Here is a 144179-nt window from a genome sequence, read left to right as displayed (position 1 = left end):
GTGCCACAGTGAACATGAGAGTCCTAATATCTCTTCAAGACCCGATTTCAATTCTCTTGGGAAATATCCAGAAATGAATGGAATAGCTGGATCATATGGTAGTTATATTTTTAATTTCTTGAGGAATTAAAAAAAATTGTTTTCCATAGTGGCTGCACCATTTTGCATTCCCACCAATAATGTGCAAGGGTTCCAATTTCTCTACATCTTTGCCAACACTCTGTTGCCTTTTTTTTCTTTTCGTATTTTATCCTTAGACCTTTATTACTTACAGATAATATCGTGTATATATTTAAAACAAAACAAAGGTCAAATTAATATGATTTAACCCCCAAACTGTTGGTGATATTGTAAAATATAGGCAACAGAGGCTCTTACAAAATACTTAAGAGAAAAATTGGCTCACTATTTTAGACTTTGAAATTTAATTAGTACACAAATGTTCAAGCTTAAAGAAAATTTCTAGTATTGATTTCTCTCAATGTAGACATTTTTAAATGGTTACATTATTTTCTTTAAATATGGTCAAACATTCTCTCAATGGTTTATACAAAACATGTTTGTCTGGAATAAATATGATTATCTCAAAGTTCCTATTTAATGATAGCAATCATAAAAGCAAAATAATAAAAATAATGAAAGCTCAGTTACCAAAAACCTTGGACATTTTTCCAGTATTTATAATGACTCAATTGGCTTCCTGGCATTGTTCTATGGAAACATGATTGAATAAATAACCTTAGTGGTGCTATCTCATCCCTGTGGAGAGCAGCTGGATTTTATTTTATTTATTTATTTTATGAAATAAATTACTTTATTATCTAATTTTTAAAAACTTAAATCCAAGTCAGCTAACATATAGTGTAATAATGATTTCAGGAAGGGGTGCCTGGGTAGCTCAGTCATTTAAAAGTTTGACTTTGGCTCAGGTCGTGATCTCACATTTGTGGGTCTGAGCCCCGTGTCAGGCTCTCTGCTGATAGCTCAGAGCCTGGAGCTTGCTTCAGATCCTGTGTCTCCCTCTCTCTCTGCTCCTCCCCCACTTGTGCTCGGTCTCTGTCTCTCAAAAATAAATAAATGTTAAAAAAAAATAACAATTTCAGGAATAGAATTTAGTGACTCATCACTTACACAACACCCAGTGCTCATCTCAACAAGTGTCCTCCTTAATTCTCCTTGCCCATTTAGCCCATCCCCTCAGCTAACACCCCTCCAGCAACCCTCAGTTTTGTTATCTGTATTTAAGAATCTTTTATGGTTTGTCTCCCTTCTGTTTTTACATTATTTTTGCTTCCCTTCCCTTATGTTCATCTGTTTTGTATCTTAAATTCCACATATGAGTGAAGTCATATGACATTTGTCTTTCTCTGACTTACTTATTTCACTTAGCATTATACACTCTAGTTCCCCAAAGCAATCTACATATTCAATGCAATCCCTATCAAAATAACACCAGCATTCTTTACAGAGCTAGAACAAATAATCCTGACATTTGTATGGAACCAGAAAAGACCTCCAATAGCTAAAGCAATCTTGGAAAAGAAACCAAAACTGGAGGCATCACAATTCCAGACTTCATGCTGTATTACAAAGCTGTAATCATCAAGACAGTATGGTACTGGCACAAAAACAGACACATAGATCAATGGAACAGAATAGAGAACCCAGAAATGGACCCACAAACGTATGACCAACTAATCTTTGCAAAGCAGGAAAGAATATCCAATGGAAAAAAAAAGACAATCTCTTCAGCAAATGGCGTTTGGAAAACTGGACAGCGACATGCAGAAGAATGAACCTGGACCACTTTCTTGCACCATACACAACATAAACTCAAAATGGATGAAAGAGCTAAATGTAAGACAGGAAGTCATCAAAGTCCTCGAGGAGAAAGCAGGCAAAAACCTCTTTGATCTTGGCCCCAGCAACTTCTTCCTCAACACATCTCCGGAGGCAAGGGAAACAAAAGCAAAAATGAACTATTGGGACCTCATTAAGATGAAAAACTTCTGCGCAGCGAAGGAAACAATTCGAAAAACTGAAAGGCAACTGACAGAATGAGAGAAGATATTTAATTTATCAAAATCAACACCCCAAAAAACAAATAATCCAGTGAAGAAATGGGCAAAAGACATGAATAGACACTTTTCAAAAGAAGACATCCAGATGGCTAACAGACACATGAAAAAATGCTCAGCATCATTCATCATCAGGGAAATGCAAATTAAAACCACAATGAGATACCACCTTACACCTGTCAGAATGGCTAAAATTAACAACTCAGGCAACAACAGATATTGGTGAGGATGCAGAAAAAGAGGAACCCTTTTGCACTACTGATGGGAATGCAAACTGGTGCAGCCACTATGGAAAACTGTATGGAGGTTCCTCAAAAAATTAAATACAGAACTACCATATGACCCAGCAATTGCACTACCAGGTATTTATCCAAGGGATACAGGTCTGCTGCTTCAAAGGGGCACATGCACCCCCACATTTATAGCAGCACTATCTATAATAACCCAAGTATGGAAAGAGCCCAAATGTCCATCGATGGATGATTGGATAAAGAAGATGTGGTATATATACACACACACACACACACACACACATATATATATATATATATATATATATATATATATATATATATATATATTTACAATGGAGTATTACTTGGCAATCAAAAAGTATGAAATCTTGCCATTTGCAAAAACATGGATAGAACTAGAGTGTATTATGATAAGTGAAATAGGTCAGTCAGAGACAGTTGGAGCTAGAGTGTATTTATTTATTTTTGAGAGAGAGAGACAGAGCGGGAGAGAGTGTGTGCACAGGTGGGGGAGGGGGAGAGAGTGAGGGAGACAGAATCTGAAGCAGGCTCCAGACTGAGCTATTAGCTCAGAGCCTGACATGGGGCTTCAACCCATGAACCGTGAGATCATGACCTGAGCCGAAGTGGGATGTTTAAGTGGCTGAGCCAGCCAGGTGCTCCTACTGCAGCATTATTTGCAATAGCTAAGATATGGAAGCAATCCAAGTGTCCATCCATAGATAAATGGATCAAGAAGATAGAGTGTGTATGTACAACAAAATGTTACACAGTCATAAAAAAAGAATGGGATCTTGCCATTGCAGTAACATGGATGGATTTGGAGGGTATAATGCTAAGTGAAATACATCTGATGGAAAGGCAAATACTATACAATTTCACTCATATGTGAAATTTAAGAAACAAAACAAATGAACAAACAAAGAAAAAAAGAGACAAACAAAAAACAGACTCAAATACCAAGAACAAAATGATGGTTGCTAGACAGGAGGTGGGTAGGGGAATGGGTGACATAGGAAAAAAAACGCATCACCTTAAACAGTACATTAAACCTCATGGATTTTATCAGGTAGCCAGTAAAAAAACTACACTTGAAAGAAGAAAAATAGCATTTGTCTTTGTATTTGATACCCACTACATGCTATGCCCTTGACTAGCATTTGATTTTCACCTTGTTTAATCCACTCAAGAGCTATGCCTCATAGGTAATAAAAAATCACCCCCAAGTAACAGATATGACAGTTAAGGCTCATATCACACAAGATCCCCCAATGGACAAGTGACAAAGATGGGACAGGCAGCCAGACCATATCTTTCTGGTTCTGAATGCCATCACTTGATTGATGGTTGCCTTAAACTTACTGTATTTTTCAGAAAATATTGGCAACAAATAAGAAAACTATGAACTACTCAGGATTTGCTTTGGTTTAGATGATCATAAGATGATTCATATTATTGTGGATTCACTTTAAAAATACATTAAAATCCATTTACAGTGCTCTACCATAAAAATAAATTCAGAATTTTGTTTGCATAAGGGAGACAGTCTTCTGTCTTTTGAGGATTGAGAAAGGGAGACTGTCTCAGGTACGTGGGCTCCCGAATGAAGGTTGGTGGGGAACCAAGTACACCAGATGAATATCCCCTAATTCATCAGGGTATTGGGACTCAACCCCTAAGTGTCCCTGATGGCTTCCAGACTTAGGATCCTGAGGTCCTCTGAGGAGCTAGAAGGAGGATGGGGGCAGGTAGCGAAACTCTTAAAAGAGCCAGGCTCTTACCTTGTTCTCAGTATGCAGGTCCACTGCAATCCCAGATGTGAGAGTGAGTTGTACGCTTACAGCTGTCTCCTCTGCCATGCCAGGCAGGGACAGCCCTTCTTATAGAAGCCCAGGCAGATGGATTTTACAGCACACATATCTATCAATCTTTATCACACTCCTCCTAGTCACACCCCTCGGGAGGAAGCTAGTTCCTACAGGGAAAGTGGTTGGTGTAATCTTGTGGGGGTGGGGGGGTGGGGGGGGAGTACATGCAGACATTAGACCTGCTTCCCCCAAGCCCTTCTCTTTCCCCTAGTGGCCACAATAGGAAGACAGTTCAGCCTTGCAAAGGCCCTCCTTGATGGGATGAGGATTCCAGCAGCAATATTCCTGGGAAGAGTTATAAACAATAACAGAATTATCATAGCTGCCAAGCCCTGTGATGCCCATTTTACCTAAAGCTGTCACTGAATTGATGGCAAATGACATCTGATCTTTTTCTTTGACACAGCACAATGGAGAATTGTGTGGACTGTGGTGAACTAGAGATCGTCTGCCTCTCTAAATGTCAACTCTCAGTTCCATTGGCTGAGTATGCTTGAGGGTGGGGATCAGCATTGTGAGACTTTCTGAATTTCCAAATGCCTGAAATCCAGATGTTGATATGAAATTGGGTTGGCATTTAACTCATATCTTCCTAACGTAGTAATATGTTCCAATGATATACAGATCAAAAGTCGTAACTGTGGTTTTATTTTATTCAAGATTCACTTGTTTGAGAATTACAAGGTCACGGAGACATGGATGTTGACTTGTGCACTCAGTTTTTCAAACAGTCTCTTCATGAATTCCACTGGAGGTGGCTATGTCCCCAAACTCCAGGCCTTTTGTAAAATTGTTCATTAGGGGCCATCTCTATTATCTTGGTCACCACCGTTTAAACCCCTGATCTCCATAAAGGCAGATTTGCAGGGTTATTTGGACAAGGGCAAAATAAAGCAACTTTGTTCCAAAGAAAGATAAACTTCAAGGTGACCACCTGAAAAACGAGAAATTCATCTTGGTCACAGAAGGCAATCAGATACCGCCTGGAGGAAGACTGTAGGTCAGAATACAAAGCAAATTTAGAAGGAAACACATGGACTCCAGGATCTTTTCTGAGAAGGGTCTCTAAGCTTTGGCAGAGAACATGGAACTTCACACAATGGCTTTTCATGGATCTTCTGCCTTCCTGTGATCTCAAATTCTGCCTTGATCTTGTATTACAAACAGGTGGCACAACGTGAGACCAGGCTGTGTAACTTCCCCTGTTGGCTCAGCCTGTCTTTCCAAATTCTTACAGACACACACACACACACACACACACACACACACACACACACATCTGGCCACACTCAACTCCCCAACCAACATTTCCTGAATACTTGGTGCACTTGTTTGCTCCCTTCCGGCCTTGATCCCACTGTTCCCCTTACTTGGAATGCCCTTCCAGTCCTGCTTTACCAAGCACACACCTGCTCATCCTTCAAGATCCAGTTCAAATGTCATCACCTCCCTGTTGGTGTCATTGGTCTCTTCATCCTTGTCTATGCCCCCCACCCTTTTGTGGATATTCATGGAGAGAAATAGACCATCACTCCCAGTTAGTGTATACGATGTGCCAGCACTGTGCTGAGGCTGTGCTATTATTTCACATGGAAATCCTGGGAAAATGGTGCACTTGTACCACAGTGCACTGGAGAGACTGAAGAGGTTTGGGGCCTGAGCAAGGCTGTCCACAGCAGAATCCCTCCACCTCCCCGTGCTTCCAGGACCAAGGGGAAACCTGCCTTCAGCTGACTGATTATGTAAAGACTTATCCCCTTTTTTCCACAGGAGAAATGTGGGATCACCTTGGAGTCTCATGGTACAGAGATGAACATGAGGTTTGGGTGGCCAAGTGCTTTTTGCCAACCTCTGAATGGCAGAGCCTGAAATGATTGTGGGTCTGTTGTTGGTTAACCTCCCAGCAGAGTATTTTGGACATTGTCTTATGATTCTGAGACCTGAATCTGTCTCAATTCTACATTATGTGGAGAAGACCCTGCCATGCTGTCCTATGTACCTCCTTGTCCTTATTATCCACAGAAGTTCCTGGCATATAGTAGGTATAGTAGGTGCTTTCATCAGGATTGTTGAAGTAATGAGTTGAAACCCTCAACTTCAACTGGCTTCAAAGACAAAAACATTTGACTGGGCAGTTGTAGGAGTAAGGTTGGTTCAGATACACGTAGATTCAAAGGTTTAAAAGTCTCTTCTCTGTGTCTCCATTTTTTTTTCTGAATCTCAGACTCTGTCTCTCTCATTATCTCTGTCTTCTGTGCACTCTCTGCTGTCTAGCTTCATCCTCAGGCAGGTCCCTTCCATTTGTCATAGAACAGAACATGACCTTTCATCCCTAGCACCATATGAATGCCCAGAAGAACTCTGATAGACCATCCCTGGTACATTTCACTGAGTCTGTTGCAGGGAGCAGAGACGTGGTGGACAGCCCACCAGAAGCACAGGGAGTGGAGGATGGACAGTTTGCAACCAGAAAAGGGGCTTCTGTTATCCACAGAAGGTGAAAAAGTGGACAAAAACAACCAATCTACATTTCAGCAGGTTCTCATTTAATGGGGACAAAGGCAGATAATGAATTATATTGGAATTCGCAGCTGTGGGTTAGTGGGCTACCCTCTGGAGAATGACTTCCTTCAGGCTAGGTAGGACTTCGCTAATTAGGGAAGCCATATCAGATTCATGGGACAGAACTGTTCCTAATCTGTTTGAGGATCAGTAAGTAAACTAGTTGCCTAAGGAGAAGGTTTGTGACAGGAGAAGGTGGATGATCAGATCTCAAAGTCAAAGAGAGGTCTTGAATGCAAAGCTGAAGGTTTTGTTCCACAAGCTGGGGATGACAACTATTCAACCCAGGAGCCCTCACTTTCCCTTCCAGTGTCCTTGGCAGACTGCCATAGGCTGTGCAGGGCACTCCTGCTGAGCTCAGAGACAGCCCCAGAAGTCATTTCAACCCAGTTCTCCAGAGAGCCACTAATCATCTATTGGTATTGACATGAAGGACAAAATCCATTTGCCATTCCTGCCATAGATGGGGCTTTTGACTATTTCTGATATTTTTACCCAGAAGAGTGAGCAAACTCATACCTTAGAGAATCCACAAGCTTTACACAAAAAAGTGAACCTGTATCAGGAGTGGGACTTACACTAAAGATTTCACATTTAGATTCAGATTAAATAACCCTTGGGAAAAAGGAAAGCAAATAGCATGTGTAGCTCAGGGTCATGTGTCTTTCATTGATGTGAGAAAGGCTTTACCTTTGGCCAACCAATCCCCCAGTGGAGATGGGAAGTAGAAACAATGGTACAGAGAAGAAACCAGACAAAAGAGTGTGAGAGACCAGAAATCTGAACACTGCCCCCATGTCATCAAGATTGTCTCTGTTGGGGATTTAGTTAAAAATACTCTCCTAATAAAGTTCTCTCGTTCTTTCCTCAAATTTGTGAGACATTGTCCACATTTTGCCTTTGCAGAAAGATAAGTTAAAGATATTGATGGAGTGTTTTCGCCTCAAGATAGCTACCTAATGATGGTGATGGTGGTGATAACGATGATGATGATGAAGATGGTGATGATGGTGGTGTATAAGCATGGTCACAGCGCCTCTACATTTCAAGCACCATTTTGAAAGGTCACCTCACTTTATTTGTACAACAACCCTATTATTACCTCCATTTTACACATGTAGGAACTAAACTACACCAAAGGTAAGGATCTTTCTAGACAAGTTACTTCAACCTGGGGAGTAAATATCTCAGCTGGATATGAGGGAGAATTATGCCTACTTCATAGAACTGTTTTATGCTCAAATGCAATACGTACAGAAAGTGCCTTGACCGTGGATTGACACACATTTTAAATCTCGTATATGATAGACACTTCCAGTATTTTAAAAATGAAATAATGTACTTATACGTTTAAAAACTCTCCCTGTTGTCCTCTTATTCTATTAAAGTAAAAAAATTAAAGTTTTAGATTTATAGAAAAAAATAGTAAAAAAAAAAAGGACCCCTGCCCCATGTCTCATTCAGGTTGCCCTATCATTATTCTTGTATATTATTATGGTACATATATAAAAATTTGGGGGCTGATATTGATACATTATTATTAAAGTCCATACATTATTCAAACTCTTTAGAATTCACTTAATGTTCTTTTTTTTTTATTATTTTCTTATGCTTATTTATTTTTGAGAGAGAGAGAGCACAGGCAGGGGAGGGGCAGAGAGAGAGGGGGACAGAGGATCCAAAGTGGGCTCTGCACTGATAGCAGTGAGCCCAACGTGGGGCTCGAACTCATGAACTGTGAGATCATGATATGAGCTGAAGTCAGATGCTCAACTGACTGAGCCACCCAGGCACCCCCTGAATATTCTTTTTAAAGTTGTTAATAGAGTATTTTTTAAGGCAGCTTTAGGTTCACAGCAAAATGGCTAGAAAGTACATAGAATTTCCATATACCTCCCATCTTCACACATATACAGACACCCTAATTGTCAACATCCAGCACTGACGTGTACATTTGTTACAGTGTTTGAACCCACACTGACACATCATGGTCAATGTTTCCAGTCCATAGTTTACAGTGTAGTCCACTCTTGGTGTTCTACATGCCATGGGTTTCGACAGATATAATGATAATGTATCCACCAATATGGTCTCAGAGAGAATAGTTTCATTGCCCTAAAAATTCTTTGTGTGCTACTTATTCATCCCTCCTTCTTCCATAACATCTGCTAATCACTGATCTTGTTTCAGACTCCATAGTTTTGCCTTTTCCAGAAAGTCATATGGTCAGAATCATGCAGAATTTAGTTTTTTTAGATTGGCTTCTTTCACTAACTTTATTATTTTAAGGTTCTTCTGTGTCTTTTCATGGCTTGAGAGCTGATTTCTTTTTAGTGCTGAATAATAGTCTAACATCTGGATTCACCACAGTTCACTTATATGTTTACCTACTTAAGGACGTCTCAGTTGCTCCCATGTTTTGGAAAAATAAATAAATAGCTGTTATAAACACGCATGGTTTTATTGTGACCATAAGTTTTCAACCTCTCATGGTCTTTTCTGTCCAGGATGCCAGCCAATGTTCCACATCACAGTTAGCAGTCCTGACTTCATAGACTTCTTTGACTGGATGGTTTCTCAGCTGTTCCTTGTTTCTGATGACCTTGAGAGTTTTCAGGAGGACTGGGCAGGTGTTCTGAGAAGGTGTCCCTTTTGGAGTTCACCTGGTGTTTTTCTCATGATCAGATTAGTGTTATGTCATTCTTTTCATCAATGATTTAAATGATGGTTGTCAGGTTTCTGTGGGGGGTTTCATAAAGTCTGAATACAATTGGTAACACACAAAGGTTAAGGCTGATTGTTGAATGCATGTCTCGTGTAGTCTGGTCTGGCAGTTGACTTCAAGTTTAAAAGCTAGTTTTAACTCTCATGTGTTTGTTACTGCAATATCATTCTTTGACTTAGGGGGATGGCACCTTAGGGTGCAGATACGAGAGATTCCTCAGTGGGTGCAATTTGGTTTGTGAGTTGAGCTTTCGCTGCAATAATACCAGGCCAAATTTGCTTAAAAAAAAACAAAAAACAAAAACAAAAACATAGCAAAAACAAACAAAACAGTCCGTCCTTCAAAAGTGACCACATGAATGCACTAAGAAAATGCTGAGTCAGTGCATCAAAGCAATATTAATTTGTTGGGTCAAGTCATGTGCACTAAAAATTTATTGTCAGAAAATGAGGAAATCGTCTGAAAAATCTTAGCTAAGATCTAACCAGTCAGGCAAAATGTGTTTATCTTAGCTCAACTGAATGGTATTTGCATTCCAAATTTAAAATCCTCATTAGTCATGAGATTTCGGAATTCTTGTTCAGCAAATCAAATAATACATAATGCAAAAGTTTTCCTTTATAAAAATAAGAGACAGTGAAAGGTTGAGAGTACTTGGCATTAATGAGAACTGAAAGCCTATAAAGTGTTTACCTTAATAAGACGTCCAGATTCACACCCCATAATATTGAACCCATGTTGTTAGAAGTCATGTACAATGCTTCGTTTCTATTCTAAACCCATCTAAAAAGAAATGCACATTTTTGATACCATTTTAAAATATATGAAATTGCTGTTTCTAGTAAGTCAAAAGTCTTAGAGTATCAGGCTTTTTTCCCCCTTCAAGTAATAGGGCTGTTTCAGCCTTATATGTCATTACAGTTTTTTTTTTTTTTTTTTTAGTGTTTTATAACAAACTCTCCAGGAAGCAAGTTCATTGATCACCTCCAGGTTTTTCGTATCTTTGTTTTTAAGGAGAACATTGTAAAACAGGTTAAGCATGCTTTAAAGAAGTCTACGTTTTTTGAATAATATTTCTGAGACATTCAGAAAAAGGCTAGTGGCCCTTTTGAATTTTTATGTGTTACAAAGAGAGCTAGTTGCCACCATGGAAAGCTGGCAGAGGGAGAGGACAGGTGGCCCTTTCTCTGTGTTACTTCGGTGAGCCACCATGCATGTGGGCATATGAAACGCAGCTTCTGTCACAGGGAGAGGTGAAGATGTTAGGCTGAAAAGCACACCCAGGACAAGTGGATCACACACCCAGAAAGCAAAGCTTTCTCACATGCTGTGGGCTGTTTAGGGGAAGTCAGGGATGGGCAGGGGAATAAGACACTGGTTGGCTCCAGCAAGAACAGGGTTGGCCTCTAACCAGACCTCATTCATTCTGCCACGGAATCATCCATTCATTCTATCATTCACTAATTATTCCATTCATCCAAAGAGCACTCATGAGACACCTAGGGTCCAAGGCTGTCTCTGTCATTGCCTGGAATGCAGTCAAGGTGACATGGTCCTTGTCCTCAAGGAGACGCAGACAGTAAGGGGAACGACAAGGATCTCAACCATGACAATAGAGAGGTAATTGCTATGTAGGAAGGAAGCCTGGGGTGATCTGGGTGGGAACACCTAACCTAGCCAGAGGCAGAGAAAATTTCCTAAGAGCCTATAACTGGTTAAGGGACACTCAACAGCTGGAGGAAAAGGAATGTTGTTTATTCAGTGCTGACTCAGTAACTGCTCTATGCCAGTTGCTAGTATCAGTTTAGAGAATCAAAGTTGAATAGGAGTTGGTTTCTGACCTCAAGGTGGGCTGGTTTAGTCTGTGGCTCACTATCGGATGATAGCTCTGGTGATGACACCTGTCACATCCAAACATTCAGCAACACATGATTTTCATTTTCCACAAAATAAAGTCCTGATTTCTGAGGGTGACACAGGAACTTTTTCTAATCCCAGCCAAATTTGGTGCGGTATCCTCTGTTCCTTTTAGGCATATCCTTAGGCTCCATTTACACCTGAGTATCCATTCTTCTGCCCAAATATCAGGCTATTTCCAGAGACTCAACCTCTGCCAAACTGTTACTTTTGTCCTAAAACTCCATCCTACCGTTGTCTACTTGGCAAATAGTCATTCTGATTTCCTGTGCCCACGTACACAAACACACACACACACACACACACACACATGCACACAATCCATGGTTCTTTACCTGGGTTTCCCTAAATTTTTACAGACATCACTATTATTACAGTGGACTTGTCATTATTTTGGGTTCATTTACATTCTTGCCACTATCATCATCCTGGGAATGAATCTCCAGCCCAGATCTCTGGCTTGACACCTTAGAAAAAACTTAGCATATATTCCTTGGATAGAATTGGACTCTGTGTTTTTCAAGAACCTTCTGCTTTCAGTAATAGGAACTCATTATTTTTAACATATTAAAACAAAGAAAGTTGAGAATTTGGTGGAAGTTTCTTAAATCAGGGATGCATGCATTGGGAGACCACCCAGACAGAGTTTGGGCCGGAAACTCTGTGGTCACACCACATCTCAGTTGTCTCTGCATCCGTGCTTTGATTTCTCTTTTCTGCTTTTCTCCATGTGGTCGGAAACATGGGTGTCAGCAGCACTGAGCTGAGCTGCAGTGTGGAAATCTCAGGCTGAGACTTTGATAAATTGGGCTTGAGTCACGTTCCAATGCCACTGGACCCCTCCACCCTGGCAAAGAGCAGGATTCTGGAGTGAAAGGCCCAGTTGCCTAAAACATGTGGTTGGATTTGCAGGATGAACAATTGTTCTCAAAGATGTGGAGAGCTGTTCCCAGCAGGGAGGGATTCTGTAGGTTTCATGTCTACACTGGAAGAAAGTTATGGTAAGGTAGAGAAGAAAGTGGGCAGGAGGGCATTCTAGATTCACCTGAGGCTACATCCAGACCAATGGCTCCCAATCTTTCCAAGCGTGAGAACCATCTATGACACCCACAGCCTGGGCAGACCTCCCCACAGTGCCCACACTTTTTTTTTTTTCAACGTTTATTTATTTTCGGGACAGAGAGAGACAGAGCATGAACGGGGGAGGGGCAGAGAGAGAGGGAGACACAGAATCGGAAACAGGCTCCAGGCTCTGAGCCATCAGCCCAGAGCCCGACGCGGGGCTCGAACTCACGGACCGCGAGATCGTGACCTGGCTGAAGTCGGACGCCTAACCGACTGCGCCACCCAGGCGCCCCTGCCCACACTTTACTAAAAGTGCTGGAACAACAATTCGGTGACAGTGGCAGTAGCTCTCACAAGAGCTATTACTGCACACAGTTTGTGTCGTGAGCTCACTCAGTCCCTGCTTAGCAGAGAGGTGCTAGTCTTACCCACATGCACAGAGGAAGAAATGAAAGATCACAGACAGCTGGTGTCTGGTGAAGCCAGGGTTCCAAATCAGGTCATGGAGACTCTAACAAATTCTCTGCCCTTACCCTAGGCTGCTGTCAAAAGGTGCCACAAAGGAAATGGGAATTTGGTAATCTGTTGCATTGGATTAACCACAATGCTACCTGTTGTCATTTGAGCATGAGTTTACATCTGTTTACAAGATTATCAGTAAGATCTTCTTGTACCCTGTCATACCTCCCTTCAAGCCCCACATCCTCTCCACTCCTCCCACCTGACAGCCCTTCCCCTGGGGCCTTGGGTCCAGTGGTTAGAAAACTCTGAGTCCACACAGGCTGCCAGCTTCACATGGGAAAGTCTTGGGAACTGCACTCTGGACAGGGAGGAGGTGAAGGGACCAGTAGTTTGTCACCAGCCCATCCAGGTTTGTCTTCAGAACCGAACACAGTTTTCAAATAGGAGAACTGAGCTCTGAGAGTGACAGTGTCATCTGAGTGTGCCAGCAGGAAGGGACAGAAAATAGGGCTTCAGCCCCAGGGTTGGGGGAAGAGGTGGGGGGGGGGTAGGCTGGGTTTAGTAACATGATGCCCTCTTCAGTGAGCATCAAATGACCTAAAAGCAGAAAAGCATCAGTCACCTTTTCTTAATTTCTCTTTAAAACAACCATCTGGGGGTACCTGGGTGGCCCCGTTGGTTAAGCATCCAACCTTGGCTTAGGTCATGATCTCACGGTTTGTGAGTTCAAGCCCTGTGTTGGGATATGTGTCTTCTCGCTCTCTGCCCCTCCCCCACTCATGCTCTGTCTCTCTCTCTATCTCAAAAATAAGTAAACATTTGAAAAAATTAAAAAAAATAAGTAAGCATCTGAATGAATTCAAAGATTTATTTTGTCTGAGATTTAAACTTGTTCTAACCACCTTCTGTAACAGATTATTTATGGTTCAAGTCAGGCCTATTTAGGCCGATGGCCTTCTTGGTGTGATTGGGGGACCCAGTTTCACTGTTTTCACGAGCATTGGTGACTCTATATCATAGCTATGTGGTGATCATATACTGGAAAAACAGATTGGGATGTAAAGACCTTTTCCTCTCCCTTGAATATTTCCATATCTTTTCTCTTGATCGATGATCATACTACACTCCCACATGGCACCATGTCATTTCTAGAGCCTTCACTGCACCTTGCTATGTGAGACCTTATCACAACACCATCAGGAATGGCTGTTATTTCAAACAGAATTAACAAGGAGCTAACTGACCTAAACGACTTCCCTAAAGTCCCAAACTCATTTCTCTCAGTTGCACTAGATCTCCTTCTCCAGGTGCAGCCTTCTTTCTGCTCTGATATAATAAGATGAAAAGTGGTACCATATCTCCAGACCAAGCCTGATGGCACCTGAGTGCAGAATTCTGGAAGAATCCAGGAGGAGAAGTGCTGGTAAGACTCTGGCTTTCAGCCTGGCCTGGAGTGGCTCCAGGGGAAGAGGGGAAGGAGAGGGAGAGAAGCAGAAAGGGAACAGATATACCTGGAGGTGTGGTAGGGTGGTATTGGAGATGGAGAGGCATTGGGTGTGGAGATGGACCACACAAACATGGTCACTATCTTTAATAGTCTGAAATTCTTCCCAGCTCTAACTTCTAGAGCATGGCATGCATGACCTCAAGAGACCATTAAACAATATAATATATAATATATATATTATTAAAGGACCAGTCAGAAAACCTCCCAGCTGCCTCCCAGATGGTGTCCGACTTGAGCTCTTACAGGCAGAAAGAAGTCCTTCCGAGGGTTCCTCTATGCTGATTATAAACTGCAATTTTCCAGGAGCTCACAGACCTGGATGTATTTGCAAGTGGACACAAAACACAGATTTTTCATTCTTGCATTTTTCTTAGCTATTTTATTCAAGGCAGTTAGACCCCGACCATAATATATGCATCCCTCAAGGCATGTCCTGAATCCTTCCATCAAATGGTGGGATGATTGTTAAAAGCTAAGCAACTGGTCTGTGCTTAAACTGTCCCATGAACATATAAGCTTTGATGCACCAAATGTGAGAGGAAGAGTATATATTAGAGAAGAGGAGGTCAACACCATCAGCTTGAATCCATCAACTGAATTAATCTGACAAATATTTGGTGATAGTCCTTTAAGATACCTAGTCAGATTATGAGCCACTCACAGGGTGCTAGAATATGTGACCCAGCAGAGTGTGGTAGCTGGGTACCGACAGTTGCTGTAACAATAACATCCCAACCTTCAGGGCTTCGCACATTGAAAACTCATTTCTTCCTCACATGAATCCAAATGGGGGTTTCCACAGTGGATTATCATCAATGAAATTCAGTTGATGCCTCTAGAAGCCCAACCTTGTCAGACTTTGTGACTGCAGCTAAACAGATTATGCATTTTGGCAGATTCTGTCTCGAATATGGCTAATGCCTTTTGCTCGATCTCTTTGGCCCAAAGTGTCAAAACTCATTTGTGTGCAAGCTCACCTGGACCAGCAAACATGTTTCCTGTCCTGCCACAGGGACCCTGGATGCTCACACTCAGTGCCACCAAGGCAGGGCCAGTAATGGGACAGGTCTTCCTCCCTCAGGGGTGACTGCACTGATGACCTCAAGCTGATGGGCTCCCAGGAAGAGCAGGTGGAAACCACTTAGGAGAAGAGTCCTGAGGGACCAGCCTCTAATCAGTCTTAGGAGGACCTGTGGACTGAGGCTTGAAGATCTGGTCCTGATACAGGAAAGGAAAAGTTACTCCCCTACAGCCCCCACAAGCTAAGTGGGAAGCCTGGACTTAGTTCGACTGTCTAGGATAAGAGTGAATATGTGCTTCATCCTGGTATTTTGTTGAGGTTGAGTCCTGTGTACAAATGGACCAGAAAATCTGCCAAGTTTTCCTGGGACCTGAGTAGCAGGTGTGTTAAAGGCAGCACCACAGGTCACCTACCCCGGGGCCTGTAAACCCCAAGGACCATGCTGGAATCCAGGATTCTGACCCTGGGAAGTGTGTTGAGTGGCACCTCTGGCAGTGGAGGCACTTCTGCCCAGAGTCACTTCTCGGGCTCTGACTTCCTGCCCATATGGCTCCCTGCTGTGCTGTACCTGACACACTGCTGCTGGCCTACTATTGGGCACTTGTGGAGAGTGAGTGGCTTTAGGGAGGACTGCCAGTTATCATTGTGTCCAGGTGTCCCCATCCTGCACTGGCCCCCTCAGATTCTGGGAAGGTAAACAGATTTCTCATAAAAAATGGGAATGGAACATTCCAGAACAGCAAGTCAGGTCCTAAAGACAGATGCTCTTCACACAAGAAGGTAGTGTCTCATCTCTAGGAACCCCTTGTATCTCCCTTGATGACTCACACGGGAGCCTTTTGCTACCTGGAGAAGGCTCCCAGGAAGGTCTTGAGGATTCCTGGGCCTGGGTCACTGAAGGCTCATCCCAACTCTAAGGTGATGTGTCTACTGGGTGACAGCAGCCCTGCAGTGCCAGTGACAACTCTCCCACTGTGGTAGGAGCCCATCAGCGGATGGGCTAAATTCAAAGCCACTTCCCTTTCTGTGGACAGTACTCTTAAGTACCAGGCATGCCTTTACTATCTGTTCTTGGACCTAACAACCTAGTTCGTGGTTAAGAATGGCACGTATATTAAAAACACCCGTCTCTGGAATTGTGAGTTCTGGAAAGCCGTTGCTTGATGAAACTCTTCTTGTACCCGATGTGGACGCCCATGGGAAGGCACAAACTGAGATGAGCCTGACTGTAACAATGTGGCTGTTCTAGCCTGTAAGTACCATAAGGACAGTATTGGTACCTCAATCCATGTTGGACCGCGTGCAGTAATCCTGCCACTAACTGGCTGCGCCCAAAGGACGAGCCTCCATCTGTACGCCAAGCAGAGGGAAATGGCCTATCAGGACGACAGTACCTGTTTGCAGCTGATCTGACTTCCTACGAGTAAACAAGAACCCTTAGAGCTCCAAGGGCCATGACCTTTCCAGGCAAATAGATTGCATGTGCCCTCTGCTGCCATCTTGTGGCAACTTGTGGCTTCTTGTGGCCTGTGACACAATAACTGAAATTGCTATTCTGAGGGGGTGGAAGATTCTGGCCACACTATAGTAGCACTTGAGACCAGGCTCTGTCATATTTTGGATATCTGGGATATTTACAGTCATATACTGCCAGAGGGGCCTTGACAGTGGGCTAATGGACATGACATTCAGTGGACATTATGTATTCCTTTTCATTCTCAGCTGGTGGCATTATCAAGAAGTAGAATGGATTTTAGGGGCGCCTGGGTGGCGCAGTCGGTTAAGCGTCCGACTTCAGCCAGGTCACGATCTCGTGGTCCGTGAGTTCCAGCCCCACGTCGGGCTCTGGGCTGATGGCTCGGAGCCTGGAGCCTGTTTCCGATTCTGTGTCTCCCTCTCTCTCTGCCCCTCCCCCGTTCATGCTCTGTCTCTCTCTGTCCCAAAAATAAATAAACGTTGAAAAAAAAATTTATAAAAAAAAAAAGAAGTAGAATGGATTTATTTATTTATTTAGTAGTAACTTAGTTAATTTATTTTATTTTATATGTAATTTATTGTCAAATTGGTTTCCATATAACACCCAGTGCTCATCCCAACAGGTGCCCTCTTCAATGCCCATCACCCTCATTCCCCTCTCCCCCACCCCCCATCAACCCTAAGTTTGTTCAGTATTTAAGAGTCTCTTATGGTTTGCCTCCTTCCCTCTCTGTAACTTTTTTTCCCCTTCCCCTCCCCCCTTGTCTTCTGTTATGTTTCTCAGGATCCACATATGAGTGAAAACATATGGTATCTTTCTCTGCCTGACTTATTTCACTTAACATAACACTCTCCAGTTCCATGCAAATTGCTACAAATAGCCAGATTTCATTCTTTCTCATTGCCAAGTAGTATTCCATTGTATATATAAACCACATCTTCTTTATACACGAAGTAGAATGGACTTTAAAAGACTTGATTGGAAAATATTGTTGGGTAGATCATGTTATCAGCATTGTAGACTCCCTTTAGAGAAGACAGTGTGAACATAATGCAGCTGGTCCTTGGAGGGAGTGTGACATTGGCTGCCCCCTTCCACGACTGCACCTCTGTGATTAGAAGCAGCGGTCAGTGCTCAGAACACAGCTCTCTGATGTCTGAGGGACAGGGTCCTTATGGCCCCTCCTGGCACTCGAAGTCTGTGTACCAGCCACTCCAGGAACACATACACAGGTACCTGTCATCAGACTTGGATGAGGGGTGGGTCGGAATTGCAGAGCTAAGAAATGAAATTTACTGAAGTTAACCACAATTTACCATCCAAGACTCCCTTGGAATTTGCCATGTCTTCAATAGATTTGGAGTTCCAAAATAGTTCATCAGAAAGATTCTGCCAGTGTAATTCCTGTTTAAGTAGGGAGGTGGGTCCTGATGCTTCTTAATCTGCCATCTTCCTTTTCCTTTCCTTTTTGAACTGAGTGAAGACTCCTGTTCATGACGTCTCACAATAGGTTGACCAGCCTTTGCTTGAACCACAGGGACAAGATCACTAGCTCTGAAAGAAACTTGATCTATTTACTGGAAGACTGCCATGGGCAGGTCACATTGGCTCTCTTTTACTGAGCCCTACTCAGTGCTGGGCTGGATGCTGATCATACAGCCAATAAAGTGGGTGCAATCCCCTCCCCATTTTACAGAGGGGGAATGTAGCTAAGGAAGCTTGTACTCCTTCTCAAGGGAGAGCCACATGGGAACCCAGGCTTCTGAGTCTGATACCAGCCCGTTCTGCCTCTAAAGGACCATGGGAATCAAAGGAACCTAAAGACATGGTCTTTGTGCACAGCGTTTGAAATCTTGTTGAGGGGGAGAGAAATGACATAAATGCTCATCGAGAAGAGGACAGAGAAGGAGTGGGAGTGTCTGATCAGACGCAGGGGGTGGTAGCAGTAGCTCAGGAAAGGCACACGGGGGTACAGGAGCCCCTACCCAGGAAGGAATGGAGATGGGCATTTCGGACGGACAGTGGGCTTTGGGGCTGTGGTTAGCCCTGTAACCCTTCCCCCACTCCATGACCACTCTGGACCGGCTCCACCTCTCCCATTCCCCAGCAGGTGCATAGCTGCTGATGCTCTGCCAACAATCTGCAGCTTGCGGTGCCACTGAGCTGTACATCTTGGGCAATAGCTATTTTCTAAATGGATCAAGACTGTTTCCTTTAGGATGACTTGAAATATTGCTTGGCCAGCGTTACTGTGCTTCAGACTCATCTGGAAAAGCTTACTACAATTCACATTCTGGGGCGTTACCCTCAAAGACTGGGATTCAGTGTATCTGGGGTGGAGTCTGAGAATTAGCATTCCCACAGCTCCTCGGGCCATCCAGATGCTTCTGGTGTTCAGGCCATACTTTGGGTAGCACTGATTTATATTGCATTTTGTCATTAGAAAATACCAGACAGCTACAATGTGGTTCTAGTTTGAAATACTAGGAATGCTTAGGAAATGGTTTGTGCCCAAACCCACCCTAGCCTGTGATGTGCATGGACTGAGAGCGAGGTTTACATTCTGGGGGACCTGGCTCCTCTTCTGATCCAGACACATGAGCTGTGTGATGTTAGACAACTCACGTCTCTAAGCTTCAGATCACTTCATTTATAATTGGGATTAAAAGTTCTGACCTCATAGGGATATAACGAGGATAGTATGAGGGGACAAGTGAAAGGCACAGAGCCTTTATAAGAAACAGATTTGAGGGGCGCCTGGGTGGCTTAGTCAGTTGAGTGTCCAACTCGATTTTGGCTCAGGACATGATCCAGGATCATGGGATCGAACCCCATGTCAGGCTCCGTGGTGAGCATGGAGCCTACTAAGATTCTCTCTCTCTCCCTCTGCCCTTCTCCCTGATTCATGCTCTCTCTAAAATAAAAAAGGAAAGATTTGATAAGTGTGTAATAGTAGGTGTTTGATTTACACTATTTTATTTATTTATTTTTTTAAATATGAAATTTATTGTCAAATTGGTTTCCATACAACACCCAATGCTCATCCCGACAGGTGCCCTCCTCAGTACCCCTCACCCACCCTCCCCTCCCTCCCACCCCCCCCGCCCCCCATCAGCCCTCAGTTTGTTCTCAGTTTTTAAGAGTCTCATGTTTTGGCTCTCTCCCTCTCTAACCTCTTTTTTATTTTTTTTCCTTCCCCTCCCCCATGGTCTTCTGTTAAGTTTCTCAGGATCCACATAAGAGTGAAAACATATGGTGTCTGTCTTTCTCTGTATGACTTATTTCACTTAGCATAACACTCTCCACTTCCATCCATGTTGCTACAAAAGGCCATATTTCATTCTTTCTCATTGCCACGTAGTATTCCTTTGTGTATATAAACCACAATTTCTTTATCCATTCATCAGCTGATGGACATTGAGGCTCTTTCCATAATTTGGCTATTGTTGAGACTGCTGCTATGAACATTGGGGTACAAGTGCCCCTATGCATCAGCACTCCTGTATCCTTTGGGTAAATTCCTAGCAGTGCTATTGCTTGGTCATAGATCTATTTTTAATTTTTTTGAGGAACCTCCACACTGTTTTCCAGAGCGGCTGCACCAGTTTGCATTCCCAACAGTGCAAAAGGGTTCCCCTTTCTCCACATCCTCTCCAGCATCTATAGTCTCCTGATTTGTTCATTTTAGCCACTCTGACCGGCTTGAGGTGGTATCCCAGTGCGGTTTTGATTTGTATTTCTCTGATGAGGAGTGACGTTGAGCATCTTTTCACGTGCCTGTTGGCCATCTGGATGTCTTCTTTAGAGAAGTGTCTATTCATGTTTCCTGCCCATTTCTTCACGGGTTATTTGTTTTTCGGGTGTGGAGTTTGGTGAGTTCTTTATAGATTTTGGATACTAGCCCTTTGATATGTCATTTGCAAATATCTTTTCCCATTCCATTGGTTGCCTTTTAGTTTTATTGATTGTTTCCTTTGCAGTGCAGAAGGTTTTTATCTTCATGAGGTCCCAATAGTTCACTTTTGCTTTTAATTCCCTTGCCTTTGGGATGTGTCAACTCAGAAATTGCTGCGGCTGAGGTCAGAGAGGTTTTTTCCTGCTTTCTCCTCTAGGGTTTGGATGGTTTCCTGCCTCACATTCAGGTCCTTTATCCATTTTGAGTTTATTTTTGTGAATGGTGTAAGAAAGTGGTCTAGTTTCATCCTTCTGCATGTTGCTGTCCAGTTCTCCCAGTACCTTCTACATGTTGCTGACCAGTTGTTAAACAGATTGTCTTTTTTCCATTGGATATTCTTTCCTGATTTGTCAAAGATTAGTTGGCCATGCTTTTGTGGGTCCAATTCTGGAGTCTCTATTCTATTCCATTGGTCTATGTGTCTGTTTTTGTGCCAATACCATTCTGTCTTGATGATTACAGCTTTGTAGTAGAGGCTAAAGTCTGGGATTGTGATGCCTCCCACTTTGGTCTTCTTCAAAATTACTTTGGCTATTTGAGGTCTTTTGTGGTTCCATACAGATTTTAGGATTGCTTGTTCTAGCTTCAAGAAAATGCTGGTGCAATTGTGATTGGGATTGCATTGAATGTGTAGATAGCTTTGGGTAGTATTGACATTTTAACAGTATTTATTCTTCCAATCCATGAGCACGGAATGTTTTTCCATTTCTTTATATCTTCTTCAATTTCCTTCATAAGCTTTCTATAGTTTTCAGAATACAGATCTTTTACATCTTTGGTTAGGTTTATTCCTAGGTATTTTATGCTTCTTGGTGCAGTTGTGAATGGGATCAGTTTCTTTGTCTTTCTGTTGCTTCATTATTAGTGTATAAGAATGCAACTGATTTCTGTACATTGATTTTGTATCCTGCGACATTGCTGAATTCATGTATCAGTTCTAGCAGACTTTTGGTGGAGTCCATCGGGTTTTCCAGGTATAATATCATGTCATCTGCAAAAAGTGAAAGCTTTACTTCATCTTTGCCAGTTCTGATGCCTTTGATTTCCTTTTGTTGTCTGATTGCTGATGCTAGCACTTCCACCACTATGTTAACCAAGAGCGGTGAGAGTGGGCATCCCTGTCGTGTTCCTGATCTCAGGGAGAGAGCTCTCAGTTTTCTCCCATTGAGGATGATATTAGCTGTGGGTTTTTCATAAATAGCTTTTATGATGTTTAAGTATGTTCCTTCTATCCCGACTTTCTCAAGGGTTTTTATTAAGAAAGGATGCTGAATTTTGTCAAATGATTTTTCTGCATCGATTGACAGGATCATATGGCTCTTATCTTTTCTTTTATTAATATGATGTATCACATTGATTGATTTGCAAATGTTGAACCAGCCCTGAAGCTCAGGAATGAATCCCACTTGATCATGGTGAATAATTCTTTTTATATGCTGTTGAATTTGGTTTGCTAGTATCTTACTGAGAATTTTTGCATCCACATTCATCAGGGATATTGGCCTGTAGTTCTCTTTTTTTGCTAGGTCTCTGTCTGGTTTAGGAATCAAAGTAATGCTAGCTTCACAGAATGAGTCTGGAAGTTTTCCTTCTCTTTCTATTTTTGGGAACAGCTTGAGAAGGATAGGTATTATCTCTGCTTTAAATGTCTGGTAGAATTCCCCTGGGAAGCCATCTGGTCCTGGACTCTTATTTGTTGGGAGATTTTTGATAACTGATTCAATTTCTTCACTGGTTATGCATCTGTTCAAGTTTTCTATTTCTTCCTGTTTGAGTTTTGGAAGTGTGTGGGTGCTTAGGAATTTGTCCATTTCTTCCAGGTTGTCCAGTTTGTTGGCATATAATTTTTCATAGTATTCCCTGAAAATTGCTTGTATCTCTGAGGGATTGGTTGTAATAATTCCATTTTCATTCATGATTTTATCTATTTGAGTCATCTCCCTTTCCTTTTTGAGAAGCCTGGCTAGAGGTTTATCAATTTTGTTTATTTTTTCAAAAAACCAACTCTTGGTTTCATTGATCTGCTCTATAGTTTTTTTTTTTTTTAGATTCTATATTGTTTATTTCTGCTCTGCTCTTTATTATTTCTCTTCTTCTGCTGGATTTAGGCTGTCTTTGCTGTTCTGCTTCTATTTCCTTTAGGTGTGCTGTTAGATTTTGTATTCGGGATTTTTCTTGTTTCTTAAGATAGGCCTGGATTGCAATGTATTTTCTTCTCAGGACTGCCTTCGCTGCATCCCAAAGAGTTTGGATTGTTGTATTTTCATTTTCATTTTCATTTGTTTCCATATATTTTTTAATTTCTTCTCTAATTGCCTGGTTGACCCATTCATTCTTTAGTAGGGTGTTCTTTAACCTCCATGCTTTTGGAGGTTTTCCAGACTTTTTCCTGTAGTTGATTTCAAACTTCATAGCATTGTGGTCTGAAGTGTGCATGGTATGATCTCAATTCTTGTATACTTATGAAGGGCTGTTTTGTGACCCAGTATGTGATCTATCTTGGAGAATGTTCCATGTGCACTCGAGAAGAAAGTATATTCTGTTGCTTTGGGATGCAGAGTTCTAAATATATCTGTCAAGTCCATCTGATCCAATGTATCATTCAGGGCCCTTGTTTCTTTATTGATCCTGTGTCTAGATGATCTATCCATTGATGTGAGTGGAGTATTAAAGTCCCCTGCAATTACCACATTCTTATCAATAAGGTTGCTTATGTTTGTGATTAATTGTTTTATATATTTGGGGGCTCCTGTATTTGGTGCATAGACATTTATAATTGTTAGCTCTTCCTGATGGATAGATCCTGTAATTATTATATAATGCCCTTCTTCATCTCTTGTTACAGCCTTTAATTTAAAGTGTAGTTTGTTTGATATAAGTATGGCTACTCCACCTTTATTTTGACTTCCAGTAGCATGATAGATAGTTCTCCATCCCCTCACTTTCAATCTGAAAGTGTCCTCAGTTCTAAAATGAGTCTCTTGTAGACAGCAAATAGATGGGTCTTGTTTTTTTTATCCATTCTGATACCCTATGTCTTTTGGTTGGAGCATTTAGTCCATTTACATTCAGTATTATTATAGAAAGATATGAGTTTAGAGTCATTGTGATGTCTGTAGTTTCATGCCTGTAGTGATGTCTCTGGTACTTTGTGGTCCTTGCACCATTTCACTCACAAAATCCCCCTTAGGATCTCTTGTAGGGCTGGTTTAGTGGTGATGAATTCGTTCAGTTTTTGTTTGTTTGGGAAGACCTTTATTTCTCCTTCTATTCTGAATGACAGACTTGCTGGATAAAGGATTCTCAGCTGCATATTTTTTCTGTTGATCACGTTGAAGATTTCCTGCCATTCCTTTCTGGCCTGCCAAGTTTCAGTATATAGGTCTGCCACTAGTCTTATCGGTCTCCCTTTATATGTTAGAGCATGTTTATCCCTAGTTGCTTTCAGAATTTTCTCTTTATCCTTGTATTTTGCCAGTTTCACCATGATATGTCATGCAGAAGATCGATTCAAGTTACGTCTGAAGGGAGTTCTCTGTGCCTCTTGGATTTCAATGCCTATTTCCTTCCCCAGATTAGGGAAGTTCTCAGCTATGATTTCTTCAAGTACACCTTCAGCCCCTTTCTCTCTTCCTCTTCCTATTATACGGATATTGTTCTGTTTCATTGCATCACTTAGTTCTCTAATTCTCCCCTCATACTCCTGGATTTTTTTATCTCTCTTTTTCTCAGCTTCCTCTTTTTCCATAATTTTATCTTCTAATGCACCTATTCTCTCCTCTGCCTCTTCAATCCGAGCTGTGGTCACCTCCATTTTATTTTGCACCTCATTTATAGCATTTTTTTAGCTCCTCATGACTATTTCTTAGTCCCTTGATCTCTGTAACAATAGATTCTCTGCTGTCCCCTATACTTTTTTCAAGCCCAGCGATTAGTTTTATGACTATTATTCTAAATTCTTGTTCTGTTATATTGCTTAAATCGTTTTTGATCAATTCATTAGCTGTCGCTACTTCCTGGAGTTTCTTTTGAGGAGAGTTCTGTTTCGTCATTTTGGGTAGTCTTTGGGGTGGAACTGCAGGGCACTTCCCCTGTGCTGTCTGGAGTAACTTGTGTTGGTGGGCGGGGCCATAGTTAGACCTGATGTGTGTCTCCAGCCCACCGCTGGGGCCACAGTCAGACTGGTATGTACCTTATCTTCCCCTCTCACAGGGGTGGGACTCGCTGTGGAGTGGTGTGGCCCCTGTCTGGGCTGCTTGCACACTGCCAGGCTTGTGGTGCTGCTTCGATGGGATCTGGCCAATGGCGTATTAGCCAGGGTGGATCTGCAAGGTGCACAGGGGCGGGGGGGGGGCAGGCTCAGCTCACTTTGCCATCTGTGGTCCCCTACGGGAGGGGCCCTGCAGCACCGGGAGGGAGGCTGACCCATCAGAAGGTTGGATCCACAGAAGCACAGCGTTGGGTGTTTGTGCGGTGCAAGCAAGTTTGGTGATGGGAACTGGTTCCCTTTGGGATTTCAGCTGGGGGATGGGAGAGGGAGATGGCGCTGGCCAGCTCTGTCTTCCAGGGCCCAATAACCTTCCCTTCCAGTGTCCTCTCACCCTCCTGCTCTCTGAGCAGAGCTGTTGACTTATAACATTCCAGATGTTAAATCCCGCTGGCTGTCATAACTCATGGAGTCCGGCCCCTCCGCTTTTGCAAGCCAGGCTCAGGGATTCCACCTTGCCGGCGGGCTGCCCCTTCACTGCCCCGGCTCCCTCCCGCCAGTCCGTGTAGCACGCACCGCCTCCCCACCCTTCCTACCCTCTTCCGTGGGCCTCTTCTCTAGGCTTGGCTCCAGAGAGTCCGTTCTGCTAGTCTTCTGGCAGTTTTCTGGGTTATTTAGGCAGGTGTGGGTGGAATCTAAGTGATCCGCAGGACGCAGTGAGCCCAGTGTCCTCCTACGCTGCCATCTTCTTTCTCCAATTCATACAATTTTAGAAACTCAATGGCAGCAAACCTCCCTTGATCCCCACCACCACCCAGGCTTCTGTGTCTCTCACACACCTCCAGTGTGTTGTCTTGGTTCCAACACTGACACTGAGCTTCTGGGAGGTTGGGCCAATCTGTTAGCTCACCTCTCTTCCATCAGCGTCTTGAACTTGCTTGGGACATAGCAGATGATAAGTAGTTACCTATTAATTGGATGAAATGCACATGGAACTCTATTTGTAGTTCTGAAGCCAGGCTGCACGAGAACTGCATGGGGTGTAGCCCAGAAAGTGGTCTGTTAATCCAGGGAAGTGTTTCTCAGCCTTGGCCGTCTATTAGAATCATCTGAGGAAATTTAAGCATCCACATGTTCAGGCCACTATATCCGAATCTCTAAGGGTGGGTCCTCAGCATCAGCCACGTGAATCCATTGTGTGGCAGGGGCCAGGCATCATGGTGTTAGATGAAGAGACACTTTATGCTCACAAGCAGTGGAGTATTAACATGTTCTTAAATAAAGAGATGAACATAAAATTAAGAGGGAGATGAGTCACTATTTTGTATGTGTCTAACAAAATTTATAATTTTTCTATCTTTTGTGATTTTGGTAATTTAACTTAGTTTCTGTGTGTAGAGGGTGTATAGTGTTGCTCTCCTTTGAGTTTCCTTCCCTATCTTTTTGGCTATTTGCTATCACTGCTGGATGACTGTGCTGGTCTGAATGGTGTTCCCTCCCAAATTCATATCACCTAGAACCTGCGAATGTTTGCCAATAGGTTGTTTGCAGATGTGATGAAATTAAGATGAGATCATTCTTGATTAGGATGGGCCCTGATCCAATGACTCCTTAGAAGCAGAGGGAAATCTGGACACAGGCACCCAAGAAGACTCCATGGGAAGACAGAGACAGAGACTGGAGTGAGTGTCCAAGGAATGCCGTGGATCGTCTCAATCATCAGAATCTAGGAAAAAGGCATAGAGCAGACTCTTGTGCGATCCCCCTTGGAGGAACCAGCTGTGCTGATGAATGCATTTCAGACTTCCGGCCTCCAGAACTGTGGGAGAAGATACTTCTGCTGCTTTAAGCCATCCACCTTGTGTAACTTGTTACAGCAGCCTTGAGCAAATGACACAGTGACATAATCGATGTCTATAATATAGGTATGTGTTTCAATAAGAAGATTAGAGTCAGATTTCTGAAATCACTTTTATTGTTCACACACACAACTGCTATTTGCTGGATTTTGTCTAGCTACAAGTCTAGGTTCCCAAGCAATGAAATGTGACACAATTCATGCCTTGTTCTGAAAACTAAACTGGAAATGAATGAATGTAATACATATTGGAACTTTCATAGAAGGCTCAGATGATTAAAGCAAAACTTCTGGAGAGAAAATAAAACAAAAACCAAAACAGCTGTGAACGCACACTTTTTACTCTTTGGCGCATCAGTGAGTGTTGCATACAAAAATCGCTGAACTCTGTAAACTCTGGAAGGGAAGGTTTCTTTTCCAGTATTCAGAGACGCTGTAGATCAAGAACTCGTGTCGTTGGATCTGTTTAAAAACTTTGTTCATACAGTCTGAGTGGAATGATGTCTATGAAAACCAATATTACCATTTTCCATACTGTAACAAAAATAAATACACCAAAAACACCATGTTATCTCTAAGATGAAGTATTCACATTGTGAGCTACAAAGGCAATGCAAGGGGTCATGAAAAGCACGTGAGCATTTGTTAAATCTACAAAGAGAGTAAAAAAGCTATATTCACATTCTGGTCCCTTTAAAAACCAAACACTGAAACAGCCATTTTATATATTAATAAACTTAACCTATAAAAATATCATTAATTTAACAAGTATTCTTTCAGTGCCTTGTGTGTGCCGGCCCTGTTGTAGAGGCATCAGCATGGATTTTTATCTGGGCATATCTAATGTTGTCACGTAATTTTAAGATGCTATTAATTCCGTTTTAAAAGTTCATCACATAATAGTAAAGACCTCCCCAGTCCCATCTTAGGAATATGGTTTTAAAAAAAAGAAAAGGCTTACTTTTTGACGGATACAGTTTCAGCACTATAAAATACTAAAAAGGGAGATACAATTATTGTTTTTAATTACGATCACAGCTCGACAGCTGGATCCCCCACATTTGTTTTTACCCTAATACAGACACCACCCAAGTAAATTCAGGAGAGACACACATCACGAAGGAGGTGAGTGGAGTAAAACATGAAGCATAAAGGTATATACTACAGAGTCAAAGTGAAAACTAGTAAACACAGCTATAAAGTAAAGTGCCAAATCCCCAAGACAGAGGATCTGCAAACAAGAAATAAGAAGGCTGGTTAAGGACACTGAGAAGATGAAGCAAGAGGGAAAACAGTTAAAATAAGCATAAGAAAGGTACAAAGGAGACACCTGACCAGAGTGACCCCCTACTTTAAAAAAAGACCAAGTTTAATCTCATCAGAGCTCGTTCTGAAGTCAGCGCCTCTTAGAAAATGACCCCCCTCCCCCAGCCTCTGTAGAAACTTGTCTACTTACTCCTCATACACATCCTCTGAATCCATTCGACGATAGTACTTGGCCAGCTTTACAGCAAAAATGAGAGCCGGAAGTAGAAATACGGTGGCTTTTCCTATGCCGAACCAAAATAAATTCTAGGGAAAAAAAGAAAATCAGGAGGATCAGATGCCTCAAGACGGGAAAATGGAAAGCAGCGGTTGCTTTTTTCTTTTTTCTGCCATTGTTTAATGAGGTTTAATTTTGTTCATTGAAACCATTTGTAAATGCAACGGGAGTCATCTACTGTGTGAAAGGCTACACGTTGCTGCAATTCATTAAATCTCTCTGAAAACCTTGACTCGATCCTATTATATTTATTTTACAAATGAGGACCAGTGGGAGCAAGTGGGGAAGCAAGGGTTTGCATCTAGGACCCCACCAGATGGCGTCCCTTTGCTGCCTACGATAGGAGCATGGCGGACCAGCAGGCCTGAGCTTAATCCCTTTTCTGAGCTGTTTGACGCGGCTAATTCACCTTTCTGGCTTTGCTCTGCATCAGAACCGCGGGACCATAGCATCTTTATCCCATAACACTATTGCGTGGAGAAGGCAGGATTGGCGCTCGGCACCTGCTAGGCTCTCAACAAACATTCCACATTGAACTTACCCAAGCTTAAGGGCAGATCATAGGCTGCATTCAACCCTATTTTGTTTAAAAAGCATGTGAAGGTATTTTCAAAAGATAGTTGCCAACATTCCTAAGTCAGGCTTCACACAGAAATCTGGAGTCACGTCTTTCTTGAAAAGTCTTCAAGTTCAGTCTCATAAACTGAGCCCCCATCCCCACAAGGTAACACCAGCGGCCGCTGAGTGGTGGTTCTTCCATCAAGAAGGTCCGCGTTTGGTTGGGGCCTGGCCACACCACTAGCTTTTGCAGGGGTGATGCCCAACGCTATTTAGCCTTATCCACCAATCAGAAGAGACGCAGCTGGAGACCCCGACGACACCATACGCCAGCCAGTGTCTTACCCTTGGCCTGTAGAGGTTCGGGTCTATGGCCGCTGCCTTAGGGTGATGTTGTAGGTAACATCAGGACAGCCTCCCCAGCCTACCGGGAGGCAAAAGGCAGCTTGGATGTGACAGCGGCCCTCCTCCACCGCCCTCCAACCCTCACAGCTCAGCCACTGACGTTCTGCCTTCCTCCGGACAGAGCGCACTGTCGGATGGCAGTGGCACCTCTTGGCCCAGAATTTCCAGTAAATTTGTTCTCCTTTCCCCACGTGTTCTTTTATTGGTAGATTTCTGTGCATTCAAACCTCGCTTTGAGAGGCTTTAGAGCTTTATGACAACCAATCCTTTTACTGGAAGCTGCCATAATTCTTTCGGGAACAATCAAGGTATAAAAGAAACATGTTGGGCAGCCTGGGGTCCACTTTCCTGGCAAAATCAATGCCCAGAGCTCTTTCTTACTATTTAAACCACCTCGCTACAAAGCTCCAGCCTCTAGGCCTCCCTTCCACTGGTCCTCAATTACTGGGGGAAAAGCATCGATAGTTGGGTGATTTGAGTGGCTGGGGGCAGGCGGTGAAGACCGAAGGCAAGGAGATCAATTCAGAATCAACCAGGTTAGGGGCACCTGTGTGGGCTCAGTCGGTTCCACGTCCGACTTCAGCTCAGGTCACAATCTCGTGGTTCATGAGTTGGAGCCCTGCGTCAGGTCATGGTCTTGCAGTTCGTGATTTTGAGCCCCGCCGTCGGGCTCTGTGCTGACAGCTCAGAGCCTGGAGCCTGCTTCAGATTCTGTGTCTCCCTCTCTCTCTGCCCCTTCCCACCTCATGCTCTGTCCGGCTGTCAGTCTCTCTGTCTCTCAAAAACAAATAAACATTAAAAAAAAAAAGAAGAATCAACCAGGTTAGCCCAGGACACACCTACAAAGCCATCAGCAGGGGTCCAAGAAGCAGCACAAAAGGGTTAGGGTCTGGGGAGGAGGAAGCGGCCAGGAAGCCAAACCTTGGGGTCTGCATGGCTAGAAGAGGACAGGAGCGTCTCCATTCAGGTGTGAAAGTCTGTCCAGCAGATAGATGGGCATGTGGATGTGGGACAGGGAGATGACAGACGGAGCAGTACAGATGCACTTGGACAGACAGCTGTTTGATCATCTTTCATTCATTCAACTGCCTGTGTCAGGCAATATGCCAGATGACAGGGACACAGCAACGCACAGGCCCTCTGCTCAGGGGGTTGACGGTGTTGCAGGAGACAGGTCTTTTTGTTGTTGTTGTTGTTGTTTAAGTTTATTTATTTTGAGAGTGGGGGGAGAGGCAGAAAGAGGGAGAGAGAGAATCTCAAGCAGGCTCCATGCTGTAAGCACAGAGCCCGACACGGGGCTCGATGCCACGAACCGTGAGATCATGACCTGAGCCAAAATCAAGAGTCGGGTGCTTAATCGACTGAGCCACCCAGCCGCCCCTGAAGTATCCTAACACATTCATCTCAATTTTAGATTTCAGGTCTTGGATTCAACGGCTGTTAACAGACCCAAGCACAGAACTATTTTATACCATAGGGTGTACTACAATCTGCAAACAAAAAATGACGATTGATGAGTTTACTGTGTTTCCTTATTTTGAAAGATGAAATTTCACCATTCTTACCATGGGGTCAATAATGTAGCTGCACAGAAAGACGTCAACAGCAGAGTCTAAAGCGGTGGCCACGGGTTTGCAGGCTGCAATTTTCTCAGTAATCTAGGGGGTAAGAAACACGAGTGAACTTTGAGGCACACGCACAAAAATCCAGAAGAATCAGACATGCCATTTATCTTTGACCTATTTTCACCAAAAGGATCTCTACACCCTCGTTGATATGGAGCAGAATGCTGATTTCTTATGGGTGAGTTTGACAATGTTTAAAAGCAGGTACTTGGAAGCAAGATGCTGATTCTCTCTGCCTCTCGGTCTCTGGTTTCTACACTTGTTTTATGGAACCATAACACCCACCCTTACCAGGCTCCTGAGAGAATGAAGTACAAGGGTCAGGTCCAGGGTCTCGGGCTGAATTTCTTACCCGATCCCTTTGAGATCTGACAAAGGATGCGGAAGAAAATGGAAAGCTAATAAATCAATAATTATATATTTTGGACCAGGGCTTGGCAAACTCTTCCTAGAAAGGGCCAGAGAGTAAATATTTTCTACCTCGCAGGACAGACCAAGACATTTCTGTCACAAGTGCTGGACTCTGAAAAAAAAATGGTGAAAGCAGCCGCAGATGATGTATAAACCAAAGGGGGTGGCTGTGTGCCAATAAAACCGTGTTTACAAAAACCAGTGCTACCTGCAGACCCCATTTTAGAAGACAGAGAACTAAAATAAATAAGGAAATAAATAAATAAAATTTAAAAAAAATAAGAAGAAAATAGGGGCGCCTGGGTGGGTTAGTTAGTTGAGTGTCCGACTCTTGATTTCAGCTCAGGTCCTGATCTCAGGGTTGTGGGTCAAGCCCCACTTTGGGCTCCGTGCTGAGCATGGAGCCTGCTTGGGATTCACTCTCTCTTTCCTTCTGCCCCTCTCCCCCCACTCACACACACTCTCTAAAATTAAAAAAATACATTTTTTTTAGAAGACAGAAAACTATGTACTCATTAATGAGTTTAAAATAAACACGTTTAATAAATCCCAAACAGATGCTCCAATCCCATTGACTTACGATAGCTATAGTCATGCGTTTTAAAAAACTTTGGGGTGCCTGGGTGGCTCAGTCAGTTAAGCGTCTGACTCTTGATTTCAGCTCAGGTTGTGATCGCATGGTTTCGTGGGTTCGAGCCCGGCGTTGGGCTCTGGGCTGACAGTATGAAGTCTGCTTGAGATTCTCTCCCCTTCTGTCTCTGCCCCTTCCCCACTCTTGCAGTCTCTGTCTCTCTCAAAACAAATAAATAAACTTAAAAGAAAATCTTTAAAAAAAAAAAAAAAGAACCTTTCAGTGCATACAATGAGCTCGATGTTAGCTCGTTTCCTTTATTGGTTGGTTAACCTTCCCTTTTTCTTCCACCATCTGTACCTTCCAAGGCAATCCATGTTAACAACTTCATTTTCACCAAGCTCAACCAACCTACCTCTTTCTTCATAGGCTTTTTCACTGTCGGGTTTTTACAAAAACTGGGGTTGGAGTCATACTCTGTATGCTTTCTGCATCTTGCTTTTCTCCTTTATTTATAATCCTGTGAAAATCTCTCCTAGCCCCACAGCATAGCTCTGATCCATTTGGTACCAACAGTCACCCAATATTTCCATGGCATGGCTCTCGTGTGACTTAACCATTCTTGTCCAGATTCCCTTTGGTTTCAGGGTATTTGTTTCATATTCTGGGTATGGATGTGACTAAAATGTGGTTCCTTGATCTGGTGGAGGATATGCACAGGGTCCGGTGGCCGTGGCGGCAATGACGGTCATGTATCTCTTCCGCCGCTACTCACCCACGTGTGCACACGCCTCATGCCAGCACTGAGAGGACCCTGCGGTCTTCCCATCTGGTTGGTGGGAGGTGTCAGCACAGACATCAGGAAGCTGGGCCTTGAAGGAGAACCAGATACACGAGGCCCAGATGGTGGGGACTAGAGGTAGGGACTGGGGAGGGGGGTATGACACAGAGGAAATCACATGGAGAAGTGTGAACGTTTCAGAGAATCAAGCAGTGGGGTGTGGCTGGAATCCGGGGTGGGGCAGCAAAGAGGGAGGAGATGGTTGGTAGTCTGGGCTCATGAGGCCAAGGGCCAGGAATAGATGTGAGGAGCTCATGACAGCTTGGAGGTAGTCGAAGATTTCCTGAGTCCCCAGACTTCTCAAAGCCCGTCTTGGCTAACAGCAAGTAGCCCAAGTGACTCAGCCCAAGTTGATCAAGTAACTCAGCGGCAAGCATCTCCCCCCCCCAAACCCTGCCCCAGTGGAATAATCCTCACAGAGGGGAGCTGGCCCAGAGCCCAAGATGACAAAGGCATTTTCCCAGACACTATACTTCTCCACAAGCTGGCTGCTGGGAGCAACGTGCTGCCTTGAAACCACTGGAAACTTCACTCTGCTCCTCAACTTTCCTCTTCTAATGTATTCAGGGAGACCCAACTGTTGTGGACCGAATTGTGTTCCCCCAAATTCGTGTGTTAAAGCCCTACCTCCTGGTATCTCAGAATGTGACTGTATCTGGAGGTACGGTCTTTGAAGAGGCAATTCAGTTAAAATGAGGTCATTAGGGTTGAGTCCTAATCCAATGTGACTGGCATTTTTATAAACGAAGTGGAAATTTGGGCACAGACATGCACAGAGGGCAGACCTTGTGAAGACACATGGGGAAGATGGTTGTCTACGACCCAAGCAGAGAGGACTCTAAAGCAGAGAGACTCTAAAGGCTCCAAAGAAACCAACACTGCTGACACCTTGATGTCAGACTTCCAGCCTCCAGAATTGTGAGAAAACAAATTTCTGTAGCTCAAGACACCCCTAGTTGACTGATCCACCAACAGCATGGCAGGCTGAGCGCTGCCCAAGCCACCATTGCAAAAGAAGCTCACAGTTCACTGGGGAGACACAGTCAAATGTGGCCAGAACTCCTATAATGGTGAGCAAGGGAGCTGAGGGACGATGTGAGGGGCACTTTCTCCTGCTCGGTGTCAGGCCCGAGAAGGGGTCCAGCGTGGACAACACGTGCTGTGTCTTACGCCACCTCCCATCATGGTCCCTATTCGAGGCCCTTGACTTATCTCTCCTACCCAATTACTAGGATTTTAATTTTATCTCCTCCTGATTGTATCCTACAACATGGCCATCCTAACACATGGCCCTCTTGTGTTCATAAAAGAGAAACTACTTACTGAGATTTTGACCCACTGCAGATAGCGTTCAAAGTATCCTACTATCGTGTTCCCATACTTCTGACTTTCCTGGAAAGAAATCGAAGGGTAGGAAAACCGTTAAAAGGATGCTATGAGGTCACGTAGTTATGGGCACATGCCCACTTACTGGCATACATATATTTTTTTTTAATATGAAATTTCTTGTCAAATTGGTTTCCATACAACACCCAGTGCTCATCCCAACAGGTGCCCTCCTCAATACCCGTCACCCACCCTCCGCTCCCTCCCTCTCCCCATCAACCCTCCATTTATTCTCAGTTTTTAAGAGTCTCTTATGGTTTGGCTCCCTCCCTCTCTGGCTTTTTTTTTTTTTTCCTTCCCCTCCCCCATGGCCATACATATTTTTTAAAAAGAAAACTTACTTCAACAATAACCGAGGAAATACGGGTTGTGAGGAAGTCCTGAGCAGAATCCAAAGAGGAAAGGGTATTGGTCACTTTCATCTGGAAAACACAGCAATCGACAAGTGTCACGTGACGAAGGGCTTTCACTAGTTTGCCTGTCGGTGCCTGTGCGGTCAGCTCAGCCCCATCCCACGACGACCTGCTAGTCAACAAGACGACTGAGCCGGCCCAGCCCTCTGAGGGCAGGGGGACAAGAGATGTCATACTGAACACTCACTTTGTGGCAGACACTGAGCTGGGCCCTTGATCCAAATCGCCTCCCTGAGGACAGGAGGTCCCCCTTATCCACGGTTCCCATTACTCAGGGTCCAGAAGCAAAGATCCTCTTTCTGATAGATGGTTAGAAATGCTGATAACAGCCTAACGCTCCCTCACATGCCTACCTCATCCCCCCGGTCAGCCATTTTTACCACGTCACATCCTCGCAAGAAGGGTGAGATTTTGAGAGTGGGACCACATTCTCATAACTTCTAGTACAGTACATTGTTATAATTGTTCTATTTTATTATTGATTATTGCTGTTAACCCCTTACTGTGCCTAATTTGTAAATTCAGCTTTATTGTAGCTATGCACGCACGGGCTCAGTACTGCCCGTGGCATCCGCTGAATGTATCCCCCATGGATAGCGCGGGGGGCGGGCTCTTGTACTCACAGGCTGTAGGAAGGCATTATCAGGCCCCCTTCACAGAGGAGGTGGCTGACCCTGCTTGACGTCACCAGGTTGGGGGCATAAGAGCCCGGATGTGCACCTAGTTTCTTGACACAGGTAAGAACTCTGACATGGCAGCTTGGTGCAAATTAGAAAAGGTGCCCTTTCTGTTCTGCCCGGAGACCTCAGGGCACCCAGCTTGGCCAGTGGGTCAAAGATGCATTTCCACCCCAACTCGCCCCCCCCCCCCCACTGACCCCTCGTGAAGGGCAACGCGCAGCTCACGCTGTCACCATGAACGTCCAGATGCGCAGGATGGCAAGGGACCCGCACACAGTTACCGGTCTGTCCCAGGCTCCCTTGGCCCAGGACACACATGTGTGAAATGGCAACTGTGACGAGAGGAACAGTGATGGTCCCCAAGCCGAGCAAACCTCACAGAAGAGCCTTCAGGGGAACTCAGGGTCTCCCGTGCCAACAAAGAAGCAGGCCCAGGGCTGCCCGGGGAGTGTGCTAACTACTAACGAAGTTGCTCACAGTTCACGGGGACACGTGTCACACAGTCACACGTGGCAAGAAGCCCTGTGACCAAGGTCTGCAAAAAGAGCTCAGAGAAAAGCGCAGGGAGGAACGAGGAACGTGGGATTTTCGGTTGTGGCTGACATCCCCAACCTCTCATGGGCAGCCCAATCCGCTCAATAAAGAGATGTTTCCCGAGTTGCCCGTTGGCACTGAGGGTACCAGCCAAACACATCGTAGCCGTGGAGCTCGGTTTCTGTTGTGGGGGTGTCTGCAGTCTGAAGGACCCCCTGCGGTCGACTGTATTCACTGTTCCTGACTGCTGATACCTTTTGAGCTCTGGCTTCTCAGCCCAAGATGATGGGCCTGGCAGCCTCACTTGCTTTGGCTAATGGAACGGAGATGGAGCGGCCGGTTCTAAGAAGTTGCTTAAAGGGCAGCTAGTGTTTCTACCTCGAGGACATGAGGTGGCCCAGACAGGAGCTGCTCCCGCAGCCTGGGTCTCTGGGTGGGAAGGTAGGCGGACAAGCCCGCAGTCAACCCAACGGCGAGAATGAGTCTGTGGTCAAAGGCACTGGATTTTGTAGGCAGCATTAGCTCAGTGAGAGTGGCCAGTGTACCTTCTGAGCTTACATTCTACACATCAACTCACGGCTTTCACCTGTGTATCTAAGTGTGCCAAGGTGAGAGGTACTTGCAGGAAGCAAATGGTAGGAAAACCCAGTTTGCATTTAAAATGGGTGGATAACCAAGCTTTTTAAAAATTTTTTTTTCTAGGGGCGCCTGGGTGGCGCAGTCGGTTAAGCGTCCGACTTCAGCCAGGTCACGATCTCGCGGTCCGTGAGTTCGAGCCCCGCGTCGGGCTCTGGGCTGATGGCTCAGAGCCTGGAGCCTGTTTCCGATTCTGTGTCTCCCTCTCTCTCTGCCCCTCCCCCGTTCATGCTCTGTCTCTCTCTGTCCCAAAAATAAATAAACATTGAAAAAAAAATTAAAAAAAAAATTTTTTTTCTAATCTTCATTTATTTTTGAGAGAGAGAGAGAGACAGAATCTGAAGCAATCAAGTTCCAGGCTCTGAGCCGTCAGCACAGAACCCAATGCGGTGCTTGAACCCACGAACTGTGAGATCATGACCTGAGCCAAAGTCAGATGCTTAACCGACTGAGTTATCTGGGTGCCCCCCGCCCACTTTTTTTGGAAATAAAGTCCACTCACAAATGTGGGGCTTGAACTCATGACCCAGAGATCAAGCGTCATGAGTTCTACTGGCTGACCTAGCCAGGTGCCCCAAAGGATTTTCTTTTTTTTAACTTAAATACTTGTAAAACCATTATCTCTGAAAGGCTGTGTGTGCTTTTATAATAAGACCCCGTGGCAGAAAAGGAAAGTAAGTCCTTACCCCCAATCCGCTGCTTTTTTGTTGAAGTTCCTTGATGCTTTGGTATACAGAGCTCTGGTGAACAAGCATACATAATATTTTCCAAATTATTACACGAACATTGTGTCTCCCTCTCCCCCTCCCCCCGCAGCCAGCCATCAAATACGACTTTACTGTGCAATATACATGCAAGTAACCATGTGAGCCACACAAACCTCTGGTGTAAGAAAAGCGGAAGAAGAATAGCAGGATCTGTATTCTAGAACTTTGAAGGGCAGCACATCCCACACGAGGTGTCCAAGAGACCACTCGGAGTAGGGTTGGCTCGAAGTGGCAGGCGGTAATTACAAAAGTCTACCCTGGCTTCCCAGAGTAGCTCTGTCTGAATGGTTTAGGTCAGGAATTGGTAAAACAAAGGCCAGATAGTAAATATTTTAGGTTTTGTGGGCCACGCCGTGTCCAAAGACTCAATTTTGCTCTTTTAGCGGAAAACGGCTGCAGTCATCCGTAAATAAGAGGGCATGGCTGCGTTCCAATAAAACTTTTTTTACAAAAGCAAGCAACGGGCTGGATTACAGTTTTGGGGCCATAGTTTGCTAACCCTAGGTTTACATCATCGGTCACCTGTACACAGCAATTTGCCTATTTGTAGACAGATTGCCTCAGCTCTGCAAAGGCCCAGGAGGCTTGTGTCTACTTGAAGGAAAGCCGTTAAGGAGCATGGAAAAACCAGCTTAAAATGTTAACAAACTTGTACTAGGCATAAACAAACAGAGCAGAGAATTATGATGAGTGCAGCACACATATTAAGAAAATTCAGTTTTCCTTCTGAATGCTCCAATGAGTTAGAAAGTCGGGAAAGAAGAGAGAGAGAGAGAGATTGAAGTGGTAAAAACTAGTTCTAGGAGATTCCAAAGCTGAAGTCAAGTGGACTCGTGTGCTTCTCCAAACCTGAGCAAGCCGACTCTGTAACAGGTCTCCCACAGCAGCGTCACAATAATCCCTCCTGTTTACAGAGTCTCTCTAGGACATCAGGGCTTTCGTCTCCAGGAAGCAGGTTAACAGGAGGGCAGGAACCGTTCCCCCCATTTTCAGATGAGAAAATGGAAAATTCTAAGACTTTGGGGAGGTAGAAGCAGGGTCTGAAATCAGTTCTGCCTGAGTGCAGAGCCTGTGTTCTCTCTCTGCTACAAACTGCCTTTCCGGCATTTGGGAAAGAAGCCAGAAGGCAGCCAGAAGCAAAAGAAAGGGGAAGTCACAATAGAGGCTATGAGAGAGGAGACAGGGAAGGCGGCCCATCGGATCAGTGAACGGAGCTAAATGAGGCAGGGGGAAAAGGACTTACCCTTGCCTTCCCATATTTCTTGGCAGGGTGTGGAGAAAAAGAATTTGAAAGTAAGTGCGAGTGAGTTCAGAACACAGACATCATCACCCTAGCCAGGTGCCTGGCTTCGGGGGCCTATCGAGCCGCAGGGAACCAGAGCATAGTGTGTGGGGCAAGCACGAGGTTGACCTACCTGGTCACACCCAAGTGGAAAAGGCAAGGAGATAAAGCACAAAAGGAGTGGGTGGTAACATTGAAAATCTGTCTTGTTTAAAGCCCAGCTACTATCATCTATTGATTTATTGATTTTTAAAAGTTATTTATTTATTTATTTTGAGAGAGAGAGAGAGAGAGAGAGGAAGTGGGAAGAAGGGCAGACAGAGAAGAGAGAGAATCCCAAGCAGGCTCCGTGCTGCCAGCGCAGAGCCTGATGCCGGGCTTGAACCCACGAACCACGAGATCCTGACCTGAGCTGAAACTGAGTCGGACCTTCAACCGACCGAGCCACCCAGCCGCACCAACTATCATTAATTTTTAATTCCTTAGCCTGAGGCCAACTGGATTTGACCCCCGCGTGAGGTGCAGATGCTTCCTTAGGCTACATGAAAGCCAACTAGTGACATGGGATTTGCTCGGGTCACGGGGAAATACCGGAGGTTGTCGAGTGTTACCATTGACTGTTCCAAAGGGATGACTTCGCTACGGTGAATCGTCCTAATTGTCTGTGCATTGTTTTTCAGGGACTGTTTCAGACTTCCATGGGGCTGCAAAGAGAAGAAAAGAAACAAAGGTCAACACCACCTTTCCAGACTTTGGAGCGCTCTCTCTAACCACAGGGGCTCGGGGCAAGGTAGCTGTGAGCAGCGTGCAGCCCTCCTTGTATGCTGTGGGCATGGGGCCCACCGGATGTGGGGCAGTGCCAGGACACCCTATTTCAAGTCACAGGACTGTGAACTCTCAGTGGCCACCAAACCCATCAACCTGTCCTGAGTGCCTGAGGCTGTGCTCTCTTTCTCACCTCCGCAAAATACAGCCACTAGAAAGCCATTTCACAGCAGCGATAGCCCCGTCTCGCAGATGAGAGCAGCAAGGCTCAACTGAGAAATTTTTCATTTGACCCACACTTAAAAAGTGTTTAATATACTATCGCGTGACATATTAATGGGCTCATTAATACATTAATGAGCAACTTTATTGCTTCCGTTTTACAGATGAGGAAACTAAGGCACGGAGGAGCGAAACATCTTGTCCAAGTTCCCATAATTAGGAAGTGGCTGGGCCAGGATTTAAATCCCAGTCTTCCTCCTGAGCCCAGGTTCCTCATGGCCATGCTCTGCTGCTCCGTTCATGATAGCCATTTAGTCACCGGCCAGCAGGGGAAGTGAGGAAGGGAAGCTTACGGGGCTTGGGTGGCGTCTTTGCCTTCCGTTATCCACCAGTCACTGGCGATGCAAAGCACCAAATGGAAATCCCCCTCCCGTGCCCTCAGTTTCCATTCCCTACACTGCAAGAAAAATGGCACGCATGCGTGCACTTGCACATGTGTTTGGTGGCAGAGGGGTTGATGGGGTGAAAACAGAGCTGGTGCTAAACAGTGAGGGCACCCGCGCCACCAGCAGAGGCCGGGAGCAGGCGCGGGCACCCTGACGCCACCCTGGAAACGTCCACGTGCTCACCGACTTCCGGGCGCCACGGCAATGGCTGCTGGTGGGAAGTCCTGACGTGCACACGAGACACATCTTTAACCAAAGCTTACTTGTGGTGTATGGGAGCGAAGACTAGTACTGACATTTGACACCTGTAGTGATCACAGCATTTAAAACGGGACTGTTCGAACTCACCAGATGGTTGGCTTTTACTTCTAGATCATCTGCAAAGGATAAAAGGTTCGCTTTGGTGGGGGCTTTACTCAGCTGCAAAAGAGGGGAAAAGAACTGCGTCATCAACGTGGGATTTTTAAGCCTTAACGGAATCCGATAGACAACACAGTGAACCATGGTCCACGGCCATAAAGGCTGGAAACTTACACAGGCAACTCCGGCTACATTCTTATTTATACATATAAAACCGGATTATTTTTAACCAACCACATCCAGCCATAAGAAGAAATCCAGTGCTGATCCGTGCTATAATGGGGATGGATCTCAAAAACTTTAGGCTACCTGAAAGGGGGCCTTTTAAGGCCATCCGACACAAAAGGTCACATGCCTTAGGATTCCATTCAGATTCCATTCAAATGAAATATTCAGAACAGGTAAATAGATGGGTGGTTACCAGGGCTGGGGGGTGGGGGTGTGTGGAATGGGGCACAATTGTGTAATGGGAATGGGGCTTTCTTTTGGAGTGAGGGAGATGTTTTGGAGCTGGATAGAAATGGTAGTTGTGTAGCACTGTGATTATACTACATACTAATGAATTATTCACTTTAAAAGAGTTCATTTGTGTTATATAAATTTCATCTCAGCTTAAAAAAAAAACGTCCAAATTAAAAACAAACAAACAAACAAACAAAAGAAAAACAGAAAAACAAAACAAAACCAACCCATCTGCTGTTATTTTCCCCAAAAGATCAAGCATGAACTCATGGTCTCACCTCAGCCAAGTAGATGTTATAATTTATGGCGTCTATTCCTGAAAAGCTGAAATCCATAAGGTTTTTTCTTCCTGCTTCATCCAGCAGAACGATATTGTCAATATTTACTTTCATATTTTGAAAGTCATTGCTTATGTTTCCAGCATGCTGCATGATAAAAAGAAAAGTTATAAATAAGTCCATTCTTCAAGATAGTCACATACTTAGAGCTTTAAAAGAGCAGTAAAATGACAAGGGACAAAATACACAGACATGCCCCTGACTGACATTTCTTCCCGGTAACCTTCTCTTCCCTTCCACCCCTTCCCCACTTCCCGGCTCCTTCCTTATGCCCCACACCACGCACTATGTGAGGAGGTCGGAGGCAAAGCAAAATAATATTCCATCTCCACTCTCAGTCCTCAAAGGAAGAGGCAGTGTCATAATAAAGCCACATGAACTGCATCAGGACACCAGGCGCAGGAGACAGTCTTCAAAGGTAGGGGACTGGAGAGGACACCAGAGAGGAGGTGGCTTCTGAATGAGTCTTGGCAAATACAGATGCTGAAAGGGGCCAGGCAGGCTGCATCCCAGGGGAAGGAGGCACCACACACTGGACTTGGGTGGTGGGGGACACTTGAGATCATGGGGACATGGTTGATGACTTGGGGTTGTCCTAAGCGGCAGTCAGTAGTTTTAGGCAGCGTGTAGTGCCTGAGTGTCCCTAGTGCTCTGTCTCTGGTCCACAGAGAAAATGAAACGTGGCATGATGTCACATGAGTAGAGGGTATCTAGTTAGGGCTAGATATTTTATTTATGTATACATGCAAGGAATATTTAAGAAGGATAATCAATACAATAGAAAATACAATGCAATACAAAATTTTGTATCCAGCTTTTTTTTCTTTTTATTATATATAGAGAGAGCACAAGTGAGGGAGAGGGGCAAAGACAGGGAGAGGGAGAGAGAGAAAGAGAGAGAATATCTTAAAAAAATTTTTTTTTAATGTTTATTTTGAGAGAGAGAGAGAGAGAGAGAGAGAGAGAGAAAGACAGAGTGCGAGCAGGGTAGGGGCAGAGAGAGGGAGACAGAATCCGAAGCAGGATCCAGGCTCTGAGCTGTCAGCACAGAGACTGACGCAGGGCTCGAATTCACGAGCTGTGAGATCATGACCTGAGCCGAAGTCAGATGCTCAGCTGACTGAGCCACCCAGGCGCCCCGAGAGAGAGAGAATATCTTAAGCAGACATCATGCTTAGCATGGAACCTGACTCCGGGCTCCATCCCATGACCCTGGGATCATGACCTGAGCCGATATCAAGAGCCAGATGCTCAACCACTGAGCCACCCAGGTGCCCCTGTATTCAGCTTTTAATAAACCTCTTCTTATCTGAAAACTGCCAGGCCATCATGGTTTCATGGTGCTTCTGGAAGCCTTCTGTGATGCCTCAGTGGCAAACTGTGGCGTTTGGGGAATCACCTCTTTCCTCGGTATCTCTTGGTATCTGCTTCCATTTGGAAGCCCAGAAGAAAGAAGTCTCCTTAAGTTCTTTCCTACAGGAAGGCCAGAAGGCCTCCAGATGTGGGGAGGTGGACAGTGCAGGCTGAAGGCACCCTAGGCCTGGGCAGCTGAAACTCTCTCGCTCTTTCTTCTGTCAAGTGTGCTGTGGAGTGGCCTCTCCTCAGAGTCTTAAGGCTCAAGACTAGAGCGTGGGCTTGGGCAAAGGAGAAGAGGAAATCATTCCACTCTGTCTGCTTCCATTATTGTGGCCATGCTGTCTTGCTGAGGGCCAGCAGACCTCAGCAGAGTCCACATGGAGTCCGGGGGCCACAGCCATGAGTCACGAGGGGCCACGAATGTGTGGACCAGAGTTCTCGGTGCCTCGTTCCCTCTTCAGGGACCCGGCAGAAGAGGCTGGCCAGTGTTGGAACGCCAATGTCCCCTGGGTTTGTCCCAGCGACACACAGCAATATAAAATCTTCTTATGTAGTGTCCACAGCAAGACCCCTCTTGAGCATTTTGCGGTCGGTCTACTAGAGAAACTCATACGTCCATAAAGACAACTGGTTGGGGGTGACGAAAATGTTTTGGAATTTGACAGATGTGAGGTTTGCACGACCTTGTGAGTGTACTAAATGTCACTTTCAAATAGTGAATTTTGGGGAACCTGGGTGGCTCAGTTGGTTAAGTGTCGGACTCTTGGGTTTGGCTCAGGTCATGATCTCATGGTTCGTGGGCTCGAGCCCCACATCAGGCTCTGCGCTGACAGTGTGGAGCCTGCTTGGAATTCTCTCTCTCCTCTCCCTCTGCCCCCACCTCCCATTTGCACTGTATCTCTCTCTCTCAAAATAGATAAACATTAAAAAAAAAAGAAAATGGTGAATTTTATCTTATATGAATTTTATCTCCATAAAAAAAAAATGAAAGGGGCTTGCAGGTGGCTCAGTAAGTTGAGCATTCGACTTCAGCTCAGGTCATGATCTCAGGGTCCGTGGGTGTGAGCCCCGTGCGTCAGGCTCTGTGCTGACAGCTCAGAGCCTGGAGCTTGCTTCGGATTCTGTGTCTCCCCTTCTCTCTGCCCCTCCCCCACTCATGCTCTGTCTTTGTCTCTCTCCTTCTTTCAAAAACAAACATTAAGAAAAAAACTTTAAAAAAGTATTTCTGAAAAAACTGAAAGATAACTGGATTTACTAAAGAAATATGTCAATTTCATGATTGGTTCCAAGTCCTTACCTCTTGAATATTGAGATGTTCGCTGATATTATAGCTATTCTCTAGCTTAAGTGTGGCATAAATGCCTTTATTTTCTTTGCAATCACTGTGGGAATAAACAGAGAAATCATGATCTAGAAAGGCAGCTGTGGCTGCCTCTGTCCACTGCTAAGGATGGAGAGAAAGGTTCACGGTTTATCTTTGATTTCAATCTGTGAGCAGAGAAGCAGCTTCTAAGCGCCGACGTGGGAGGAGGTCACCAGTGGACCCCCCCCGGAGCCTCCCATTCCTGACTTCGTTCCCTATTTCGCTAAATGTCCCATCTTTGGAACCGATACAATAAAACCGGTAAATCAGCCTTCTGTCTGTCTCCTTTGTGCCTTTGGAAAAAGCCATGAGTGATAACAAGTTCACAGATTGGGAAGACATCGGTTCTCATAAAAAACAAACAGCAAAGAGCAACACCTGCTAGAAAGAGGTGTGTTACAAAGCATATCATGGGGTTTAGGATAAGTTTCAATCAAACCCCTGCCAGACCATCTGCCTCCATATTTTCACGGTTGAGCTTCACTCTCCTAACATATGGTTGGATGTATATTCTAATGGCAGGATGGAGACAGGGAAGGGGGCCACAAATACCCAGATGGTCAGGACACCTAGCTTGACCTCACCTCTCTGTGCTTCTCTAACATGTGCAAAATGCCTCCTCGACTGAACTAAGAAGGGCGGCTTTATCCGATGCATATCCCTGTTGCTGACACAGCCACTACCTGGGAGTGCCTCTTCCATGTTCAGCAGCCAGAGCCCTCTAGCCGAGGGATGCCTGGGAGACGCAACTTTCCCACATCCCTGGGAGATGTGATACTCCTCTCCAGGGAACCCTGAGTAGGCTGGTGTTGTTGGAACAGAAAGCTTAATACACGAACCAGCAGAGGTAAGACTCTGCAGGAGCCAGAGTCACAAAGAGCTGGCAGGCCAGGCCAAGAAGCTTGGCTTTGTCCTTTCAGCCCAGGGATGGTTCGATGGTGCATAGAATCTCCAATCGCTTGATAATGTCCGCCTGCATGTTGCGGAGAAGGATTCTGAGACTCTCCGGGCTATGGACAAGACCACAGCTGACTACCGATGTCTACCACGAGGGTCAGGTGCAATGGGTGGGCACATGAGCTACTCATTTGCTATCTCTGCTAGAGGAGCTGGGGAGCCTTTGAACCCTATTGAACAGAGAGGACGTGAAACTGCCCAAGATCACCAAGGCCTGCTCCCTGGTGGCAGAGTCAAGACTGGAGCCCAGGCAGCCTGACCGCAGAGCCTGGCCCTTCAGCTGCTTCACGATCAGCGTGTCTGAGATTTGGACCCATTGCTGAGTTCTTGTTATACATGGTATTCACTTGGGGCAGGGTGATTTCTGTACAGGAGTTTTCAGAGGGTCTCATTAATGCATCTTAGGGTCACCTTAAACAGTGAGGTCTAGTGCCTACTGGACAAAGGGACTTTGAGACATCACCACACCGAAGTCTAGCAGGTTTTCGGGGGAAGGATTCTCTTTCTGGTCTTATTTCTACTCTCTTTGCCAAGACTAGAGAACAGCTTAATTCTGAAACTGGAAAGTCTTATCTAGTCTTATCAAAGACACTTTGAAAGTAAAATTCTCATTCTGGAACAACAACATTTCGGTAGCAAAAAAAGCATCATGCAATTATGTATACCTGTAAACTTGTTCAAAAGTGAGATTAATATCCGGTTTGTTAAATACCATGCCAGAGAGATAGTGTTTCCAATTCTCATTTAGTAAATACGGCGTGTCCAAAACCTAGAACAAGTTAAAAAAAGACTCTTAGTTTTTTAAAAAAGATACTTTTACACTAATATACATGCATATAATAAAATATTCTGTTAAACATATTTCAGGGATTTTTCAGATCATGGTTTTCCTCATTGATTTCCAACTTAAAACCAGAAAATAAGACTATGATTGGAAAAAGCTGACTGACCACTGGGTAACATCAATAAGAATGACTCAAATTGCTTTTTTTTTTTTTTTTTTGGAGAGCACTTCTCTTAGTAAGATAAACTCATAAGAAATTGTCAAAGAATAGACAACTTGATTCAGAATAGCTAACAGAAAGCCATAAAGCAGCTGGCCCACCTTTTCACTACTACTTCTCTATAGATAAAATGAATTAAAACTTTCATAATCTCTCACTTCATATCATATATTTAAGATGGCTAACATATGTAATGTAATATGTTATATATAATAAGATGGGCTCATTAGTGCATGATCATGTACATGCTTGAGGAACGTAAATGGTGTCAAAATATCCCCTATTTTTAAAGAAGTTCTTTTCAGTAATTTAATACGGCATGGAGGATAATAAAGTCTGGCTTGATGTATCACTATAATTTTTCATTAAGAGGCCAAATGGACAAAATTTGACAAATTGACACTCTCAACTTAATTTTCCTCAACCAGCTGAATAAATAGAACACCATGACAACTTGTTACCTTAGTATCTACTCACCAGATTTCATAACAGATTTGAGGCAAAAAAATATATATGCAATAAAACAAGAAAACAGAAATATATCTTAAAAATTATTTTTAAATGTTTCTTTTTGAGAGACAGCGGGAGCAGGGGAGGGGCAGAGAGAGAGAGAGAGAGGAAGATACAGAATCCAAAGCAGGCTCCAGGCTCTGAGCTGTCAGCACAGAGCCTGATGCAGGGCTTGAACTCATGACCCATGAGCTGAAGTCGGACACTAAACCGACTGAGCCACCCAGGCGCCCCAAAGAGAAATATATCTTAAAAAACAGCATCTGGAGAAAAGCACTGAAAAGCCAGAGTGACAAGACCCAAACAAGGGCCAAAATTTCCTCATTAATTAGTGAAGCTGAACAGAGAACAGGTCCCTAGAGTCCACAAGACTTGGTTTCAGAGGGAGAAAGTGAAGCCTGAATTCATTTCCCAACAGCCTCGTCAGACGTCTACCAGGGGCAATACTGGGACACAAGGTATGGAATTTTTTGGTGTCTTTCACTACAAATTTAGGGCCTCAAAACCATCTGTGTGGGCAACTGTCATTTGAGAAACTCTTTAAAATGTCAGAAACCTCCTGGGGTACCCCAACTTGGGAATTTTCTCCTCCAGCTTATTACAAGCCACATTGATGAAGAGGCCTTAACTCCTGGTGCTGATTTCACCTGACATTTGACAAATAATACCACCATGGGGGCGCCTGGGTGGCTCAACTTCGGCTCAGGTCATGATCTGGCCATTCCTGAGTTCGAGCCCCACGTTGGGCTCTGTGCTGACAGCTCAGAGCCTGGAGCCTGTTTCAGATTCTGTGTCTCTCTCTCTCTGCTCCTCCCCCACTCATGCTCTGTCTCTCTCTCAAAAATAAATAAACATTAAAAAACATTTAAAAAAGAAAGAAAATACCACCATATATATATATATTTTTTTTTTTTGCTCTGACAAAGTGAAGGGATCTTAACTTACTGAATGAAAACCAAACTGCTCATCTTTTTTTGCATCCACAAGATATGGGGAAATCAAAGTTTCTAGTCAAGCCTTTCCATAACAGACCCTGAAAGCATACGTACCTGGAATAACTTCCTGTTTTGGTAAGGCTCACAGAGCAGTTTTTCCACATTTGCACCAACGACAAAAGTGAGAACCACGATGGTCATCAATATCCAACAAATCAGGAAGCTGACTCCAGCCCCACTGGAAAAAAAGGAAAAACAGACATAAAATTAAGAGTTCTACGGTACATTATTCAATATTTGGGGGTGTCTGGCACTCAGTCGGTAGAGCATGTGACCCTTGATCTCAGGATCGTGAGTTCGAGCCCCACGTTGAGTGTAGAGATTACTTTAAAAAAAAAAAAAAACTACACTTCCCATATTACCTACCAGTACTTACTAATTCTATGTATGCAACGTAGGAAATGGACCTAGAGTGTTCGCTTTGTACAGGTTAAGTGAGCCAATTGGCTCAGGAGTGGAGACAGACAGCAGTAAGCACTGTTGACTCTTCGGTCCCAGGCATATAGTGAGGGAGTCCTTCGACTTAGGTCTCTGGTCTCCCTGCAGCCCAGTACTTTGGTGCAGACACAGCCTCCGGGGTCGCTTGAGTGAACCTAGCCTTCCGCAGGGCACACAGTGAGTGGGGAGGTTCTGAGGCGGGAGAGGTACCACTGGGAGTCCAAAGGGGGCCAGCCTGGTTCGGGGAAGGAGGGCCGTGAGCGGCACGGCTACAGCTCGAGAGGCAGGCCGGGGTGCATGAGAGGGGGTCTGGCTGGTCCAGTAAGGGGAGGCTGCTGAGGGCCTTGACGCACAGGAGGAACACAGCCCAGTTTCTCTCTGAGGAAGAACACTCTAGGCAGAGCCCGAGGATGGGATGGAAAGATGCCCACGTGGACGGGGCTACGGCTGATGAGGCTGTCATCCTGGGGTGGTGGCCCAACGTGGCCGGAGGCAGTGGTGAGAAGTCAGCCGACGGAAAAGACACGGGATGTGCTGAGGATGCTGCACGGGAGGAGGAGGCAAGGAGGGGCCCGGGGCGAAGCCAGGGCTTGTCAGCAGGGAAAGGAGACACTGGGTGCTGAGGAAGGGAAGAGAAGGCGGGATCTGGTCCTGCTGCCGGGAGACGTGGCGGTGGAGATGCTGCGGGCAGTCAGCTGCGTCTGGAGCACCCGTAGGTGGGCTGCGGGCCTGCACGAGGCAATCGGCTGCTTAGAAATGACCACTGGTCCCCGGAGCTGAGACTGGAGAGAGAAGCAGCCCAGGGCCGGGCCTGGGGACTTCGCCATTTGAGGAGCAGGTGGCAGAAGGGCAGCCAGAGGATGAGACTGCTAGGAAGACTCATAAAGTAGGAAGGAAACCAGTAGCGCTGCTGATGGGGAAATAAAGGCGTGTCTGCAGGAAGAGGGGGCGGGAAGCCGTCCCAAACACTGCAGACAGGGCACACTCCAGGGGATCTGAAGCCAGTCCAATGGCTGGAGGCAAAGAGGCTGCTGCTGACCTGAGGAAAGGGGCGTGGCCTTGCCCAGGAGGCAGACGTGAGGAAACAGGCAGCAAGCATCATTACTTTTGACGTCTGTGAAGGGAAGGAGTGGTGTTGGGAGAGGTTTTCTGTTTTCATGGTGAAAGAGAGGAGAGAAGAGAACAAGGTTAAGCGTTGAGAAGCAAGTCTTGGAGAGGGGAAGAGATTGAGGACACAGGAGAGGGAAGGGCTCATCCATGACACCCTTGGGCTGTGGGCAGGGATTGAGATTGGGAAAGGAATGTGGGACGGGCCCAGAAGAGAGGGATTGCTCTGCACTCGACCCTGCACACGTGTGAATGCAGGTGCACTGGAGTTTTGGTGATGGGAAGTTGCATGATGGCTTTTATTTCCTTTGTGAAGAAGGAGGTAGAGCCAGCAGCTAAGCGAGGGAGGAATAAGGAGGATGGATGTATCAGTGTGGAAAAAGCCATTGCTGAGCAGAGGAAGGAGGGAAGGAGGGAAAGAAAGAAGGAAGGAAGGGAGGAAAGGAAGGAAGGAAGGAAGGAAGGAAGGGAGGGAGGGAGGGAAGGAAGGAAGAAACTTATAGGGCTGTGAAGGATCCATTTGAGGTGGGGATCATAATTTTGTAGGGATACCAATGTGCCCACTGCATGACTTCTCTCTAGAGTGCTCAGTTACTCTGGTGTAGACACAGACAGAGCAAACTCTTGAATCGGTCTAGGTGGAGTAGCCAGATCATCACTGATGATTGCACCGTCACTGGTGCAAACAGGAAGGACCCTCAGAAGTGTGTACTAGGCTGATGTACTTAGTAACAATGACATCCCTTCCTAAGGGCATGATTCTGCCCAGTGGACACCATTAAGGAACAATTTCGAATATTTGCCTGGTTTGGCTGAAATAAATAACAAGATGTGCCCACTGGAGGGGCCTCTGTCAGCCTGAACTTCTCTGACCTAAAAGGCTTTTGAGCGTGAAGAAGGGGAACACGTGGGAAGCATATGCTAGTCACCATGGTTTGAACCGTGTGCATGAGTATGTGTGTATATTAGAGTTATAAAAAAAAATTGGAAACCTTTGATAGAGCATTTCAAAACAACACTGCTAATCTTAAAGAGTTTATGTCCAGCCTTTATTTCTTAAATATGCCTATATCTAGATAAGGAACGCAGCACTGCCAGAGGCCTGTTTTTGTAAGGTCACTCAGATAAGAATGGCCAATGTGTGTTGAAAGTGTTGCAAAGAAGGAAAAGGAAAAGAAGTAAAATAAGAACAAGAAAAATAATGTGCGACAAAGACCATATGTGGCCGGCCGAAGTGAACGTATCTATTATCCGGACCTTTACAGAAACGTGTGCTGACTCCCGCCCTATCTACACAGCTGTGAGGACCATAGGCGATAGTCTTGTGAGCCCTTGTTGAACATCTTAGGGACTTTGGTCAACAATCCAGGGTAGCCAACCTAGTTACATTTCACTGGCCGCAGGAATGTCCCACTCCTTGGTGGCTGATGTTTGTGTCATTTCCAATGCCTCACTATTATAACTAAAGCTGCAAAAACATTTCTCTGCTTGTGATACTTTGTCCATAGTTGGGTCCTACTTCCTTAAAACTGATCCCCTAAAATGGAATGACTTGGCCAAGGAGATTACTGTCTCTTTATGGCCCCTGCTACAGCATGACAAAATGCTTTCTGAAATATTTGTAACCACTGAACGGCCACTGGTCATGTAAGGGCAGCCATTTTGTGACCCCATGGCTATACTGAGTATTAGTCTTTCTTCAAAGCTCTGGGTAATTGGAGCATGGTTTTCAAGAACTAAAACTAGAAGTTTCAGAGTGGGCTTCAGTACAAGACTGTTTTCTTGCTGCCTTGTTTAGGTGTCCTTACCTCCAGGGAAACCTTCTATGTGCCCCTGAGACAGATGTACATTCCTCGCTGTATCCTCTTTGGCCCCCAAAATGCTCCCTGGACCCTCAGAAGACACAGGATCAGAGCAGAGCCAGGGCTCTCTGTCTTTCCTCCCCCTAGACCTTCTGGTAGGATCCCCCTGGGAGATAAGGATTCTTGCTTGGTTTCTGAAGAGACCACACTCTTCAACGTCAACGTCAACGGATGGTGTTACTGTTTTTAAGAGCAGGTGGTGTTGTGGTTGCAGCTGAACAAAATATACTTTCTTGTTTCTACAAGTAAATAAATGATTTTTAAGAAATTACAGTCTTCTAATGACTTGTATCATTAGATACAACTCTTGAGTTGTTTACCAGATGTCTCAAGAGATGGAAGCTCCTGCCAAGCAAGATTTCCATGTTGAGCCATGGGTGGCAACAATACAGACCCCACAGCCACCAGTTTGTTTCCTATCGGGTGATAAATCCCCTTGTTCCCAAGCCACATGCTTGCACGTGACTTTGTCTCTTCGGAGATTCCTTCCTCTGCAGAGGTGAAAATTATATCCAAACTGAAGTAATTTTAGCCTCCATCAAATTGCTCATGACTCCCCTGTTTCCGTTTTCTTTGAAACGGGACAGCACATATTTTGGTTTTGTCCCTTAAAAATGTTGAAATAGAATGTTATGAAAAATGCACATTTTCAGAACAATTTAAGCCCTCCCATCAAGCAGTTAAAAAGATGTGATCTATAGAACCACCATCAAAACACTGACAAAACAGCCAAGTCCCAGGATTAGTAAATCCTGAACATTTAACTCATTTTCTATCTGTAGCTGCATACATTTAAACCAAAAGGAGGGGCAATATACTCTTCCTTGCTGCATGAATTTCTTAAGCGTAGCCACGTGAGCAAACAGGCTTTTCTGTGCACGGAGTTCTGTTCAACTTTGTCTAAATCTGGCAGGCTCCCGTGTTGTTAGTTTTAAAGTTATTTGTAAAACTCTTGTGCCTTGATTTATGTGCCTTTCTTGGCTTGTTGTGCTATCCTGGAGCTGAAAGGTTTCAGGGCAAAGCTTTACAATCAGAGCTCGTAAGTCTGATTCATTATTGCGGTGACCCAATGTTTGAAAAGGCACGTTAGTGCATGACAGTGGCTTGCAGCTTCTTCCAGCCTGGTACTAGTGACATAAGCAACGACAGCCATGGCTGAGGTGTTGATTCTCCATGGCTCCAAGGACTTGTTCCAAATCTTTACCTTGCTCTCCAAACCCATCACGCTCCCTGCTGCCGATTCTTGATGTACTTATTGGGAAAGGAAATATCAGTTTGGAACCCACACAGCTTCCTCTCTGGGGAGCATTCAAAGCTTTAACCTCTGCCTCCGGGTTTATGTTTCTGGCTTCAAGTGCGGTCACACCCAGTTGGTGCCCTCTGCGCTTGTCACACCCTAGTAAAGATTTTTTATGTTTATTTGTTTTCTTTTTTAAAGTTTATTTCTTTATTTTTTTGTTAAAGCATCAATTCTTTAAAAAAAAATTTTTTTACTCTTTATTTTTGAGAGAGAGAGAGAAAGACAGAGTGTGAGCGGGGGGAGCGGGGGGGGGGGGGGGACAGAGAGAGAGGGAGACACAGAATCCAAAGCAGGCTCCAGGCTCTGAGCTGTCAGCACAGAGCCTAATGTAGGGCTCAAACTCATGAACCATGAGATCATGACCTGAGCTGAAGTCTAAATCTAGCAGACTCCCATGTTGTTAGTTTTAAAGTTATTTGTAAAACTCTTGTGCCTTGATTTATGTGCCTTTCTTGGCATGATGTGCTATCCTCAACCAACAGAGCCACCTACAGGCGCCCCTTAAAGTTTATTTATTTATTTTAAGAAAGAGAGAGTGCGAGTGGGGGATGGACAGAGAGAAAGAAAAATCCTAAGTAGGCTCTGCACGCGGGGCTTGAACTCCTGAACTGTGAGTTCATGACTTGGGCGGGAAACAACAGTTGGACGCTTAACTGACTATGCCACCCGGGTGCCTTGACAATCTCTTTTCTAAGTCAAGTTTCCAGAGTTTCAAAGCAAACAAGCTGAAGAAACTGGTGACCACAGAGAAGAGTGTCTGACACCAGGCCAATCCTCAGCAAGTTTCTGGTGAATAAATGGATGGATGGATGGATGGATGGATGGATAATAATCCATAACGTGCAGCCCAGAGGTCACCAGATTCGTGTCATCAGTCTGCTCTTCTCCCCTCATTTCCACCCCCCACGTGGCAAGGAAGAGCAGACACTCACACCATGAGGAAGATGCCTCCGGTGTTTGAGATGCAGCCTCGTCTGGTCGGGGTGGCATTCCGGTCATAGCCACACGTGCCACACAGCAAGCCCAGGTAATAAAAAATCATGACGAGTGTCAGCAAACAGCAGACAACCAGGCCACCCAGCCACCTGGTGAAGCAAGCACAATGTTATCATACATAAAAGAGGTGGCCTCACAATAACGCAAAAGCTATCGGACTGGGGCTGGAGCGATCGAGCAATACTTGGCAATCAAATATCTGATTGGCCCGCTGATTCCTCAGAGGGTGACGTTGTAGTGAAAAGATCCCTTCCCACCCCTAGTCCTCCACCCCAGCCAGCAGGAAACCTTAATTTTTAGCTTGGTTTTGAAGAGATCTAGCTCGCTCACTGGTCGGGAGAGACCGTGGCTTCCTTCCCTTGCTTCATTTCTGCGGGGGTCCTAAGCAGGGTCCTTGCTCCATTCTCCAAAGCTACTGATAACAATACCCGTTTAAGACTTGGAAGTTCTGTCAAGTTTCCTGCTGCTGCGAGCGCTTATTGCAACGTTGATGACAACAGGCGGACAGGTCATGATCTGACAACAGATACAGAAATACCGAGCTCTTTTCCTGGGTCTTCCTCTAAAATGCTCTGTGGTTGCGGGAATACTTGGGAGGGGACCTGGCGATCTTTGCTGCACCAGAAACTCTACACGGGGAATGTGCTGCATATCTTAGAATTTATGAGCATCCTAAATCAAGTGCCTGCAGAACGCAAATCTCAATTTCGTAATGGTCCTGCGAGACATTTTAGGATAATGGAGCCTCAATTAGGTCTTACTGGCATTCCCGGAAGGTACAACAACCTTTTCCAGCAGCCGAGGAGCGTTCAAGGGTAGAAATGCTGCCCAACCATTAAAACACTAAAAAATAAAGCGTTTACTTCTGCGACAAAAGCTGCCTCTGAAGCTTTTCATTAAATTAAGAGCAATCTCACTAATTGTAACGGCCACCTGCACCCTTTCTGTGCTATTTTGTTCCAGATACTGGGGATGCCAAATTAAACAAGCCATGGGACCTGGCCTCAGAAATCTTTTACAGTGAATGCATACTTCATCTGCTTAGTTAGATTTCCTTTAAAAGTAACCTTCTAGTCTCAGGGCAATGGGAGTGGACGTGTAGATAGTAGTTGTATCATTCTTTCCATTTGTGAAACTCTAACCTCTTAAGAGATTGTGAATTCATTGAGAAACGGTCTGTCTTTTTTTTTTTAAGTTCATTTATTTATTTTTGAGAGAATCAGAGACAGCATGAGTGGGGGAAGGGCAGAGAGAGAGGGAGAGAGAGAGAATCCCAAGTAGGCTCCGTGCTGCCAGCACAGAGTTGACGTGGGGCTTGAACTCATGAAACCATGAGATCATGAGCTGAGCTGAAACCAAGAGTTGGACCCTTAACTGACTGAGCCACCAGGGCGCCCCAGAGAAAGTGTCTGCCTTACATTTGCCCTGATACCTGCTGGAGTGTCCCAGCCACACCGTAGGAAAATGGCTTACTAATTACAGGGCAATAATTAAGAGTATAGTCAGATGGGGCTTGAAAACCCACCTCTGCCACACTGTTGTTGGCCTTTTGTAGGTCATTCTACTCCCCCGAGCCTCAATTTCCTTGTCTATGAAACAAGATTACAAATAGAACACAACCCTGGAGTTTTTTTCTTCTCTTTTCTTTTCTTTCTTTTTTTTTTTTTTTTTTTTTTTTTTTTTTTTTTTTTAGTATTAAATGAGAAGTCACACGTATAGCACTTGAAGGGCACATTGTAACTGTTCCTGAAATGCTAGCAGTTATTATTTTATTATTTATTATTATTTTATTATTTACCTTGAGTTCTTGCATAATAAATAACCAAGCAGGACTGGAACTCTCTGGAATCTCCATGAGTTTGGACACTTTGGACAAAGTGGTAGGGCGTGGGGCTGAGTGTTTCAGAGAGGACAGCACATCTTATATCTCACATGGTCGTCGAATAACTCAAGTCTGCAAGCCTATTGTTCCCTGAGATGTCCACTGTCATCTCCAGGGCCCAGACCCCATCACTAACATTGTCTAATGGGGCAATCAACAGCTGGGGTCTAGAGCTGCTTGTCTGAGGTCTCCAGCAAGTTCCTTATTTCAAGGATGTTTTTCTGTAAGAACCAACCTCTGTGTGTTTATTTTATAAGCCAACGAAAAGAAGAATATTGTCCAAATGCCCTCCTTAATTACTTTAAGGCTTTAAAATCCTTTTCCATGTGTTAGATAATTGTAACTAAGATTATAGAAGCCATTAATGACATAAAAATTGCAAAGCATTGACCACTTGGCTCAAGAACTTACAGTCTCCAATTAAAAAAACATACATAATACTCCATGATTTTGCATGCCATCCTTGTGCAGGGATGCTAATCTTCCCCGTATAGTTCCAATTTTAGTATATGTGCTGCCAGAGTGAGCACTCCAACTTTTTAAATAAACATAAACTAGGATTAACACATATCCGGTTATGGCTTCTTTGTACAATTTTCTCCCACAAGATGATCCTGCTTATCATGTCAGATTTCTACCCTGTTCTAGAGCAAGGCTCACTCTCTAGTTTGCTAGCTCAAGAGGGGGCACTCACCTGTACGAATCATACTCTTCCAACGTGGGTAAATTGCGGTGGATGTAAGTTTCAGTGTCATTAATGTAACCCATGAAATTCGACAGCTGATCCTGAATAGGAATCTGTTCGCCTATACTTTCAATATCTGAACCAATGGAATTCAAGGTACTTTTGACATCTGAAAACAAAGATACCCAGGTTACGCATTTTCAAACCCAGGGGAAACAGACACTTTGTTTTGGAGCCAAAATGAAAAGCTTCAACCACTTTTAGTTTTCCCCATGTTATGTATGTGGTTAAAACATGAAAAGGTTCTACAACAAGCACGAATGTAGCCAAGACCATCAGAAAGCAATTACTCAACAAAACAGCAAGCTATGAGCGCTGACTTTAATGATATGGTGCTGAATTCAAGCCAGAGTTTTCTTCTGTTACTTACTTCACTAAAAAATAAAATGAATCTGATGATTAAAACTTATGGCGTGCCTACCATGGGCCACGCACTTTTATATAAATGTTAACTAATTTATTCCACTGAAATAGATATTCTTATTCCCATTTTACCAACAGTGACCCTGAGGCCCATAGAGGTTAAATTACTTGCCCATAGGTCTTTTTTTTTTTTTCCAGAAAGCACTAGAAATGAAATTTAACCTTGGGTTCGTCTAACTCCAAAACTTCTGTTCAGTGATTTTGGAAAAAATAATTTAATAAGAAATAGCATTCAGGAATGCAGTAATTCGCCAGGACCAATTTTTTGAAAAAGTGACCCCAGGGGATTTTTTTCTTAAAATTTTATTTGACTCATACAAATTGAGACTTGTTAAAGTACATCTGTGTATCTCATATGCAGAGAGCAATTTATTCCCAGTGGTCAAAGAGTTTCTATTAATATCTACCCTAACCTTTCTGAGAGAAGGTAAGTTCCAATTTTTGAAAAGTGTTTGTCCCTTGTGACAGGTCCTGGGATCAAAGATACTCAGGACACGGGTGTCACTTCATTTAATGCTCACCCAGGTCTGAAGCTAGTGTTATCTCAACGTGTGATTTTCGACACGGATGTACTAAGAACATGCTAATCAGTTAAATATCCACCGGTCCTGGAAAGGAGATAAACTTCTTTGCAGCAGCAAAGGCAAGGTTAGCTGTTCTCACGGTGTGAGCCCAGGGCTCCTGGTGAACTTTGGGTACCGGGTAGCATGACCCATGATGGAGTTACATAAAAGGGTGGGAATCTTTTTCAAAGTGTGCTGTTCACACAGATACGTTGAGACAGAGCTACTAGGAGGAGGCCGTTATCCACAGTGGCTCGGTTCTCCTCCAAATGGATTGTGCACCCAAAGGCCTCAAGATCCTCAACAAGGTGACTCGGTGGGTCTCGTACTTAACTCTGGGATTTCTGGGAGTTTGTAGAGATGTGGTCTGCAGATTCCTCCTCTGAACACTTCCCGAAACTCAGAATGGGGTTCCTTCTGCTTCTCAGGCTGTCCTGCCCTCCCACACAACATGGCTCCCTGGCTTTGCCAGCTTGGGTGACTCGGTATGTGGCTGGCGTCCTCTCTCACTGAATGCTTCCCTCGGACCTCAGTTTTGATGTTGCTTCCTCCAGGAAGCCTTCTGCTACCCTCTCCCACCTTGGATCTCTTGCACGTATCCCGTCATGTTACCAGAGTGTGATAACTGGCATCTGTATACATGCCCTGCTGAGCGGTAGGCGGGGCTCACGCTTTATTGGTCTCCCATTCCCAGAGCCCAGCAGAGCCTGGCACACAGTAGGCACTCAAAATAGGTGTGCAGGGTGGGACCGGATGATCAAAACGTGGGAGCTAAGGGTTTTTATTCGTTTTGGAAGGGTATGAATCTAAGCAATTAATATTCAGGCTGATGGAGTGATATTCTCCCAGACCCGGGAAAACTCTGGCTTGTGTTAGGGCAATGACACCATGTGTGATGGGCCTCGCTCACACATACTGCACACCTCGCTTTGCCAGACTTACAAGGGAGGGCTGCATGTATTGGCAGAAGAGGTCCAGAAAGGGGGAACAGAAAAAGTAAACACAGAAATTAGTAAGCAGGTGGCTATTAGATGTACAGCATGTGTTAGCCTTCAGACGCTAGCACAGGAAAGCGTGAACTTTGTCTTTAGTATCAGTATTTTCAAGTCGAATCTTAGATTAAACAAAAAGGAACCCACAAAACATCTAAAGCATTATGTAATAGGATAAAGTACTTTTTACCCAAAGTCTTAATGGGTTGAAAGAACACTATTGGGGGGAAAATCAAGTACTTCTAGCACAACATCTTAAAATCACTTGGTCAACAGATAAAAAGAAGCACAGAGAAGATGATTTAAAAGAAGATCTTACGTAGCTTCAGAGATTTCTTCTTTAAGCAAAGAACCCACATTTATTGCCATTACTGCCCCCAAAACTACTTATACTGCACTGTTTCTCTGTACCTTCACCCCAAATACCATGACCTGAATACAACATACTTCAATCATTTAAGGCTAGCAGAATTCTCTCAATATCAGTTGTCTTTCCAAAATCGTAAACAACCTTACGAGCCTAAAACACATTTATAGCAGCATCAGAAGGCAGATGTACATCTTCCTAAAAAGACAAAATCAATCCTTAAACATAGTAATTCTGGAAAAAAAATTGATTTTATGTTCTTTTAGAACATATAATACTCTACAGTTTTTCCCTAGTGAAACCAGTCAAAATGTGACTTTCCAAACAATAGCTGTCTTTAGCGCTGACAGTTCACGATGAGGGCTCATCATTACAGTGTGGTCCTCAACCTTGCAGCCTCTGGCCAGCAGGACCATGTTAATCAGCGTTCAATAGGGTTATTATTTCTTAAGATCAAAATTGTGGTGTGAAAGTGGCACAATTAAAAAGCTCTGATTCTCATTTACTTTTCAAGATCAGTGAGAGGACTTTTTTAAGAGAGAAAAATAATACAGTTCTTAACAATACATTTTTTTTGCCCTGATCATCCGTTTCTTAACAGAGAGAAAAAAAAAAAAAAGGACTTCAAACTCTGACTCACCTGATATGATGTCTGTGGTTTGATTTTTCACCATCTCAGGAATATCATTAAAGGATTTATAGCCCTAGAAAATAATTCAAAGTAGATTGATGGACATAGTGAATGGGAGGGCAGTTAACGAGTACCCATTTTCTAGCTTAGTTTGAAGTAGAGAAGAAAACTAAAAATGAAATAGTCATCTTAAGGAGGAAATGATCACTATATGGTCATTAAAAGACTACAAAAAAGTTCCCTTTTAAAGAAGATTTTCTTTAAATTGTATCCACTGAAGTTCCCATGAAAAGTTTGTTACTTAAAAAAATTTGTTTAGGGGCGCCTAGATGGCTCAGTCGGTTGAGCGTCTGACTTCAGCTCAGGTCATGATCTCACAGTCCGTGAGTTCAAGCCCCGTGTGGGGCTCTGTGCTGACAGCTCAGAGCCTGGAGTCTGCTTCAGATTCTGTGTCTCCCTCTCTCTCTCTGCCCCTCCCCTGCTCATGCTGTCTCTCTATATCTCAAAAATAAATAAAAACATTAAAAAAAATTTAAAAAAAATTTTAATGTTTATTTATTTTTGAGAGAGAGAGAAAGACAGAGACAGAGCATGGGCAGGGGAGGGGCAGAGAGAGAGGGAGACACAGAATCTGAAGCAGGCTCCAGGCTCTAAGCTGTCAGCATAGAGACCGATGTGGGGCTCGAACTCACATGTGAGATCATGACCTGAGCTAAAGTTGGACGCCCAGCTGACTGAGCCAGCCCGGTGCCCCAAAAGTTTTTTACTTTTAAGCTTTTAACTTATCTATATCAGCGTTTCTCAATGGGGGGAAATTTTGTCCTCCAGGGGACATATGGCAATGTCTGGAGACATTCTGGTTATCACAGCTGTGGCACTGTGTGAGGAGGGTCCCCTACCACGCACAGGACAGCCCCATAACACAGAATTATCCAGCCCCAAGTGTTAATAGTGCTGAGGTTAAGAAACACCTGATCTGTACAGCGTACCATGTGCAGATATAACGTGAATTTCCAGAACTGGAATCGTAATTTCCAATGCAATCACAAAGCAAAACTAGAGATCTCGTCTTACAGAAAACAATAATACCCCAAAACACAGCTTATAGAGAATATGAATTATAGTGAGGCTCCAGTGAAAACAAGCACAGCAATGCCAAGCTCTGTCATTTTGGGGCTAAATCTGTGACAGGAAGAGGTCATTACTTCCCTCCAAGCAGCTCAACTAAATATACAGCTTTGCCTCTGGAAGAGGTTTAATTTGTGTTTCTTTACTGTCTGCTGGTGTATTTAGCCAACTGCTAGGGAATACGGTATCGATTACAACTTATCATGGACTGAATGTCTGTGTCCACCTCCCCCGACAGCATCGTATGTTGAAATCCTAACCCCCCCCCACGTAAGTAATGGTATTAGGGGGTGGGGCTTTGGGGAGGTGATTCAATCATGTGGATGAAGCCCCGTGCATGGGATTAGTGCCTTTATAAAAGGGACCTCAGACAGCTGTCTTCACCACATGAAGATGCAATGAGAAAACAGCCGTCTGCAACCTGGAAGGGTCTCTCACCAGAACTCGATCATGCCGGCCCCCTGATCTTGGACATCTAGCTGCCAGAACTGTGAGAAATAAATTTCTCTTGTTTAGAAGCCAACCAGCCTATGATATTCTCTTACAGCAGTCCAGCGTAAGTGACACACTTTATAAGATTTATGGTGCCAGCAAGTTTCCAGTTTAGTCTAGAAACACGAATGCCGTAAGAAGAACATCTACCACTTCTGTTTCCTCGACGGTGACTAAGTTCGTAGCCTGTTTGGATTACTGTCCACCTGACCTCCTACATTTATCTGCAGTTGGACTTGTGGAGGCCCCCCACTGTAAGAGGTTTTACGGCCAGAGAGGGCCTTACAGATCTCCTGGTTCAATTCCCTCATTTAACAAATGAGGGGACACCAGGACAAATGACCAAGAGTTTTTAATGACTTGTTTAAGGGGACACTTAACTTTGTCAGTAGATGAGTATTTAACAGATACCTGATGATCTTTTTATACCCCCTGCTAAAAGCCATAGAGGCAAGAATGAAACTGTTCTCTCCCTTTCCTGCAGGCCCCAGCACTCTTGTTGAATCATAATCTACAATCTATTGTGCGCTCAATATATAGGTTGAATAAATAGCAATAATTGATAGGCTACCAGGGAAATGATGATGCCCTAGACCAACGTGGTCCCTGCCATTTTCAGGGTTTACACTCCAGTGGGACAATAGAAACATTAAAGCAATAATCACAGTCAGGAGGATATTAACAGAGAATATCTGCTGTACTGTAGGAACGTATTAAAAAGGGTTTGACTTGGTCAAGATGCGCAGGAAAGGTCTCATTAAGAAAGTGATACCGAGGGGTGCCTGGGTGGCTCAGTTTGTTAAGTGCCCGTCCGACTTGGACTCAGGTCACGATCTCATGGTTCAGGAATTGGAGCCCCGGGTTGGGCTCTGTGCGGACAGTTCAGAGCCTGGAGCCTGCTTTGGATTCTGTGTCTCCCTCTTTCTCTACCCCTCCCCCACTCGCACTCTGTCTCTTGCTTTCTCAAAAATAAATAAACATTAAAAACATAATAAAAGAAAGAAAGAGATACTGAATGCTTTAAGTAGTTAGTATTTAGTAGCATAAGTAGTTCGGTGAAGGAGAGGGAGAAAGGAGAGAATGGTGGGCATAGCTCACAGCATGTGCAACTGTGCAGAAGGGGGAGGAGAAAAAGCAAGGGGAGTGACTCCCGGCACAGTGGGAGGGACCTTGCCTCAGAGTCAGTATGGGGTTCAGCACCACCCCTAGCAAATTCTGAATCCCAGGAAGGCGAGATCAGGTTTTGCTTTCTACCTCCAGCATGGTGCTGTGCACACAACAGACGCTTAATCCCAATTTCTCGAAGTGAAATGAGCAAAATTATCTGGAAGATAACAGTTATGTCCTTCTTGGCAAACCCCTTTCCAAATTTTCACTGCTTTTTTGCGGTTACGTATTTTCTTATGTACTTGTCTACTCTTTAAAGTGATGTAAAATAAACTACAGTATAAACTACTGTATGTTTTTCCCCCCAAAATACGTACCTGTTGAACCAGGCTGGACAAATTTGTTTGAAGAATATCATTAATCTTATCAATTGGCTTATCCAAAGATGGGAGCTGAAATTTGTAAAACAAAACATAAGGCAAAGTGGTTACTCCCGACATTATTTGTCATAAAAAGGGAGTCATCTTATATCCAAAGTCTCTATAGTCTCTTAAGAGACTTAAGTCTCTTAAGTCCCAAAATCTCTATATTTAACTTGCTTTTGAACAATAGAATATTTATTGGGGGGGGGGGGATACATTTAGCTCAGGGTGGCTTCTACAAGCATCAAGTTTTAGATGTTTGGTGGGTTTCTGTTGCAGTTAGCTCAAAATGCAGGAAAGAAATTTAACACAGAGCGAATGTGGATGACCTCACAATTTCAGGTACCGAATACTGTTGAACAAAGTCGTAAATAATACGGGCAATAGTTATACTGGTGAGTGGTCTGGAATGAAGTTTCCATTATAGCATCATACCTGGGTTTAAAGTGTTCTGTCTCTTGCCAACACTGAGACAAACATCATGGACCTTCTGACACGATGTACCAAGAAGGACACAATATCACTCTTGTGATACCCCCGGGGAAACATGCATACCTCAAATCTAATTACGGGGGAACACCAGATAAACTTAAATCATGGGTCCTTCCATAAAATAAACGGCCTGTGGTCTTCAAAAATGTCAATGTTAAAAAAGAAGAAGATAGGCTGGGGACTGTCCAAGATTGAAGGGCCTAAACAGACATGACAAGTAAAGACCAGGTATGACTCTGGACCGGTGTCTAGACTGGAGAAAGAAAAACAGCTGTCAGTTTTTTTAAAACATCCACAAAATTTGAATATAAACCATGGACTAGTCAGGAGCCTTGGGTCAGCATTACATGTCCTAATTTTGATAACTGTCCAAAAGGTCGTGTACGTTTAGGAAATGCACGGAAATAGTTAGGGGTAAAAGGACATATTGTCCACAACTTATCGCCAGATGATTGAGAAAAACACAACATGCATCATACTTTATATGTATACATGATAATGAGTAGACGGTAAATACACAAGTGGAGAAACAAAGAAAATATAAGGAAGCAAATGAAGCAAAATGGTGGCAATTGGCAAGTCAGAGTAAAGGGTGAAGAAGTTCCTCTTACCATCCTTGCAAATTTTCTGCATGTTTAAAAAGACAACAGAATAAAAAGTTACCTCCCTCCCCAAAAGACTTGAGTTCAAACAATTTCAATGCAAGTGAAAATCCTAGTCTCTGAAAAGCTATTCAATGGTGACCACAGTGATGGTGGTAGATGTGTAGACACAGAGGCTGAAGATGAAGAGTCTGCGTAGTACTGGCCCATGAAATAGGAAGGTGAGAAGAGTAGATTTTATATATTAAAATATTATTTTAGAAAAAATGTGGCATGTATATACCGCTATCTCGATAAATTAAAAATCATGAGTAGATGTGATTCTTATATCTGTATCTTGGGACTTTATATTTTCAAGATGCTCCAAATTCTTTTTTTCTCCCTAATTTTCTCTTTGGAATAGGAGAATTACTTCTATTTAGATATAAATGGTTCATGTAGGAGGCATGCCCTTTGAAAATATATTTTAATTTTTAGAGGTCTACAAAAACACATGCTTCTTTCTTTCTTTCTTTCTTTCTTTCTTTCTTTCTTTCTTTCTTTTAATGCTTATTTATTTTTGAGAGAGAAAGAGAGAGAGAGAGAGAGAGACAGAGCGGGAGCAGGAGAGGGGCAGAGAGAGAGGGAGACACAGAATCCAAAGCAGGCTCTAGGCTCTGAGCTGTCAGCACAGAGCCTGATGTGGGGCATGAACCCACAAGCTGCGAGATCATGACCTGAGTCGAAGTCGGATGCCTAACCGACTGAGCCACCCAGGCGCCCCTCTTTATTCCTTTTAAAGCTGAATTCATTCTGGTAGCTTCCATCAAATCTATTGCAGAGAACACTTAAAAGGGGTTTCCCATTATCCTTTCTTTCCTGCTGCAGCCATGCCCATGTGGCGATCAGATAACCAGAAAAGGCTGACAGACACCCAGGCCACTGTCCACTGGACAGGTGTACCCACATTGAGTCCTGCACGGTTGTCCCAATAACACTGCTCCGTAGCAGAGTCACCTCCTCACCTGATCCATGTTGGTATTGTCATCCAGTTGGCTTAGAGATGTTCTGATGTTGTTACAAGTGGTAGCCACTGGAGGTGCAGAGCACATGGGGTCATTGAGTGATTGTTCCAGGTCCCTTTTAACGTCACTGAGGCTGGTGTTCAGTTGTGCGCTTGACTTTTTCAGCTCCTTTAAGGTATTGTTCACATTCAATAGGGCTTCTTTGGTCTCTTTGATTGCTGTAGGAACACACCTTGCTTTAGAACAGAGGCACCCACTAGGCTGCCAATGGCAAAATTCCTTCTCATCTACCAAGTACCCTAAAGGAACTTGAGGCGAACTTCTAGATGACACTGGAAGGCAACCAGAGGAGCCTAAGAGAGGAATATAGGGACATGCTTGGCTTCCTCAGCCAGCAACTCCAACCAGCTCAGCTTTCCCGCTTGCACGCTTTTCAGACAAAAAGACAGAGCAAGAACCAACTCAGGGACACAACAGGGCATGTAGGTGTAGCATTAAGTGGTCTGCACAGGAGCAGTAACGGCAGGAAAAGGGGCTGTAGCCCCAACAAGCTGGCATCTTCAGCCCCGAGCAGTTTTAACGCACATAAACACTGATCACGCCCGGACCTAGCTTTGCTAGGAATATTCAAATAGCTGGAATCAAACACAGAGCAACAGTTCAAGAACGTGGTTTTGGATTCAGGCGGGTGTAGGTGCAGATCCCAGCTTTGCTATTTTCTGGCCACCGGAAACTGAATCCTGAATGTTCTTTAGCAATCTCCTCATCTGAAAATGGTGAAACCACCACCACAGTCATCATGAAAGGCGGGGGTCAGATCGATCAGAAGGAGCTCCTCCATGGCAGTGAGTCCATGGGTTCTATGTGGGCAGCCTCACAGCCTAGGACACGTGCTTGCATTAGGAAATCCTTGATAACTGTTTGCTATCCTGGTTTTTCTGAGCTGTGGAGCTCTGTATTCATGGCCATGCAAAAGAGTATGGCAAAACACACTGCACATCACACAACACATACCTCACATTTTAATGTGGTTTACCCCTCATAGTCCTTTCCATTTAGAGGTAAGGTAAATTTTTAAGGCAAGAAATAAACAATAACCTAAAATGATGGATAGTAAAATAAATTCATGGTCCAGAATGTGTGTGTCCATTGAAATGAGGTCTATAGACATTCTGGGTTATGGGCACTATTCTGTCAGACCCGAGAAAGACTCAGAGGTAATAAGTATACATTTTTCCCCAAAGGCTTCGAAGCATTTTATGTCCATAAAATATCTACTGGATCCGGGAGTCATTCCAGACCTAGCAAGACCACGTATATTATGCATCTGAAGTCATTGGAAAGATATTTCAGATTCTCAATTTGGGTTAATTAGCATTTTACCAGCTCATAGCACATTTCCTTTGTAGGTCCTGATCTGAAGCTCAAATAAGATTTACACAAATCAATATGCATGTTTCTGCTCTCTGCAAAGCCACTAAACACGGAAAGCTGCAAAGAATTTTAAGCAAAAAAATTGTCAAAGCATCGCTTCTCAGCCTTTTGGCTAAGATCCAGTGTAGTATCTGTTCTTAGTAGCTTCGTATCAGATATGTCCTCTGTCCGAGGGTAATAGATTAAATGGATTTTTAGAGCAGGGAGATTGAAGAAGGGTTTCCTCTGTCTACTCCATACATTGACCTGGTCCTGCATTACCTCCAGGAGAGTGACCCCTCAAGGACAAAAATATATTGTCAAAGCAGTTTATTAAGCATACTTTTAAAAGCTCTGGCAACACCAGAAGCTGAACTGTAATTTACTCAGGCTGTCTTAAAGACAAATAAAACTTTAACCCTATTGCAGGAAGCACTGAAGAGAAAAATAAAATCCGCTTTAATTGCCTTTAATCCAAAGAGAATTCTAATTCAAACATTGAAGATTGGGCAAATGATGGGCCACAAGTAAAGGTACATGCCAAGCACATTACATCATTCGTATATTTTTGCACAGAATTTACCATCATAATTTTGGAGCTGGAGATCTTGGAAGACCAATTTTCCAAATGCCTGGCATCATCCCGTGGCCACAGCACACTCAAACTCCAGATTCCTAACTCCTCTCCCAAAGTTACTCTGTGCTGTCTTCCCGTGGACGGCACAGAAACACCCTACATCTTAACACTCTCAAATGTACCCAAATACCATCTAGTGCAGACCAGGCAACACAGGCTTCATAGGCAGACCCGCATCTGAATCCCAGTCCACCATTTCCCAGGTACCTGGTCTTGGACAAGTTACATCATCTCTGAGCCTTACTGTCTTGAATTGGTAAAATGGAGGTGACTATACCCATTGCACAGAGCTCTTGGGAGCACTAAAAGGATTTAGGAAAAGTACCTGCTATGTGGCAGGCCCTTCACACTCAAAAGGTTTCTAAATACTACTTTAAAGCCAATCATTTCTACAAAAACTTGCTGTGGACTTTGGTGGTTGGCATCTCGGAAACCATGTCACCTGTCTCCTGTGCTGCAGCAGACTTGTGTTTCGATAACATGGGTCCCACCTCTGGCTTAAGGAGTGGGGCCTGACTACCTCTAGCCAAACCACTTCCCCTGTGTAGCACTCGTCCACAGATGGCCATAGAAACCCAGATGGCCCAACTGGAGGGAAATCTGGTTGAGGAGGAGTAGTGATGAGGCTGGTGACAGCCCTCTTGCAACTACAGGGGGAGTTTGCATTAGAATGATATAGGCGTTATAGAGAACAGCTGGGTGGAGAGAATCTCACCACTAGATCAAGCCTTACCTGAAGCCAGATATCAGTTACATGAGCAAATAATCCACTTACTTCAAAGCCAGATAGAGACAGATGTTTTATATGTGTCAGGGAAATGGCACATAGTTACTCAAGAGATATTAAAATAAGACAAGACAGATGACTGGAGACATCTGACTGTCAATGTCACAGAGCCAGCCCACATCATCTTCAATCCATTGGTGAAGACACACAAGGCTATGATGAGGGGACATGGCGGATCATCAGCAAGAGCAATGCCAGAGATGTGGGCAGTGGAAGGTTGGCATTTTCCAGGAGTGATGGTTCTCCCAGTGAGGAAATGAGGAGCCAACAGACCCTTACCTCCTTCCATAGTCCAATCCTGGTGGTGATGTAATATCTCCTACTAACCACAGGACAGGGCAAGAGCATGAAGGCTCCTTGACAGTGCTGAACCCCCGAATCCACCAACTTTGGAACTGCCATACCTGCAATATCTTGTCCTGTGTGATAGGCTTCCTGTTGTTTACGCCACTTCAACGATCTTTGGCATTGATAGCACATCAATGGCACCTCCCAAAGATCTCTAAGTGTAAGAACTGTCTGCAAAGTTCCCAAAGCAAATGAAAACAACTGTACCCTGATTTGAATAGATAGATATATCCATAAAGCACATCGAGGGCAACTAAAAAAAAAAATCAAATGATTACAGACATTAAAAGTAAAAGATCAGGGGGCGCCTGGGTGGCGCAGTCGGTTAAGCGTCCGACTTCAGCCAGGTCACGATCTCGCGGTCCGTGAGTTCGAGCCCCGCGTCGGGCTCTGGGCTGATGGCTCAGAGCCTGGAGCCTGTTTCCGGTTCTGTGTCTCCCTCTCTCTCTGCCCCTCCCCCGTTCATGCTCTGTCTCTCTCTGTCCCAAAAATAAATAAACGTTGAAAAAAAAAATTAAAAAAAAAAAAAAAAAGTAAAAGATCAGGAAGCTCATGAAGTTGAAAGGAGTTGCCTTGCAACTGAGGCAGGACTACGAAAGAATATAATCCATTTTCTACTCTATAACCAGTGAAGTTACAGGATTCCAAACTTGGAAAATGAAGGTAAAGGCTTCAGGCCTTTCTTTATACGTTCCAGAAATGAGAACCTACTCCAGGCCAGACACTCTGCTGGGCTGTCCCCAGACACAAGTTAGGGGAATAGAGACATGAGCAATATCAACACGTCTTGCCCTTAAGGAGCTCGTTGCCTATCAAAGGTGGGGGGTGGGCGGGTAGGGGGCGGTGCTGTAAATACCACAAATGAGCTGTACGTTTAGGGTCACAAGGTAAGGAGCAGAAATTAGGAGGTTGTCATGCTCTGGGACAGGAAAAGGAGACATGAGGTGAAGCGTGCAGAGAACAGAACACTTAGCTGTGGTTTGGTATGTGGTAAGAAGATGTGGGGAAGGTCCTGTGGCACTTCACACAGAGAAAGCACATGCAGTAAAAGGGTCCGGGAGGGAATGATGCCTTTGGAGACCCACAGAAGAATAATACTGAGGTTCATGGCTTGGAATGGAAGGTTTGGGGGCTGGAGGGTCGAGACAAAAAATGATTGGAATGATAGGCAGGGGCCAGGTTTGGAAGGAAGGCAGGAAGGGAGGGAAGGAGGGAGGGAGGAAGGAAGGGGCTACATGTAAAACTTTAAGAAAGGAAGGCAGGAGGCATGGATGCTTGCAGTCACATCCCTTCTCTGGGCCTCAGTTTCCTTGCATTGGTAGGACATGGTTGGTGATGCGGAGAACAGGTGTTGGGCGGTGGGGGGGGGGGGAGCATCTAAGGCATCAACAGCAGAGGTCACACCTTCAGTTGCAGGTAGACCTTTTGCAGGGCCAAGGAGAGAGCAAGGAAAGACTGATCCGTTGGTTAAAAGTAATCTTACCAACTCCTGGCCTGTTCTGCACATCATCCTGTTTCCATACATCACCTGAGTCTTTGAACTCTTAAGTGGGGGGTGTCAGGGAGGAACGCCAAAACGAGCGGGCATAATTTTCTCACTTCTACACTGTTCCTTCCTTTGTGGCCTGTCTTCTCAGGAATACTGGCTCATGACAGCCACATTCATGGTGGCTGAATGACGAATGTGGCAAGTAGGTGACATTGTCCTCTCTACGAAATACTAAGCACAGACATCTCCTCAACATTTGGAAGCGTCTAGGAGAGCTTTGACTCACTGCAATTGAATATGTGGTTTCTTCAAATCAGCACATCTGCTCACTTATATCACTGTCTGTGGTGTCTTAAAACGTGTGCAGATTCTTCTTTCCCAAAGGTGGTTTTTTCCAGGGAAAAGGAAAGAGTAACCAATAGACCCCACCCCCACCCCAGACCTAAAATTCTCTAGGCTGCTCATCTTCTATAGCAAGAGCCCACAAGCTTTTTCTGTAAAGGGGCAGAGAATAGGTAGTTAGTCTTTGTGGTCCACGGGGTCCTGCCAATGTTCAACTCTGCTGTCAGCCACAGTGTGAAAGCCACCTTAGATGCCACCTCACCAGAGGAGCGGGGCTGCCTTTCTAGAACTGTATTTACGAAAAGAGGTGGCAGGCTCCTATCGGATTCTGCTGTTGTTATTTCAAAGGACTTTGAGATAGTGAGTACAACTTCTCAGGCACAAGCTTTTTAAGCAAACAAACCAACAAGCCACACCATTGCCACGGCGTGTGTCTGGACGTGGCCTGTGGGCATGTCCGCCTCCAGGAAAAACGAGAAAAGGGGCGCGGGATCCTGGGAAGCCGGGGACCTCCAGGGGGAATATTCTCTCGCCCATTTCCATCACGGTGCTTACCTTCTGCCATGGCTTTGATGTCATCAAGCGCGGGGATCACTTTAGGTCTCAGCTGTGCGTGAATTCCGCCTCCTAGCAATGATTTAACATCTAAATCCCAAGAAGCAGAAGGGGCTATGAGGGTAGGATCCACGAATTTCTGCCCCCCACCCCTTACCTGCATTCTCCTCCCCCTGTGGGACTTCCTTTCCCAGAAAGTCATCCATCTGTGGTCTCGCCTGCCCCGAAGGCCCCTTTTTTTCGTCCTCCACGCCCCCTAGGTGCTGATTCTTGCCGAGATTTTCTTCACGCTATTCAAAGTTCCCACACCCGCAGTTCCCATCCCTGCGAACTTGGCATGTAAACGCGCAGGTGTCCCCGGCTCTCCGGAAGTTCAGATTATGCATGTTTAGCCTCTACGAAAGACCTACGTTAGTACCAGTTTTCACTAAGGTAAAGGATTTTTGCTTTGGTGAAAACATCGCTCATCGCTGGTTTTGCAGCGAGATGAGCCCAATCAGAGACAGCAAGAGTGGCGCCCCCCAGCGCCTTCCGCGGGAACCACACCCAGCATCTCAGGCGCAAGCACCAGAGCTCCGAGCCCGTCTGTGAGCATCTGGGCTGTAACTCCATCAGTCGTATGCATCCGTTAGCAAGATATGTCCCATGGTATCAGGAAAGCCTAAGAGAGGTGATTTTGGGGGTCTGGGAACGCTCAAAACATTTCCCGTATACATTAACGGTAATTGTTTCTTTGCTTTATGCCATTTTTGGTTTATAAAAGTATTCGCAGCGGGGCGCCTGGGTGGCTCAGTTGGTTAAGCGTTCGACTTCAGCTCAGGTCACGATCTCACGGTCCGTGAGTTTGAGCCCCGCGTCGGGCTCTGGGCTGATGGCTCAGAGCCTGGAGCCTGCTTCCGATTCTGTGTCTCCCTCTCTCTCTGCCCCTCCCCCGTTCATGCTCTGTCTTTCTCTGTCTCAAAAATAAAATAAACGTTAAAAAAAATTTTTTTTTAAAAAAAAGTATTCACAAGAATGCTCAGCATTCGGTTAGCGGTTAGCGCGGGCGGGGGCGGGACCTGTCCTGGAAACACAATGTTGATGAAGTTGAGCTGCAACCGTTATCTCTAATCTTTCCAGCAAGGCCCGGGGTTCCCAACATTGGCACTATCAATGTCTTGAGCTGGATAATTGGTTGTGGGGGCTGTCCTGTGTGTCGTAGGGTGTCCGGATGCATCCCTGGCCGCTACCAACAGGTGCCAGTAGCTCTGTCCCTACCCTCACTGTAGGGACAACCAGAATGTCTCCAGATGTTGCCACATGTCGCCTGGAGGGCAAACCAGCTCCTGGTTGAGAACCACTGAGCCAGGCTGTGTGTGAACTCCTCGTGGACCCGCAGGGACCAGCACTGCCCGCCCCTCAATTTCTGAAGCCCACTGGTTTCTCTGGGGAGCGCACTGCTGTCTGTAACAGGGGACCTGACAGAGACGCATCTCCTCTGTCACAAGGGGAATGAAGAACAAACACTTCTGACTAAAGAAAGCAAAAGCATTTTTACGATAAAAGCTGGGCTTTACTCATCAGGTAACAAACTGCAAATTGTCACTCTGGGGAATTGTTCTCTTTTGCTCCAACTTTCATGAAGACATTGTAGACATCGCATACTTTATCCCTTAGCCCATGTTTTATGGGAGATGGTCATCGCATCTTCTAGCCAAAACAAACAAACAAACAAATGAATTTGAGGCAATTTTAAGTCTTACTCACTATCCAGATCTGAGAATGCCTTTTCCTTAGTGGTGGTGTACTGGCTCAGGATATAGCTGATTTCCTAAAAAAATAAAATAAAATAAAGTAAAATTGCATGAGACCTCTTCTAAAGTTCAAAGCCACAGTAAAAAGAGATTTAACATACAAAAACTATCCTGAATCCAAACATTAAAAAAAAAATAAAGCAGGTTCTGAAAGACGCTTATATGTTCTGATACCCAGACTTCCTAATAACACTCCAAAACTTCTTGGCTCAGGAAGCATGATTTATACTTTCTCCCGATTCTGAGAGTCTGGGCGGGGCCCACTCCACTGGGGACAAATGGGCCCCTCTCCTGACATGGCCTCTCATCTTCCAAGTGGCCAGTCTGGGTGTTTTCACATGATGGTCCTGGCAGCAAGGGAATGAGAGCGAACACTGCAGGGTCTCTGGGAGCTTAAGCCAGGGTCACATGCACTGCGTTCTTCTTGCCATGGCAAGTCACAGGCACAGACCAGATTCAAGGGGTTGGAAACAGATCCACCTCTCTCTTTTTTTTTTATGTTTATTTATTTTTGAGAGAGACAGAGTGCAGGGCGGGGGAGGGGCAGAGAGAGAGGGAGACACAGAATCTGAAGCAGGCTCCAGGCTCTGAGCTGTCAGCACAGAGCCCAACGTGGGGCTCGAACTCATGGACCGTGAGATCGTGACCTGAGCTGAAGTCGGAGGCTTAACCGAATGGTCCACGCAGGCGCCCCTAGTTCTAACCACATTTTTAAAAACTGATACAATATTTAATGTGTTAGTATTGTTTTGGTAGACTAAACTTAGAAGAGTGCATTTCTGTGTGAAAAAGCCCATGGATCCTAGTGGGCTCTGATTAGTGAATTCAACAGGAGGGCATCCTTCTGCACATTCTGGTACCCATCAGCCCAGCATCAATTATTTAAGCTGCTTTCTGCTCAGATATCTTTAAAACAGTATTTTGTACAGGCAAGACATTAATATGTTTCTGGGACACAGAAAAAAATGTGCCCTCCAGCCATCCTGTTCCCCTTCTCCCCAAAACAACTTCTGAGTGTGCGTGTATGTGTGTGTGCATGCGTGTGTGTGTGTGCATGTGTGTGCATGTGCATGCGTGTGTGTGTGTGTGTGCATGCATGTGTCTCAGTGTCCCCTTCCCGAGGAATTCTACACAACTGTACAGATACTAGCAAATGGGTCTTTATAAAGCAGAAAGTTTTTATGATAAGAGTAACTGTACACAAATGGCAGATATTCCCAAAGGGAAAGGACAATAGCACCCAGATTTTTCTTTTTAAAAAAATCACTGGGGCGCCTGGGTGGCTCAGTCTGTTAAGCGGCTGACTTCGGCTCGGGTCACGATCTCGCGGTCCGTGAGTTCGAGCCCTGCGTCGGACTCTTGCTGACGGCTCAGAGCCTGGAGCCTGTTTCAGATTCTGTGTCTCCCTCTCTCTGATCCTCCCCCGTTCATGCTCTGTCTCTCTCTGTCTCAAAAATAAATGTTTAAAAAAAATAATAAAAAAATAAAAAATAAAAAAAAATCACGAGACCCTTAAGATAGTTAAGCAGTTTTATAATAAGTATTATAATCTTGGGGCGCCTGGGTGGTGCAGTCGGTTGAGCGTCCGACTTCAGCCAGGTCACGATCTCGCGGTCCGTGAGTTCAAGCCCCGCGTCGGGCTCTGGGCTGATGGCTCAGAGCCTGGAGCCTGTTTCCGATTCTGTGTCTCCCTCTCTCTCTGCCCCTCCCCCGTTCATGCTCTGTCTCTCTCTGTCCCAAAAATAAATAAACGTTGAAAAAAAAAATTAAAAAAAAAATAAGTATTATAATCTTATGTTATACCTTAAAATAATTAAATTTTTTTAAAGTTTATTTATTTATTTTGGGAGAGACAGAGACAGTGAGTGGGAGAGGGGCAGAGAGAATGGGAGAGAGAGAATCCCAAGCAGCCTCTGCACTGTCTGCACAGAGCCCAACATGGGGCTCGAACCCACAAAACCATGAGATCACGATCTGAGCGAAAACCAAGAATCAGATGCTTAACTGGCTGAGCCACCCAGGAGCCCCTGTTGTACCTTAAAATAAAGTAAAATAAATAAAATAACAAAATAATGACACCAGTTCTGCAATTACACTTATACTCTTTTGAAAATCACTTGCTGGGCCTTTATTTCCTCATCTATAAGATGAGGATAGCACCTGTCTATGCTGATTTACTGGGTCGCTAGGCATCCAAAGGGGGTCCCAGATACATACAGGGACTCTGAGAGGCCCAAACACAAAGCATCACGGATGCACAAGTGTGGTTTTTACCGCTGGAGCTCCGTTCAGGAGAGTTCTCAAGTCTCTGAAGTTGCTGTCTGCCAGTTTCCGAGTCTTTTCGATCTGGGCCCTCAGGTGGTGGTTTGCCACAAAACCATAGATGATACCAATGCTGCGGGAAATGAAGAAGAGAAGAGAAGAGCATTCAGTGTGTGACCCGTGGTCACCTGGCCAGGCACAGAGCAGCTCTGCAGATGGGAGGGGAGCAGGGCTTCTGAGCAGAGGCCCCACGACGGCGGGACCCTCCTCCCCACCAGGCCCTCTTCCCCTGCCACAGCCTTCCTGCCAAGATCCCATAATCCAACACGTGGGCCACAAAACAGGACTCGGTCCTCTTGGAGGAGGCACATACCCGTTTAAGATATGCTTAAACTGTTCTGTTGAATAGGAAATCTTATAAATGGAACAATGTTCCCAAGAAATTGTGGAGGAAACAGAAGGAACAAAGGTTATAAGACAGAGCGCGTCAGAGTCCCATTCCTGCACACACGTGAATATGGCGGTACATCCTCCTGCACAGTGCACGCATAAACGCACCTCCCATGCATACCTCTGCTCCCTCCAAAGGCAGGGAATCTCTCTAATTGTCTCTATTAGTTTTATTTTACAGGTTAAAAAGAAACATGAGTTACTTTAGTATTAAAATGCCACACAAGAAGCTGTAAACAAAGCATACATACTGTATCGTCCTATTTTATATAATGTACCACCTCGAGAAAATGATGGTGCTAAAACTCAGTGGTTCTGTTTGGGGAGGGGTGGCTAATGACATCATCCGCACGTTCACGACATGGAAGTTGACGCCTACGTACTTATGATATGGACGCTCCAGTCTATATAAAATAGACTTAAATAAAAGAGTTTAAAAAACACTATGAAAGGCATTGCTCATGGAAAGCTACTGTACATGAAAATTAAAAACAGAGTTTTCAATTCACCTAAGATGTCTGCATTTGATCACTTTAAGCGTTCTTAATGCTAATTAGTTACTAACAATCTCCTGACTTAAGTTAATTTGACCAGCTGGTTTTTGTGTCGGAGCCTTCCAACATTAAAATGTTATGTTGAAAATTGGGAATTACTAAGGCTCTTCTGTATTTCACCACTAGATGTCAGCAAGGAATTACACAAACTCCTGACAGAACAGTAATCAACCTACAGAAATGTACAACAAATCTTTTGTTTGTAACTATCCGGTGGAAGATGTGGATGTTTCCAGAACAAAGTTTTGTAAGTAGCAGGCAAACACTGTGGCCAAGTGCCTGTTTTTTTGCACCCAGAGTCCCATGTTCTCTGGCAACTTCTCCATCTTGGGAAATGGGGATAATCATTCACCCTGTATATAGTCACGATTCATTGCAAACAGCATTGGTTCATTGCTGGTCTCACATAAAACGTATTTGCCCTGAGCAGTATTACACAGGTACATTACGTTTGCCAAATGAAGCGAAAAAAAGTCTGTAAGAATACACAGTGTTGAAATACACAGTTAACCATTTCTTATGGTTAACAAGTTGCCATGGAACGTGTACTGGAGTAGGAACATGAGACTCGGGTTCTGGTCCTTCTACTGCCACTAACTTACACCGTGGGAGCTTGGGAAAGTCACTTTCCTTCTCTGAGTTTCAGCCAGTACTGCAAAACTGAAAATTAAACTGGGTAAGTACTTCTCTTGTTGCAAAGGAGAGGGGTAATGGATGTCCACAAGTTCTCCAGGACCTTTTTTTTTTAATGTTTATTTATTTTTGAGACAGAGAGAGACAGAGCATGAACGGGGGAGGGTCAGAGAGAGAGGGAGACACAGAATCTGAAGCAGGCTCCAGGCTCTGAGCTGTCAGCACAGAGCCTGACGCGGGGCTCGGACCGTGAGATCATGACCTGAGCCGAAGTCGGGCGCTTAACCGACTGAGCCACCCAGGTGCCCCTCCAGGACTTTTTTCTAAGGTTTGGGTTCATGCGGATGGTAATTTTTAAAAAAAAGCATATTAACAATAATCTGTGCCATTTGGAACGATCACCTTACAATCCATCTTTGCCAGTCTTAAGTCTACCTATGTACTCATGAAGCAGGCAATATAGCATAAAAGTAATAGTTATCAAATGATGCACCCATGCCAGATGAGGCCAAATGACCGAAAGCAAGGACTCTGGAGTAGTGTGAACAGAAAAATAAAGGAAAGAGTGGGTTGTAGCAACGCACCTGGATCTTTACTTACCAGGTCCAGTTTCAAACATTCCATCCCATGACGAATCAGTGCTAACACCTGAGTATACCTGACCACCCCAGCATTTCACGCTGGGGCCCATTGCTCTCTCTCTCTCTCTCCCCCGTGTGTCCACATGGTCACCCATCATGCTCCAGACCGATTTTGTCATGTAAGAAGGTAGAATGAACTTGAGAAACACACAGGTCCAAGTCCACTTGGCTTTCACCGAACCTCCTAGACGGAAGAACCTCCTGGCCCCGAACTCCCAGGGCACTCTCCCTGAAATTCTTGTGGGCCATTGCTCACTTCATACTCTATTTTGTCTATTTCTACATGTATTTAATTTCCCTAGAAAGAGGTGGGAACTGCTTCTTTGTCAACTTTAGGTGAACGATGGGTCTCTAGTCCACGGGGTTGGGGGGGTGGTGCTCAGTGAAAGTGGGTTTAAAGACTGGGCTTTATTTCACTTGATCCATTTAGATTAGCTTTATGTTTGGAGAGTCTTGGTCGTAAACTGTGTTCCTTTACTGGATAGATGCCTTTACTCAAAAGATCATCAATCAGTAAAATGAAACGCAATACAACTCTGCAAAACAATACTGAATTTCAATGCAACATATTTAAAAAGACCCACATTTCTGCCAATCAGTTACGAATCCAATTAAAATGAAAGCATTGATCTGTTTTTGAAAAAACCAAACTGTCCTACACAGAATTCCAGAATAAAATTCAGCAGGTTTCAGAGCTGATTTTCAGACCCATAACACATTGTAAATCTTACATGAAGGATGGCAAATTAAAATGCCTACACAGAAACCACAAAGGGCAAAACCTACGATATGAACCGCTAGGAGCTGGGAGGTGGCAGGTGGGGGTGGGGGCAGATGCTCTGCACTGCCAGACTTTCCACTCATTCCAAAAATCCGGAAATCTGTTTTCTTAAGTAAAATTTCCCCCTTTAAAATATTACCAACTAAAGGATGCCTGGGTGGCTCAGTCGGTTAAGCGTCCCACTCTTGGTTTGGGTTCAAGTCATGATCTCACGGTTCGTGAGTTCGAGACCTGAGTGGGGTTCTGTACTCACAGCTCAGAGCCTGCCTTGGCTGCTCTCTCCCTCCCTCCCTCTGCCCCTCCCCCACTTGCACTGTCTCTGTGTCTCTCAAAATAAATAAAAAGACTTTATTAAAAAGATAAAATTTTACCTACTAAGTAAAGGGAAAAAAAAACCTCTAAATAATAAGCAGACCAACTGACAGTCTCCATTTGCAATCTCTAATTTAAAACTCTTATTTAAACACAAATAGAGAATAAAGAAGTTATGCTTCTTGTTGCCCTTGATTTAGAAAATCCTATTACGCAATATGTTTTGTTTTCTTTTTTTGGTCTAGTGTTCTGTTTTGAGAGAGAGCACGTGTGTGCGAGTGGGGGAGGGGCAGAGAGAGACTCATAAGCAGGCTCCGTGCTCAGTTCGGAGCCCGATGCGGGGTTTGAACCCACGATCCTGGGATCATGACCTGAGCTGAAATCTACAGTCGGTCACGTGCTGACTGAGCCATCGAGGTGCCCCCTCAATATATTTTTTAAGCAGAAAAAAAATCACATGAACGTGTCAGCCAACTATTAGAATAGGAGAACACTGAGGGAACTGTCTCACACAAAAAGGGGAATCTGGCATTTGACATAAAAAATATTAAGAACATATGCTTTTATGCGGTAAAACAAGATCTCTTGAACTTTTTAGCCAAATACAGGAATTTTAATTTTTATGGTATATTAATATTACATCTTCTATATTTTTAATGGACAGACCAATCTTCTCGCATATACACTTAAAAGTGAACTTAGAAGTTTTAAAAACTGAGGTTAACCCTGTAAAATTTGTAGCAATTTTTTTTTTACCAATTTCCACTGACTTGATGAAATTAGCCAATAATTGCCAAATAAATGCTCTCAGTCTATAACTGATCTCTTGTTTTTTAAAGATAGTTTTTAATTTTAATTTTAATTTTAAATAACTCTCTCTCTCATTCACATCTTGAAAATCTCATGATTTTCAGGCATGCTCAGTTTCTTTTCTAGAACCTTGTGGCCTCCATGCCAGGAATTGACCATCACAATCCTAATTAAAAAAATGAATTTTGAAAACAGCCATCTTCCTGAAAGAGACTGGAATTCAATTTTCACCATGGCAACTGGGAAAGCTGGTTTGCTGTAGTCAGAAACTTAGAAATATACTGGAAAAATAAATATGGCTATTTGTTCCTCTTTTGTTACTGTCCATAACCTTTTGGAATTCTAAAAAATGCAGCGATGACAAAGTGTAAAAGAAAGAAGGGAGAGGAAACTTGGCTTTTTCTGGAGTAACACACATCTGCTTCAACAGTCTACAGTGAGAGATGGAAATTCAATTCTGCTGATGGTCAAAAAGACTTACATAAACATATGTCAATGTCTATGAATTCTAACATTCCACAGCTGCCTCTGGAAAAGCTCAGAGAGACAACATGACCACATATATTCCATATGTACTAGGGGACCTTTCTCCTTAACACCTATGCCTTTCTCAATTAAAAAAAAAAAGATTTAATTTGTTTTAAATAAAAAAAAAAAAAAGGATGGATGAAAAATAAGAGGACTGGAGATGCATTTAAAAACCAACGTCGGTATTAATTGTGATGTAGTGGAATGCCACGAAATGAAATTGAGCCTGATAAAAGGCAAGTAGACTGCTCTGGGTTTACAAAAAAATCATATCCAAAAAATAAAAAAAAATTTTTTAAATTAAAAAAATCATATCCAAAGATTATTTATCAATAGGACCCAATCTCTGCTGAGGTCAGTGTAAGCCAGAAGCAAATATCTCCTTTTTCTTCTTTCTGCCTCCTAGCTTTATTGACATTCTTTCCCCTATTATTTTTATCTCATATGATTTCGTGGCCATACTCTTACTCTCCTTTCTATCGAATTGTAACAGAAATCTTCACTTTCCCTTGGTCTTTAACCTCTTTGGCTAGTTCTGATTACTTTGCAAAGAATATACAGCTAGTATTTGACTCATGATGTTGAAAATACTTGCGAACAAATAGAGGTTTCAAAAGACATCATGATTGCGATTCTAAGTTTTACACTTCCAGCCAAGAAGTTTAAACTTCTAGTGTGAATTTAAAGTAAACTAAGTAATCTCAAAAGGTACTCCTTTTTAGAGCTGTCTATAATTCATATATAAATTCAATGTATTATGTAAAATTTGTTTTAAATTTGTCACTTGGCCTCAAATAGGTGATCAATTTTGTTTTAATTATATTGAAATTTGAAGTTATGGGTTTTAACTTAGTAAGTTTTACTTGAGTGGGGAAAAATATCTAAACTGAATGTATACAAGGCTGTAGAATCACAGCATGTATTTTTTAAAAGAATTTTTTAAACTAAAATATCCCTGGGGAGAAAAAAAACACTTATCTAAATTTGTTTGATGGATCTGAGTTCTGAAGAAAAAAAAAAAAAACGTCACCTTCATTTCACATATAAATGAAAGTCAAGTTTATTTCCAACTTTGTAGCTTTATTGTTAATTATATTTTGGTATTTTAAACATAATATAAATAATTCAAACAGTTCCGGGGGAAGTATGACATATGTGACACATAATTATACGTAATGTAAATAAAAGCCCAATTTAAAAGTAGAAACCCAGAGAAGGAAAAGTAAGACAGAAACAGAGAGGGAGGCACACCATAAAAGACTCTTAAATACAGAGAACAGACTGACGGCTGCTGGAGGGCAGGTGGGCGGGGGATGAGCTAAATGGGTGATGGGCACTTGTTAAGATGAGCACTGGGTGTTATATGCAAGTGACGAATCACTAAATTCTACTCCTGTAACCATTAATACGCTATATGTTAACTGACTTGGATTTAAATTTAAAAAATAAGAATAATAATAGAAACTCAATATAGAATATGTGCTTCATTCAAAAAAACCTGGGAAGTCCATTATTACATATGTAAACATTTATCTGGGTAAATAGGTTAACTACATGCAACAAAGACTTTTCCTGAAATTATATCACATGTATTTATATCAAGTGAAAACTATTAACTATTAAGTAATCATGTGAACAAGAAGCCCTAAAGGCAAGTATTTTTAGATGACACTTTGTCATGTGGGCCTCATTTTGGATGTTCAGGGTATGCCTCTACAGAGGGAGAAGCATGGCTGTCCAAGTCTCTGGATGAATGAAAGATGGAAGTTTTAGGCTTAAAAGAAATGCACAATGATCTCTGCTGGGTCTGACTTCTCTTTGGACTGCAACTAACACTTTCCTGGTAGCTGGAAGGAGGTAACCACTTCCATAGCTGTAAGGTCCGTGCATTCCTGAAAAGACTTCAAACACAAAGCAGAGAGACAGGGACATCTGAAATCACCATTGACCTGATCTCAAGCTGCTCTTCAGAATTCAATGTGCAGAAACAAATTATTTACAGAGAGAGGTAGAGAGACAGACAGAGAGACAGAGAAAACAAAAATAACTCCCTGGTGGTCAAACAAGGGTGCATGAAATTAGCAATGCATTCACTTGGATCCTGTTTGCACATAGACCTGTTAAGGTCTATTATTTACCTATTTGCAGCAAAAGTGTGTCTTTGTGCTAAAAAAAAAATGATTGCCCTGGAGTCAGTGGAATGCACTGCCTTTTAAGCTTTTTGTGAAGATTTTGTTTGGTTGTTCAAGTTTAATTTTTGGTGCAATGAAGTCGGTAGGTAATACCTGAGGCATGGTGGGTAATTCAAAAGAGACAAAAAAAAAAAAATCTATATGCCGTGAGATGTGATTTCCTTCCTACCCTCCACAACCACCAAAGTTCCTTCCCAGGGGCAACCACTGCGTCAGGGTCTTGGCAAGCCTACTACAGATGCTCTGTGTAAATATAAGCAAGTGTTTGTGTCTCTCTCCTTTTTGTTTTTGTCATAGGGACCATGTTGTATATATACATGGTCTGCCAGTTGCTTCTGTCAATTCATCTCTCTTGGGGACTGTTTCATATCAGCACTTCGGGATCTGTCCAGTCCCTTCCAATACTGCCTTCCTTTTTTTTTTTTTTTTTTAAGCTTATTCATTTATTTTGAAAGAGAAAGCGTGAGTGGGGGAGGGGCAGGGAGAGAGGAAGAGAGAGCGAGAGAGAATCCCAAGCAGGCCCTGCACTGTCAGCATGGAGTCTGACGCAGGACTCGAACCCACGAACCACGAGACCATGACCTGCGCTGAAGTCCAACGCTTAACCAACTGAACCACCCAGGCATCCCTAGGTATACCGCCTTCCAATGAATGATCACCCCAAAGCGTAGGTCTTACCAGGATCCCACTAATAGCCACAATTGAAGAAGTTTTCTTCTTGGATTTCCATCTAAAACTTCAGCTGGTAGGCCAGCTTAAATTGTTCTGTTTAATCCTGTTTTCTGCTTAAATTCCCGAACATCAGTCATTTAGTGAAACCAGAAAAATCTTACAGCTACCGAGCAAACACGGTGCTTGGAGGAGACAGCGGGGAGGAGGCTGACTGCCAGTCCTCACGGTCTCTGTGCCTCCTTGGGGCCTAGCACTCTTCACGTCATAAGCACTTTACTCCTGTCGCTAAATGTCATGACATTCATTGGCTGAATGAATGAGGAAATGTGGAACCATGACCAAATATCGCAACCAGGGGACCCCTAACGTGAAGCACATTCCTCAGCCGAGGATTCTGATTTGGACTCAGCAAAATGCTACTGTCTTAAGAGCAGTGTACTCCTGATCTGTCAGGCAGTTGGAAAGCTGATGGAGCAGAAGGGACCGTAGAAGAAACACATCCTAAATTATGAAGTGTGTTCCAGGCCTCCGCAGAGGGTAGCAGCTTAACTGCAAATTCAGGAAAAGTGGGTTTATTATTAGAAAGTTAATTCTGTTCTACAGTGTTCTCACATTCCCCGATTCAGGGACCGTACCCATCCTTCAGGATCCCTTTGGATGCACAAATCAACAAGCAAATTCTCTGCCTTCTGCAGGCCGCCTGTCTCCAAACAGCTATTTGAGGAAGGAGCGGCTGGGGCGCCTGGGTGACTCAGTTGTCTGGGCATCCGACTTCGTCTCACGGTTCATGAGTTCGAGCACCACGGTGGACTCCGTGCTGACAGCTCAGAGCCTGGAGCCTGCTTCAGATTCTGTGTCTCCCTCTCTGTCTGCCCCTCCCCCGCTCGTGTTCTCTCGGTCTCAAAAATTAATAAACATTAAATTTTTTTTTTTTTTTTAAAAAAGGAAGGAGCTATTGTTCTGCGGGGTAAATGCTTTCTGCAGGCCAAGATTTATCAGCTCATCTTCGACATGAACAAGCACCGAAGGGTTGGCTTGGCACCCTGATGACAACCCTAACTTCTGGTTATGGTAACAGTGTTTTGAACCACCCCGGACAAGCATTTTTGTCTTCTTCTGTTTTATGGCTGTGTTGTGGTGGTTGTTGTTTTGTATTAAAGGCATGGGCTGAACAGTTCGAAACACAATCAGCTGTCCCCCAAGATTCTACTCGCCTTATAAATATAGAAATCACCAAGAGGGAGACCGCAAAGCACTTCCTCAGGAAGGGCCCATTCTTCTTCTGACGCTGGTGCATCTCTCCACCGCACTTGTTACAGCAACGACACAGACCGAAGCAGAACCCTACCAGGGGCATCAGAATGACAAAGAGCAGTCCCAGGACAGCACAGATGATGACCCCGATTTCATAGTAGATAATCTGCAAGTCAAACAAAAGAAACAGCATGTCCTCTAACACAAAATAACGAGTAGAACATTCCACAGTGTACCTGTTTTGTGTTTTTTAACCTACTTGCCACCGTGAGTTGAATCTTAATGTGTTTGTGTGTGTGTGTGTGTGTGTGTGTGTGTGCTTCCATTTTGATGCTCCTTCTTGAAACAGAAGTAACAGAGTGGTGCCTGGGTGGCTCAGTCGGTTAAGCAGTTAAGCGTCTAACTTCGGCTCAGGTCATGATCTCACCATTTGTGAGTTCAAGCCCCATGTCAGGCTCTGTGCAGACAGCTCAGAGCCTGGAACCTGCTTCAGATCCTGTGTCTCCCCCTCTCTCTCTCTACCCCTCCCCTGCTCATGTTCTGTCTCTCTCTCTTCTCTCAGAAATAAACATTAAATATTTTTATTAAAAAAAAAGGAGTAACAGAGATTGGAGTTATCAGAATGTGTAAACAAGTCATTACTATCTTCTTTCAACTCACAGTAAAATGTCCAAATGCAGGGTCAAGTTGCAAATGACTTACTTTAAACCCCAAAGATATTTTGTTTGTGTTTAAATGGTGTAACAAATTTTGGCAGAAATACTTGCATTATGAATAATCTACATGACAGGATGCTTTTCACCAGAAACACAGGACCAGTAGAAGTTATTAAGAATTCAAAGCAGTTCAGATCGGATCAATTAATGACAAACCCACAGTTACAAAAGAATCTGGACTATATCTAAATTTAGGAAAAAAGCTCAGACTTTCTGAGTCAGATATGTTAATCACTGGCCACTCACTTTGTTTCCCTATCCGTATGCTGGGAGTAATAATACGCATCTTGTAAGGTCATTGTGAACGTTACAGATAGTGTCTGATCAGTGATAATGTGTCAGGGGAAGTATGTGGCCCAGAGCAGACACTTAATAAATGGTCTTTTCATGCCGTGTGGGTGAGGCTGGGCTTGTCGGCCCGTGTCTCAGACAGTTCCCTACGTTCCTAGGAACTAGCACGGCTTCTGGATACAATCATGTGACCTAAATATATTTTTATAATCACTGCTGGCTTTATTCTGGGATAAAAAAAAAAATAATGCCACTGGATGACAAAACTAGAGCTTACTGCAACTCATGTTTCCATAAAGCAAGACATTTTTTAAAGAATGACAATTATAGGCTGGCTGTTTACAACTAATGGACCGGCTAGCTAACAACAGATTCTGAAGCCAAGCTGAGCGAAGGAAAAGAAGACACAAGTGCTGTTCCTCGAAACGAATGTGAGGTCTTAACACTGAACTGAGAGTCAGAAGACCTGCTTTAAATTACACAGGGTGGGGGCGGGGGAGGGCTTCTGGTTCCCTAAACCAGCATTAGCATTAAGGTCATAAGCATATTGTGAGGGTCAGATAATTAAACAATTGAATGTGAAAACAGCCAGCCGAGTGCCCAGCACACAGCAAATATTCAATCAATAGTAATTAAGTCTGTGGACAAATGCCTAAGAGGACCAAGGTGCACACGACACCTGAATATTATGTACTTTGAGATTAAGGATAAAATGCTAAAAAAAAAAAAAAAAAAAAAAAGTGGTTGAATTTTGCTTCATTCATCAAATACATGCTCCTGCTTAAACCAAGCCCCATTCCATGGCCACAGAGAGTCATTACCTACTGGTGCTTGTAACCTGCCCTTGAGGACCCACATCATTGGCCAACTGAGATACTCCAAATTCTTATTTCTCTATCATTTCCCAGAAAATGATCTAAATTATTTACTATTTTGAAAATATTTTTTAACATTTATTTATCTTTTTTTTTTTTTGAGAGAGAGAGAGACAGAGCGTCAGCAGGGGAGGGGCAGAGAGAGATGGGGAGACACAGAATCTGAAGTGGGCTCCAGGCTCCGAGCTGTCAGCACAGAGCCCGACGCGGGGCTCAGACCCACGAGCGGTGAGATCATGACCTGAGCCGAAGTTGGATGCTTAACTGACTGAGCCACCCAGGTGTCCCAATTATTTACTATTTTAAAAGGGATTTAAAATCCTTTCTGAGTCCAGAAGACACTGAACTCAAATGCAGGAGAGAAGGTGTTTTCAAAATGTTCTAAATGCACTATGTTTACCTCTGAGTACAATTTTCACACTTTATACACAACCTTCCAACGTTACTGACTCAATATTATGTCAAACAGTATCAGGATCAAGGTATATGTCATCTCAAGAGTTCACTTCTGGGTGAAGTCTGGCCAAGGTCTGGCAAAGACCTAACTGAGTTTCTGATACGCCAGGATCTCCAGAACACTTTGTGGATTACGAGGAGAAGATCAAGATGGAAAGTTGCTGAGGTGGGTCGCTATTCTTTGGTGAACTACTAAAACTGGAAGAGAAGATTGATGACGATTCCATAAACAAAAATGAAAGGAACCATTTAAAAAACCATCACAATGGAGACGACAGTGGAAGGACAGGAAGTTCGGCAGAAGCATCTCATACCCCTTGGCTTTAGACAGAGCCACGAGAAACAGCAAACAAGGACTTTACCTTCAGGGTCAAGACTACATTTTCTGGCTGTGGAAGTCAAGGCAGTGGAGGAGTTGAGGAGAGTAAGGCAGAGGCAGCATGCATCAAGAAAACAGAAAAAGTTACATGAGCGATTAACCACAACCGAGAACATTAACATTCCATACAGCGCAAATCAAGTGAGAGGTTGATCCACATAAGCCAGGAACATAAAACTTGAGTGTTTATTAGAGAAACAACTGGAATTTACATTTGGAACATATATTTGGATTTCCTGAAAGGTTCTTATCAGGATGCTAATCAGGTGTGGACAGAACGGGGGAAATTAGAGGGAAAGTGACACAGGCTTGACACACGAAACGTGTGGTCTTTACACAGTAGAGGATCAGCCGCTGAACCCCAGCCGAAGGCAACAGTTTCCAAAGTGTCCTTTCTAAACTGAGAATCAGATGGGGTCATCTCTTGCTTACCTGCATTTCCTGAATTCCCATCATGTTTAATTCCAACCTCTTAATGTGGTCCTGTTATTTAATCCTGGCCCCATGCCTTGTTCTTCTTGGCCATTCTAGTCCTAAGAAGCCTCATGCTCCCCCTTCCTGCCTCAAGCTCCCTGGCAATGCCTCCTTGCCCAGAACACTATTCCCTTCACTCCTCTGCTCATGGGACTCAAGTCTGCCTGGATATTGCTTCCTCCTGGAAATCTGTCTTGATAACCAGGTCTGGGTTTGCTTTCATCCCTCCTTCATGCTGCCTTGGAGCCCACACTTGCCCGTTGTCAGCATCTGCTCCCACAGGAGCCCTGCCTGAGCGGCGTTGTTTGCTCCTGGAGAGCAGGAACCATGAGGTCCCGCCCACCGTTCTCTGGCAAGCACCCACCCGGGGACCCGGCATGCAACAGGTGCCCAGTCGGAAGCAGGTAAACTGGTGAACCGAGGGAGTTCCCTCAACGGTGGTCCAGTGATGGGGATGGACCACCCTGCAAGGAAGACAGAAAAAGTAGGGTGCAGCAAGTTTCCCGTGAGGTGAAATTTGTTCAGTTTATCCTTTTGGTGGGGAGAGGGGGGTGGTATGTGCGTGAGAGGGGACAAAGTTAATACGGTGTTGTTGTTATGATGGGTGTTAAATGTCCTTGGGTGGCAAAATAAACGTTAGGCTCTGTGTCGTTCCCTGGGTTACTTTCTTGCAACTGTGTGCTCTGGGAAATCCAAAAGTTTGGAAACTATCGCTTTAGGTGGCAGATTTTCACAGAGGTGGGAGAACAATGTTTGTGATATTAGTACCTGCTAAATGAGGCATCCAAAGTGTTGGGGTGGGCAGTTCAGGTACACATGCCCCCAGGGTCACAGGGGGCATCTTGAATGACCCCGGACTCCCTTCCTGGGCATGGGCCCCACAGTCTCCCCAACTTACCACCATAAATGTGTGAAAAAACACTGACTTCAGGCTCCTCCCCTAGAGCGGGTATCAGGAGATTTGGGTAAAACCAGGAGCCTGTCTTTAAACCAACCCTGGTGTCATGGCCTGATCAGGTGGGTTTGGGACACCTGCTCTCAGCTCCAAGGGCAGATGGTCTGGGCTGGGGCCAGAGCAGAAGCACCGGTAAGCTACAACAATCAGCTGATTCTTTGGTACTTAATATTCCCACCCAGGAGTCAATCTGGTCTGATTTGATGGGGTGCCAACAACCGCCCCCGCACCGGTGGAGCTGGGTGAATCTTCATCTTTTTCCTGTTCGTGCCGGCTGTCACACAGTATAAGGTTATTACCAAGCGGTGCAGCAGTTTGAATCCGGCTATGCTGCTTTGCGTCAGCGACCCCCCCCCCCCCACTCCACTTAATTACCCATCATCGTCTCCCGAGGACCTTTTGAAAAATATCAATAACCAGCCAGCCCTGACCCATTACATCAGAATCCCTGGGGGATGGGCCTAGGCCTTGTTGCCAATGCTACTCTGAGCCTTGGTGACCTTACTGATGGAATCTGGATCAGCAGAGACTCTATTTTATGCAGTTTTTCAGAGACAACAAGAGAAAACGGTGAGAAGCAACATGCTCTGTGCCTTATTCTGTTCTAAACGCTTTAATGTATGCGAGGTGAGTTAATACATGTGAAGTGCTCAGACCCGGGTGTCCCAGGGTCATGCTCAATCAATCGGCATCACCATCAGGAAGATGATGTTTAACAAGAAGATGTAACGATCAACGCACGGTAGCGTTATTCCCATCCCTCAGCTCCAGCAAGCCCCAGACATGATCCTGGGCACAGACTGCCGTGCACTGCTTGCTCTCTAAATGCTTCTGAGATCTCTGGAAGGTGCTTCTCTTGCCGGGAAAGGGGAGTGTGCTCTTCCAGGCAGCATGCCTCGCTCTCCTGGAGGGCAGGAAACAGGGAACTCATTCACTTACCTTTCGCGGACATGCAGAGTGGGTTCCAAACACCACAAACCCATCTGGAATAATGACCTGATGTTTCCTAAGTGCCAAATCGATATCCAGTGACTGTCAGCACTGGTGAGGTCAAGAAAAGCAGCAGGGATGAGGCCCAGGCCCAGCACCTGCCCCCAGAGGAAGCTTCAAGAAAGGGAAAGGTAGAGGCACCTGGGCGGCTCAGTCAGGTAAGCATCCCACTTTGGCTCAGGCCATGATCTCACAACTCATGAGTTCGAGCTCTGCATCGGGCTCTGTGCTGACAGCTCAGAGCCTGGAGCCTGCTTCGGATTCTGTGTCTCCCTCTCTCTCTGCCTCTCTCTGCCCCTCCCCTGCTCACACTCTGTCTCTGTCTCTGTCTCTCTCTGTCTCAAAAATAAATAAACATTAAAAAGTTAAAAAAATATAGGGGTGTATGGGTGGGTGGCTCAGTCGGTTAAGTGTCTGACTTCAGCTCAGGTCATGATCCCACGGTTCATGAGTTTGAGTCCCATGTCAGCCTCTGTGCTGACAGCTCAGAGCCTGGAGCCTGCTTCGGATTCTGTGTCTCCTCCTCTCTCTGCCCCTCCCCAACTAGTGCTCTGTCTCTCTATGTCTCTCAAAGAATAAATAAATGTAAAAAAAAAAAAAAATTAAAAGAAAGGGAAAGGTAATAACCGAGGAATGAAATGAAGGATGAAGGAAGATACAAACCAGCCAACCAAGAGGCAGCCAACCAAGAGGCAGGAGTGGGGATGGACTGTGGCCACAAGGAAACAAATCCAGGAGGTCATTGCAAAGAAGTCATCCGTTCCGACGGACCGGGATGTGCAGAATCAAAAGATGGAGGTGACGGGCGTTGCTGGGACAACTGTCCCCTGGAAAGGTTTCTAGAGGTGCAGGTGGCACTTAGGGGTTGCTGGTGGGAAGCGATGGGAAGCCATCCACCTACACTCCACACTACGCATCTTTTGAAGACAGGAATTGTGTCCTTTTATTTCCTTGCAGGGGGGGTCACCACCCGACAAGCTAGGCTGAGGGGCTCTCTCTGCAGAAACTCCACATGAGCTCGGAGGAGGGGGAGGTCATGCTCTTTTCCCTGGGTTTCCGTCAGCCGGCGCTCAGAGAACCCGGGAAGGGGTCCGCCCGCACTCTGATCCCCGAGGGAATGACACCCAGGGGCTTGGCGCGGCTCAGGTTGTTATCTGGAGCACGGTGCTTGGCACACGCTGAGTAGACAGATGAGTTGCCCGTGTCATCTCTACCTTAACACCTCGAGTGAAGACAGACCACTCCTGTAAAGTCTAAACGGGTTAATACTCGTAAATCATGACCGAGGGTACCTGCCTCACTGTGTGTGCTGTAGAGACGCTAGAAACCGGCGGTTATTAGAGCCGTTCCTCGGATTTCCGCGGCTTCGTCTGCCCGGTCCTCCCTTTCCCTCATTTCCCTTCCCAGGGTTAATTACTCACTGTAACTGGTTATTTATGGTTTAATAAATAAAAGGCACGACACTGAGGCTGTGACGGTCTTTTCACACAGCTCAGAATACTCAACGCGAGCTGCTTCCAAATGAGTCACTTTAGGACTCCAGTACAGTGGCCCGGGTTGAGCTGAATTTTTGTTGGCCGCACGTGTGTTGGTTTGGAGTCAGACCGGTCCCGGGAAGGATCACACCTTCACCACTTAGTCACTGGGTGACCTTGGGCAAGTTCCCCAGCCTCTCCGAGGGCAGGATTTTCTTGAGCGTGCAGCGCAGAAATACTTCTGCCTCGGACAGGTGTCATTGTGGGGGTTGGAAACGATGTCAAGTTCGGGCTCCTGGGTGGCTCAGTCGGTTAAGTGTCCGACTTCGGCTCAGGTCATGATCTCGCGGTCCATGGGTTCGAGCCCCGCATCAGCTCTGTGCTGACAGCTCAGAGCCTGGAGCCTGTTTCAGATTCTGTGTCTCCCTCTTTCTCTGACCCTCCCCTGTTCGTGCTCTCTCTCTCTCTCTCTCTGTCTCAAAAATAAATAAACGTTAAAAAAAAAAAAAAAAAAAAAAAGAAACGATGTCAGCTCATAAGCCAGTGTTGGCCCAAGGTGGACAAGAAACGGTGGCTGTTGTCATTACAGAGAGGACGATGACCCAGTGTAAGCTTCAGAAGCAGTGGAGAAGCTTTGTGCTTCGAGCCTCATGCTCAGAAAGAAAGGCTGTAGCTCTCGTTTGCGCTACATGCCTTGAGGTCTCAGTTCGTTTATTTGTTTAATATTTAAAAAATTGTTTTTAGAGACAGACAGCATAAGCGGGGGAGAGGGGCGGAGGGATATAAAGAGAGAATCTCAAGCAGGGTCTGCGCTCAGCGTGGAGGCTGATATGGGGCTCGATCCCACAACCCTGGGATCATGACCTGAGCCGGAATCAAGAGTCAGACGCTCAATGGGCTGAGTCACCCAGGTGCCCTAATGAAGTCTCAGTTTAAATGCATCCCAGGTGCAAAACCACTCTCCCTCCTCGGAACGTTCTCGTTCACGGCCCTCTATCAGAACTTCTTGCGTGATGCGTGTCCCCCTCCAGCTTATGGTCCAGCTGTGGACTGCATTAGTCTGCTGGAGCTGCCTTCACAAAGTGCCGCGGACCAGAGTGTTTAAACAATAGAAAGGTGTTTCCTCACAGGTCTAGGGCCTGGGAGTCTGAGATCAAGGTGTGGGAAGGTTTGGTTTCTTCTGAGGCCTCCTTGGCTTGCAGATGGCCGTCTCCTCCCTGTGTCCCCACACGGTCTTTTCTTTGTGTGTGTCTGTGTCCTAATCTCCTCTTCTTATAAGGATGCCAGTCAGACTGGCTTAGGACTCACTAATCACCCCACTGTAAGTTAATTACCCTTGTAGTGACACTATGTCTCATACGATCCCTCTCCGAGGTGCTGGGATTATGACCTCAACGGATGAATTTGGGGCACAATTCAGCCCATAACATCCATGCATATTTCTAATCCCATAACCTCCCTTCCACCAGCTGAGAGTTGGCGGAGTAATGGCCACACTTTCCCAAGTTTGTCCCCTGCGACGCACTGCTCCTAGCCAGCACTCTGTAAAATGACTACATGAAAGAGAGAAGTACATAAAAAAATGTCAAGGAGGAGAAGGGGCCAAGGATCTTAAAATATTACCTTTAACTTTCAGCTGAAGTATAAAGAGGAGGCAGTTCTGTGAAAAGGAGTCCTATTTCCCTCCCAAAGTCGGGCCCAGCGCTTGGAGCAAAAGGTCAGCTGAATGCTTCTGAACCTCCTTCTGAAGAGAGTTCACTAAAAGAACACCCAGCTGGAAAGTCACTGACCCCGCGGCCCAGGCTCCTCCGCCATCTGAGAACTCACCAGAAGAGGAAATGCTCGACTCAGGACAAAAGCTGAAAAGACTCCCCAGGGCCCCTCGCCTGGACAGACCTTACCTGTGAGTGCAGTAATTAGAAAGCCAGTGGGCACTGGTCAGTGTAGAAGACACTGCTGGGGCTCCCACATCTCTCAGGCCTCAATCATCTCCGTGTACCTCCTCAAGCTTCTAGCTACTGGCATCTTTCACTCTGTGCTTGACGGCCTTTTCCAGTACCATGGCAGGGCAGAAGTGCTTAGGGCTTAACACAGTCCCCCACCCCCACACCGCCCCTAACCTGTGCCCCTTCAGTCTTGGTGTCTGGAAACCTCAGCTCCCTCACACTTCCCAGGGACTGATTTGGACACTGGGGTTTTACATCATTGCCCCGGCAATTCTACAGGATGAAGCTTCAGCCGTCCCCTGTGGCCGGTGGCTTAATGCCACACCCCTTCCAGGCTGCCCTCTCTCCCTCGTGTTACCTCTCCACTTCCCGGCCAGTGTCCCCTGCACCTCCCAAACCAATGACGTGACCGCGAGGCCTTGACTCAGGGTCTGCTTCAGAGGACTCCAACCCAACACAGCCGGCATACGTCAGACTACGAGCAATCAGAGAGCCCCCCTCCTGAGGTGTCTGGCTTCTCCAGTGTCTCTGCCTAACCAAATCCCTCTTTCTTGGACAACAGTGGAAAACGTGACCCGATCCCACGTGAAGGGGGAATTCAGGTCATGCATGAGGACTCAGTGCACTTGTCCCCCATGCCAATGGTGTTGGTCCCTTTGCAAAGGCACGTGAGGTGGAGAGGAAATCAGGCACCAGGGAGATCCCCAATTTCACAGGAGCTCCAAATCTAATACCAAGCCAGCCATAAAGGACTGGCCCAACTAAGAATCTCGCCACGGGTAGTGGCTGTGGTGCCCAGAGTCACCTCAAGGTCTCAGGACCCCATCCTCCGAGGCCGGGACCAGGTGAAACGCAACCCCCACCCATTCTTTGGCAGAACTAGCTGGCACTCGGGCCAGGCTGCTAATGGCACGCCATTTTTCGATATCAATATACAAGCAACGGTCATTTTGTTCTGCCCAGGGATGCAGGCAGACATCGATCGGCAACCACGTTTGGGAGACATAGGAAGCCACGAGCATTTCATAACGAAAATGTTTTTCCACGGTACTAGGGAAGGCTGTGAGCGCTAGGGAGAAACTAATTCGTGTAAATGGTCTTTAGATAAGGCTTTCCTCTTTGGCATCTGTATTTGTTTTCTCTTGGGTATCACTTTATTGCAAACTGAGAATATGAGGCACTGTCACCACAGCATCTGAGGTGACCATTCACTGGGCGAGAGATCACTGCCCTCCCCATACATTGCCCCCACCACACTGGGACGCTGTCATTCACGTTTGCTGTGCTGGCCATTCAAGAATGTCCCCCGTGTGTCTGCTTTTATTGTTCTCTTGATAACCACTTTCAGGAGAGGACAAAGTACTTAATCCTTCAGGACTAAGAGCCTGACAGATTCAACTATTTTTTTTTTTTAATTATCCTAACTTTCAGTACAACACACATCTGTTTATTTCACTGGCAACCTGCACTCATCGTAAACCAAAAGCAAAGGACACTCTCGTGTTTGGGTAATCCATCACAGATGCAAACAGAATGAATGCGCAACACCTTGGTATTCAGCAGAGGCATGCAACGTCCTTTAATACTTTCTGAAAATACCATCTGCTCATATTAGCGAGCGTTCAGGGTCCCAGACCGCCTTTCCTTCCTCTCCACTCTTTCACACCTTGTCCTGGTGGCTCCCGTGGTCCCCGAAGCCTCGGATGCCAGCAAAGCCACCTCCCCACCTGCTCCAGCCCTGCTTATCCTCCTCTTTTTTTACAACAGGCCCCCCAATCACCTTTTATGCAAGAACTCCTGGTCAGAATTACATTTTTTCACCTACGTTCCTCTTCCTGTTACTTATAAATCTACTTATTTCCTTCTTCTCCTTCTACTTCTTTAAACAATCAGGTATGGTCTCTGCCATCTGGCTCTTTGCCTCCTGAGATCAAGGGCGATTTTCCTTATCCTTAGCCCAGGCAAGTGCACACACAGAGCTCTCAATACACCTGTTCCAATGTGAAGCTGCTTTTTACCAAACTGTATTTTATTTTTTTATTTTTTAAAAAATTTTTAAATGTTTTTATTTATTTTTGAGAGAAAGACAGAACGAGCGGGAGAGGGGCAGAGAGAGAGAGGGAGACACAGAAGCTGAAGCAGGCTCCAGGCTCTGAGCTGTCAGCACAGAGCCCGACGCGGGGCTCGAACTCATGAGCGTGAGATCATGACCTGAGCGAAAGTCGGAAGCTCAACCGACTGAGCCACCCAGGCACCCCTACCAAACTGTATTTTGAAACAAAGTACACATCCCTGTTTCTAGAAATGGTCAAACAATTCTACTTAGTCTGGGAGTTCTCTCCTCCCTTAGCTAAAAAAAACCCTACCCCATTACTTCCCTTAAGGAAATTTCAGTTTTTAAATACAGAAATACATACAGCTTAAAAGGTGAATGTTTTTTCAAACGCTACTTTTGGAATTTCTGCTTTAGAAATCAAAGGGGATTTATAAGATGTTTCAATATTCCATAAAAGTTCTTAGTCAAAGAAAATTATAAAGTTCACAGGTGAACTGATGGCTTAAAGATTTACTTTCAAGTCAACCAAAATTTTGTTCACACTTATTTTTACTAACAAATGTATCAATAAAAATTACCTTCTCATAATCAGTTGAGAGGTCAAACTTCTTCTGTAGAATTTTTCTTAAAATATCTGGGGGAAAAAGTCACAAAAGAATAGCAAGGTTACTTTTACAGTAAAAACACAACATGTATGTTTAGAAAATAAATTTTATATATGCTTACAAATTATTGTACCTCTATGTAGTATTCTTATCATTTTATTTCTATTTCTTAAGGTAGGTAAATAATTAAGCTAATGAGGCTCTAAACAGAAGCAAAGAATGGAGGGCAAATATTTTTGACTTACTATTTAGCAGTGGTGGAATCAGACAGTTGCCATTTTTGAGTTTTCAGTTTCTCACAAGACACCTTGATATTTACCAGCATATAGGTCATTAATAATTACTGATAAAAGGTTACACCGAAATTGCTCACTCTTAATTTTTTGAAACCACAAATGCAATTTATTCTTTAGTAATTCTACATTTACATAATATTTTACAAATAAAAAGAACCTTACAATTAATCCAAGCAGTGCATGAAAACCTGAAATAATATGCAAAATGGTATTTTTCCTGCCATGTTCATTTTGGGCATTTCCAAATTCTCATATAGGTTAGGATTCACCTCTTATCCTGACTCACCAATCTAGCAATGATATGCCATGACTGATGCCCAGACAGAGAGAATAACTTGTCTAAAATCTGGGATGTGTGAGGAGGTCAGACCAAAGCCCAGGTGGGTCGTCATTTTTCTGCCCCAGGGTCCTTCCCACACTGCACATTGTAATTCACCCTGGGAACGAGCTTCTGGAATGCTGTGGCTGTATCCTGTATACATCACTTCTAATGTGTACTACAAGGGGCGCAAAGGAAAACTTGTTGTGAATGCTTATTTAAAGCAAGGAGTATAGATTTACATGCCGGCAAGATTATTCAAGAGAATAATCTTGATGGAGCGTTAAAAACTCGTAATTGTATTAAACTTCAATCTGTGAGCAGCCATCTTTTTATTATTCTGTGCGAGGAAATGGCAGTCTGCGTAAAGTGCTTTTGTTGCACACCCATTTCCAGCTGACTCCAGAAAGAGCACTGGGTGCTGGTCTTGAGTTGGGAGCTAAACTCACCACATTTCTCACGGAGCACGATTTTCACGCAGAAGAAAAGACAGAGAGACAAACCACGGTTATTCAGACTTGAGGATTTTGGAGACACTTTCCTTAAAATGGAGGGAGTGGAGCGCACAGCTTCAAGAGGGCGACTCACAGGACTTGTTGCCAATGATAAAATTAGAGCATTTAAGCAAAAATTACAATTTTGCAAAATCTGCTTCCATGGGGTTGACAGACGTGGGATTTTACCGCATCGTTCTCACCACACTTGAACACATGAAGCAGGTGCGTCTCTAACAGACTATGTGGAGGCCAGTGAATATGGGACACATGGATCACACATTGGCCGCGGCCCCAAGGAGACAGTGCCAGTCTTCCAGTGCCAAACAGATGCTCCCAGCATTTGCCGGAAGATCCCCAGCCCCTCCCAAGTACCCGGGATCCCGGTGGTCCCGGGTGCTGAAGAAGGGTCCCAGCTATACCAAATGACACTCCTTACTGACAACTGACCCCTGCCCTTTGTCTGCCAGCTGGCCCCCTCTCTCTGCCAAACTGATCTTTGCCGTGAGGACCAAGCACCCATCTGAGATTTGGGGGCAGGAATGTTCTCCCTCCCCCTGGTTTAGAAATAGCAATATATTACAAGCCATACAAGTAATTTCAAATTTCCTAGTAGCCACATTTAAAAAGTGAAAAGAAATGGGTGATTAGTTTATTTTACATTAATTTTAATAATATGCTGCCCTTAATCCAGATATATGCAATACACCGTCATTTCTGTATGCCATCAATATAAAAATATTAATGAGCTTTTTTACAGTCACTAAGTATTCAGGTCTGGTATAGATGCGCTCAGTACATCTTAGTTCAGACTAGCTGTAATTCAGGTGCTCAGGGGCCACACGTGGCCATGGCCTCTGTACTGGACAGCATGGGGTTAGAGGCTGCAGGTCATCGACCTTGGAGGCCTCAGTCCTTTTGCTCATCCCCCCTCCCTCCCTGTGACAGTGTACCCTGTCACAAGAACACAAAATGAGCATCCACCATATCCATTTTTCCTTTGCCTTCCCTGTGGATCTCTAAGTGGCTCTCAATCCAGGTAAATGAACATCAGCACAAGGCCTGTAGGATGCAGCCCAGCATCTTCATTTGTGAGGTCTTGGCATTAACTTTGCTGTTCACGCCTCATGCGGGAACTCATGAGCACCCCTCCCCCGCCCCGGCCACTAGGAAACTCCATCTCAGTTCTAACACGTTCGTTGCTGTTGAGAACTTTTAATCGATTATGGTCCATCTCAGAAAGTGTGTGGAAGACCCAGGGTCCCACTTCTGCTCCCCTACCCACCCTGGCCGCCCCTATTTGGGGGTCTGGCTGCACTACAATCCTTTGTCTTTGTCTCTGTCCTCCTGGCCAGCTTCCAATGGAACCAATCTCTACCTCTGGATCTCCTACATTCCCAGAAAGTTCCAGGGATCCAGCACTGTTTGTGGTACTGATGCTGCAGAAACATAACATTATCCAAAAAAAAGTGTTGCCTCCTTTTTGTAGATCAGACAGGATCCCTGAGGTCTGTGACTAGTTCCTCGTTTTGCCTGGTGAGCGAGGTAGCCAGTAGCATTTGGATCACTACAGTGTTATCCTGACCTCTGTGAGACCTCAGTGTGGACAACAATGGCCACCTTGTCCTTCCTAAACCGAGGGAGGGTCTGTTCTGACAGAGCCTGATAGGCACTTAGCATGGGCCAGACAACTCCGAGGCCAAGGAAAGATTCTCCCTGCCCTGAACTCAGGGAGTTATCTGGCCACCCTTCCCATGTGGCAATTCATTTTCCACTATAGAAATCCCATGCTCTTTTCACAATATAACAGTTGTCTCTTAAGATATAGCAGGAGGGAAATATGGACTCCAGTGAACGAAGAAGCTCTTGTCATGGTAGATTGTTTCTCAGTATCTGGTCTCATAAAGGGGCTCTGTGGGTCTTTCCAGGATGATGGTGGCTATGAGCCTCTCTTCATTCAACTCTTAGATGGTACAATGCCCTCTTACCTGGGACTTAATTTTAAATTTCGTGTGATGATGGAAATTAAGAAAGGTAGCAGCCAGGGCTAATTCTGACCTCTTGTGTCGCACCATCAACTTAGAAAGTAAGTTGCTTGGGTGTGGTTGGTTGGTTGTGTGTTTTTTTGCTGTGTGTGTGTAATAATTTCTCTATGAATTTTTTTTGATGTCTGAAGCCATACAAGTAAGATAAAATAAGAAAAGTGCCGGGGCGCCTGGGTGGCGCAGTCGGTTAAGCGTCCGACTTCAGCCAGGTCACGATCTCGCGGTCCGTGAGTTCGAGCCCCGCGTCGGGCTCTGGGCTGATGGCTCAGAGCCTGGAGCCTGTTTCCGATTCTGTGTCTCCCTCTCTCTCTGCCCCTCCCCCGTTCATGCTCTGTCTCTCTCTGTCCCAAAAATAAATAAACGTTGAAAAAAAAAAAAATAAGAAAAGTGCCTTGTGCAGGATCCATATATTAAAAAGTCCATCTTCCTTATCTTAGTCGAAACACATCTTTGACTAAGTAAGATATTTCTGTTTCCTAACTGGGCTTCTTTTAATACACATGTAGGTTCTGGTCCAAGCTAGGCAAAATAAAATTCTACTCTTGGAACGTTCTCTTGTAAAACGGATAGACAATTTTTTTTAATGTCTATTTTTGGGAGAGAAAGAGAGACAGAGTGCTAGTGGGGAAGGTGCAAAGAGAGGGAGACAGAATCCAAAGCAGACTCCAGGCTCTGAGCTGTCAGCACAGAGCTGGACACGGGGCTCGAACTCACGGACCGCAAGATCATGACCTCAACCAAAGACAGATGCTTAACCAACTGAGCCACCCAGGCACCCTTGGATAGACAACATAAAACAAACAAACAAACAAAAAAACCCCAAACCTGCTATTGGCAGTTGATTCGTCGGATTTGTGACGAACTTACGTGCTCTCACAAAGATCTCATTGCTATCTATTTAATGAGACTTACCTGGCTAGGTCTCTAATTAAAAAGATACGCTACCTGATAGCTTCTAAAGTGTGATCCTGCCATTTACTGGGAACAGAATCTCTCAAAGATGCTAAATTATATTTAAAAGTGTTTTTAAAGAGATTTTTGTATCTGATAAAAATAAACATTTAGTATGTGGCAAGCCATTCTTAATCTATGTAAAACAATATTATTTGTAATGCAGTTCTTGAGAAAATATTTTTTGGAATGTTATTTTGTTCATAGCTGGTAATTTTTCTGCCAAAGTATTCTAATCTTGGCTTGTTTTATTTTAAAGCCTTTTAAAAAAGTTTAGTAAAGTTTTATGTGCAGGGCATTTTAATTAGTCTTTTGCTCCTCTCTACCTGATGTTTTCTAGTCTCTTTAACTAGAATTTTTTAAATGAAACCAAAAATTAAGTGATAAACTTAGAAGCACTATGGTGGTAAACATCAAAATTGAGAGATTAAAACATACAGAACAGGTTTTTCTTTGCGGACAAATCTTAGAAAGTGACCCTTTTTTTTTTTCCTTTTCTTTTTTAAATTTTTAAAAAGAATGTTTATTTATTTTTGAGAGAGACAGAGCACAAGTGGGGGAGGGGTAGAGGGAGACAGAGACACAGAATCCAAAGCAGGCTCCAGGCTCTGAACTGTCACCGCAGAGCCCCGTGCGGGACTCAAACTCATGAGCTGTGAGATCATGACCTGAGCCAAAGTTGGACGCTCAACTGACTGAGCCACCCAGATGCCCCTGACTCATTTTTTTCTAAATGTCAAGTTAGATGTATTTGTACTCAGAACTCTTATTAATGAAAATTAAACCCACGCCCGCGAGCGCACGCGCGCACGCGCGCGCGCGCACACGCGCACACACACACACACACACACACACACACACACAAAGTAAGCTCTCTTTCAGGCACTTGAAGTGTTTTCTTGGAAATGTGATTAACTAAGGGCATAAACAGTGTGAAATGTTCCCTTGTGGAGACACCACAGTGTCCCTCTTTGACCTCCAGTGGCATTGTCTGAAACTCCAGTAGTGTGTGGGGCTCTCTATTAAGAGTGACTTAATCTAGTATTTTGTGCATGAAATCAACACTGTCAAATTGAAAGAGATTGTTCAAGTTTTTACTAAAAGTAGCATAAAATGATATTCAAGTTCAACTTAGAAACCTACAAAAGTTAAGTTTGTGAATGTAAAACTTTCATGATTAAGTGTTAATTAAAACTTTAGTCATTTCTTTCCAGGCACGAAAGACTTTCTGCAGGCTCTTAAATTTTTTTTAAGTTTATTTATTTATTTTTGAGAAAGAGAGAGAAAGACAGACAGACAGAGGATGAGAGGGGGGGAGGGAAAGAGAGAACCCCAAGCAGTCTCTGTGCTGACAGTGCAGAGCCCGACGTGGGGCTAGATCCCATTAACTGTGAGATCAGGACCTGAGCTGAAATCTAGAGTGGGACGCTTAACTGACTGACCACTCAGGCGCCCCTCTGAAAGCTCTTAAACATCAATTTGACATCTTGCCCACCCCAACTCTAGACTAAATTCCTGAGGGGACAAGGGGCAGGTAGGCACCAAGTGGAATGCCTGACAAATGCAGATAAAACACAACCCTGGACAGTTCAAAAGTATTAACTTCGCAGATGTGCTGGTATTACGCAGGGTGTGGAAGAGACAGAGGCATTCTGCCCTATGAGAAATGTTCAGTATGGTGTTTGTATATGATCCATTAACATGGAAACATTAGCGTCTCCTACTTCCATTCTGTACCTTTTCATGCTCTGCCTTTTCCTGTCCTTCAGCTTGTGGTACAGAATATGAATGCCCAGAAGAACCCATGTGTCACCTCATTTTCCTTGGCCCACTGCTTGACTACATTCCCCAGCCCCCAAGCACTTAGATGGGACATATGACTTGAGTCCTGGCCAATGGAACATGGGCAGGTGTGCGGGCACAACGCTTCCAGACCTGGCCTCCAAAACCTCCCACAAGAGGTTTGCATGCACACCCTCTTTACCCGTCTCCCAGCCAAAACGAAGGATCTAGTAGAGAATCCTGAAGCCCATGGTGATAGAAGGCCCATTAGATGGAGGGAGCCAGAGTCCTAGGACCTCTCCACTCCATCACTTCTATATCAGACCATTAGACAGAGAGCATTTTTCATCAAAATTTGGGCTTGTTTGTTATAAAAAATGGTGTCAGTTTCCCTAACTGAAAAAAGCCTTAGCCAATGAAGACTCCCAACATTTTTGTGCTGCAGGCATCCTCTACCTGTTCCCTGTCTTGCCAGCTTTGACGAAACAAAGGTTAACTCGTTTTTCTCAGGAGCAGGTACACATACACATAACACAGCAGACTGAGGTTTGGTGAAGCCATTATGTTGGCACTAATGGAGACATAGATTTCAAAAGACATCTTCATTAAAAGGTTGAGCTTTCTGTGTTTATAAAAGAGAATGCGTGGCAAGGCATTCAAACCCAGAAATATCACTATAAAACGTGGTACAAGGTAGCTCAGATACAGCATCTTTCTAACTGCTTCTCATCTGTGGGTCTACAAAAGCTCTGGAAAACATCCACAGCCCTGCCTTAAATCTCCATACGCCCTTCAACAGCTTCACTACCAACTGAATTTTCCTAATCTACAAAACACATGTTCAAAACACGCTGATTCAGGCGTGTGTCTACCGCCAAAATATTTAAGGAAAATGCTCTCAGGTTACAGTGTGATCCTGGGAAGTTTGCATCGAAAAGGAGTTACGACTAAGTTGGCTTAAGATCTTGGGACCATCTCCAAGAGTCATGGGCACAACATGGCTGCTTAGATGGGTTGAGACCACCAGCTCCCAGGGCCAGGCTGCTCTTGCTGGAGCAGAAGGCAGATTGTCATCAAGATGACAAGTTAGTTGGTGAAACTGTGAACATTTATGTGGTTCCTACGCGGCCCTTGCACTTTCTGCAGAGCTCCCACACGAAGGGGTCTTTAGACTACAGACAGGAAACTCACTGTGGTTGAATCTTGTCCTCCCTCACTGGGCTCAACTTGCTGGGTCTTGTTTTTGTGTTTTAGAACTTCCATTCAGAGTTCCAATGAATGAACATTTACTTCTTCTCGTGTCAGAGAAGTATTTCAATGTGAACAAATCAGAAATCTTCTGGTTATTTGGATTATTTGGTTCAGTTCACCTTTTATCAAGAAAAATGTTTAAGGAGCCAACTCATTGCATGAAATATGTTTAAAACTACATTAAGCCAGCACAGTAAGTATGATCGGTTCTGATATCCGATAGGTTAGTCGAAAGAGACAAAGCAGGATAATCATGCCTTAGATGTTTTAACTTAAGGCACATGAATACCCATTTGTTGCCCATCATTGGATGTGAAGCCAAGGTCCATTTTTGAGTATGAGTCCACTGGCCAGAATGGAGGTGAGTTACGGTAAAAGAAAGCTCCTCTCTTATTTCAAGGTAGACTCCTGCCAACCACTCCATCTCCAAACTGTACCCTTAGGGTACATGAGGAAGAGTCATTGTCTCACAAAATTACACCACCTACACATAGTGTGGGTCCTCCAGAGAAAGCACTTGGTGATCACAGACTCTGCCTCAAGATATGGGGGTCAGGGGGGAACCTGGCTGATTCGATTCTTCAGTGACTGAAATGGGGAGTGGAGGGGTAGGCTTTACCCCAGCTACACATTCCCTGCCCCCCCAGTCCCCAGACATTGAAAATGATTGCCTGTGTCAGTCGGGGTTCGCCAAAGAAACAGCATCAATGAGCAAGGAGATAGAGATAGAGAGAGAGGAGGATATTTATTTATTTATTTATGTATTTAATCTTTTGGTGAACGTTTATTCACTTTTTGAGAGAGACAGAGTGTGAGCAGGGCAGGGGGCAGAGAGAGAGGGAGACACAGAATCGGAAGCAGGCTTCAGGCTCTGAGCTGTCAGCACAGAGCCCGACGTGGGGCTCGAACTCACAAACTGTGAGATCGTGACCTGAGCCGAAGATGGATGCTTAACCAGCTGAGCCACCCAGGCGCCCCGAGGGTTTTTTAAAGAGATTATGGGGGTCAGACAGTTTGAAATCTTTAGAGCAGGTTGGGAACTCAGACAGGGGTTCATGTTACAGTCTCAAAGCAGAATGTCTTCCTCTTGGGGAAATCTTAGTTTTTGCTCTTAAGACCTTTCAGCTGATTGGAGGAGCCCCCCCCGCCCCACACACACATTATGGAGGGTAATCTCCTTCACTTAAAATCAACTTATTGTAGGTGTCAATCACATCGATAAAATACTTTTATGGCAACACCTCGATTAGGGTTTCATTAAATCGCTGGGTGCCAGAGCCCAGCCGAGTGGACCCAGAAGACCACAGCCCTGCCCCAGCCAGCTGTGTTAGCCATAGAAGGGTCCCGCCCCAGAGCTGTACTGGAACCGAGCATAGCTGAGCAGCCTTCTTACAGAGCAGGGGGACTCACTGTCACTAACGGCAACTACTGACAAGCTGTGCCAAAGGACCGCAATCGGGGGCCCAGTGAGTGCAAGGGCAGGGGATCACATGTAGTCTCAGAGGACAACTGATCCTGAATGATTTTCCTTAACCAGCCCCCACACTGACTTAAGTTGGTGTGCGCTAAACTACGAGGCAGGCAAATAAATGCCATTTGAAAAGATGTCCATCAAAAGGAGCGGAACGAAATCTGTCTGGCACTTGCACGGTTAATTGCTTCCCTGAAGAGTGTATCTAGCAAGGCCCATCTTCCTGAAGCCCTGGTCGCGTTTATGTGTTTGCTGTCCTCTGACACTGAGATGAACACCCTCTGCCCAGAGCTTGGCTCACGTCTTCCTGTGGCTGATGTGAGCGAGGCTGAGCCTAAGGAAGTGATCTGGGGACCTAAACAATGCAAGTGCCTCTGGTCTGGGCGTTCATCAGATTCCCCGAATGAAGCACACTTCCTTCTGGAATGGCTGCCAAGAGCCTGTCTGAATTTAGTGCTCCAGGGATATGCATTTGAAGAATCACTTCGTGCGGCAACCGTCCTGTACTTTTCAATTGCACGGAGCACTTCATTATTGTCCTCCGGCAACAAGACGAGACTCTGGTTTGCTTTTTAATACGGGGATTGATGCTTCAGAAATTTGGGAGCCAAGCCGCGGGGTCAATTGGAACTTATCAAATGTACTCCCCCCGCCTCCGAGTACATAATCAAGTTTTCCGGAAGGTGAGTCCCCTTTTCCTTTGTTTAAAATACAGTGTGAACACCCTTGCTTTGCTATTTCCTTCATTACAGCTGTCAACACAAGACTCTGTGTGGTTCTCCTTTAATTGACTGGAGTGGCTTCTCCCAGAAGCAATGAGGCACGTTGGCTTGCAGTAGAATTTGATGGCACTGACTCAGGCTCCAAGAAAAGAGCTTGGGAAAAGTGCTGCCCGGGAAGCTATTCTTAGGAAAACATCTGGGACCATTCTGGCCCCTGCAGCTTTCTCCTTGCTATGTGCTCACACTGATTGCGCACTGGGTTTCCGTCTTAACCCTTAGCCTGCCCTTAAATCACCTTGAATTCCTTTAGAGGAGGTGGGAGCTCCGGTCGCACAGGTGGAGGGAAACTTCTGGGGTCTCCTGGGGCCCAGGGCCCTCGATAAAGCTGCATGTGGGTCCCCAGCCTCAGTACTGGGAGGGGTGTGAGGAGGGGTCTCTGTTCCTGGGATGGACTAGGGGCTGTGTTGCCACCACCCGTGAATCCAGGGAGGGGAGCAGGGAACACGGTCAAAATCTCTGTCGATTCCTGAAGTTTTTTGGTTCGTTTCCTTCCTTGAGACATTCCTGGAAAGCGTAATTCCATTCGCCGCCTTTGTCTCTGCTGTTTGTTGGGGAAAGTTTGCCTCGAGAATCTTGGAAAGGAACACAACGTGCATGAAATCTTTTGTTCTGCACCGGGGCCCTCATAATCTCACATACACGCCCGTGAGAATGCGGGTCTGCTAAACCCCACTTTGTCCTGCCTTGTGACAGAAGGCTCAGCTGTTGGCAATGGGGTCTTCCCGACTGGGGACAGAGAGGGACTAGGGGCAGAGCAGAGGGGGACTTTTGTTTTCCCGAAGGTTTTTTGAGCTCCCGGGAATTTCTGAAAGAATATTTAGCAATTTTTTTTTTAATTTTTTTTTTAACGTTTTTATTTTATTTTTGAGACAGAGAGAGACAGAGCATGAACAGGGGAGGGTCAGAGAGAGAGGGAGACACAGGAATCTGAAACAGGCTCCAGGCTCTGAGCTGTCAGCCCAGAGCCCGACGCGGGGCTCGAACTCACAGACCGTGAGATCATGACCTGAGCCGAAGTCGGACGCTTAACCGACCAAGCCACCCAGGCGCCCCAAGAATATTTAGCAATTTTTTAAACAAAGTACTCTTACTTACAGGCTCTTCCACCCCCTTCTCCCTCAAAAATGACATTAAAAAACACAATTGTTAGGGTGCCTGGGTGGTTCAGTCGGTGGAGTGCCCAACTCTTGATTTCAGCTCAGGTCATGATGTCATGATTCATGGGATGGAGCCCCACCCACGTCGGGCTCTGCGCTGACAGCGTGAAAACTGCTTGGGATTCTGTCTCTCTTCTTTCTCTGCTGCTCCCTCCCTCTCTCAAAAATAAATAAATAAACTTAAAAAAAAAAAACCCATAATTCTTAACACTATCAAGTTAAACATGCTACTTCCTGTAAATGTAAGTCAGATTTTACCGTTATCTTGTGTAGCCTGGGGCCACTTCTATAGCATTTCAAACACATACAGTTTGTCACCAAAAAACTGGAAAAGAAATGAGGCCGAAATCCGCAAAATTGTCCATGCTTCCCAATAAATAGCCTTTGGAAAAGTAATAATGAGATATTCAAGATCTAGAGAAGCCCAATTTTGTCCCGATAAGTGTTTGGTTCAGGCAACATACACTCTTCTAGTGTTTTGTTAATAATGTACCAGAACCAACTTTTTTTGTGGTTGTGTGTCCACCCCCTCTGCTTGTGCAGTGAAGCTGTAGGTTCTCCAAGACGCTCTTGTCTTTGTCCCCAGAGCGCTTTCTGCTAGTTGTCCTTGATGGAATTGCATCGCTTAACTGAATATTATGTAAACAGATAAAGAATGACTATAAAGAGCAAACGTTGCTGTTTATATAAATTCTAAGTTGAGGGGCGCCTGGGTGGCGCAGTCGGTTAAGCGTCCGACTTCACCCAGGTCACGATCTCGCGGTCCGTGAGTTCGAGCCCCGCGTCGGGCTCTGGGCTGATGGCTCAGAGCCTGGAGCCTGTTTCCGATTCTGTGTCTCCCTCTCTCTCTGCCCCTCCCCCATTCATGCTCTGTCTCTCTCTGTCCCAAAAATAAATAAACGTTGAAAAAAAAAATTAAAAAATAAATAAATAAATAAATAAATTCTAAGTTGAATGTTTTTAAAAGCTCAGTAAAGAAGAGGGGTCTTAGAAAGAAAAGATCTGTTGCATTCAACGTAGGGGACAAAACTCTAAAAGCTCAGCGTGAAAACCAGCAAAAGTCTAGGGGAAAAAAAAATCAGCACTGAGTCTACACCGTAAATTCTTGTTACTTGAATAAAATCCAGACTGGAAATCATAAAAGTTGTGTTGACAGGGAAATTCCAATCAGGAGACTCACACTCACCTGATATTAAGGATGTAGGAATCTGCAAAGCAGTGTCCCTCCCACCAGCAAGAAGAACTAGCTAGATGAAAGACGATGTTATGGCTTTAAAAATAATTTTTTTAATGTTTACTTATTTTTGAGAGAGAGAGAGAGAGAGAGCGCGCGCGCGCAGGGGAGGGGCAGAGAGAGAGGGAGACACAGAATCCAAAGCAGACTCCAGGCTCTGAGCTGTCAGCACACAGCCTGACATGGGGCTCGAATCCATGAACCGTGAGATCATGACCTGAGCCGAAGTCGGACGTTTAACAGACTGAGTCACCCAGGAACCCCTGTTATGGCTTTTCATGGGCCCCCCCAGACAGCTGAGCCTGCAAAGCAGTCAATTCCACACAGAGCGCCAAGCCCCTCTGAGGAGAGACAAGGGATACACAACCTGTTTCCCTTTTGGTGGTCTGGTGAAAAGAAATCACTGAAAATGCTGACAAGCTCTTAAGGCTGAGTGTGGCTGGCATGTCCACTGTGGGCCCAGAAGGCTCGGAAATAATGAGGAATTTCCATTTGCTTGCGAGCCCCCAGTGAGTGCCCTTGAGAGCGACTGGGGCAGGGCAAGTGATGGGAGAAAGTCTCCCTGGTGGCATAGGTATACAGGAAGTGGAGGGCTGCAGCTGTGGACAGGCACGGAGCCCGCATACTTCCCTAGGCCTTTCTCTCCAACAAAGCAAAAGATTTAGAGCCACTGAGTGAGAGGCAGGGAACTCTCTCAGTCCTATGGCCAAGACAAAACTCCATTGTTCCTAGGATGGGGGGTAAAAGTAAAACTCATCTGCTTGTGGGGAAGAGGCTGGAAACCCTCCCACCTATAGGATACAGGTAAAGGCTTATTGCTGCTGGGGGACAGGGCAGAAGCAAAACCCCTCTGGGCCTGGGGACGAAACCACTCTGAGGCACACTACTTTTGGGACCAGGGCAAAAACATGCTCCTCCCCAGACCAGTACAGATTCCAAGTAGGAGTTTGGCTGTCATGGGAGAAGGTACAGGAACAAAGAGAAAGCCCCACTCCCCAGGCTCAGTGGCACATGGCCTGCCTATGCCCGAAGCTGGACCAGTTCAACAGAGACCCGCCATGAGCCTGGCACCAAGTGACGGGCACCTCCACCATGGGAGAAAAAGCAGAGCTCTCTGTGCCACAGGTAAGCAGTGACTGTTGAAAGCTGAGGGTGAAGCAAGAACAGAGTGACATCCTCCAGCACACCAGGCCCCACACCACACACGAGGTGAGGAATTTAAAGCCTGTGGCCCATTGGAGGTGACGGCAGTAACAAACTGACCCAGGCCAGCTCGACTCCTAACCAGAAGGACTCAGTCCCCCACACAACAGCCTGATGGGATGGAAATCATGTCCACATCCATGGGTAAAGACAATTCACCCCACTTTCTACCAGTCTACACAGGATGTCCAGCATTCAGTGAAAAATTACAAGACACACACACACACAAGAAAGAAAAACAAATGACCCACTGTCAAGAGAGATTCGGACCCAGAGATCATTCAGATGGTAGAGAACTTTCTGGCAGGAAGTTAAACATAGGTTGTTGGGGGGAATTTACATTTATACCTCAGGGTAAAATAAAATGTTTCATGAAAGTGTGTAAAATGTTTAGGATTCCCAATATTTAGCAACTTTAACCAACTAACTACCAGTCATATTGTTGAACAAGAGGGTTCTACTCTCCCTAAATTAGTCTTGATTTTTTTTTTTTTACCATAAATCAGCCCTAGTGGCAATTCTATAGGAATTATGATAACCTGTCCTGCTCTATCCAAGTCTCTAACCTATGGATTGTATTCCCCTACTCTATCTTCTAAGTTTCTCAGTGTGCCTTAGAAGAAAGAGAGGGGGATGAGAGGAGAATATTAACTGTCACCATGAATTACCCACTGAGCTAAGTGCGTTGGGCCATGTGGCAGAACAGGAAGCAGGGGGACTTGGCATCAGCCCGAGCTGGCTTCAAGGTCTGCCTCCAGCACTTAGAAGCTCTGTGGCTGGCTTGAACGTGGACCAAATGACAAAAACTCTCTGGGTCTCAACTTCTGCACCCGTAAAATGGACAGACGGCCACTACTTGTGACCTTATCAAAAAGATCATGAACGACTCAAGGTGGCCGTCTCACCTTCCAGCAAATGTAGGAGGGGATGGGACATCATTCCCATTCCCAAATGGGGAAGCCGGGCCTTAGGAAGCCTGAGTGGGTTGCATTACATCACTCAGTGGGGCAGGAATTCAAACTCAGGATCACTTTCCACTACACAACTCTGGGCAGCTTCAGAGTCCAGGGCTGGCCTTGCTGCCCATGGGCACGTACACTGACTCAGGCCACTGGCTTCAGTTCGCTATGCTCCCATGTTCTCATCTGTGAAATGGGGAATCATACTTACCTGCTCGACTATCCTAAGCAAGGTAAATGGTATGTGTAAAGCACTTGGAAATGGTACCTGACACAAAATAAATGCCCCCAAATAGTGGTGGTGATGGTGGCCGTGGTAGGGGAGGAAGCAGTAGGTCTAGTGGTAGTTTATGAAAAGATAGACCTCTGGGCTTTTCTTGTCTTTTCTTTCTTTTTTTTTTTAATATAAGTTTGGTTTTTTTTTTTTTACCTATTTTGAGAGTGACAGAGACGGTACGAGTGGGGGAAGGGCAGAGAGAGGAGGGGATAGAGAATCCCAAACAGGCTCCACACTGGGCAAGTTCCTTACCTGCCTCGGGCCCTCAGTTTTCTCATATTGACATGGTCGCACTATACTCACAAAGAGACTTAACGGGAATGAACATGTCCCAGACCCTGTTCTGGGTGCTAAGGATACAGAGATGAAAAGATGCAATCCACCCTTCTAATGGGCTCACAGTCTGTTGGGAAGATATGGAAGTGAATCAGATGAAATGGGGGTGCTAAGATGTGGTCCTAGGAGGTTCAAAGTCAGCAGGCTAGGTGGGGGGGGAGGGGTCTGTGGGGACTAAACAAAGATTTACCCGAGCAGACGATATTTGAACTGTGGCTTAAAAGAGAAGTAGACATGTATTAAGTGGAAGGAAGGAACTTCAGGGAGAAAGGACACAGTGAGGACCCAACCTCTGACCCTGGCTTAACGAGCCCTGCACGTGAACACTTCCAGTTCCTCCTCACGGCAGGCATGAGGCTAGAGTCCTGGGATTAGCGGGAACTTGGTGGCCCCCAAAGACAACTCTCCAAACCCCAAGACAAGCACAACATATGCTTATTTGTTTCAAATCCTTGTTACATAACTTCCTCTATTTTATCTTTTTAAATGTTTATTCATTTATTTAGAGAGAGAGAGAGAGAGCACTCAAGCAAGGAAGGGGCACAGAGAGAGAGCGAGAGAGAATCCCAAGCAGGCTCCACACTGTCAGAGCAGAGCTCATGAGATCATGAACGGAGTCGAAGTCCAGAGTCAGATGCTTAACCAACTGAGCCACGCAGGTGTCCCCAGGAGAATGGCTTTTTCTTCTGGAGTATTGAGCGGTGTGGCAAAATATTAGCAACTGATGAATCTAGGTAAGGGTTCTACAGGTGCTTGTTTGTAGGATTCTTATAACAGTTCCAAAGGTTTGAAATTATTCAAAATAAAAATCTGGAAGGAGAAACATCCCTAGATCTCATCCCATCATTCTCTATAATCACTTTCCCTTTACTAAACTGTTTCCAATAGTCGGTGAGCCAGTTAACCTATTTTCCTATTTACTAGGCTCAGAGGTTTTGATGGTTTCAGAGAGTAGCAATGTTTTATTTCTTGTCGGGATTCTGACTCAAGGGAAGAAAGGAGTCAGTAACCAGCTAGTTGGAAGAATGTGGATATTCACCTTAATGAGAATTAATAATAAAAAATTAAAAATTCTTATTAATTTTTGTCGGTTGGTAATGATGCTGTGGATAGTAAGAAATGCCTATATTTTTTTAGAAATGCACATTGAGATGCGAAGTGAAATGATATTATGTCCACGTTTGCTTTAAATGTTCCAGCAAAGAAAAAATGGAGAGAAAAAAGGATTAGATAAAGCAAATATGACAAAATCAGATAATTTTTCATCTGGGCAATTGGTCAGGTGATTCATTGTATCATTCTTTCCAGTCTGGGGTAGGTTTGAAATTTTTCATTATAAACAATGTACAGGAAATCTTACTCCTCTCGCTCTCCGGTATCCCAGCCCTTCATCACACACCTAACCCACTTTCAGTGAAGCTTTTAGTGACTAATTACTCCTTTGGGCTCTATCTCTCTTCTCTCCATTCCATTCCACACAGTGCCGCCAGATGAATCAGTCTATAACCTCCTTTATGTGGCCTCCATTAATTACCTTTAGAGCTATCCATTATGTCACCCTATCCTTCCAATTAAAAGCAAAGTAAGCACAGTCTTTTGGTGACAAGGTGGCCAAACATAGTTCTTGGTTTGCCCAGACAGTCCTGGTTCACACTTATGGCCCTGACTAATCATTACCAGTGTTCCCTTTTTACTCTTCAAATACCCTGGTTTAAATGATAAACTGAATGTCACCCAAATCGAGTGATCCTAAGTTCAAATTCAAGAACTGATACTTAATGCTGCACGATCCACTTAATATTCTTGACCCTCAATTTTTTCATTGTTGAAAACTAATACACAAAAAGCCCTGAACAGGATGCCCAGCACATATCAAGCAATCAATAGGCAGTTGATATCATTATATCTCCCTCCAAACAAGATGCCCTTAATCCAGCCAGATTTCTTCCTTGGTGCCCAAACCAAAATGAGCCTTCCTCATGACCCCTTGAGTCTTCTTGATGCTATTTCTCCACCTATAAAAACCCTCCTTTAAGGTTAAAATTTGAGGTTCTCAGCCGACTTTCCTCATCACTAAATACCTACAACTCATCACTCACTTGTGACCTTTAATGATCTACCAGCTTATGTGTTCCCTGGACTATTTATTCTCTGTAAATATATTTGTCTCCTCAATTACAAACCATTCTTTCCTTAAAGCAGGAAAGTTCTCTCTCCCACATAGATCCTGTGACCCCTAACCTGGTGCTAGGCACCTGTGGCAAGAGCTCAGTAAAACTTATATGTCCTAAACGAGACACCTAAATGAGACCCAAGAAGCTGACATCCTTCTAGGAAGAATATTTTCCTTGAGAAAAGAATCTACAGATACAGTCATGGTAGTATTCATAAGAAGTTGAGCATCTGACTCTTGATTTTGGCTCAGGTCATGATTCCAGGGTCGTGGAAATGAGCCCCGTGTGGGTCTCCATTCTGAGTGTGGAGCCTGCTTAAGATGTTCTCTCTCTTTCCTTTTGCCCCTCTCCCCTGCTAGCACTCTCGCTCTAAAATGAAAACTAAAAAAAAAAAAAAAAAAAAAAATTTAAAGAAGTTCCTTTTTGATTAAGTCCCAAAGGGGGTGGGGATGGAAAATCAAAGACTTGCTACAAACTAAAACACAATTCCAAACCCCCATTATTATTGAACTTTAAAAACCCCAGTCCTTCCAATGGTACATAAAACATCAGACAAAATAAGATTTCCCTGCAGCTCTAAGTGCTTAATTCAGTCTAGTTTTTAAATGTGCAACCTATTTTTTAAGTCTCATTTATCTTAATAAAAGAATTATTAAACCCTCAAGCACAGTCAGGTTGGTAATCTGCATACGCAAGAGACCAACGGGTAAATGGTTTGAAACCAGATGATCTAAATATCTATTTTTCATCTTTTTTTTTAAGTTTATTTATTTATTTATTTCGCGCGCGAGAGAGAAAGCACGAGCAGGGGAAGGGCAGAGAGAGAGAGAGAGAGAGAGAGAGAAAGAGAGAGGGAGAGAGAGAGAGAGAGAGAGAGAAAGAGAGAGGGAGAGAGAGAGAGAGAGAGACAGAGAGAGAGAGAGAGAGAGAGAGAGAATCCCAAGCAGGCTCCATGCCATCAGCACAGAGACGGATGTGGGGCTCGAAGTCACTAACCACGAGACCATGACCTGAGCCGAAACCAAGAGTCGGACGCTTAAGTGACTGAGCCACCCAGGCACCCCTTTCTGTTTTTCTTCTAGGTCATAACTTCATGCTTCCATCCTATATGGGGTAAAATGTGACTTTAGCTATATAAAAACAATAACAACAAAAAAATCTTTGCCTAGGAAAAAAAAAGTCTGAAAACATTAGACCAAAATGTAAACAGAGGTTATCTTTGGATGGGAAAATGAATACTTGTTTTATTTCTGTTTCTGTGTACTCCGTATGAATGTATTCTACCTGCAAGATGGAAATAAATACAGGTGTGTCTGTTGCATTAGCAATGAATGACATCGCAAATAATTATGCAATTCGCTTACTTAAGTCAATAGAAGCACAGTCATTCAATGAAAGCTCCGGCTGTGCTCCAAGAACCAGGAATCTGTTTTGAACAACAAAGACAGCACTTCCTCCCCCTCCCCGCGTGCTGAGAACGGTCCCAGGCAACAACATCCCCTGTCCCCTTTCCTGCTTGCTGATCCTACCAGCTCTCATTGGCTGTACCGGCTTAAACAAGCAAGCTTCCTATGTCCGGGCGTCAGTGTTCTCATTCATACAATGGAAGTAATAGGTTGGATGATGATTTCTGATCAGATGATGTTCCCCACATGACAAATTCTCTAAATCCAAATGGTCTAATGGCAATTACCAGTAGACAGATTGGGCAAAGGGTTTCTGATGTCGTGGAATCAATACAAAAAGGACGAACTCTGCATTTCACGGAAAAACTCCCCCAAAAGGAAGCAAACACATAGGAACACCATCCATCTCACTAGTAGTCAGAAATAAATATTAAAGTACTAACATGCTATATCCATTGCAATTAATTCATTCTTAAAGATGCCCAACACGTTACGGGTGGTGGCATAAACCATCACAGGACCTTCTGGTAATTCTTTCTAAAACTGAAAATGATCAGATCTTTCCACTAATAATCATTCTTCTTGGGGCAAAGAATTCTAAATGCCTGGATGACCTTGAGTGAAAAACTGGAAATAAAAGTAGGGAGGGAGGAATTAGTTTCTATGTGATTCCATCCGTTTTCTCCATGGAGTCTGAGGTCACTGGCTGGTGGAGGAGGGTGTAGGGTAGAAACTGGAGAAGAGCGGAGAAAGTAGGTAAGTGGGAAATGGGAACGTGCTCTCAAACATACATTTAAAGTGAGCCCAGCAGGCACAGTGAGCGGCTCTGACAGCAGCCTGAGAAAATGGTGCATCCAGGTTTGGAATTGTGTAGGAAGAGAATCAAGGTGGTGGGTGGGGGGGAAGGGGGCATCTACAACGCAGGGCAGTGGGTGCTCACAGAGTGAAGGTGAGGAGCTCTCAGAGTGAAACTGGGGGTGTAGAGTCAGAGAAGAATAATTGAGGAGGAGGCTTGCCGTGTTGTGTCGGGGGACCACCACTGAGGAGGAACCACGGGCAGAGATCGCGAAGATACAAAGGAACTGGCCTCCCAGAAACAGGATGTAGAGCACGCAGGTGGGAGGTACAGCAGGTGCAAGGGCGCTGGTGTCACAAAGTAACTTGTCTGTAGGAACCGTCTAGGCCAGTGTGACTGCAACACAGTGAACGGGTGGGCTATGCGAGAGCGAATCCACTGACGCATGCAACCAAGATTTACATCCTACGCGCTGTCCCAGGCTCTGGGGATACAGTGTTGAAGAGGTGAACAAAATAACATCCCCTCCGTGAAGATGCTTAGAGGCTAATAAGCAAGATAAACCAGGATTTACTATAATACCAAGATCCGTGTTACAAAGAAAAATGAAGCAAGATAAGGGAGTGGGGAGCTGGCCAGGGACAATCTCTTCAAGGGGATGAAATTGAGCAAAGCCCTGAGTGATGTGAATAACAAGCCATGCAGAAGAGTGGTCGGGAGGCCACTGCAATGGTCCCAGTGATGCGCGGCTTCAGCTAGGGGAGCACCGTGCTGACACAGAGAAGTGGACAGATTCGACACATATGTTCACAGTAGAACATCTGGCTTTACCAGCGAACAGACCGGTCTTCAAGAAGACCGGTCTGTTCCTGTTATTGTAATGGGATACTTAAGAGGCACTCATTTCTGAAGTCAGCTATTGACTTGACATTCACAGTAGATACTCATTTCTACTTAGCTTTACTCCTACTGCATGAGTTATACCTGGACTGACTCTTTAGAGAAATGTCATTCCTTGCAACATAGGCACCCAGGGCATCCAGTCATTTTGGAGCCCAGTAGACGTGGCGGCATTAAACACAGCATGTCACAATAATTCCTCTCCGAGCAGCCTGCTGTCCAAATCTCATTAGGCTGAGTTTCTGGGTCAGCCAATTTCCAAGAGGATATTACAACATACAACCCCCTCTTCCCCAGGATATACGAGGCTATTTCATTCCAAATCAGGTTTGAAGGGAGCCTTCCTCTCAATTAATAAACCTGTGCCATTGAATCAGCGACCCCATCAAATTAAAATATTTTAAAATTAAAATTCAAGAACTCACTGGTTCCTGCCTGATGTAAAACTGCTAAAGAAATGCCAGACAAACATAAACAGTTCTGTCACCACCTTTCGGCTCCCAGTGTGGACCACAAAGCTTCCTCCCCACAGAATGATTACACAGACAACTGGTCTCTCAAGCTGCAATCTGGAAGCTAACCACCACTCTCCCTGCAAAGCTCTAGAGACTTCTTTCACCTAAGCTGCTACCCTGGGGGTCTTCTCCAACCTTCCTCCTCTAGTTTTAAATGAGGTAGTTCTTATTTTTCTTAATCCCACTCAACAAAAATTTGGCCTTTAGGGTTTCTTAGTTGGCCTATAAAACAGCATGAATAAGAAGAAAGAGGAACCAGGCCAGGGACAGAAGCCTAACCTCCTTAGCTCCCTGTGGACAGAGACGTTCTGACCAGTGGTTCCATCCCCCACGTGCTTTTGGCATTCGTGGAAAAGGATGACGTGAGGCAAAGGGCACACGGGAGGCTCTTGTACCAGTGGCCAGAGGCAGAGCCACTGTTCTAGAATGCCCAGCAGCCACCTGCAATCACCTAGACCAGTTGTTCGGGAAAAACTCAAGCCTAGAAAGCAGGTTTCTCCCCCACGCGCTCTCACCAAGAGGAAACGCTGAGACACCATCAACAGCTGCCTTAACAACATCCTGACGGTAGCTGGTAACCAAAGAAATGCCAGAAAGTTCCAGAAAGCAAAGAGCAGAGATGTGTGAGAGGAGCGCTCACCACCAGCCATCAGGGGGCACAGCTCACAGCTCAGAACAGAGCCCAGGCAGCGGCAGAAGGTACCATTGGGGCATTTAAAAATAAACGGACCAGAACAACTCGCACTTAGCCTTTGTCCTTTATGCCTTTTCAAAAACGTAAAATGTACTCAACTGACATGAGTCCAATGGGATAAAAGAGGAACTCAGAAGATAATTATTAGAAATTAAAAATGAACATCTATATTTCAAATCACAGGATACAGCTGAAACTATCTTTAATAGATTTGAATGTATCTGTTAGGAAATGAGAATAAAAATGAAATAACGACATGTTTAAGTCAAAAAGGTAAAGAAGATGAGTACCTGGGTGGCTCAGTCCATTAAGCGTCTGACTTTAGGTCAGGTCATGATCTCATGGTTTGTAGGTTCCAGCCCCACGTCGGGCTCTGTGCTGACAGCTCAGGGCCTGGAGCCGGCTTCGGATTCTGTGTCTCCCTCTCTCTGCCCCTCCCCAGTTTGTGCTCTGTCTCTCTCTGTCTCTCAAAAATGAATAAACATTAAAAAAAAATTTTTAAGTTAAATTAGAAAATTAAGGAGACTTCCAAATGCAGAAGGGAAGAATTACTAAAAATAGATTGAACAAAATAAACATAATTGTTTATTTATTTTAATGTTTATGTATTTATTTTGGGGGGGGAGGGGCAGAGAGAGAGGGAGAGAGAGAATCCCAAGCAGGCTTCATGCCACCAATGCAGAGCCTGACACAGGGCTTGAACTCCTGGACCGTGAGTTGAGCCGAAACCGAGGGTCGGACACTTAGCTAACCAAACCACCCAGGTGACCCCCGCATTTTTCATTGAAAAAACATGCAGGGAGCCGGCTAAGGCCCAGTCTTTAGTTTTGAAGTTTATTCCCGTTGCGCCAGGGAAGACTGATGTGGAAAACAAGCTGTGCGGTGTCTAAAAAGGCACCTGGAAATGTTCTCACATCCAGGAGTGATAACTGGACCGAACCTTCATATCAAAAGTTAAAGTCATCCTACTTCTTATCCTTTCTAGACTTCTTGCAAGTAGAACGTACAGAACATTTTCCGTGAGGTGCAGTGTTTGATCCCACTAAAAGCTATCATGCAATAGCTTCGCCTAAAAGCAAGATAAGAAGAGTAAGAGGGGCGCCTGGGTGGCTCAGTTGGTTAAGCGTCCGACTTCAGCTCAGGTCACGATCTCACGGTCTGTGAGTTCGAGCCCTGCGTCGGGCTCTGGGCTGATGGCTCAGAGCCTGGAGCCTGCTTCCGATTCTGTGTCTCCCTCTCTCTCTGCCCCTCCCCCATTCATGCTCTGTCTCTCTCTGTCTCAAAAATAAATAAACTTTAAAAAAAAAATTTTAAAGAAGAGTAAGATCCTGAAGCCTGACAGATCTGAGTCCACACCCCTGCTCTGCCCACTCACAAGCTGTGTGATCCTGGCTAAGTGAGTTCCTCTCTTGGAGCCTCTATTTGCACATATGTAATACAGAGGTGATGTCCACCTTATAAGACACTAGACAACATCAGTAAGATTTTTTTTTTTTTGCATTACCAGTGTAGGTTTGAACTGGACCAACCTTTTTGGGGTGCAATTAGGCAACATCTATTATAAGCGAAAATTCATAATATCATGTTGACTTGGCATTTCCATTTCTAGAAGTATATCCTCCATACATACTTGCACATTTATTAAGTAATTAAAGTGACATACAACAGTGTTTGTGGTAGCCAAATGGTGGAAATGAGCTAATAAGCACTGGTCTATTTTTACAGCAATAAAAAAAGGATGAAGAATTAGATCTTCATATACTAACATAAAATAATGACCAAGATGTATGTTTAAGAAGAAAGCATTGGGGCTCCCGGGTGGCTCAGTTAGTTAAGTGTCCAACTCTTTTTTTTTTTTTTAACGTTTATTTATTTTTGACAGAGAGAGAGAGAGACAGAGCATGAACAGGGGAAGGGAAGAGAGAGAGGGAGACACAGAATCGGAAGCAGGCTCCAGGCTCCAAGCTGTCAGGACAGAGCCTGACGCGGGGCTCGAACTCACGGACCACGAGATCGTGACCTGAGCTGAAGTCGGACGCTTAACCGACTGAGCCACCCAGGCGCCCCACTGTCCAACTCTTGACTGAGGTCGTGTTCTGATGGTTTGTGGGACTGAGCCCTGTGGCAGGCTCTGCACCAAGAATGGGGAGCCTACTTGGGATCCCTGTTCTTCCTCTCTCTTTGTCCCTCCCCTGCTCTCTCTCTTTCTCTCTCTCAAAATAAATAAATGAATAAACCTAAAAAAAGCGAGGTGCCTAATGATATGTTATCATTTGTGAAGAAAAGACACAAATGTCCTTTTTGGCTTGTCTAGGTAGAAAATAAATCTGAAAAGACACAGTCACACAAATAGACACATACGACTGAGCCCAGCGATTGCCTGTAAAGAAGCTAACTGGGTGGCTGACAATTAAGAAGGGGACAGAAGCCTCACATTGTGTATCTTTTCATACTTTGATGTTTTGAGCCATGTAAATATGTTACCTATTCAAAAAATTAAGTATTTTTAAAATTCAGTGAGATACTGGGACAAATCGAAGTGGAAAACACCAGTAATTGAACTGAAAAATAAGCAAAGGCAGGGGCACCTGGATGGCTCAGTCGGTTATGCGTCCGACTTCGGCTCAGGTCATGATCTCGCGGTTTGTGAGTTCGAGCCCCACGTTGGGCTCTGTGCTGACAGCTCGGAGCCTGGAGCCCGCTTCGGATTCTGTGTCTCCCTCTCTCTCTGCCTCTCCCCTGCTTGCTCTCTGTCTCTCTCTATCAAAAATAAATAAATGTAAAAAAGAAAAAGAAGCAAAGGCAAAAACAGGAAGTTCTTTGAAAAATGTAATAAAAATGTATAAAAGGCTATGACTCACCAGTGATTAGAGAGACACAAATTGAATCATGTTTTTTTTTTCCTATAACGTGTCACACTTGTTATGATAAAAGGTTTAATAACCACAGTTGGAAAATGTGTGGGTAACCAAGCACTTTCTTGTCCTAATACTGGGAGTGCAAATGGGTATGCAAATTAGAGAACAATTTGGTAATATCAGTCAAAACTTTAAATACACATACCATTTGCCACAGTAACTCCTCATCTAGAGGTTCCTCCTGTTGGATTTACTTGCTTAGGAACATAAAGCAAAACATTCAAAAGTGGTCTTTGTAGCAGTGTTTGGAGTAGCAAAAAGACCCGATAACCCAAGCATCCATCAAGAACAGTGAAACGCACTGTCTAATCAGTAGAGCACTGCAGCAGTTACAAGGATGAGGAAGAGACTAAAAACTATCACCAGAGGACAGAAGAAACACAACGTGGCTTACTCATTCAATGGGACGTCTGCACAGCTCAAATGAATGCATTAGAATCGATGGGTTTCAACGTGAAGAGAAACCCAAAACTTAACAGTGGGTAAAAACAAAAACAAAAACAGAGGCGCCTGGGTGGCTTAGTCGGTTAAGTGTCCGACTTCAACTCAGATCATGAACTCGTGGTTTGTGAGTTCGAGCCCTGCGTCGGGCTCTGTGCTGACAGCTCGGAGCCTGCAGCCTGCTTCCGATTCTGTGTCTCCCTCTCTCTCTATTCCTCCCCTACTCGCACTCTGTCTCTCTCTCTTTCTCTCTCAAAAATAAATAAAGATTAAAAAAAATTAAAACAAAAACAAACAAAAAACACCCCCCCCCCCCAAAAAAAAATAAGCAGACAGAAAACGAGACACACACAAAGCAAAACTCTCTGGGTATGTGGAGTGAGTAACATAAAACCATGCATTGAGAGGAAACGAGTTTCTGTGGAGAAGCAAAGGAGGGAAGGCAGGAGGGGAATGGGATCAGCGACGGTATGTAAAGGGGATTCCGATTGTGTCAATTATGTTTTCTTTCTTTTATTCAAAACAATCTGACTACTTACTCAATCTGGGAGCATAAGAAAACTACCAATGTTTCCTGATTTTTTTTTCTGTACTTTCCTGCATTTTGTGAAGTTAAAGAGAAATGAAATGGATGTCTAGAATAATCTATCAGCTATGTTAAGTTGAAAAAGCAAGGGGCTAAGAAAATGTTGAATAATTCCTTTAAGAAACTGTGTGTGTGTGTGTGTGTGTGTGTGTGTGTGTGTGTGTGTAAAACATTTTGTGGATGTTTATTTCCAGAGTGCAGAACACAGCCTGGTACTTGATAAGCACTCATAAAATACACACTGACTGACTGACTGAATGAATGAATGAATGAACAGCAGCATACAAAACTTGTTAACAATCCTTACCTTTGAATATTATTTGCTTTTTATGTGTACATATTGCCTTTACATTTAAAAATAAATTTAGCTTTAAATTATTTTAACGAATACTGGGCCTGACAGTAATGAATATAATTGGCCCCATGTAGTGATTTAGATTTAATTCAATATTTATTCCTTCTCAGTTCAAGTATCTCCAGGACTCCTTGTCACCTTTAGTCTGAATCACATATGATGTTCCTCAACCTCAAGGCCTTCACAGATATTTAATTCCTGTTAAGTTTGAAAATCCTGTTGGCTAAAACATTATAAACTTGAGTTTTCCCAAACAAGCAAAAAAGCAGTAACCTTGGAAATAAAGTATTAAGTCTCCGAAATATATATAGCTATCATAAAGCCCATGCACCTTGAATTCTACAGGAAAAATGGAGTCACCCACTGCAACACAAGTGTATAAAGTGAAGCATTAGGATTCTAGAAAGCAGAGCTGCATTAACAGCTGATAACGCAAAAACAAAAGAAAAAGTTGCATGGGGCACCTGGGTGGCTCAGTTGGTTGAGCGTCCAACTTCAGCTCTGGTTATGATCTCTCAGTCCGTGAGTTTGAGCCCCGCGTCGGGCCCTGTGCTGACAGCTCGGAGCCTGGAGCCTGCTTCGGATTCTGTGTCTCCATGTCTCTCTGCCCCTCCCCGACTCATGCTCTGTCTCTCTCACTCTCAAAAATGAATAAATGTTAAAAAAAAAAAAAAAAAAAAAGAAGAAAGTTGCAAACCTGACAGTAAGGGAAGTTATAGAAGAAAATTTCAAAGGAGAGCAACACACTCTAGAAAGACACATGGCCCTGAGGGTTTTACTGTATAATAATAGCTCAGCGGTATCATCATGACACCAGTATTTCAAGAAACTACACATAGCAAATACTCAATCTTTGTTGAGTAAATAAACTTCGTAGGGAAGGAAAAGTATAATCTTTTTTTAAATTCAGAAATCCCAGAACAAAAGCAAGATACGATGAAGGATCTCTGATGTGCCAGGCAATGCTGACATCAATAAGTTTATCATCTAGGACTGCAAACAATCACAAGACAGTGTTAAACACGTAACACAGTGAGAAAGTGATACAGAGATAGTACAGACAAAATAATGAGGTCAGAGGTTCCAGATTTCCAGAATACAAATCGTGTGGGGAAGGTTTTTAAAGAAACAACAGGACTTTGCTTGGAGGCATGTGGAGGGTGGGAGGGAAGAGAATGAGGTGTCTGATCTTGAAGGGGCTTGGGGCCTCGCATCAGGCAGGGACACCAGTGAACAAAAAGCAGATAGAGAGGAATTATCTCTGAAAATCCCTTAAATCTCTGGCCTCAACCATCAATGCCAGTTTTTCTTTTAAGCGCTGATGGAGGCAGTAAGTCCTTCAGGTGAAAACTATGTGATGTGGTTGTAGATTGGTGGAGAGACACAAACATTTCTACCTTTTGTTCCTTTGCAGAACATATTGTTGAATCTTCATGAATTAAAGTGACTCAGATGTATGTATAAATGCAAGTAGAGACTTGCGGAGCTAACTTCTCCTTTCCAGCTGACCAGATTACCTCGCCATCAGTTCCTTTCCTCAAAAACATGGCTGTTCGCTGTCCTTCACCGTGAAGTGACCACCTCTGCTGAATACACTGCCCCCCCCTCCCCCAACAGTTCACTCATCGACTTCCCAGGTGAATACGTTGGCCAGGCCTGTGGCAACAAAATACCACGAATGGAGTGGCTTAAACCGCAGGAATGTTTCGTTTCACAGTTCTGGGGGCTGGAAGTCTAAGATCAAAGAACGGACAAGAGTATGCTCCTTCTGAAGGCTCTAGGGAAGGGTCTGTTCTCCATCTCTCCTAGATTCTGGTGGTCTCTTGGCTTGTGGCAGCATCCCTCTGGTCCTCACATGACACCCTCCCTCTGTCTATATCTGTGTCCAAGTTTCCCCTCCTCAGACACTAGTCATATAACTTGGGAGGCTCATCTTAACTACTGGCATCTGCAGGAACCTTATCTCCAAATGCGGTCACATTCTGAGATACCAGGGGTTAGGACTTCAACATATCACTTTGGGGCAGGGGGAACAATTCAACCTATAACACCCAGTTTGCTCCCAAGCTTCTTTCTACCTCTTTATACGTGTAATAAGTTCAACGTGTAATTAAATATTATACAAACTGAGAAAATATGCACATAAAAAGAATTGAGCATAGAAAACTAAATGTTCTATAAAGACTTAGTAAAGACCATTCAATTGGATGAAATTATGTGTGAGTAAACTTTAAAAGTCTGGGAAGAAAAAACAAACTAAAAATACACAACTGTGAACTCTAAGTGTTTTCTCTGAATTCAAAGAAATCAAAACAAAGAAACGAAAAATTATGGAGGATACATTTTGGCTGCTATTTATATCAGAAACACTAATCAGGAAACTTCAAACAATTAACTCATGATAAAAAGAATTTTTTTCAGTCTTGGCTCTACATCAAAAGGCTGGGGAATAAATGTTTCCAGTTCCTTGTTTAAAAAACCTTTCTAGTTTGGGCAACACCCAAACAAGAACAGGTATGGAAAGATGTCCATGAAATATATTAAGTGAAAACGTGCAGTTACAGAATATGCAAGGTATTCCATTTTGTTTCTTAAGAGTTTTGATAGGGGCGCCTGGGTGGCTCAGTCGGTTGGGTGACCGACGTCGGCTCAGGTCATGATCTCACGGTCCGTGAGTTCAAGCCCCGCATCGGGCTCTGTGCTGACAGCTCGGAGCCTGGAGCCTGTTTCAGATTCTGTGTCTCCCTCTCTCTCTGCCCCTCCCCCGTTCATGCTCTGTCTCTCTATGTCTCAAAAATAAATAAACGTCAAATAAAAAAAATTTAAAAAAAAAGTTTTGATAGTTAATAGTATCAAAACTTTTGATACTTGAGAGCACGTTTGCAAATACTACTGAAAGGGCTGGACCCATTATGAATGAATGAATGAATGAATGAATGAATGAATGAATGAAACCAGACAGTGATCATCAATGCTGTTAACATCATAAGAAGAAAGACAATCAGACAGATAGTATCTGTATCCATACAATATCATCTATAAATTGCTTTTGTGCCCCAAATGAACTTGTATCTGATCTTTATGAATACTGGTTTACAGGAAATGAAGAGGACAGAGAAACATGTTAAGAACACCAATGAAAATGGAACCAGTCAAGTTCAACCTGTAAGAAATACTAAAGGAAAAGTAACTAGGTTCTTCAGCAAACAAACTGCAAGGAAGAAAAAGACATAGATATCCTATAAATTCAAAAGAGACAGAAGGAGGGGCGCCTGGGTGGCTTAGTCGGTTAAGTGGCTGACTCTTGATTTCAGCTCAGATCATGATCTCACTATTCGTGAGTTCGAGCCCTGCATCGGGCTCTGCGTTCACAGTGCGGAGCCCACTTTGTATCCTCTGTCTCTCTCTCTCTCTCTCTGCCCCTCCCCAACTTGCTCTCTCTCAAAAATAATTAATTAATTAATTAAGAAAAGAAGATTTGACTGTTATATCACCTTGGAAAACTGTTTGTTCATGTGATAGAATAGTATACAAAAGCAAGAATAATATTTACAACTACATGTAACAATCTGGGTGAATCTTACAAATAAAATGTTGAGCTGAAGAAACCAAAAACCAAAGTGGCCATACTGTGTTGCATCAGGCATAACGAATCTATGCTACTGACAGGCAGAAGAGGGGTTACACTTGGGATGAGTTGGGGGACAATGAGCAGGAAACAAGACAGGGTTCTTCTGGGACCTTGTTCTTTTCCTTGATCTGGGTGCTAATTACACCGATGTATGCAGTCTGTGAAAAGTCATCAAGATGTAGATTTAGGGGCGCTTTTCTGTATGCATATTATGCTTCAACACAAAAAATGTTTTCAGTAATTTTTAAATTAAAAGAAAGATTTTGATTTGCTAGATATGGGGTGGGACCTAGGAATTGGCGTTTCTAATAAGCTTCCAGGCGATATGGAGGCTCTTGGTCCAAGTGCCATGCCTCGGGTAGCACTAAGCTAGGCCACTAGTGTCCAAGTGTAGCTGAGAATTTCCAAGAACAGGCTCAATGGACAATGCATCCTCCCCATGGCCTCCTTCCTGTAGCTTAGGTCAGGGGGACAGGTTTACTGAGCGATGCTCACCCTTCACTGTCAGCAGATCCCCATGCAGATGTGTTGGCATCTCCCCAGGCTGATGGCCCGGCCATCTCTCAGGCAAACAGAGCTGTAGCCTCATATCCAGGCCACATCCTATGAGCCCCGTCTCAACCTGCATCAGTCAGGCCTCTGCTTATACAGCTGGGACGTTGTCCTCTGCTTCTTGAACCCTTCCACACCCTTACGGCTCAGTTCAAATGCCACTTCCTCCATGAAGCCTTCCGTTGGCCTCATCGTGACTAAGTCTTCCTCTGGACAGCCAAGAGCCCACTGTTGACACTTGACACTGATCGAGGACAAGCATGTCCTGCATAACAACAGATGGCGGTCTCCTCACTCAATGTGAGTCTTTTGAGAACAGAGAAACCCAGTCTACACCACCTCTGCCAAACAGCACCAGGCGTGGCCTCCAGTAGGAGCTCACTACCTATCTGCAGGATTAGAATGTGAGCACTTGAAATCAAACAGTCAGGTTTGAATCTGGTTCCATTTTTCAGAAATATGACCTTGGCCACATTACTTGATATTGCTGAGACATTGGGGAGGACTAAAGAAGTCTGTCATGGGTGTGTGTGTGTGTTGAAAGGTAGCCTTCGAAAAAGACATGTCCAACTCTCGACCCCAGGAATCTGTGAAAGCGGCCTTATTTGGAAAAAGGGTCTTCACCGACCTAATTAAGTTAAGGATCTTGAGATGATATCATCCTAGATATAGGGTGATCCCTAAAGCCAATGACAGGTGTCCTTATAAGAGAAGGGAGGAGGGAGCCAGTGACACAGAAGGGGGCCATGTGAAGACAGGCAGAGATTAGAACACCTAGAGCCACCAGAAGCCGAAAGAAGCAAGAAGGATTCTCCCCTGGAGCCTTCAGAGACAGCGTGGTCCTGCCGATACCTTGACTTTGGACCTCTGGCCCTCAGAAGTATGAGAGAATAAATTTCTGTTGTTTTAAGCCACCAAGTTTGTGATAATCTGTTATGGCAGCTTTAGGAAACCAGTACAGTTGGGGGTCAAATAAATACTTGTTCTTTTGTCCATGTGACCACCCCAAATCTGACATTAGCTTAAAAGCTTTTAATGAATATGAATTTTATACACTCCTATCTTATTCGACACACACCTAGCACTTACTGTGTATGAGACACCGTCCTAATTGCTTCACAAACATGATTTATTTAGGAATTATGTTGCCCCCAAAAGTACCTTGATTATTCTCTCCCTTTTACAGAAGGAAGACTAAGGAACAGAGAGTTTCAGTAACTGGCCCAAGGTTACAGAGCTAGTAAACAATGGAGCCAGGATTCAAACCCAGGCAGTGGCTCCAGGATGAGAGTTCTTCACCACGGCTCAAGTGTAGGGCTCCTTTCCGAATCTAGATCCCCATCAAGCAGAGGATACATGGCAGGCCTGGTGGGCCTCTCGTCTCTGCTGCTAACGTCCGTCCTGCTCTGCGGTTCTGACCCGGCACTGACTTCCCAGCACAGGCCACACTTTACAGCTGCTTCTCCAAGTGCAAATTTTAGGACTTCTCTCCCGCTCAATGCCTGTGGACAAGTGGTATTTAATACCGCACCAGCTTCATCCAGCAGCTGCTGGGGTGGCCTATCTTTATTTACATTCATACTTAAGCTCTCATTTCCTGCATGTACTTGAAGGCTTCCTAAAAGGACATCATCGCTAGAGACCAGAAGTGTAGGAAGATTTTCTTCTTGTGTCTTTTGTGGGACTGGCACACATTTCCCCGAAGAGCAGAGCCTGCCTCTTCTGTTTACACACAGAAAGTCAGCAGCACGTTCCAGCAGCACTTTGTAGACAAGGTTACAGGAATATATAGTCAACCAGACTAGATTTTCAGGTTCTCGCAAAAGCTGTTCTATGAAGCAGAAGACGTGGAGAATGGATTAGAGTCGTGCCCATGATAGTGTATGGACGTGTCGCCTCCCACCCAAACCCTGCCCCACAGGTTGCTGGGGACATGTAAATGCAATCTATACAGCAGAGCTCCTCCACAGAGGCGACATGGTGCAGCACGGTGAGGTGGCAGGCAGGGGGAGGAGGACAAGTCATGAGCCCTGGGTCAAATCCTGGGTTAACCACTTACCTATCAATGTGTGTAACCTTGGAACAGTCCCTGAGTCTCCTGAGTTGCTGTTCAGCAAATACAGGCAGTGACTATGAGCCTGGACAATAAAGCCAGCCTACCTGGATTCCAATCTTACTCTGCCACTGACTAGTTGTGTGATGCTGGACAAGTCAGTTATTCTCTGGACCTCAGCTCCCTTTTCTGTAAAATGAGAAGAGTACCTAGCTCACAGAGTTACTGAGTTGTTCAAATCCCGGAAAGTGGGCACATCATAGCTGTTTGATCTTATAAACGTTAGGATGGCAAGCGATGACAGTTGTAGACTGCCCAATGTATTGAATGACGCCAGGGAGGAAGGATCACTAGATATTAGTTCTTTCCCTCAATGACCTTTTTTTATGGCCATGCCCGTTGCCAATACAAGTCATGTGATCGAAAGAAGACAATGCCAGCTTTGTCTGAATTAAGTAAGAACACACAGGTGTTGGATATAATACAACATCCTGATTCCAAGTGGACTTTGGCCAAGACGCAACTATTGGGCCGTCCACCCAGCCATCCTCTTTCCCAGGAAGCACCACCCTACCTGTGATGCCACGGGTAAATTGACGGCCCACAGCACAGGACCATGAGCTGTGATGCCGGCTGGCCACTGTTATTCAGTGGGTCCACGGTTGGTCACTGGCCCAGGCAGGACTGGAACTGGGGCTGGGGACTTAAAGAGAAGAACTCCCAACCATTCTCCAGGAGGTTGGCCTGAAATCTATGATGCTGGCATCCTGGTTCTCTGCCACGAGTAGGGCAAGAGTGGAAGAACCCAGAGGGAGGGGGATGGGAAGGCGAAGTATGAAGTGGCTGTGTGCAGAGAAGAGCCAAGGTGGGAGGCCAGGAGGCCCCAGGTGAGACCTAGTCTTTGGTGGCTGGGTGCCACGAAGAAACCTGGAGTCCTGGTGATAAACTCTTTTTTGACTCCTTCAACTAACAGGTTTCTGTTACCTGGAATGGAGGGGACTCCCTTTCACTAGAACAACCTGCCGGATCTCAGATGCACTCTTCCCTCCTCCCATGCCTCCTGCTCACCCAGCTCCAATCAGGCACACACCAAATCCCAGGCTCAAATCAGATTAGCCCAGAATGCTGTTAGAAACAGGTCAACCGGCCTAAAGTCTCATTTAAAAATACACCAAAACAGAGCAGAGAATAATTTTAGAGACTTTCTATAAAAATAAAAGCAGAGAATGCTTTTTTTTTTTTCCACTTGCTCCAATAGAATAGCTCTGATCTGGGTCATGATTTATGCCAAATTCATCACAGACACATGAAACTGAAAAGGCACTAGTCAGCATCCACACCAGATGATCGTCTGCAGCACACGCTTTTAGTGTGTAAAAATTACCATTTTTTATAGTGACCCGCAGACACTTTTAAAGCACTTTGGTAAAGTAAAAGGGAAATAAATTACCCACAAGGTAGGCTGTGGAATATAGGAGAAGTAACTACTCCTGGAGACAGGGGTTTCTCAATCTGCCAGAGGATGGTTGTGTACCTTGAATATATCATCTCCTTCCGACTTAAGCTTTCCAAACTCTAACGGTGGGTATAATAGAAATAGAAGGAGAAATAGAAATAGAAATAGAAATAGAAATAGAAATAGAAATAGAAATAGAAAGAGGATAGGATAGGATAGGATAGGATAGGATAGGATAGAATAGAATAGAATAGAATAGAATAGAATAGAATAGAATAGAATAGAAACAGGACCACCAGTTACCACCATCATCTACCTCCCAAAGTTGTTGGGAGAGTCAAATGAGCTAACACTTAGCAAAGTACGCCTTACAGCAGATACTGGGGACAGCAGGGAAGAACAAAGAAACAAAAACAGATGTGAGTGTTTTTGTGGAGGAGTAAAGACCACTCAGTAGACAAGCACTGCACCCAAGCCCTGCCTTCTAGACCCCATTCTGCTACTGTGGGGCTTTACCAGGAGACACAGCCCGCTAAACTTCAAAAGTAATGGAACTAATTCTTACAAGGCAACTCCATGGAGAATATTCCTGATAGAGCAGCAGCAAGGACATTTTAATGATCCCTCCTGGAGACATCCTTTTCCCACGTCCCTTTTCGACACCAATCTTGGCATTAAATTTGGTCAATTCTTCCTCTCAAATAATATTAATAGCAGCTACACTGATTGAGGATTTGTATCTATGCCTTTCAGCCACAGTTTTAAACATAGGCTTTACATACGGCCTCACAGACAAAGCTATAAAGCGAGGTATGATTACAGTCATAATACATCTATGACAACAGAGGTTCTAAACATTAACTTGGCCAAGGTCATTCGGTAGGTAATAGGCAAGAGTATGTTTGAACCAAAGTCCTTTGAAATGAAATCCATGAAATGGATCCTGCCTCTGTTTTCCCCATTACCTTTGCCTTGTGCTAAGTTAGTCCATTATTATTACCTCCTTCTGGACCTCTACCTCCCTAATACGTCTCCTACCAGCCACTATCAGATTCTTTTCCCAAAACTCAATTCCCCTTCCACCCTGGCTCACAACCCCTAGCAGGTATATAACAGAAAGCAGGGGCTCTCAATAAATGCTTGCCAAATGAGTGAAACCTTTGCTCATGCTGATTTGGGTTCCTTCTCTCTACAAAACTCCCCAGCCTGCCAGTCAGGGTCCTCTAGCTCTGGCTCTCTGACCTTCGCAGACTTATTCCATGAATACCCACCTCATGGGTCCCCCATGAACCACTATCGCCACTCCCTGGGCATGCTATTCCCCATGGCTAGAACACCCTTCCCTCAACTCCCCCTGGTCATCCTGCCATTGACACCCTTTCAAAGTTGAATGAATGGACAAGTGACTCCTCCCAAATGTAAGCCATCACTCTCTTCTTAGTGACTTCAAGCCCAAGACTCAGTATCCTTCTTGAAGCTTCAGACCAGGGCAGGTATTTATGAAGTACCCACACCAGGTTCTTGGACATATTCTGTTGTGGCATATGGCAGTTACCTGTATTTCTGGTCTGCCCAGGAAGTTAAGTAGGCCTTTGTCTCAAGTCCCAGCTAAACAAGACCTTCCATCTTGTATTTATAAGGCTACAACCCAGGCTTTGCTTTAGAGAGTTACAAATGCAAAATGTAGTATGCTGTTTTGCTCAGACACAGGAGGTAAAGTGGAAAACTTCCCAGTCCAATGGCATGAAAAAAGGGAGCCCAGGCTGGAAGGTCCTCCTTTCTCTCCCACTCCTGCACTGGACCCCGACTCTGAATCTAAATCACTCTATTCTTGGGCGCCTGGGTGGCTCAGTTGGTTAAGCGTCTGACTTCAACTCAGGTCATGATCTCACGGTTTGTGAGTTCGAACCCCACGTCAGGCTCTATGCTGACAGCTCAGAGTCTGGAGCCTGCTTCATTTTTTTTTTTTTTTTTTTAACGTTTATTTATTTTTGGGACAGAGAGAGACAGAGCATGAACGGGGGAGGGGCAGAGAGAGAGGGAGACACAGAATCGGAAACAGGCTCCAGGCTCCGAGCCATCAGCCCAGAGCCTGACGCGGGGCTCGAACTCACGGGCCGCGAGATCGTGACCTGGCTGAAGTCGGACGCTTAACCGACTGCGCCACCCAGGCGCCCCTGGAGCCTGCTTCAAATTCTGTGTCTCCCTCTCTCTCTGCCCCTCCTCTGCTGGTGCTCTCTCTCTCAAAAATAAATATTAAAAAAATTTTTTTTAATAAATAAAAAATAAATCACTCTACTCTTCCGAATGAAAGAGTATACCTAGGGGATAATTTTTTTCTGCGAGGATGATATTTTATAGAAGACCTGTCCTGAAGTCATCTGTTTCGGTTAATGCCTTGCATCAGTTAAGCTACTAAATAGGATTCCTTTTCTCTCTCTATCTCTCTCTCTTTCTCCCACTGTTGTTGTTTTATATCTTCAATTATGAAGACACCTGCCTAAGATCTGGTGCTCATGCAATGAGCTGGCCCCAGCAGGAAAAAATGTGTCTCGTATTTGTCCTTTATGTGACAAAGCACCTAATGGACACTTTGAGACCTTTATGAAATCTAGTAACTAGATGAAAACATTTAAATAATGAGGTGGTGGGAAAAAACCAACACTCCATGATGTCACCTGTGAAATTCAATATAATATTCTTTAAGGAACCTAATGAGTTTTGTTTTGTTTTGTTTTGTTTTTTGAAAGGGGCACTGCTGGTCTGCTCTGATCTCCTGTTGAGACTTTTGGGAATTTCTTCTTCCAAAGTAATAAGTATTGATGAAGGTCAAGGGACAAGCAAGGCTAACACCCTCAGATTACAGCAGGATTTAAATTCTTCAGACGCCTCCTTCTAGACTAATAATGATGCTGGAGTTCAAAATCTTAGAATGCATTGGAAGCAAATTGCCATTTGACCTGATTGTTTGAATGAAGACTTTAAAAAATATGGCTTTCCCTTGTAAACTAAGTGCGAGGAAGCTGCCCTATGAAATCTAGAGGAAGCAAAATAAAGCAACATATGGAAAGAGATTATAGGATTAACTAATTACATGATATGCCTTAATAACACATGGATGCTTCACAATCTTTTTGAAGATGTCACTATAAATTCATATGAAATAACTGAATTCTATTCCTTTTGCATAAAAAGCAAAGAAGCTAAGACTAAAAACGCTAGTAGGTATTTGTTTATTCAATAATATTTACACCAATGCTACAAATAAATGAAAATGTATCTACTAAGAATAGTGAACTTGTATCCAATATTAATAAATAAACTGTTTATTTTCTACTTCTGTCTTTTGGATTTCCAGATTTAGTCTCTTAAGAAGGGACATAAATAGTAAGTAGTATTTGTTTAGGATTCTCTTCAATGACGATAGGGCCCAGAGTGATTTGTTTCATTGAATTAAAACTTAAACTAACAAAAAATTAAGAACTACACTTCAAACTGTTTCAGTTGCTTAATCTAAGATAAATAAATGAAAAAATTTTCTTTTTTTATTTTAAAAAATTTTAGTGTTTGTATTTATCTTTGAGAGAGCAAGCGAGCATGAGCGGGGGAGGGGCAGAGAGAGAGGGAGACACAGAATCCGAAGCAGGCTCCAGGCTCCGAGCTGTCAGCACAGAGCCCGACGCGGGGCTGGAACTTGTGAACTGAGAGATCGTGACCTGACCTGAAGTCGGATGCTTAACCAACTGAGCCACCCAGGTGCCCCAATCCAAAACAATTCCAATATAAATGTGTCTTAATGAAAATCTACCAATGCCCATAATACAAACAAGTGTTAAAGTCCACTAAATACATTCTCTTTCCCTCTCACCCTCTCTCCATCTTTCTGTCTCTGTCTCTCTCTTTCACACACACACACACACACACACACACACAATTCTCTTATGAACAACAGCTAACCAGTTAAGGAAGATGATAATGATTACCACAAATTTTTAATTTGTATATTGTGGTAATAATAGTGTTCAAATCTTCTTAGTTTAAAAAACAAGCCTAGAAGAGATCTAATATTAAGTCAATAAATATTTAGACTGCCAAACCCTAATAGCACATACTTCCCACAGACCATTTAAATCTTCATAATCTCATTCCTGAAAACACATACCCGCAGATTTCTGAGTACAGGGAGTAGGACAAACACAGCGGTCCTCACGAAGTGTGAGGCACCATGCCATCAAGGCTCCAACAAGGAGCCATCCCTCCTTTCCTCACACGTAAGGTCTTGGAACTGAAGCAAACAGTTACTCAGGTGAACACACTGGGTCAGGCCTGTCTTTGTCCTAAGCAATGTGAAATTGCACTTCGTGGTGGGTGGAGGAGAGGCCAATTGTAAGTGCAGGTCTAGCCACCAGAGGTAATTATTAACTTATGTGATGTCAAAGAATTTGCATTTTTACCCTCATTTTTACCTGCAGTTTGCACTTGAGAGTAAGTCATTGCTCTAACCAGGAAGGGAAAAAAAAAAAAAAAAAAAAAGAGAGGGAAGAAAGATCAAGAATTGGAAAACCAACTTAGCAACATAGTTTGATTTCATTTCTTATAATCACATTCCTGACAGTCTATTTAAGCTGGTGCAAGTTTTCTTAACTTCTGTCTCAATACTTTCTGCTCCTGTGCAGTCCAATCACTTTGAATCTCATGCTTTAAAATGCTGAGTATATTACACACTTACTATATCGTTATTAACAAACATATCGTGTGCACACACGGCAGCGTGTTTGGGGACAAGTCCTCTCTGTTCTATGCAACGTGCACTCACCTTCGGGGAAATCATTGGGCTGCACCACGCGGAGGAAGATGTGCACGATTTGAAAGAGACCGCCAATGGGCCCAGCTTTGTAGGAGTCTTTGGTCTCATAGTTCGTGGCAGGCAATTCCAATTCCAAGACCTCCGCACCCTCTGTAGATGACCGTGATCCCAGGGAGAGGGTATTCCCGCAGAGCTCCAGCAGCAGCAGGAAGCCGAGGAGGAGGGCCATCGCTAGCAAGGTCCCCCACGCATGAGGTGGAGCTAGTGGCCTCCTGTCTCAGAGGTTCTGGAAGCCTTGGGTGAGACAGGAGCCTGCGTTCCTTTTCCTGCGCAGAGAGCCCGGGGAGTGAGGAGTCCTCCCTTTCCTGGCTGGGCTGGCATGCAGTGAACTGCGTCCAAGGGCCTTCTGTGGGTGTGGGTCTGGCTCCGTGGCTCAAGGCACCATCCCTGGTGGGAGAGAAGGGCAGCAGTGACTTGGCACGCAGCCTGCCTGCCCCAGGACCTTCCCTGCAAAGCTTTAGAGCCAGCACTCCGCCTAATCCGCTGTGTGGGAGGCAAACGCAGAACCTGCTTAGCACTGCTGGGGCAAGAAACCCAGGGGCCAGACGCAGAACACAGACCTTTTATGGGTTCAAGAAACACCCTATGGTGTAGAGAAGGCTTAGAAACTGACACTTACCGGCCACTTACTATGTTCTGGACAATGTTCTACATGCTGTGCTGGCTGGACCCCATTTACAGATAAGGAAACAACCACAGAGAGGACTTCCCGGGGACTTGCCCAAGGTGACGGCTGTTTTAACGGTGGGGCCACGGTTCAAAACCAGGACTTTGCCTTGAAAGCCCAAGCTCTGAGCAGGACACCAGGACACCTTTCCTAAAGAGCCCTGTGTCTCAGGGGTCCAGAGGCCTCCTGCCATAGACTGTTTTTCTCCAGGCTGCTGTTGCTGTCCGTACCTCTGGAGATTCATTTTCTCTGCCTTTTATTCTACTCATTTGCTCACTGACCTTATTTCAGGCATCCCCCTCTCCACTTCACCCTCAACCCAAACTAGAAGGCCTCAAGGGCAGGAACCAAACTCTCTAAGGCTGGATGACACTGGAATCTATCCTTCTAACACGTCCACTGGGTAATCGTGATGGAAACTTCTGCTGCCAAGTCACTACCTGGAAATTGGGGTCCCAGTGATGAGAGACAGGGCACCCGCCCCAAGGGTCGGCGGGAGAAATGAACAAGAATTCTAGAAGCAGCTACCAAGCCAGTGTCTAGTGAGGGCACGAGACCTAGAAGGTCTCCAAAGTGGACCCTATCCCTTTGTGTTTCTGTCCCCAACCGTGAACGCGGGACAGGACACAGAGTCTGACGCAGTAAGTGCTGCAGGCTATACATCAAAGCGATGGTGTGGCTGGTGCCACTGCGAGGAACTAGGAGCACCAGAACAGAACCTACCCGAAGACCTGGGATGCTGTGCTCGTAGCCTCTGAACTGGGGTCAGGAACGCCCTGATCGCGTACCATTTTGTACGTTAGATACACACTCAGTAACTTTCAGAGTAAGGGCAGGGTGCTCCTGAAACACCGTGAGAGGGTGGAAGGGGGGTCCAGACAGTGACGCGTTGCACAAGGGGCCGGAGGCCCCACTGCCTGCGTTCCCCCAAGTCAAAGAAAGCTCCAAACAAAGGTGGGATTTCAGGAACTATCTGAGTGTTCCTGAAAGATGTTAATTCGAATTTAATCCCCTGGATGTTGCCTCATCTTCGGAGCCCCGTCCCACTCCAGTTACTTCTGCACAGAGCTCCCAACAGAATGACCCCGAACACTCTCTCTATCTAATCACAGGCTGCTCAGCCCCTCTGGCTCCCGGCACCAACCGGGTTAACCCCGTATGGGCTTCCGCGTCTGCGCTCCATCGCACCCACGGGTACACCAGGACCCTGGTGACTTTGCACTGGCCCTTCCAGGCCTGGCTGCTGCAGGCTCTAGCCTTTCACTGGTCCTGACTGGAAGCCACCCGCGTGTACGCGCAAACACAGGCCTGCTCTGAGCCACCTTCCCATCGTCTCCAGAGAGGACAGATGAGAAAGACACGAAGCAAGCTGGCCTCTGCAGGTCACTCTGGGCGGGTCTCCGGGGCCGCCCCGCGCGGGAGAGAGAGGGGAGAGGAGACGGTGTGTGTAATTCAGGCTGGCCACCGTCCTTTAGACCAGCGGGCAGGCAGGCATGCACACACACACACACACACACTACACAAAACATCCGCATAACACACACTAACACACAGATACACCACACACTGATACACTACACATTCACACACCACACATACGCCTACCACACACACTAACACGCTCCATACATGCCCGAAACTTACATACGCACAGCACACACACTCACCACACGCCCATCTTATCTTGTTTGCAGCTAAGGGAGGGGCAGGGAGCACAGCAGCTGGAAGGATTAGAGGCTCAGCGGGTAAGAAAAGCTGACTTCCTGGCGAGGCCACCACCGGGCCTCAGCCAGGGAAGGAGAGAGACGGCAGGAGGCCCGAGGGAGAGCTTGGAAGAAACAGTCTCAACCTTCCTCCTGAAAAAGCAGGGGAAGGCAAATCCCACATGAGAGGCGGCCCCACTCACTGCTGCAAGGCTGGAAGCACCAATCAAGCCAGCCAGGACCGCAGCTACCGTCCAGATTTCTTCACCCTTTGCTCCAAAGTGTCGTGCCATCCCCCTTAAGTGTGGGCTGAATGTGAGGAAAATACTAAAATCTCACGACTTAGGAAACCCCAGATAATTAATAAAAGTCAAGGCGAAAGGCATCTCGGTGGGGACCTCACCTGTTAAGCTCAGGGGGCAGCCAGGGCATCTCAGGGCAGCTCCTGGAACTGCCCGAACACACGGAGGCCAGCTCTCCTGGCCCCAGAGCAGCATCCCCATAAAATGGGATATTTATATAAAATGCTAATTATTGGGCACAGTGTCAGCAGCCATATCCAGGGCCTTGTGGTGGCATCTGTGGCCACACACCAAGTGCATTAATCTGCACTTCTAACACTCTTCCCGGTGACTGATTCTCAGCACAACTGAAGTTTGAGAACCAGCACTGTTCCCGCGCGCTTCCTCACCTAACTCATGCCAGTTGGCAATGACGCCTTCCCCAAATGCCCTTCTTCTATTGCATTGAGCTGATCCATCCCAGCTGCTGTGTGGGGCCCCTGACTTGACTCGTCTCTGTACCTCGGAGTCAGACACACAGTAGGCACTCAGTAAGGATTGCTGAAATCCAGTGGTGAGGGGTAGAGGGAGAACTGACATGACGTGGTCATTTTTACCTATTTCAAAATTGTATCAAGTGTTTATCGGTGGTCCCAAAGCCTCTGGAAGGGAGGTGTCGGGGTGTTTGTCGCTATTCCCACAATATATGCAGAAGATTGTCTCCTTGCTGGATTTACCCATCGCACAGCAACTGGTCTACCATCCTGGGGCAGTGCCTTCTGCTGGGACCCTCAACTTTGCAAGCCTTGGACACTGTTCCCTCGGGGGCTACCTCCTCACATGGACACTGGACCAATCAAGAAGTCGAATTCACCATTTTTCTGATTTATGGGGTGCAGACTCCTGGTGTCCTTTGCAAATACACTGAGTTCAAACTGGAAAGGGGGCCCACGAATGCGAAGTTTGAGCAAATATTTCACATGATTGTGAGCTTGGAGCCCGGAGGATGGCACTTCCACAAAGACTGTTTGAAAAACAAATATGGTGGCCATCCCCCTTCATTTCTTCTTCTTTTGATGGAGTTTCCTTCAAAAGGAGCTTTGTAGTAGGAACTGGTCATCTGGGATTTGGGGGAGGGATGAGCTGCTCAACTTCAGAGTCCACCTTTGTGAGTCCTATGGGCAACACCCCTGGGTTTCATGGTGAGGTCAGTTGAGGTGCCCAAATTGTGCCCTGGGGGGTGCCTCAGACTCACCAAGCAGATGCTTACTCCTGGGCTTGTGCCTGGAGCGCACACTCACGCAGGGGCAGTTTCTAATTCATTCTAGACACGATGGCACAGTGTCAGCAGCCATATCCAGGGCCTTGTGGTGGCATCCGTGGCCACACAGCAATCAGGGGTCCTGTTGTATGTCCCGCATGAGCTCCTGAGCCCGGCTAGCCAGCCTCCTTGTCACTTCTCTTAGCTACCCAGTCCTCAGTCCCATTTCTGCTAAAATTACCGAGAGTGGGCTTCCGTCACTTGCAACAAAGCATCCTGCCCCTTAACATATCTGAGGTAGCTCTCGGTCCCCTGCAAAACCTTCATATTTGAAATGGTACCAATAAAATAATATTTGGTTTAAAGCCTTATTATTTTGATACACTTGTCCTTTGATACACTTGTTTGCTTCACGGTGCTGGGAATGCACAGAAATAGTCCACAGCAGAAATCATAAAGAAGCTCATTAAAAAAAAAATTATGGGGCATATCAAGAAAACAAAACAAAACTAAAGGTCATTGCTGAAGAGACAACAGGCCTCACTTGAGACAGGGCAGGAGTCTCTAGTCCCCCTCACTAACCTTGCCATGAGAAGTTGCTTACCTTCTCAGTGCTTTCCTTTGCTCATCTGTAAAGTGGGGCTTTGCATGGTGTTGGAGGGTGAGACCCCAATGGGTACAGCCCTCCCGCACACAGCTGCTAGTCAATGAAAGGTCCCTACTGCCATTGCCAGGATCAATCCCACAAACCCCACCGCGGCCCTGGGCTCACCCTGATTGACAGGACAGCTCCGAGGATACTCTCAAAAGAGTGAGAAAGTCTTGGAGCCACAAAAACGGCTCCATTTCGCAAGGTTCAACCTGACATGTAAAAGCGGATGCTTGAGTCTCCAGTGGGGCGTTCAAGGACCCCAATCATTCACCTGCGTGTCTTCACAAAGGTCAGCCGCAGCCCACAGGCAGCCTGGAAAGCCTCTCGGGATCCGGGAGCCCGGGCGGGAGAAGGGTCAGCAAGCCGCCTGGGGCTAAGGCTCAACCTGTTGCTGCAGGAAGCCTGGGGCGCCGGCTCCCCCCAGTCTTGCTCTCCAACTCACCGCCAGGCCGGGCCCCCTCCTGCCCTCTCTTCCTCCGCCGCAGGAGGCTCTCCCGGGCTGCGGGACACAAAAGAATGGGCTGCAGGGCTGGCGCGGGAAGCGAGGAGACTCAAGGAATCCGCCGCCGCTTGGGGGAGGGGGTTGCCGGAGTAACTTGGCTGCCGGAGCGCGTCCGCGCGGGTTCCCCGCCGCCGCCCCGGGGAGGCTGCATCGGGGTCACCTGGGAGGAAGGGGACCGGGGCGGTGTGCCACCCCATCGGATCCCCTCCCTCTCGGCGCGGGTTTTCGGGGAAACTGACCTCGGGCCCCGCCTCTCCCGCACCTCGAAGCTCCTTCCTCTGTCCACGCTTCCCTTTGTTGTCCCAGCCGGCGCCGTACTGGCGAGGTGCGCCCGGAGCACGCAGCACCCAGTGCTCCACGCGGCAAACGCCGTAGGTGCCCGAGCTGTGCACCCAAAGGGGCAGGGGGCTGCGTCAAGCCAGGGGTGCGTGCGCTCTCCCATGGGCGCGGGGAGACGGCCTCTCATTGCTCCCCCCGGGTCCCCGTCTTGCTGCGGTCTTTTGCACCGCGTACTCCATTTGGAAAAGCCAGAGGGAGGTGACCCCTTTCCATCCCCAGCAGGGAAGGCTCCGTGCGCCGCGGCCTCCTGGCCACCCCCAGCACTCCACTCGCCGCAGAACAGTTCCCCAACTCCCTGACGAGCCTCCCCTCGGTCCTCCGCACTCTCTGAGAGCGAGCCCCCGGCCTCGGGGGTCCCGGTCCCGCTGGCGTGTGCCCTGGAACCTGGAGCGCCGCAGCCGCCGGCTCCCCTCCAGGGGATGGAAAGAAGACCCGCCACACAGCCACCCGGCAAAGTTTGCGCGCGTCCGCCCTCTGCCCGGAACTCCCGCTGGCCCCGGCGCCCGGACCACCTCGCCCACTTTGCAGCCCCCTGGCTTCCCGGCCGCTCTCGGGGGGGGGGGGGGGGGGCTCCTACTACCTGCCGCCGGGTCAGCGGGAAGAGGAGGGCGCACAGCGAGCCTCTCCGGTCCCGATTTCCTGCCCCCAGCCTCCTGGCCGAGGGTGCGCTCGGGCCCCCACCTTCTCCGCAGACGCCTCCCGGGCTCCGGGATGAGGACGCCGCTACTCACCGTGCGCTGGGTCCTGCTCCCGTTTCGGCCCCAGCGCCGCCCGCCCTCCCCCCTGCGGCGGGGCTCGCCCGACTCCGGCTCATGAATGATTTATGAGCCGCTTGGGGGACCACCGGGACGGCTTCCGGAGTGGCCGCCCGGCTGCCCCGCGCGCCGGTCAGTCCCCGGGACGCGGCGCGCCGGGAAAGGCGCCGGCCCTGGAGGCGCGCGAGCGAGGCCCGCGGGGTCCGCGGGGACCTGTTGCGGCCTCCCCCTGCTCCCGGGCGGGCACTCGCGGATGGAGCCTCGGGAATGGCAGTGCTATCTCGAGCGTACTCACCCCCCCAGCGGGAGAGCTGAGCTGGCGGCCCGGTTCCCGGTCCGGGACAGGCTCGGGATTTTAAAGGTAGCTAACTAAGCCTGGGGTTCTGGACGCGCCCCGGACTGGGTCGGCAGGGCGGCTTCGCCGCGACGCCCCGAGGCACCCACCGGCCCAGGACTGCGTGCATTTCCTGAGGCGGGAGTCCTGCTCGGCCGCGCACGCCCCTCGCACAGTACCCACGCCCCCTTCACCTGGGCCGAGCCTCCGGGTGGAATGCAGCCAACCCTCGGAAAACTCCTCCCCTCTCTGGCCCCAGCCCGGTGGACCTCGGTTGACCCCGCCCCCAGCTTTAGATCTTCGATTGCCGACCCCCAACAGACCTCTTTTCTAATTTACCCAAACAAAACCCAACCCAAATCGTTTGGTGCGTTAGTCTGTACGGATCACAAAGCCTGGAAAACCCGCCTAAAGCTGTCCTTGCTCTCGTGTACGCATCTAGGCATCTGCTGTAGCACGAAGCAGGATGTAATTGCTCTTTTCAGATGCGGGGCGGAGAGTCCCCTGACATCCCCTCGTCCCCGCGCTGCAGCGGGTGGAAACCGGCCCTCGGCACTCCCTCCCGCCCCTAACTGCTCTCACCAATGGGCACCTCACGCCTCACTCACCACTTCCTGTCTCGAATTGAGATACCCTTGTAGGAAAGGTAAGATTTAGGGAAGACTAGCACCATCCGGATGCTACCGGATAGTACCCGGTAGGCGTTTAATGTTTGCGATTCGGATGGAAGGAAGAATGGACAGGAACATTCCCAACGTAGCTCGCCCTTACCCCAGGATCTAGCATAAAACCGCTGCTGGAAGGAGCATTGTTTGTTTGATTTAAAGTTTAAACTGATCTTGAATGTGCATATTTCTAGGACGACAAGTGCTAGTTCAGGACATTTCTGAAAATGACACTACAGGCATAGCCCGTTTAGGCGGTAGTTTAAGTCTTCTGATCAGGCCTGAGGTTTTCTCTCTGAAGCTCCTACTGGTCAGAGGCCTCTGCCTCAACACCTCCAGAGGCCTCCCAACACCTCTGCTCAAAGGCAGCCCTCGCAGGGCTGGGCCCAGAGGGGAGTCCTCCCTTCCTGCCAGCAGCCAGCTCTGACTTGCCTAAAACCTTGACCCTGTCCCTTTTTATCACTGTCACTTTGGCTGCTTATTCTCCCCAAGCCTCAGTTTCCTTGTCTGCAAAATAAAGACAATTATGCCTCACAGGGCTCATGTTTATTCCTACCAATAATAGTAAAAATAACAATGACGACAGTAGTAGAAGTGAGCGCTAACACCTAATGAATGTTCCCTCTGAACAAGGCACTAGGCCAGGTGCTTCAAGTGCATTATTTTGTATAATCTCAGCGACAAAGACAGCCTATTATCTCCATTTAAAAGATAAGGCTAAACACAGGTTCAGTAATTTGCCTCCGAGGTCACGGAGGGACTAAGCTAAGCGCTGAATTTAAACCCAGATCTGGCTTCCAGAGCCCATCATTGCCCTAACCCCAGAATACCAGAAGATAACATAAAACCCTCTGACCGGTGCTCCCCTGATTGACAATGTGGCATGGCATTCTAGCACCTCATTGAAATGGTTGGCCATCTGTCTTCCTGTAGGCACTGAATGCTTCAACTGTTTGTATCCATTTTCCTACACTCTCCCCCCACCGCCCAGCACCTACTCTATGTGGACCATTGTAGGGGTTCAATAATTAAATGAATATGTAATAAACATAGAACACAATATTAATATCGGTTCTGAGCAGCCTTAGGCAGATAGCAATGCAGGACTTAATGATTTGTTCTGTTCAATTCAGCTTGGAGTCCTAATGCTAGTCTTCTAATCTAGAATTAGAAATTCTAGCACAACTGAATTTCTCTGGCTGGGAGAGGTAATATTATTCGCATTTTTCCACCCAGTCGTTAGGTGCGAAAATTAGGCCTTCCTTTCTGAAATCGCCCCTCATTTTTCCTGCCCAAATGAAATCAAAACATGAGGCATCGTGGCAGCTGGAGAGAGTCAGGAGATTCATTCAGGTTCTGTCACTCACTGCCAATGTCGTCCCTGGGAAGTCATGTAACCGCCCTGGGCTTCACATTCCTCATCTGTCCAATAGCTTTGCTCAGTGACCATATAAGGCTAGAGGCTGCCATTTGGGACCCTGGAGATCGGAGATCGGGGACATTTTCATCAGCACAGGAAGGTCTAATGGATGGCATTGGTTTAAATAGTGAACCGTAATAAAGCAAAAATGACAACAGGATGGGATAAGAAACTTAGGTTTCAATGGAAATGATCAGGGTTCTGTGGCATTAGAAATGAAGTGTTGACATTAATTACTGTGAGAGTATACAACGCTTGGCCATTCAACAATCCTCAATCTTTGACAAGCCATTCCTTATAAAAGACTTTGGATAGCCTTCTCTGAATCACCCAAGACTGAAATAAAATAGGTTAGTGAGTATATTATTCTAATTATTCTAATTAATACTAATAATCAGTATAATGTTCTGATTAATTATTCTAATTAATTATTCTAATTATTCTAATTATTCTAATTCTATAAATAACTATGTCCCTCCCCAATCATGTGTTTGTATGACCAACAAACATGACAGTGTATCACCCTTTAGGAAAACAAGTTTGTGTCATTTCAACATCTGCTGCCCAGTCTTAAGACTGAAATTTGTGTAAGAGACAGCTAAGGAGAGAGGGAGAAGTTGAGCGGGGGCAGGAGGTGGGAGTTGTGGGGAGAGAGAAAGAGAGAAACTGATTGTTCCAAACAGAAATGCCACTGGTTTTCAAAGGAATGGCTTCATGCAAGCCAGAGTTCTCCCATAAACGTTTTACCTCATACTTTCCTGTTCGTTCATCTTGCTTTTTCTCCCCTTGCCTCTGGGCTTAGAAACCAAAAATAGCATTGCTGATGTTTAATAACCCAAAGCCAAAAAAAACATTCTTCTTGAACCTCAAGAACCTTCAGGTAAGATTTGTAACTCATTCATCAAGCCCATTGTGTACGAATTCAAAGGCAGAGGAAGAAAACTTCACCCCAGTTTGGACAAAGAGGAGGAAAGACAGAGCGAGGGCCAGACCAGGGCCAAGACCAGTGTCTCAGCGCTTGGATGATGAACTTGGGAATTTGGAAAACCCCATCCCACTCACTGGGGGCCAGCGTGGGGTGGTTTTATATTTTGTGTGCTGAATCTGTCTTCCAGTAACGGTTTCAAATAAATGCTTCATCTCTAGGGCTGGCTTTCATCTGTGCCGACATCATTTTTAACGCACACTAACTCAGGGCTTCGTAATTTGCCTTTCGTCACCATATGGGAAAAAAATGAGAGGTACAGGGCAGAGAATTACAAAGCGTTAGGATACTTGATCTCATTTTCTCAAGGAGGGCAAGGTGCCTTCGTCTAAATGCTTGGACTGAGATTGAGGAAGAGGGTAGGCAAGAAAGTTCCACAACTTCTGGTTCTATAGTTGTCAGTTTTTATCATATCCCCTAAAAGGCTCACCCAGGGACATGTAATTCATACAACAGTAAAACTGACCTCTAAGCTAAGAAGTGTTTTACCCCTCTGGGAATAATTGCTACTATTCCTTCTTCTAAGAATTGGCACTTCTCCGCCCATCATACGAAAGCATTCCTTAAGGCATTTGTTAGTCACTCATTCAGTAATTTTTATGCAGCACCTACCATATAGGTCAGGAGCTAGAGATTCCACTTCCTTTGATCCAGAACATTCTTGGGGGAAAAAAAATAATAAAACTTTTATCAAATGCTATCTTTCCTCTTGTTTACCCCTTGTATATTTCTCTCATTGTGAGACTTTTATTCATTTATTTTTAAATGTTTATTTATTTTTGACAGAGGGAGAGAGACACAGCATGAGCGGGGGAGGGGCAGAGAGAGAGGGAGACACAGAATCTGAAGCAGGCTCCAGGCTCTGAGCTGTCAGCACAGAGCCCGACATGGGGCTCGAACTCACAGACCGCGAGATCATGACCTGAGCCGAAGTCGGACACTCAACTGACTGAGCCACCCAGGCACCCCACTTTTTTTTTAATTCATTGTGAGGCTTTTAAAACATCATTCTCCTTTGCTTCATACTTTATCTGCCACTTGAGCTGTAATCAGGTATTTATTTTAAGCACAATAAACTGTCTGCTCATTAAAACATTCATTTTTGCCAGAGTAACTAAAATGTTATAGTCCCACCCACCTTAATGCCTTGAAGGCATGAAGCCAAGTGAAATAAGTCAGAGAAGAGAAAAAACAAATACCGTATGATCTCACTTATATATGGAATCTAATAAAACCAATTCATAGAAATGGAGATCAGATTTGTGGTGGCCAGGGGCAGAGAGGTTGGGGAGTGGGGGAAAAGGGGAAGATGGTCAAAAGGCACCACCTTTTGTTTATGAGATAAATTAGTTCTGGGGATGTAATGTACAGCATGGCGACTATACTCAACAATACTGTTTTGTATATTTGAAAGTTGCCAAGTGACTAGATCTTAAAAGTTCTCATCACAAGGAAAAAAAAATTTTCTCAGTAAAACTGGAAAACAAAATAAAATAAAAACTATGAAATACAATATAAAATATTATAGCTCTGGGGCGCCTGCATGGCTCAGTCGATTAAGCATCCAACTCTTGATTTCAGCTCAAGTCGTGATCTCATGGTTCATGAGTTTGCGTCCTGCTTGGGAACCTCTCCCTCCCTCCCTCGCTCTCTCTATCTCTCTCTCTCTCTCTCTCCGCATTCCTGATTGCCTATATAAATGTCTGCCTGTGCATGCATGCTCTCTCTCTCTCTCTACATATAAATAAGTAAACTTAAAAAAAATTATAGTTCCATCCAGCTACTTACTCCACGGAGTGAAGAAGGACAGCTATTTTTTGTGATGTAGTGTAGTGGAGAACTTATGGGATGTGGTGTTTGAACAGATATGGGAATGAGTCCTTGCTCTGCTCTTTCATTCATTCACTCATTCATCCATTCATTCATTCGCTCATCATCGCTTACCCATGCATTCAATGGATATTGACTGAGCCCCTTCTGGGGGCCAGACTGAGCAAGATATGGCAGAGAATAAAACAAAGGGGTAAGCCCTTGCCCTCCCAGAGCTCACTCCCTTAGAGAGAACATGAAACACGGAAGCCACCAAATCAATAAGCATGTTCACTGCATACCCTTGAATAAGTTACTTAACCTCTGTGCACTTCAGTGTCCTTATGTACAAAATAGAGAGGTTTGCAAAGATTAAGTGAGCTGACATATGTAACATCCTTGGCACAGAGTAGGCAATAAATGGTAGTTATTATATCTGCTCTTTTTTGAGAGAGAGAGAGAGAATGCTTGAACAGGAGAGAGGGACAGAGGGAGAAAGAAAGAGAGAATCTTAAGCAGGCCCTATGCTCAGCACAGAGCCTGGAACAGGACTCGATCCCACCATCTGCGAGATCATGACCTGACTGAGTCACCCAGGCGCCCTTCTATCCGCTCTTTCTATTTCTTTGTCAAACTCTCTCTCTCGCCCCTACCCCCTTTTCATTTCCAATTTCATAGCTTAGGAGAGTGAGGCTGTGGGATACACAAGCTAAATGTTCACCCCACAGATACTCACCTATTTCACCCCAAAGATTGGCAAGGATTCACACCAGAAAAAAATATGTTGAGGACATATTCCAATCTCTGCCCTGCAGAAGAAGTTGTCCAACACGTGGAAATGGGCAACGCAGATGACTGGCATTTTGTCAGTGTGGCGAGGGGCATGATCTAAGGGACGTTCAGGGAACTTGCGGCTTCTATAGAGGTGTATACCTTTATTTGTATTTCTATGGACTGGGTCATATTACAAATCTGTAAGCATCTAGTGACATGTTTTGCAACTACTGGAAAATATTCATTTCAGTGTTGCTGATTGCCTGTGTAAATGTCTGCTCTTCAACGTGTCCTCGGAACCAGTCATAACATCTTACTAGTCCCCTCAGTAATTACTGACTTGAGTAAAATCTTTGATATGCGTCCACTATACATTTACATGACAATCATGTTTTTAATTCCTCGAAAGTTACAATTTAGAAGCCCCAGTGGAGCTTATGGTCTGTAGCAACTGGTAAATTTTAACAATAATTAATTCTGTAAATTAAAATTTGAATATATGCTGGAAAGGTGAAACTCTA

General features: G+C 44.9%; 1 protein-coding gene, 1 long non-coding RNA gene and 2 other non-coding genes across 17 annotated transcripts; 2 read left to right on the top strand and 2 right to left on the bottom strand.

The window, feature by feature from the left end:
* Positions 1 to 27050: 27050 nt before the first annotated feature.
* Positions 27051 to 138109, bottom strand: PROM1 (prominin 1). 14 transcript variants are annotated; one of them, XR_006711557.1, is made up of 28 exons: positions 137967 to 138109; positions 131461 to 131898; positions 93584 to 93639; positions 85093 to 85119; positions 82353 to 82558; positions 73578 to 73698; positions 71257 to 71320; positions 69511 to 69600; positions 63940 to 64157; positions 61797 to 61871; positions 58702 to 58765; positions 57645 to 57653; positions 55666 to 55825; positions 53026 to 53178; positions 47441 to 47564; positions 45543 to 45646; positions 43855 to 43939; positions 41142 to 41288; positions 40390 to 40461; positions 39220 to 39312; positions 38570 to 38587; positions 37246 to 37299; positions 34638 to 34718; positions 34234 to 34302; positions 31028 to 31120; positions 28413 to 28528; positions 27918 to 28187; positions 27051 to 27607 (listed from the first exon to the last, which is right to left on the bottom strand). XR_006711557.1 is itself a non-coding variant. In XM_045474478.1 (28 exons), exons 2-27 carry the CDS (start codon positions 131678 to 131680, stop codon positions 27942 to 27944), a joined length of 2529 nt encoding a protein of 842 aa, XP_045330434.1. In that variant the 5' UTR covers positions 131681 to 131898; positions 137967 to 138109; the 3' UTR covers positions 27051 to 27607; positions 27918 to 27941. The 14 variants fall into 14 exon arrangements, 12 of the variants coding, with proteins under 12 accessions (XP_045330434.1, XP_045330433.1, XP_045330430.1 ...); XR_006711556.1 differs by having other exon boundaries at positions 27051 to 27490; XM_045474478.1 differs by having other exon boundaries at positions 27918 to 27951.
* LOC123596565 lies at positions 55398 to 55501 on the bottom strand. Its single transcript, XR_006711740.1, has one exon. It is a non-coding gene; the product is annotated as a U6 spliceosomal RNA (small nuclear RNA).
* LOC123596644 lies at positions 65466 to 65655 on the top strand. The gene has a single exon (XR_006711798.1). It is a non-coding gene; the product is annotated as a U2 spliceosomal RNA (small nuclear RNA).
* LOC123596144 lies at positions 67660 to 82187 on the top strand. Its single transcript, XR_006711558.1, has 3 exons — positions 67660 to 67787; positions 69993 to 70180; positions 82084 to 82187. It is a non-coding gene; the product is annotated as an uncharacterized LOC123596144 (long non-coding RNA).
* Positions 138110 to 144179: the final 6070 nt, after the last annotated feature.

The sequence above is a fragment of the Leopardus geoffroyi genome, chromosome B1 (assembly GCF_018350155.1).
Source record: "Leopardus geoffroyi isolate Oge1 chromosome B1, O.geoffroyi_Oge1_pat1.0, whole genome shotgun sequence".
NCBI classification, from domain to species: domain Eukaryota; kingdom Metazoa; phylum Chordata; class Mammalia; order Carnivora; family Felidae; genus Leopardus; species Leopardus geoffroyi.
The sequence above is the reverse complement of the archived record's forward strand: the minus strand, read 5'-3'. Positions and strand labels throughout refer to the sequence as shown.

Excerpts from the sequence above, each read along its gene's own strand:
- PROM1 (XM_045474467.1), bottom strand. The coding sequence starts at position 131,680 with ATGGCCCTCCTCCTCGGCTTCCTGCTGCTGCTGGAGCTCTGCGGGAAT. Across the intron at positions 40,462-41,141 it reads ATAACATCTACTTGGCTGAG|CTGAGTAAAGCCCCCACCAA; the intron begins GTGAGACCATGA and ends CCTCTTTTGCAG. Across the intron at positions 34,719-37,245 it reads AAAAAAGCAGCGGATTGGGG|ATGAAAGTGACCAATACCCT; the intron begins GTAAGGACTTAC and ends TGTGTTTTCCAG.